The 144179-nt window shown below is 44.5% G+C and overlaps 1 protein-coding gene, 1 long non-coding RNA gene, 2 other non-coding genes and 1 pseudogene across 4 annotated transcripts; 1 reads left to right on the plus strand and 4 right to left on the minus strand.

Annotated features, from left to right (window-relative positions):
- Window positions 1-53357: 53357 nt before the first annotated feature.
- Window positions 53358-53464, minus strand: LOC115029678 (U6 spliceosomal RNA). Its single transcript, XR_003835227.2, has one exon. It is a non-coding gene; the product is annotated as a U6 spliceosomal RNA (small nuclear RNA).
- Window positions 53465-54312: 848 nt separating this feature from the next.
- Window positions 54313-84298, plus strand: Hapstr1 (HUWE1 associated protein modifying stress responses). Its single transcript, XM_021185495.3, has 4 exons — window positions 54313-54873; window positions 55503-55583; window positions 66609-66884; window positions 81190-84298. Exons 1-4 carry the CDS (start codon window positions 54648-54650, stop codon window positions 81432-81434), a joined length of 828 nt encoding a protein of 275 aa, XP_021041154.1. The 5' UTR covers window positions 54313-54647; the 3' UTR covers window positions 81435-84298.
- LOC110311911 (dynein light chain 2, cytoplasmic pseudogene) lies at window positions 69509-69842 on the minus strand (annotated as a pseudogene).
- Window positions 84299-86336: 2038 nt separating the features above from the next.
- On the minus strand, window positions 86337-89876 carry LOC147000574 (uncharacterized). Its single transcript, XR_015045689.1, has 3 exons — window positions 89805-89876; window positions 87840-87898; window positions 86337-86486 (listed from the first exon to the last, which is right to left on the minus strand). It is a non-coding gene; the product is annotated as an uncharacterized LOC147000574 (long non-coding RNA).
- Window positions 89877-117759: 27883 nt separating this feature from the next.
- LOC115029679 (U6 spliceosomal RNA) lies at window positions 117760-117866 on the minus strand. Its single transcript, XR_003835228.2, has one exon. It is a non-coding gene; the product is annotated as a U6 spliceosomal RNA (small nuclear RNA).
- Window positions 117867-144179: the final 26313 nt, after the last annotated feature.

Here is a 144179-nt window from a genome sequence, read left to right on the forward strand (position 1 = left end):
AGTCTAAAGGTGAAGCAGTAATTTGTTTGTTTTGGTTTTTTGAGACAGGGTTTCTCGAACTCAGAAATCCACCTGCCTCTGCCTCCTGAGTGCTGGGATTAAAGACGTGCACCACCACGCCCAGCTATGAAGCAGTTAACCGTTCTGTGTTCCTGATGGGTGGCCTATCTGGATTCCTGAATGGAACACGAACACACACACACACACACACACACACACACACACACACACACACACACACACGCGGGCACACTAGTTAATTTTAATATGCCTTGACTAGCTTAATGGTTGGGTGTTTCTAAATCCTTCCCGCTGCTTGCAAACACTCCCCTCCGGTACTCCTGAGTTACATCTTTTAAAATCTGTATTTCATCTCTGTTACCCCAAACACAGTTGGGGAAGTGGTCCAAGTGGCCACTTTCCCTGATTCTCACGTGTCCGCAGGCCTTTAGGTCTGGTCTTTCTTCCCCATCATGGCGATCTTTGCTGCCTTCCTCTCTCCCAGTCCCTAGCCCATGCAAATCCAAAGGTCCCGCCTCAGTCTACCTGCCCAGTCATTGGCGGTTGCCTTTTTATTGATCGACCAAAAGCCAATTGGGAACAAGGACCTTCAGCATTCGGACATGTAGATCCTGATTTTGTGGGCTGGATTAATTCAAAGCAATAGAACAAACCCGCAACATAAATGCTCAATTATTTCTTTTTAGGGAGAAAAAAATACACTGAATCATGTAGCTGCATTCTAAAGGATGCTGCTGGAAACCTTCTGCTCCTGCCTCAACCGGAAGTTGCTAGTTTAATCCACCTGCTACTTCCGGTTGCCCCACAGGACTTCCTTCCGTTTCAAGTGAATTCTGGAAGTTCTGGCTTTCTCCATCATCGTTCCCCAATTCAACCCTCACTTTCCTCATCATGGCAGTTTCTGACAGGTTTCTTTGTACATCTAGAGTTCACAAACTCAAGTTTAAGGAACTAAGTAGTGCCAGGGAGGCTTGAATAAGCATAGTTCAGCACATAAGATACTCCTGAAATACCAAAAGGTCTTTCTCTGTCTCTCTCTCTCTCGACATAGCACTTTGCTAAAAAGTTCAGGTCAGACTGATCTGATATGGGGCTTCAGAAATGCCTTTGCAGTTAAAAGTACTAGCTGCTCTTCCAGAGGACCGGAGTTCAAATCTCAGTACCCACATTGCAGCTCACAACTGCCTATAACTCTAGTTCCAGAGGTCTGACACCCTCACAGAAATATGTGCAGGCAAAACACCAATGACTATAACATAAAAATCAAATTAAAAAACAAAACTTAAGCCGGGCATGGTGGTCCACGCCTTTAATCCCAGCACTGGGGAGGCAGAGGCAGGTGGATGTCTGAGTTTGAGGCCAGCCTGGTCTACAAAGTGCGTTCCAGGACAGCTAGGGCTATACAGAGAAACCCTGTCTCGAAAAAACAAAAACAAAAAAACAAAACAAGAAAAACAAACAAAAACAAAAAACAAAACTTAAAAAAAAAAAGAGTGCTTTTTATTTTAGCCTCAATATTGCTAGTGGGTAATAAGGAGTGGTGGAAATTGTGGCAAACTATATACCCTAGGCTGGTCTCAAACTCTTGGGGGAGCTGAGGATGATCGTGAACTTTTGATCTTCCTGCTTCTGCTCAAAGGGGCTGGGATTCCAAGATCTACCACTGTGCCTGCTTAGTGCAGTCCTGGAGACTGAACATGTATCGTGATTACGAGGGGAGTGCTTTCTAAAGGATATTTCCCTCTCCCTCAATTTCTTTGGTTTTATTTTATTAATTTTGTGTGTGTGTGTGTGTGTGTGTGTGTGTTTAGACATGCACATGCCACAGCACAAATTCAAGAGGTCAGAGGACAACTCCCAGCAGTCACTTTTCTCCCTCCATGCTGGGTTTCAAAATCAAACATCAGGCTTGAATAACAACCACTTTTACCTCACAGACACATTTTGTTGGCCAACGTTAGATGTTACGGGAACAATTCAGGATGTGGCTCAATTTAAGGAAATACAGTTTACCTCACTGGGAAGGCCTGGCATAGAGCCCAGGGCGGTGTGTTGACATCTCAGACCAGGAAGCAAAGAGAAGGGAGCTAGAAGGAGGACCATGTTGGAACACTCAAGGCTTGACCCACTTCCTCCAGCCAGACCTCTGAAAGATTCCACTACCTCCCCAAAAGCACCGCGAGCCATGGACCAAGTGTTCATAAGGTATTTTATGGGAGATATTTTACATCCAGACCAAAGTACAAGATTTGTCTGTGTATACCAGACTAGCCTGGAACCTGCTATCCATGTCCTTCAAGCTCCTGAGTGCTGGGATGAACAGCCTGTGCCACCACAGCCTGCTGTCCTAGATTCTTACACACTCCCCATATATCCCCGGTATCTCAGTGAGAGGAGCAGAGTTGATAGTTTACAGCATCCCAGGGATGGTCCAAGAGCTCTAGGGAGGAGCCATAGGTGTCTGGGTTTGGGAGATGGGTTTCTCTGTGCAGCACCGGCTGTCCTAGAATTCATACAACTCTGGCTGAGTCTGTCTCTCTGGGTGCTGGGATTAAAGGTGTGTACCATCATACCTGGTTTATAAAATGATATTTAAAAAATATTTTAAGGGCTGGAGAGATGTCTCAGCGGTTAAGAGCATTGACGACTCTTCCAGAGGTCCTGAGTTCAATTCCCAGCAACCACATGGTGGCTCACTATCAGTTGTAATGGGATCTGATGCCTCCTCCTGGTGTATATGAAGACAGTAACAATGTACTCACATATAGAAAATAAATAAAATCTTTTTAAAAATTCGATTTATTTTGTTTTATTTATGCCTGCATATATGTATGTGCACCAAATTCCTGACTGGTGTTCAGGGAAATCAGAAGTTGTCTAGAACCTAAGTTACTGACAGCTGTGAGCCACCATGTGGGTGCTGGAAACCAAACTCAGATCCTCTGCAAGAGCAGCAGGTGCTTGTAACTGCTGGGCCATCTCTCCAGCTCCTTACAAAATAATCTTATGTGGGGAGCGAGAGCGAGAGAGCAAGCGCACTAGCCTGGTGCACGTGAGGATGTCAGAGGACAGCTTCCAGGAATAGGTTCTCTCCTCCACCACGAGGGTCTTGGGGTGATCAGTTTTGCAGCAAGGCCTTTACCTTCTGACCTCACCAGCCCATGTGATTAGTTTTAATCACTAACCTGACACAATTAAGAGTCGCTTGGGACAGGATCTCAGTAAGGGATTGTCTATATTAGGTTGGTCCTTGGGCATGTTTTGTTTTTTTCAGTTGAGGTGAAATGACCCATCCACTGTGGGTGGCACAATTCCCTGGCCTTGATATAAATGGGAGAAAGCTGGCAGAGCACTAAGCATGTCTACTTCTGTCTTTATCTGCTCCTTTATTTATTTATTTATTTATTTATTTATTTTATTTATTTTTGAAACACTGTCCTTCAACATAACCTTGGCTGTCCTAGAACTTGTATAGACCAGGATGGCCTCAAATGCACAGAAATCTTCCTGCTTCTAGCTTCCAAGTGCTGGAATTAAAAGCAACTGTCATCAGACACCATGCTTGGCTTCTTTTCTTTTTTCTTTCTTTTTTGGGGTATGGGGCTTTTAGAGACAGGATTTCTCTCTATAGCCCTGGCTGTCCTGGAACTTGCTCTGTTACCAGGCTGTCCTCAAACTCAGAACTTCCTGCCTCCACCTACCCAGTGCAGGGACTAAAGGTATGTGCCATCACTGGTCCCACTTTGTTTTTCTTTTTTGGCAGGATACTCTGTAGTTCAAGATAGCCCAAGCTCACTATGTAGAGGATGGAACTGAGCTTCTGGTCTTCCTTTCTCTGCTACCATGAAGTGCTGGGGATTGAACTCAAGAGTTTTGCCTGTGCTAGGCAAGTGCTGAACTATATCCCCAGCCCATTTTTCTTACTAAGATAGGGCTTCATATATTACAGGTTGGTCTCAGTCTGGGACTACGACTACAGATATGTGCCACTACATCCAGTTATGTGTGTGAGTGTGTATGAGTGTGAGTGAGTGTGTGAGCATGAATGTGTGTGAATATGTGAGTGTGAGTATGTGTGTAAGTGTGTGTTACTGGGGATTGAAACCAGTGCCTCACAAGGAGTTCTACCCACCAGAGAGCCACCTCCTCAATTCTTTTTTCATGAAAACAGCAAGAATTTTCCTTTGAGCCAGGATCTCACTAAGTTAACTGTCTGACCTTGAATTTACTCTCTAGTCTACGCAGTTCTTTTTCTCTGTGTAGCCCTGGCTGTCCTGGAACTCACTTTGTAGACCAAGCTGGTCTCAAACTCAAAAATCGAAAAATCGGACTGCCTCTGCCTCCCAAGTGCTGGGATTAAAGGTGTGCGCCACCATTGTCTGAATTTTCTATCTTCCCACCTCAGTTTACCTAGTAGCTGGAATTACAGGGCTCAGCACCATGCTGAGGCAGAAGCAGGAGGAACAGGAGTCCAGGGTCATCCTTAGTTACAGCACAAGTTTAAAGTCCACTTGGGGCGGGGCAGTGGTGATGCACACCCTCAACCTCAGGGCCTGGGAGGCAGCTCTCTGAGTCTGACGCTGGCCTGGACCACACAACAAGTTCCAGGACAACGAGGGTACATGGAGAAACCCTGTCTTCATTTAAAAAGAAAAGACAAGGGGCTGGAGGAATGGCTCAGTGGTTAAGAGCACTGACTGCTTGTCCAGAGGTCCTGAGTTCAATTCCCAGCAACCACATGGTGGCTCACAACCTGCTGTAATGGAATCTGATGCTCTCTTCTGTTGTGTCTGAAGATGGCTATACTGTGTTCATAATAAATAAATAGCTAAATAAATAAATAATTTTTTTAAAAGGAAAAGAAAAGAAAAAGCTAGCATGGGCTACTCTACATAGGACCCTATATCAAAAAATAATGACCTAGGCTATACATGTCAGGCTTAATTAATAGCTTCCTGCCTAGGGGAAAGTCTGTGTCAATGAGCAGAGACTGCCCTGTGCATACTGGGGTAGATGTTAAGCATGAGCTGCTCACAGCCAGCACTAGGGAAACCAGGAATGTTAAACAAGCAGGCTCGCCTCTGGAACAGAAAGGACTTATACCTATTCCCACCTGCAGAGCTGAGAATGGACGTAGTTAATAACCCAGTGATCTTTGCTGTCTGGTAGGGCCAGGGCCTCACCGGAATCCTCAGACAATCATGTTTATTCCAGATGCTTCCGCTTCGACCTCTATCCAGAGTGCCCTATCTCAGTCAATAGGACATCCCTACCCCCTTCTGAGGTAGGGTTTGTTGTCTGTAACATCCCCCGCCGCCCCCCCCCCCAGTTGTTCTGGAACTCATTCAGTAGACCAAGCTAGCTTCAAACTAACTCTCTCTCTCTCTCTCTCTCTCTCTCTCTCTCTCTCTCTCTCTCACACACACACACACACACACACACACACACACACACAAATGTTATTTATAGCAACTATGGTGGTACATGCCTACAATCCCAGCTTTTGGGAGTCCCAGGCAGGAGGATCATTTTAAATCCAAACCAAGCCTGGGCTTCTTAGTGAAACTCTGTCTCAGAAAGGAGGGGGAAAAAATAGGTCAGGGGGTGGTGGCGGCTGGGGCTGGTGGTGAAGGCGGTTCTACCTGTCTCTGCCTCTGTACTTGCAAAAAGAATTGTGATTTAGCCACACCCTAAGGATTATTGTGATAATTGCCACCAGGAAGCCTTTTTCCAAAGTTGTACAGTGTTTAAATCAACTGCCCAGGGTCAGACTCTAGAAGTTTAAACCAACACAGGCTGCTGAGTCTTGCTGAACCTAACTGCCTTGCCTTGTGGGGATCCTTACTCAGCTCTCTGCGGCCTTTGCAGAGACACCCCACAGGCAGACTTTCCAGGACAGTCACTGTTTGCTAAAAAGCATCCCTGTGGGCTCAGGCTGGACCTTTCCCATCATAGACAGGGCAACTTTGAGAGGACCAATTAACTACATAGGGCTCATTCCGCTGCTTTACTTCTGAAAGGAGAGAAAGGACACCAATGTGGGTGGGGAGGGAGGGAAGAACCCAGGAGGAGTCGGGGAGGGGAAACATACAATCAAAATATATTGTCTGAAAGTAAAAACAAAACAAGCCACCCACCCTGTACAAACTCTGTGTGTGTGTGTGTGTGTGTGTGTGTGTGTGTGTGTGTGTAGGTGGCAGAAGGTAAAGAGATGGCTCAGCAGTTAAGAACACAAGATGTTCTTCCAAAGGACCCAGGTTTGATTGTCAGCACCCATATAATGGCTCACAACTATCAGTAACTCCAGTTTCAGGGGATCTAGCTCTGTCTTCTGACCTCCAAAAGCACTACACATATGTCAAACACCATACATGCTGGCAAAACACCCATAAAAATGAAATTAAAATAACAAAGGACACATAAAAGTAAACAAAATTTTAAAAAAATCTGTGACTCCACGCCAAAGATAAGCCTGGTATATTTATACTTATTCTAGTCTTCTTTTCTCTCTTTACAATGTAACATTAGATAGGCTGAATACTTTCTTCCTGAAGTGGTAGTATATCGTATACAGATGTCAGTGATGGGACTGAGGAGACAGCTCAGTGGGTAAAGTGTTTGATGTGCAAACATGAACACCTGAGTTCCAATATCCAGAGCCCAAGCAAAAGCAGGTTGCTGCCATGGCTCTGACCAAGGTAGGTCCATCCCCAGACTGTTTAAGGGCAGAGACGCCGGGCAGTGGTGGCGCATGCCTGCCTCTGCCTCCCCAGTCCCAGCACTCAGGATGCCGAGGCAGGCAGATTTCTGAGTTCAAGGCCAGCCTGACACTGAGAAACCGTGTCTCAAAAAAAAAAACCAAAAAACAAAATAAATAAATAAATAAGTCAGAGTCAGGTGTGTAGCTGGTAAGATACTCATTTATCACACACACAAAGAGAGAGAGAGACAGAGACAGAGAGAGATTATTTATGGCAGCTATGATGGCACATGCCTACAATCCCAGATCTTGGGAGTCCCTGGCAGGAGGATCATTTTAAGTCCAAAGCAAGCCTGGGTAAAGTAAAACTGCCTCAAAAAATAAAATTAAATTAAATTTTTAAAAAAGGCTGGGTGATGGTGGCTTTTTTTTTTTTTTTGGTTTTTCGAGACAGGGTTTCTCTGTATAGCCCTGGCTGTCCTGGAACTCACTTTGTAGACCAGGCTGGCCTCGAACTCAGAAATCCGCCTGCCTCTGCCTCCCGAGTGCTGGGATTAAAGGCGTGCGCCACCACGCCCGGCGGCACACACTTTTGATTCCAGCACTCGGGAGGCAGTTGAAGGCAAATCTCTGTGAGTTCGAAGCCAGCCTGATCTACAGGACAGTCAGGGCTGTTACACAGAGAAATCCTATCTCCAGGAAAAAAATGCTCTTCTGTTCTCTCTTTTGTTTTTTGTTTGTCTGTTTTCTGTTTTTGTTTCTGTGTAGTCCTGGCTGTCTTAGAACTGGGGCTGGCCTTGAACTCAAGAGAGCCACCTGCCTCTGCCTCCCAAGTGCTGGGATTAAAGGCGAGCACCAGCCCATCAGGTATCTATGACAGGCCCAAAAGCTTTCTCAGGAACGGGCTAGCTAGGAGTAGCTTCTCAGTCCATCTGGCATCTACAGTGTGAAGCAGTCACACATTAGACACCCATGAGTAAGCATGGCTATATTCCAATATAAATTTAAATTGGAATTTCAGATCATTCCATACATGTTTCGATTGTCAAACCATTTCAAAAATGTCAAATCATTCTTGGCTCTCAGGCTAGAGAGGCAGCAGGCCATATTTTGTCTGTAGGCTGCAGTTTCTCAACCTGGCCCCCGTGGGACATTTTTCCTGGCTGACGCTGACTTGAGTGGCATAGATGTGTCATTGCTGAGTCAAATGGTATTCCTTTTGTAAGATAATTGGAGTGGATCCAATATTCTGGATTTCTGGAAAGCTGGGACAAGCACCTTTGTAGTCTCAGAAATGGATCTTTGAGGATTTCCCTAGGAAGAAATTCCTGCATGGGGATTTGCTAGTTCAAAGAGTAAACACAATTTAGCATTTCGTGTCTGAGTGTGTGTGCTTGCACACACATTTCTGTACTCACATGTACAGGCTTGCTCTCATGTGCATCTGTGCCACATGCTACAACACAGGGATAGAGGTCAAAGGACAACTTTCTGTATCCTGGGGATCAAACTCAGTTTGTCAGGCTTGTCAGCAAACAGCTTTAACTGCTGAGCACAACTGCTCAGCAATTTATAGTATTATGATACCACTGTACAATCTCATGTCTGCGAGAGATGGCATGAGTGTGATCTGAATGAATCTGGTCTGGCCATGCAGACTTGTATTCTAACTACTCGAGAAGCTGAGGCAGGATTAAAAATTCAAAGCATGCATGTACAATTTAATGAGACCTTCTTTCAATATAAAAAAAATAAAGGTAACGACAACGACGATGACGACTAGGCCCGGTGTTTGCTTAGCACCCCTAAAGCCTTGGATCCATCCCATCTTGGCCGTACCCAAATAGTCCCAGCACTCAGGAGGTAGAGGCAGGAGGATCAGAAATTCAAGGCCTTTGTTAGCTACATATCAAGTTTGAGGTTAGGAATGGAGACACTAGACCCTGTACCAAAAACAAAACAAAACAAAACAAAAACAAAAGGGCAAAAACAAAATGAGATTTTTTTTCCTTTTTTGCTTGTTTTTTGATTTTCGAGACAGAGTTTCTCTGTGTTCCCCTGGTTGTCCTGGAACTCACACTGTAGACCAAGCTGGCCTCGAACTCAGAAATCTGCCTGCCTCTGCCTCTGCCTCCTGAGTGCTGGGATTAAAGGCGTGCGCCACCACGCCCGGTGAGACTTTTTTTCTTTTAAGGGGCTGGGATGTTACTCAGTGGTAGAGCACGGTCTTGGTTAAGGTTGCATTGCCGTGACGAGACGCCATGAACACGGCAACTCTTAAAAAGAACATTTAAATGGGGCTGACTTACAGTTTCAGAGGTCCACTATCGTCACGATGTGATGCATCACAGCGTCCAGGAAGACAGGGTGCTGGAAAAGTTCGAAATCTTGGTCTGAGGACAGCCAGGAATACCTTCTATTCCCTACTGGGCGGAGCCTCAAAGCCCGCCTACATAGTGACGCACTTCCTCCAACAAGGCCACACCTCCTCATAGTACCACTTCCTGAAGGCCAAGCATATTCAAACCTTTACAAGCACTTACTTAGCATGAACGGGATCCTAGGTTCATTTCTCAGCACCTTCAAGAAAAAAAAAAAAAAAAAAAGAAAGAAAAAGAAATCTAGCCGGGCGTGGTGGCACACGCCTTTAATCCCAGCACTCAGGAGGCAGAGGCAGGAGGATTTCTGAGTTCGAGGCCAGCCTAGTCTACAAAGTGAGTGCCAGGACAGCCAGGGCTATACAGAGAAACCCTGTCTCGAAAAACATAAAAAAAAAAAAAAAAAAAAAAAAAAAAAGAAAAGAAAAAAGAAAAAGAAATCTAAAAATGAGTCTAAAGGCTAGACTCCCCAGAGCACGGGAAATGCAGAACAAAAGATGCTACTATTAAAAAAAAAAAAAAAACAACTTCCTGTGGGCCTGTGGCTCCCGCTTCCAGAAGTTCCTCCTCTCTAAGCGTCTACTAGGGCATCACAACTGTCCCTTTTTGGTTGCCAGTGAATTGTGCATCTATAGGTGGCACACACCTTTAATCCCAGGCAGAAGCAGGAAGATTTCTGAGTTCAAGGCCAACCTGGTCTACAAAGTGAGTTTCAGGACAGCCAGGGCTACACAGAGAAACCCTGTCTCGAAAAACAAAAACAACAACAACAACAACAAAAAACCCACCAAACCAAACCAAACAAACAAACAAAAAACACCAAACCAGAGTACAGTTTCATCTGCAGCTGCATTCTTGACTGAAAATCCTCTTGGAGGTGAGTTAGAATCCACAAACAACCAGCTGTAGGCACTTAGCTTCAAACTGGAAATTTGCCTTTAGTTTCTGATATATCCTAGAGATGGGTAGAGATGGGTATTGGGGGTGCAGCCCCTTTGGACTTTTTTTTTTTTTAAGATTTATTTATTTATTATATGTAAGTACACTGTAGCTGTCTTCAGACACTCCAGAAGAGGACATCAGATTTCATTACAGATGGTTGTGAGCCACCATGTGGTTGCTGGGATTTAAACTCAGGACCTTTGGAAGAGCAGTCGGCACTCTTAACCACTGGGCCATCTCACCAGCCCTCTTTTGGACTTTTTGTCCTTAGATCACAGAAGAGCCTGGGAGATGGGCCACAAGGATGTGGCCACTATTTTTATCCCACTCTTTTTTGTTTGTTTGTCTGTTTTGTTTGTTTTTCCAGACAGTGTTTCTCTGTGTAGCCCTGGCTGTCCTGGAACTTACTTTGTAGACCAGGCTGGCCTCGAACTTAGAAATCTGCCTGGGATTAAAGGCGTGAGCCACCACTGTACTCTGGAATGGAGCCTGCCATTGGCTGTTTTCAATCGCTAGGGGATGGGGAGGGAGGAAACTAATGCTTCAGAATATTTGGCTGAGGAAACATAGGCCCTCGAACAAGGGTTCTGACAAGTGTATCAGTCCCCACTTGGTGTTGCTCCTTTCTGCAACCCCCCTCATATCTACTGCACCCCAGGCACCCCTCAGAGGAGGAATGGTTCTGCTTGGGGAGGCACTGTGAAGCATACTGAGTAAGCAAGTGGTGGTGGTGAGCTAAGGAAAGACGGGGAAGGGTGCTGAGTGACCGAAGAACAGCATTTAAACACCCACCCTGTGCCGAGCACACCGTAATCAATCCTCGGAGTTGGCTGGGACATAGACATTGTCTAGAATGTATGAGGCCCTGGGTTTGATTCCCAGTATCATATAAAACTGGTTGTCACACCCCTGTCATCCCAGCAGGGTCTTCTATAGCCCAGGCTGTCCTGAAACTTACAGCAATCCCCTTAAGCGCTGGGATAGCAGGCATGCATCACCATGCCTAGCTGGGACTTTACTAATGTGCAAGAACATAACCCACCAGGAGAGGAGCAGGGCAGGGTAGGTACCACGGGTACGACTGTCTAGCCCTCTGCAGCTGCCGTCTGGACTCCTGAAAGCTCTCTAGGAAGTGAGCCGGAATCCTTCCTTGACCTCTGTCCCTCTGTCTGTCTCTCTCTCTCCTTCCCTCCCTCCACCCCCTACCTTTTTCTCCCTGTGTTTGTGTGCATGCAAATGCATGCATGCCATAGTGTGCCAATGGAAATCAGAGGACAATTTATAGGACTGGGTCTCTCCTTTCATTGTGTGGGTGCTAGGGATTGAAGTTGGGTCATTAGGCTTAGATGCTAGTACCTTTACCTGCTAAGCCATCTTACAGGCTAATCAAATGTCTGAGGCACTAGACTCAAAAAATGTCTGATACATGGCTAAATTGAAGTCACATGTGTGCCAGGAACTGGGGCTTAAGCTAACTCTTACAGCAGAGCCCCTCTGATATGTTTTCAGGGGAAGAATCTGTCCCAATATTACAATTACTTCTAGTCTTGCACTCTGATTATCCTAGTACTAGAGCAGATAGTCAGCCTTAGCTACATAAAAAGACTGTAGGAAGCTGGGCGTGGTGGCGCACGCCTTTAATCCCAGCACTTGGGAGGCAGAGGCAGAGGCATGCGAATTTCTGAGTTCAAGGCCAACCTGGTCTACAGAGTGAGTTCCAGGACAGCCAGGGCTACACAGAGAAACCCTGTCTCGAAAAAACAAACAAACAAACAAAAACCAATCAATAAATAAATAAAATAAAAAGACTGTAGGAATAAATAAAACAACAATAGAGTCATCTGGGCTTTCAAGCCTGTATTCTCAACATGTAAAAGACAGAGGAAGGAGGATCAAGAGCTCAAGGTTGTCTATGGCAATATATTCAGGCCAACCTGGGCTACAAAAGACTCCTAAGAGTCAATGGAAAAGGGTCTACAGATATCCTCCTTCTCCAAAATCCAAGACCTTCATCTTCTCCCTAGTGCCTTGTTTAGATAAAACTGTTATGTGTATAACTGTGAACATCCATTGACATTGTGTTTTCTACTCTCATACTCTCTACACTGTGAAATCCACTGACTCTCATCTGACCACCAAGATATGTGAGTTGAATGAAGCCAGAAGTAAGAGTACATGCACAGCATCTATACTGTGGGGTGTGGTGATGCATGCTTAAATCCCAGGACTCTGGGGATGGAGGCAGAAGGATCAAGAGTTCAAAGACAGCCTGAGCTATATAGTAAGTAGAAGCCAGTCTAGACTACATGAGATCCTGTGGTGTTTGAATGAAAACGGACCCCATAGACTCATAGATTTGAATACTTGATCCCCACTTGGTGGAACTATTTGGGAAGGAATTGTAGGTCTTGTAGATATATTGAAAGAGGATATGTGCTTTTTATGTGCTTTCTTGTCGTTGCTGTATTAAATCTTACTCTCTACATCTTAAGTTCGGTCTCAGTGTCTTCTTGGGTGCGCGGCTGTCCCGAGGCTTGAGTGAGTGTCTGCCCTCCGGGGGTCTTTCAATATCTCTGGGACAGGCTTTGAGGTTTCAAAAGTCCATGCTTTTTCCAGTTTGTTCTCTTTGCTTCGTGCTTGTGGATCAAACTGTAAGAGCTCAGCTACTGCTCCAGCACCAAGCCTGCCTGCCCGCTGCTATGCTCCCCATCATGATGGATGTGGACTCTGTCTGCAACTGTGAGACCCAAATAAATGCCTTTTTTTTTTTTTTTTGGTAAGTTGCCTTGGTAATGGTATTTTGTCACAGCTATTAAAAAAAACTAAAACAGACCCTGTCTCAGAAAACCTGAAAGATCAAAAGTGCTTTTAAGAGCTGATCCATTTCTCCAGACAGAAGAACCTGTCTTTAAACATGGGGATGTAGGTAGCTCACTGGTCCAATGTTAGTCCAATCTGTGGGAAGGCTTAGGGTATTTTTTAAAGTATCTATTTAGATTTACTTATTTTATCATATATGTATGAGTGTTTTGTCTGTGAACCATGAACATGCCCGGAGTCATTGGAGGCCTGAAAAGGGCACAGCATCCTCTGAGTTACAGATGACTGCAAGCCGCTGTCTTAGGGTTTCCACTGCTACGAAGAGACACCATAACAAAGGCAACGTTTTTTGCTTGTTTGTTTGTTTGTTTGTTTGTTTGTAAAAAGAGTGGGGCAGAAGCTGGGCAGTGGTGGGGCACCCCTTTAATCCAAGCACTTGGGAGGCAGAGGCAGGTGGATTTCTGAGTTCGAGGCCAGCCTGGTCTACAGAGTGAGTTCCAGGACAGCCAGGGCTACACAGAGAAACCCTGTCTCGAAAAATCCAAAAAACAACAACAACAAAAAAAAGAGTAGGACAGAATATGCTAGGCTGTTTTGAAATTTCTCTTATCAATGCAATTAATCTAAATCTCTTTATAGTCAGCTACAGTGTACTTATGTATGATAATAAATAAATCTTTGGGCCAGAGCAAGTAGGGACTGAGCAAGTGGAGTTTATCAGAGCGAGCAGAGGTCCTAAAAATTCAATCCCCAACAACCACATGAAGGCTCACAATCATCTGTACAGCTACAGTGTACTCATATACCTAAAAATAAAATAAATGAATCTAAAAAGATAATTTTTTAATTTATTTTAGGTATATGAGTACACTGTAGCTGTCTTCAGACTCACCAGAAGAGGGCAATGGATCACTTTACAGGTGGTTGTAAGCCAGCATGTGGTTGCTGGGAATTGAACTCGGGACCTTTGGAAATGCAGTCAGTGCTCTTAACCTCTGAGCCATCTTTTCAGCCCAACCAAGGCAACTCTGATAAAGGGAAATATTTTATTGGGACTGACTTACCGTTTCAGAAGTTAGTCCATTGTCATATGTTGGGAAGCACGGCAGCATGCAGACAGACATGGTGCTGGAGGAGATGGGAGTTCTACATCTGGATCTGAAGGCAGCCAAGAGTAAACTGTCTTCCACATTGGACAGAGCTTGAGCATAGGGCATCAAATCCCACCCTCAGAGTGACATACTTTTTCCAGCAAGGTCACATCTACTCCAGTAAGACCACAACTCTTAAGAGTGGCACTCCGGGGGGCTGGTGAGATGGCTCAGTGGGTAAGAGCACCGACTGCTCTTCCAAAGGTCCAGAGTTCAAATCCCAGCAACCACATGGTGGCTAACAACCATCCGTAACGAGATCTGGCGCCCTCTTCTGGAGTGTCTGAAGACAGCTACAGTGTACTTACATATAATAAATAAATAAATCTTAAAAAAAAAAAAAAAAAAGAGTGGCACTCCGTATGGGCCAAGCATTCAAACACATAAATCAATGGGGACCAAACCTAGTCAAACCACCACAGTCACCCAGGCTGGCTCTGAACTTGGGAGCTTCTCTTTCAGCCCCAGCAGTGGTTAACATTATAGGCCTGCACCATCATGTCTGGCTTCCATTCCTTTTTCATGGCTCAATGCTAATCTACCATATGGGTACATATTAACTATTCCTTCATCAGTTAAGGTCCCTCCTGAATTTGTATACCTTTTCTTGATCCTCTGTGTTTTGTTGTTATTAAAATACCCTATCTAAACAGGTATTGCTGATGGGAAAGTAGCTCACCTAAAATCTCTGATTTAGGGGCTCAGCAATCTGCCAGTTTAGGAGTGAAGAAACTGTCCAGGAAGCCACTGTTTGCTGGGTCTAAAAGAAATGGCCTTGGGATGCCTTTAATCCCAGTACTTGGGTGGCAGAGGCAGGCGGATTTCTGAGTTCGAGGCCAGCCTGGTCTACAGAGTGAGTTCCAGGACAGCCAGGGCTACTGAGAAACCCTGTCTTGAAAAAACAAAAACAAAAACATAAAAAAGAAATGACCTTGGGGGCTGGAGATATGGCTCAGTGATTAAGAGCACTGGGTTTGAGAGTGGTGCAGAGAACCTGGGTTTGGTTCCCAGCACACCTATGGTGGCTAATAACCATCTATAACTTCAGTTCCAGTAGATCTGATGCCCTTTTCTGACCTCAGAAGACATGTGTGTGGTACAATAGATGAAAAACTATTTTATGTAAACAATAAATAAATTAATTAATAAATATTTAAAGAGAGAAAAGTCCTTGCATTCCATTGTTTAGAACCTAGTTATGTGACCACTGATGATGCAGTCTAGTCATCTCACAAAGTAGCAGAAACATCCCTTTCCCAGAACTCACAATTCCTGTGAAAGAACTAAAATTCCATTGTGGTGCAAGCCTGTAATTCTAACATCCAGGAAGCAGAAGGAGGCTAAAAGACCACCTGTTGGAGTTAGAGGGAGTCTAAAGGACTGCTAACACTTGCAAGTTCTAGGCCAGCCTGAGCTACATAGGGTGACCTTGCCTCAAAAAAAAAAAAAAAAAAACCAAAAACAAAAAACCTAAGCCAAAGCAAACCACAACACTACCCACCCCCTCAAAAAACAACTTCCTGAGCAGTGAGATGGCTCAGCAAATAAAGGCCCTTGCCACCAAAGCCTGATGATTTGAGTTTGATCTGCAGATCCACATGGTAGGAGGAGAGAACGAACAGCTACAAATTGTCCTCTGTCTTCCACACACTCAGTAGCACACCTCTCCTTTCGCTAAAAAGTAAATGTGGCCGGGCGGTGGTGGCGCACGCCTTTAATCCCAGCACTTGGGAGGCAGAGGCAGGCGGATTTCTGAGTTCGAGGCCAGCCTGGTCTACAAAGTGAGTTCCAGGACAGCCAGGGCTATACAGAGAAACCCTGTCTCGAAAAACCAAAAAAAAAAAGTGCCATGGTGGTGCATGCATTTAATCCCACTACTTTGGATGCAGAGGCTCTCTGTTAATTTGAGACTAGTCTGATCTATAGACTACTACTACTAATACTACTACTAATAATAATAATAAATGTGGGCTGGAGAGATGGTTCAGCAGTTAAGAGCACTGACTGCTTTTCTGAAGGTCCTGAGTTCAAATCCCAGCAACCACATTGTGGCTCACAACCATCTGTAATGAGATCTGATGCTCTCTTCTGGGATGTCTGAAGACAGCTATAGTGTACTTACATATAATAATAAATAATCTTTTAAAAAATAATACATGTAAACAAACCCTTTGGTAAGTTTTGCACTACCTGCTCCTTTTTGGTGGTGCTGTTAGTGAGACAGAGTTTTTGGCCCAAGACTTAAACTCCCTATATGGCAAAAGGTGACCTTGAGTTTCTGATCCTCCCTTGTACTGGATTCATTAGGTGTACACCACCACACCACACCACACCACACCACATTACACCACACCACACCACCACACCACACCACCATACCACACCACCACACCACACCACCCCACACCACACCACACCACACCACACCACACCACACCACACACCACCACACCACACCACATTACACCATACCACACCACCACACCACACCACCACAGCACACTACTCCACACCTCGCCACTCCAAACCACACCACACCATACCACCCCACACCACCATACCACACCACCACACCACACCACCACACCACACCACCACACCACACCACACCACACCACCACACCACATTACACCACACCACACCACATTACACCATACCACACCACCACACCACACCACACCACACCACACCACACCACCACACCACACCACACCACACCACACCACCCCACACCACACCACACACCACACCACCACACCACACCACCACACCACACCACACCACACCACCACACCACACCACACCACACCACACCACACCACACCACACACCACCACACCACACCACATTACACCATACCACACCACCACACCACACCACACCACCATACCACACCACCATACCATACTACACCACACCACACCACACCACCACAGCACACTACTCCACACCACACCACCACACCACACCACACCACACTACTCCACACCACACTACTCCACACCACACCACCACACCACACCACACCACACCACACCTCTGCCTCCCGAGTGCTGGGATTAAAGGCGTGTGCCACCACTCCGGGTGAATCCAGAGTTTTAAGCATGTATATTATTAGTTCCCTTTTTGTTGCTGTGATAGATACCAAGACCAAAAGCAACTTACAAAACAGGTAGTTTTGGCTTAAGGTTCCCGAGGACTAGATGCCCAAAATGGGAGGGCAGGGGTGGCAACAGGTGGTCAGACCAGGCATCTGAGAGGTCACATCTCAGCTACAGAAAGAAAGCAGAGAGAAAGAGCCTTGGAAACGTGCCAAGGCTATCAACACTCAAGAGCCCACCCCTAGTGACCCCTAGCCTTTCCTCCAGGGAGATTCCACCTCCCCACAGTTATGTGCACTTCCCAACAGCGCCCCCCACTGGGAACAAGTGTTCAGCCAGGAGAGCTTATGGGGCAAGGCTCTCATTCAAAGCACCACAGCCTGCTAGGCAAGCTCTCTCTCTCTCTCTGTGAGAGACGTCCTCAGACAAGGGTTTACATTTCAACAGAAGCCTTTTGTGACTATTCCTTCAAAAGCAGAAGCCTGCAGTTACTAATCACGGACGTCTTGTTTTCCTTATAGCACACAACAGTTTTGGGAAGCTGTTTATTGAATTTAGTTCTTTTTTTTTTTTTTTTTTTTTTTTTTTTTTTTTTTTTTTTATTTTCCCAGGACAGGGTTTCTCTGTGTAGCCCTGGCTGTCCTGGAACTCACTCTGTAGACCAGGCTGGCCTCTGCCTCCCAAGTGCTGGGATTAAAGGCGTGAGCCACCACGCCCGGCTAAGTTTAGTTTTTAGTCATTCATCTCCTCTCTAAGCATACTGCATTGATGTGGAGCCCTCTGAGCTGCTCTGGTGCACTCTCCAGCTCCTGCCTCAGATCACAGCTCACAGTGAGAGGTTAATAAATATTAAGTATGCCCAGAGATGTAGTTGAATAATTTAACTAATGAACCCTGCATTCAAACTTACTGATGTCATGTTTCTAAAGGCCAGATGTACACAAATTAGACTGTTTCCCTTTAATTAATGGAGCGTCTGTAATTTCCCTGAAAGGCATTCACACTTAGGTTGCAAGTCTCAAATAGAGCAAAGTAATTTATGCTGGGTCACTGGTGACTCAGAGTCTGGGAATAGGAGCACTATATAACCTTTGCTCTGATTAGTCCAGACACAACAACAAGGTGGCCATGACCTCAGCTATTTGGGAACTCTGGAACTGAACACCTGGACTAATTTTGCTTTAATGACAGTATTTGCTATAGGTTGGCTCAACCCACACAAGGCTTTTTACTTTTTCCCTGTGTGTATGTGTGTGTGTGTGGGGGGGGGCACACACTTGTGAGTGTGAGTGCAAATGTGTGGAGGTGCAAGTAGAGATGTATGCACCTGTGGATAGAGGCCAGACGTCAACCTCAGACACTGGTCCTCAGGTGCTGTGCTGTCCACCTTGTTTGAGACAGGGTGTCTCATTGACATAAAACTTGCTGATTTGGCTAGGCTGATTGTCCCACAAGCCCCAGGGATTCACCTGTCCCACAAGCCCCAGGGAGTCACCTGTCTCTTCTCCTTCAGCACTGGGATTACAGATGTGCCCCCACACCTATAGGCACTGGACGTCTACCTTGGCTTCTCTTGATTGCCTAGCAAGCACTTTACCAACTAAGCCCTCTCCCAGGTCAAATTTAGCAAGTAGTCAGGCATGATCTTGAACTCCTGATCCTGTTATGTCTGCCTCCCTGCTGCTGGAATTACAGGAGTGCACACCACACTGCCTCAGATGTTGTGATCAGCCACTGGTCCCCAGACACAATCTTTACCGATATGGATGTTGTGGTTTCCTCAGCACATTCTGGAGCTGTCCCTCTAATAGCTTTCTCTAATGTAGGTTTTGAGGATAGATGGGTTTGAGGCAGGGTCTCTTAAAACTTAGGCTGGCTTCCAACTGGCTGTGTAGCCAATAGTGACTTTGAACTCCTGGTCTTGCTGCCTCCGCATCTGGCCCTCTGTAATATAATTCTTTCCTTTTCTAGGTTATTTTTATAGGCCTATAAAATAGGCCTTCACCAGCGGCTCCTCCCCGGCTAACTGGCTTGTTTGCTTATGTGGTGTGTGTTTATTTACCTTTAGTTACTTTTAGAACCCAGTCTTTTCTGCCTGGCAGGCACTCACCCTATTATTAAGCTCAGCCCCAGAAGGCTTTTTAAAGTACTTGTTTATGTACTTCATGTGTATGAATGCTCTATTTGCATGTACACCTGCATGACAGAAGGGGCATCAGGTCCATTACAGTTGGTTGTGAGCCACCATGTGGTTGCTGGGAATTGAACTCAGGCCCTCCAGAAGAGCAGCCAGTGCTCTTAAACCCTGAGCCATCTCATCTCTCCAGCCCCTCAGACAGCCTTTTTATTTATTTATTTTTATTTATTTATTTATTTTTTATTTTTTTTATTTTTTTGGTTTTTTTTTTCGAGACAGGGTTTCTCTGTATAGCCCTGGCTGTCCTGGAACTCACTTTGTAGACCAGGCTGGCCTCGAACTCAGAAATCCGCCTGCCTCTGCCTCCCGAGTGCTGGGATTAAAGGCATGCGCCACCACGCCCGGCCAGACAGCCTTTTTAAAAACTGATTGATTGGGTTGGAGAGATGGCTCAGTAGAGATGACTGCTCTACCAAAGGTCCTGAGTTCAATTCCCACCAACCACATGGTGGTTAACAACCATCTGTAATGAGATCTGATGCCCTCTTCTGGTATGTCAGAAGACAGCTACAGTGTGCTCATATAATTAAAATAAACAAGTCTTTAAAAAAAAAAAAGATTGCGGGCTGGAGAGATGGCTCAGCAGTTAAGAGCATTGACTGCTCTTCCAGAGGTCCTGAGTTCAATTCCCAGCAACCACATGGTGGCTCACAACCATCTGTAATGGAATTTGATGTCCTCTTCTGGTGCGTCTGAAGTCAGCGACAGTGTACTCACATACATAAAATAAAAAATAAATTTCAAAAAAAAAAAAAAAAAAGATTGTGGGTGGTGGTGGTGCACTCGGGAGGCAGAGGCAGGCAGATTTCTGAGTTCAAGGCCAGCCTGCTCTACAAAGTGAGTTCCAGGACAGCCAGGGCTATACAGAGAAACCCTGTTTCGAAATAAATAAATAAATAAAATAAAAATTTAAAATTGGTTAATTTACATTTAGCAAGATGGCTCTGTGGGTGAAGGTAGTTGCCAAGCATGCAAGCCTGGTGATGCGTATTTGATCCCCAAGATCCATGGTGGAAGGAAAGAGCCAAATCCTGAAAGTTGTCTTCTGTGCCCCACACTGGTGGTGTGGTACACACACACACACACACACACACACACACGGACACGGACACACAGAGCACTGGCTGCTTTTCCAGGGGACCCGGGTTCAATTCCAACACTTATAAGGTGGCTCTCAATCATGCCCTTTTTTGACCTCTGAAGGTACCAGGCACACAAGTTATATATAGACATCCATGCACACAAAACACCTGTACAGGGCTGGTGAGATGGCTCAGTGGGTAAGAGCACCCGACTGCTCTTCCGAAGGTCCAGAGTTCAAATCCCACCATATGGTGGCTCACAACCATCCATAATGAGATCTGATGCCCTCTTCTGGTGTGTCTGAAGACAGCTACAGTGTACTTACATATAATAAATAAATAAATCTAAAAAAAAAAAAAAAAAACACCTGTACACAGAAAAAATAAAGTAAAAATACTAACTAAATTAGGTAAAATTAGGTAATTAATTTTAGTTCAGGCTGTCCTTGAACTCACCTCATTGCTGAGGATTACCTTGAATTTCTAATTCTTCTGATCTTCATCCCAAGTGCTATGGTTACAGGGATGCACACCACACATGTTTTAAGTGGTCGTTAATTAAGATTGGGCCCAAGGTACAGAGACAAGTGTGATCAAAGATGGAGAGGATGTTTGCCACTGTACCTCTTTTAAACAAGGGTTTTTTTTTTTAAGATTTATTTATTTATTATATGTAAGTACACTGTAGCTGTCTTCAGACACTCCAGAAGAGAGAGTCAGATGGTTGTGAGCCACCATGTGGTTGCTGGGATTTGAACTCCGGACCCTTCGGAAGAACAGTCAGGTGTTCTTACCCGCTGAGCCATCTCACCAGCCTGCCACTGTACCTCTTAAGCTGCGTGATCTCTCGCTCTTTCTTCTCTTTTGTTTTATGTAGGTTTTTAATTTCTTTAACTTTTATCATGTGTACTGAATATTATATACGTTTTATTCTAATTGTTTGCTCTAGTTTATTACCAATAAAAGTCCTGGTAATCACACACACACACACACAGATTGAGCCCAAGGCTTGTGCATGCTCCGTGAGCATTCCACCTGCTGAGCACCACCCCCAAGGGCTTTTTTTGAAGTTCTCATTGTTTTGAGACTAAAGTTTAGGGGCTTGCTCTACAGTTAAAAAAAAAAAAAATCTAAGAAGAAGGCTGGGAGTGGTGTGGGCAGGCTGTGGAGATAGCTTGTTTTATTCAGAAAAACTCCAGTTTCAGGGACAGACAAATTCAAGTTTTTACTTATTCCAATGCAATGGGATTCTGCTTTTGTTTTTGAGACAAGGTCTAACTGTGTAGCTCTGGCTGTCCTGACGCTCGCTATATAGACGAGGATGGCTCTGAATCCAGAGATCCACCGGCCTCTGCCTCTCCTGTGCTGGGACTAAAGGTGTGCACCTCATGTGGCCGTAGGTTCTTTTTTCTTTTTTGAGACAGGGTTTCTCTGTGTAGCCCTGGCTGTCCTGGTCACTTTGTAGACCAGGCTGGCCTCAAACTCAGAAATCTGCCTGCCTCTGCGTCCCAAGTGCTGGGATTAAAAATTTGAGCCACTACCACCCAGCTGGCAGTGGATTCTATAAAAAAAAATTTTTTTTATGGTGTTAGAGCTTAATTGTTATGCAGGGAGAAAGAGAGAAGGTAGACAGAGGAGAAAGAGAGAAGGTAGGCAGACAGAGGGAGAGAGGCTGGCCATGGCCATGTGGAGAGAGGGGGAAGGGAAAGAAAGAAGGAGGGCTAGAGATGAGAGTAAGAAAGGCAAAAAATGTTTTTTATAATATTCTTATTTATTTACATGTACATCTCTGTGTGTCTGTGTATGTGCATGTGCCCAAAGTTAGGGGCATCATTTGGATGCTGGAGTCACAAGCTATTTTTATTTATGTGCATTTGTGTGTCTGTGTAAGCAGGTAGTCACAAAGGTCAAAGGGCACGAATCCCCTAGAAGTGGGGTCAGAGCTGATGTCAGACACTTGATGTGAGTGCTGGAGCTGGACCCAGATCTCTGAGAGCAGTTAGGTAGGTGCTCTTACCCACTGAGACCCCCTCCAGTACCCTTGGCAGATTTGTTCATTGTGGCTGTAAACTTTATTCTAAAGATTCCTGCAGGGTTGTGTTCTGAACCCAGCGCTTTGGTGCCCAGAAAAATGTTTGAAGGAGGAAGGAGGGTGGGAGGGAAGACCAGTATATAAAGGCACTTGCTATCAAGTCTACCGACCTGAGTTGGATTCCTGTAACTGACATGATGGGAGGAGAGAACTGAGTTACACACACACACACACACACACACACACACACACACACACACAGAATTAAGAAAAAAGAGAAATAGTTCACACCCCAACTTTTGTTTGTTTTGGTTTTTCCAGACAGGGTTTCTCTGTGTAGCCCTGGCTGTCCTGGAACTCACTCTGTAGACCAGGCTGGCCTTGAACTCAGAAATCCGCCTGCCTCTGCCTCCCAAGTGCTGGGACTAAAGATGTGCGCCACCACTGCCCGGCTCCAACTTCTTTTTAGCAAGTTTTCCCAATCAAAAGCCTTGGCCTTCAAAATTAAGATCCCTGCCATGAATTTCAAAAGCCTGCTCAGGAGCTGTAAAAGCAAAAGCCAGGAATGTGACTCTTTCCTTTCTTCCTTTTTAGAACTGGGTTGAGCTAAGCTTCTGAAGGGGGTTTTATCCAGAACTATTCCACCTCTATGCTCTGTTTTGTGGGAGAGGTCACAGGGGTTTCTGCTATTAGAAATTAGAGCATTCCTATACATAAAAAGTGGTATTCATTGCTTTTATTCTTAAAAAAACTAGAGAGAGTCAGGCGTGGTGGCTCATGCCTTTAATCCCAGCACTTGGGAGGCAGAGGCAGGTGAATTTCTGAGTTCAAGGCCAGCCTGATCTACAGAGTGAGTTCCAGGACAGCCAGGGCTACACAGAAAAACCCTGTCTCAAAAAAAAAAAAAAAGAAAAAAAAAAACACCAAAACAAAACAAAAAAAGGGCTGGTGAGATGGCTCAGTGGTTAAGAGCACCAACTGCTCTTCCAAAGGTCCTGAGTTCAAATCCCAGCAACCACATGGTAGCTCACAACCATCTATAACAAGATCTGACTCCTTCTTCTGGAGTGTCTGAAGACAGCTACAGTGTACTTACATATAATAAATAAATAAATCTTTCTTAAAAATTAAAATGTTACTTTATTAATAATAAAAAAAAATCACTGGGGTTGGAGAGATGGCTCAGCGGGTAATAGCACTGACTGTTCTTCCCAAGTTCCTGAGTTCAAATCCCAGCAACCACATGGTGGCTCACAACCATCCATAATGAGATCTGATGCCCTCTTCTGGTTTGTTTGAAGTCAGCTACAGTGTACCTATGTATGTATAATAATAAATAAGTCTTTGGGCCAGAGCGAGCAGAGATCCTAAAAATTCAATCCCCAACAACCACATGAAGGCTCACAACCATCTGTACAGCTACAGTGTACTCACATACATAAAAATAAATAAATAAATCTTAAAAAAATAAAATAAGGGCTGGTGAGATGGCTCAGTGGGTAAGAGCACCCGACTGCTCTTCCGAAGGTCCGGAGTTCAAATCCCAGAAACCACAGGGTGGCTCACAACCATCCTTAATGAGGTCTGACTCCCTCTTCTGGAGTGTCTGAAGACAGCTACAGTGTATTTACATATAATCAATAAATAAATCTTTAAAATAAAATAAAATAAAATAAAAAATTAAAAAAATCACTGAGTCCTTTCGGTTTGGCCACCTACTGCTGGGTATGGGGCCTACCCTTGAGTGTGGTTTGTATACCGAGTAAGACTCCATCAGGAGAAAATTAAGTTTTCCTTTGCAAGTGGTTGTCAACTAGAGATTGCTTCTGGATTAGGAATGGGAGCCTCTGTCCACTGTCCTCTCTCAGTGCTGGGACCCTGTCTGGCTTGTACCTGTGTAGGTCAGGATAACTGCCACAGTCATTCTGTACTTACATGCACCAGCCCTGATATCTCTGGAAGATATTGCTTCCTTGGTGTTTTCCACTTGCGCAGGCTCTTACGACGTTTTGTCTTCTCTTCCACATAGCTCCATAAGCTGTGGGGGAAAGAAATCGAAGAATATGCCACTAAGAACTGAGTGTCCAAGATCTCTCATTCTCTGTACATTGTCCAGATGTGGATGTCTGTGTTTGTTCCCATTTTCCTGAAGGAGGAAGCTTCTCTGATGCTGACTGAGATGCTGATCTTTGGGTACAGGAGAATGTCATTATGAATAACTTTACTGCTGTGGTTTTTTTAGAAAAACAGTAGTATTTGTTTTCTCTCCAAGGTCATGGCCTACTTACTTTCATGTTCCTGGCTTCCAAGCAGTGTCAAGCATGGACTCCATCTCATGCAGTGCCTTAAATCTATCAGAGAGTGGTTGGTTACTCCCACAATGTTTGTGCCATTATTGCACCAGAGTATCATGAGGCATGTTAACATCGTTAGACTGAAGGATTTGCAGCTGGGCTGGTGTTAGCCTCTCTCCTCTGGTAGCATGCAGAGTACCTTCCAGTATCATAACCTAGTCAGTAGGGGTGAAGGCTCTAGGTAGGCACCAGCATGACTTTTCCATATGTAGGTTTTATCTTCAGCAATAAGGCCTTCCCATCAGTTTGTGGAGAGCATCTAATAGCCTTAGCAATATGCTGGATTATTTGGAGGTTTCCGTGGGGCCACTCTGGCCAACAACTCAATGAGGTATAATCCATTTCTGGTACTGGGGGTTTCATATGGTGGTGAGAGGTATCTTTTTTGTTTGTTTGTTTGTTTGTTTTTGTTTTTCGAGTCAGGGTTTCTCTGTATAGCCCTGGCTATCCTGGAACTCACTTTGTAGACCAGGCTGGCCTCAGAAATCTGCCTGCCTCTGAGTCCCGAGTGATGGGATTAGAGGTGTGTGCCTCCACGCCCAGCCATGAGAGGTATCTTGCTTGGGTTTTGACTCCACTGTTATTTGGTGATTCTACGTAGATTTCCTTCATATACGTATATATTTTAGGAGGCTTCTTGCTGTAGGGTAGTGGTGGTGAAGGACTTTAAGCCCAGCACTTTGGAGACAGAGGCAGGAGGATCTCTGTGGGTTCAAGGTCTGCAGAGTGAGCTCCAGGGCAGCCAGAGCTGTTACACAAAGAAATCCTGTCTTGAAAAACAAACACACACACACACACACACACACACACACCAGAAGCTTCTTCCTAGTAGGGGGTCTTCACCTGACCCCCACTGTATACCTGTGCCTGCCTCTGTTTCACCTGACCCCTCACCGTATACCCGTGCCTCTGTATACCTGTGCCTCTGTATACCCACTCCCTCCCCAGCCTCTTCTCTCTCCATCTGCATTTAATACTCCCACTGCACTCACCCTGCCCCAATCCTTCATAACTATACAATCTATTTCAATGTTGTCTTTTTTTTTTTTTTTTTTTTTCGAGACAGGGTTTCTCTGTATAGCCCTGGCTGTCCTGGAACTCACTTTGTAGACCAGGCTGGCCTCGAACTCAGAAATCCGCCTGCCTCTGCCTCCCGAGTGCTGGGATTAAAGGCGTGCGCCACCACGCCCGGCCAATGTTGTCTTACTTAGGGTTTCCATTGCTTTGAAGAGACACCATGACCAAGACAATTCTTATAAAGGCAAACATTGAGCTGGGCTGCTTCCAGTCTTTGGTTATTATAATCAGAGCTGCAATTGACCATGGATGAGCAAGTGTCTCTTGTAGTAGATACACAGTCATTTGGGTAGATGCCCAAGAGTGGCCAAGCTGGATCTTGAGGTTAGATGTATTGCCAGCTTCCTGAGGAACTACCACACTGATTTCCGTAATGGCTGCTCAGATTTGCTCCCCCACTAGCAACGGATGAATGCTCCCATTTGCCACATCCTAACCAGCAGGAGATGTTATTTTATTGATGTTTACCTTTCTGACTGCTATAAAGGTGAAACCTCAAACTAGTTGTGATTTGCATTTCCCTGATGGCTAAGGATGTTGAACATTTCTTTTTTTTTTTAAGATTTATTATTATTATATGTAAGTACACTGTAGCTGTCTTCAGACACTCCAGAAGAGGGAGTCAGATCTCATTACAGATGATTGTGAGTCACCCTGTGGTTTCTGGGACTTGAACTCAGGACCTTCAGAAGAGCAGTCAGTGCTCTTAACCGCTGAGCCATCTCTCCAGCCCTGAAACATTTCAACATTTCTTTCTTTCTTTCTTTCTTTCTTTCTTTCTTTCTTTCTTTCTTTCTTTCCTTCCTTCCTTCCTTCCTTCCTTCCTTCCTTCCTTCCTTCCTTCCTTCTTTCTTTCTTTCTTTCTTTCTTTCTTTCTTTCTTTCTTTTTTGGGTTGTTTGTTTGTTTGTTTGTTTTTTGGTTTTTCGAGACAGGGTTTCTCTGTATAGCCCTGGCTGTCCTAGAACTCACTTTGTAGACCAGGCTGGCCTCGAACTCAGAAATCCGCCTGCCTCTGCCTCCCAAGTGCTAGGATTAAAGGCGTGCGCCACCAAGCCCAGCTATGTTTGTTTGTTTTTTGTTTTTGTTTTTCGAGACAGGGTTTCTCTGTATAGCCCTGGCTGTCTTGGAACTCACTTTTGTAGACTAGGCTGGCCTCGAACTCAGAAATCCACCTGCCTCTGTCTCCTGAGTGCTGGGATTAAAGGCATGTGCCACCACACCTGGCAAAAGCACCCTGTCTTAGTTAGGGTTTTACTGCTGTGAACCGAGACCATGACCAAGGCAAGTCTTATAAATGACAACATTTAATTGGGGCTGCCTTACATGTTCAGAGGTTCAGCCCAGTATCATCAAGGTGGGAACACGCAGCATCCAGGCAGGCATGGTGCAGGCAGAGCTGAGTTCTACATCTTCATCTAAAGGCTGCTAGCAGAATACTGACTTCCAGGCAGCTAAGATGAGGGTATCAAAGCCCACACCCACAGTGAAACACCTACTCCAACAAGGACACACCTTCTAATAGTGCTACTCCCTGGGCTAAGAATATTCAAACAATCACTTTATACTCCTTGTCCCCATAGTCTTGTTCAAATACATGAGTCATTGGGGGCCATACCTAGCCATATAATGCTAAAACCAAAATTCCCATACTCTTAACAGTCTCAATAATGTTAAAAGTCCAAAGTTCAAAGTCTCTTCTGATGTTCTATTGGGTGTGACTTTTTCTTTTTGTGCTGGAGCTTTCTCGTGTGCTATTAAGTTTCTAATATGAGCTGGCGTGGTGGTGCACGTCTTTAATCCCAGCACTGGGGAGGCAGAGGCAGGCGGATTTCTGAGTTCAAGGCCAGCCTGGTCTGCAGAGTGAGTTCCAGGACAGCAGGGCTTTACAGAGAAACCCTGTCTCGAAAAACAAACAAACAAACAAAAAAACAAACAAAAAGTTTCTAATATGAGCTCTCTCTACATTTTTTAGATGCAGACATTATATGTAATTGCCTAACAGAATCCTTCATTTTGTCCTTGTAAGACCCCCAAAGCTGGGCCTCTGCTCAAGTCCCGGGATGAGCTGGCCAACACCCCAACATTCAGAGAGAAAACCACACCTGATGCAAACTGCAAGAGGTTTTATTATCAGCTAGCTGAGGACTAAGTCCCTCTACTGTGCTGGGCAAGGGAGTTCCACCCCTAGCGGTGAGAGTTGGGAAGAGTCCTTCTCTTCCGGGTGTCCTTGGTGAAATTTACAAGGCAGGAGTGGGGAGTGAGTTCTTTCTGAATTTTTATCTCTGTGTCCTCGGCACAGGAAGGCAGGCATCTCTGGTTGTAAAGTACAGAAACAAAAAGGCTTTTTGCTGCCTATAGAGAACAAAGAGCTTCTTTCTGGCTGTATTTTTAGAGATCAGAGAAAACAAGCTTGGGGAACATCCAGGGGCTTTACCTTCCTGGGAGAAGCACTTTAAGTTGGGGTCTCACATCCTGTAGGTTTAGTAGGTTGTGTTCTCATTTTCATTCAGTTCTGTGATGTTTTTAGTTTCCTTTTTAATTCCTGACCTACTTCCCATTCAGTAGTGAATTGTTCAGTTTCCATGAGTTTGTATAGTTCCTGTGAGTTCAAGGCCAGCCAGAGCTACAAGGTTAGATTTTGTCTGGTGGGGGTGGGGGATGGCAGGGGTGGGGAGAGCACTGGGGAGGCAGAGGCAGGCAGATCTATGAATTCAAGGACAGGCTGGTCTACAGAGAGAGAGCCAGGACAGACAGCGATACACAGGGAAACCCTGTCTCAAAAAAAAAAAAAAGAATAAAAGAAAGGGAGGAACAGAGAGAGAGAGAGAGAGAGGGAGAGAGGGAGGAGAGAGAGAGAGGGAGAGAGAGAGGGAGAGAGAGAGAGGGAGAGAGGGAGGAGAGAGAGAGAGTCCTTGCAAAGGGTGTGGCCTATGAATCACCTAAATTCTAAGAATGCAACAGGGCCTTAGTGTAAACAAACATGTTACAGAGTATGTGGGGCTGGGGGTGGGGGTTGGGGTTGGGGAGTTGTTAAAACACTTTTATAGAAGTTTTACAAGGTGGGAGAGATAAAAAAAGATTCCAGGTCTGTTAGAAACTCGTAACCAAGAGTATGTCCGTGCTTGAGAGAAAAGACTAATGTTACTGTTTCCTACTTAACTGATTTCATCTTGTGTAGCTCTTGTCAGGCAGCCACAGCTGCTCTCTCTCTCTCTCTCTCTCTCTCTCTCTCTCTCTCTCTCTCTCTCTCTCTCAGCCACAGCTGCTCTCTCTCTCTCTCTCTCTCTCACTCTGTGTGTGTGTGTGTGTGTGTGTGTGCATGTGTGAGAGAGAGTTGTGTGTGCATGTGTATGAAGCTTATAAATTGTTGGTTTCCATGTTTTCTTCAAGCATCCACAGTGTGATTTAGCCCTCCCTCCCCACCTCCTCCTTTGCTGTACCCTCCCATTGGTCTCCCTACTTAAACCTTCCTTGGTCCTGGAGCTACAATCTAGGACCTCGCTCCATGGCTCGCTCAAACATGCTAGGGAAGCCTGGTATCACAGAGGAAGGTGCCCAGCCCTTTACTGTTGTGAAAATGCTGATTTGAAGGGCTGGGGCTACAGCTCCATGGGGAACAATTTTCTAGCATGATGCAGGTCCTGAGGACTAATCACCAGTATTAATTATATTGAAAGAAGAAAATTACTGGACACCTGAACTCTTCAACTCAGAGTCCTCCTACCCCTCCCATCTAGAGATTGTTCCCGGAACACACCTGAACTCTTCACCCCAGAGTACATTCCTGAACTCTTCACCCCAGAGTCCGACCCCCTCCCAATTAAAAACTGTTCCAGGAACATTTTTTAGATAAGGGTCTCCTGGAACAAACCTAGTCCTACCCCTCCTAACTGAAGACTGTTCCAAGAACATTTTTGAGATAAGGGCCTCCTGGTACTACCCCAGAATGTTCCAATAGATCGGGTACATTGCCAAAATATAGGACACGACCCCTTGGTGACGTAAAACTTATACTTTTCCCCTGGCTTTTTCCTATAAAAGCCTGTAAAAAATTTGGGCCGGGCGTCGATTCTCCTCTACACCATGCTGGGTGTATGAGTTTCGACCCCAGAGCTCTGGTTTATGTGCTTTTTATGTGCTTTCTTGTTGTTGCTTTATTAAATCTTACTCTCTACATCTTAAGTTCGGTCTCAGTGTCTTCTTGGGTGCGCAGCTGTCCCGAGGCTTGAGTGAGTGTCTGCCCTCCGGGGGTCTTTCAATATCTGTAATTAATAATAATAATAATAACTTGTGGCTAGCATTATGAGGACCTGGGTTTATTTCCTAGCACTAAATAAATAGAAATAAGAATAATTAATTTTTGGAATTCATATTGGACCTAGCTTCCAAGTTCTCCCAGTATCCCTCAGTCCTTGGGAGGATGGCTCAACAGAAAAAAGTCATGTATTGCTTTGCATAGGTCCTGAGCTCCAGGGGATCCAATGCCTCTGTGGGCACCTGCACACACATGAACACACACACAGATGCATACATACACATGTTAAATACAGCAAATCTTAAAAGCTCTTCTTTCTTTTTTACGTTTTGTGTTAGGTCATAGCACAGCTGGTAGAAATCTTGTCTAGTATGAACAGAGTGGTAGATTCAACCCTCAGATTTACATGCTGCTGTGTGTCTGTGTTAGTTAGTGAGGTTCACTGCTGCCCCTGCTGTCCCCCCACCCCCCACGGGAGCTGGAGGAATGCTTTTTCAGTGGTTCAAGTAAAGCTGACCCCTGACTTGGCTGCAGAAAGGAGTTTCAGGAGTAGCCAATGCGGAGGAGGGCAGGGGTTATTAATTAAGACACCGCAACAGACTTAACCATGGTCAGCACTAGAAAGAGATGTGCTAGGGAGGCAGCAAGGCGCACCTGAGGGTGGGGGTGGGTGGCTTCTCAAAGGGGTGTGAGGTGGCTTTGTTCTGCTTTGGAGGCTTCTTGGGGGAGTTGCTGAAAGATCATTTTGGGGGACAGAGAATGAAATCCCAGGGCAGTTCCTGATAATGCAAGGGAACTCTCCTTTTGATGTTCTTAGACCCATTACTAAAGGACAGACACACGGCGGGGAGGAGAGACAGGCTTAGGCCTCAGGCATGGCTTATTGCTTTTGAAATATCTCTGTGTGAAAGAATAGTGTTTCTATGTGGGCAACTTTACAGCAAATTTTTTTTTTTTTTTTTTTTTTTTTGGTTTTTCGAGACAGGGTTTTTCTGTGTAGCCCTGGCTGTCCTGGCACTCACTTTGTAGACCAGGCTGGCCTCGAACTCAGAAATCCGCCTGCCTCTGCCTCCCGAGTGCTGGGATTAAAGGCGTGCGCCACCACGCCCGGCCTACAGCAAATTTTTAAAAAAGATTTATTATTTTTAAAAAAGATTTATTTACTTATTTTATGTATTATGACTACACTGTAGCTGCCTTCAGAGACACCAGAAAAGGGTACTGGATTCCATTACAGATGGTTGGGAGCCACTGTGTGGTGGCTGGGAATTGAACTCAGGACCTCTGGAAGAGCAGTCAGCGCTCTTAACCACTGAGCTATCTTTCCATCTCCAGCCCCCCAGAAAGTGTTAATTATGCTGGAATTTTTTTTTTTTTTCTGAGACAGGTTTTTCTCTGTGTAGCCCTGGTTGTCCTGGAACTTGCTCTGTAGACCAGGCTTGTCTTTAACTAAAAGATTCACTTGCTTGCTGGGATTAAAGATGCACACCACCATTTATTTTTATTTAATGTGTATGAGTGTTTTGCCTGCATTCTATGCTTTGCACTGCATGACTGCAATACTCTCAGAGGCCAGAAGAGGGCAGTGGATCTCCCAGAACCGTAGTTAAATGGTTAGCTACCCTGTGGGTTCTGTGAATTGAATCCAGGTTCTTTGAAGGAGCAGCAAGTGCTCTTACTTTTGGAACCATTTCTCAGTGGCCAGGGGTGATTACTCTTCCAGGTTCACCCTCCTGAGTAGTTGACATTATAAACCTCAGCCCAAGGGCCTGACTTGATATTACTTGATGGAAAGGCGCCTAAGGTCTGTTTCTATCCACAGAACTTTTCTGACATCAAACGTGTACTGGTTTTGCTACACTAACACATAATTCTCCAGGAAACCAGCATATATACACTATATATAATGTATATAATAAATAAACCAGTAAATATAAGTTAAATATGTTTCTTAGTTGTGTAGATCTGTTCTAGAAAATCTGTTTTTAACTCTGAGGAGAGGACTGTGGGAACCTCTAATTTACTTGTGGTCAGTCTGAAGTGCAGGTGGCTTGGCTTTACAAGTAGAGGTGTGGGATGGAGCCTTCCGTGTAGGAGTTCTGACACTATATTTTGACCTTTTCTTTTCTTTTCTTTCTTTCTTTCTTTCTTTCTTTCTTTCTTTCTTTCTTTCTTTCTTTCTTTCTTTCTTTCTTTTTTTTTCCAAGACAGGGTTTCTCTGTGTAGCCCTGGCTGTCCTGGAACTCACTTTGTAGACCAGGCTGGGCTCAAACTCAGAAATACGCCTGCCTCTGCCTCCCAACTGCTGGGATTAAAGGCCTGGCTTATTTTGGTTTTTCTTATGGGAAATAAGCAGTGGATAATTGTTGGGTAAAGTGCTGGAAATGTTGAGAAGTTGTGATTTGGGAACAAAGTTTAGGGGAAGAAATAAAGATATGTTATTTAATTGTATGGCAATAGAAAACCCTAGAACAATAGTTATAAGAGGGTAAGTTTAGGAGTCAAGTATAGTCATTGGTAGAACATTGATTGGTGGGATAATGTTAGAAATAATAAACACCCGCACAAATGTTATCAATACCTACTCATTTAATAGGTTTAATTAATTGGGGGCTATTTTCCTCTTTGACTATAGGTAGATGGTGTCAGAACTGATTGTCCCACCCGCCTTGGTGTCCTGAGACATGGAGAATTCTGTGTTAGTGTAACAAAGCCTGTACACGTTTGGTGTCAGAAGAAATTCTGTGGCTAGAAACAGACCTTAGACACCTTCGTGTCACATGGGGGATCAGGTGTGAAATGGTAACAAATAAATTAACCTGAAAACATTAGTCCAGTAGGTCTTGGTGGCACATGCTTATAATCCCAGCCCAGGGAGACCTGGGCAGGAAGATCGTGCAGACTGATGCCTGCTTGGATACACAGCAAGACCTTGTTTCAGAGAATGAAACACAGGCTGGAGAGAGGACTCAGTGGGTATGGTTCCCAAGCTCAGTTCCCAGCATCGACATCGGGGAGCTCACACCAGCTCCAGCTGGGGTCGGGGATCCCTCTCCTTGTTTTATTCTCCGCCCATACACACAGCATATACATTATTAATAAAATAAAAATAAGTACCAAGAAGTAAAGAATGAAGTTGAACACACTCAGAGTAAAATAGAGCATCAGTCTCGGGAGATGGCTCCTGAGTAAAGCAGTTGTTAAAATGTAAGGATTTGAGTTGATCTGGAGAACCCACATGCTGTGCAAGAGATGGTTCCGCCTTTAAGAGTAATGCTCTTTCAGCCGGGCGTGGTGGCGCACGCCTTTAATCCCAGTACTCGGGAGGCAGAGGCAGGCGGATTTCTGAGTTCGAGGCCAGCCTGGTCTACATATAGAGTGAGTTCCAGGACAGCCAGGACTACACAGAGAAACCCTGTCTCAAAAAACCAAAAAAAAAAAAAAAAAAAAAAGAAAGAAGAAAAAAAAAGATGAATGGTACCTGAGGAATGACATCCAGGCAGTCCTAGGGCCCACACACCTGCACATCTACATATCTACAATACCTGCACACACATGAATATGCACACATACACACATATTCAAGAAATCAACACAATATACCATAACAAAAAATTGAGCTTACTATAAAGATTAAGAATCAAGTGGGACTCATTGTAAATAAAAATATATGGAAACAAAAACGTGTATCTGTGGCAGGCAGTGTGGGGACATTTGCCGGGATGCCATTGCTCAGGCTGTGTTTCTATCCTGCAAATGCCTGTAACTCCAGCTCCAGGGAGCCAAGGCACTCCCATCTTGGCATGTGGACAGGTAAGTCCTCCCAAAACAAATCAAATAGATCTTTAAAAATGTTATTGTTGCTGGGCGTGGTGGCGCACGCCTTTAATTCCAGCACTCAGGAGGCAGAGGCAGGCGGATTTCTGAGTTTGAGACCAGCCTGGTCTACAAAGTGAGTTCCAGGACAGCCAGGGCTATACAGAGAAACCCTGTCTAGAAAAACCAAAAAAAAAAAAAAAAAAAAAGAAAAAAAAAGAAAAACCAAACAAACAAACAAACAAAAAACCAAAAAATAAAAAATAAAGAAGAAGAAGGAGGAGGAGAAGAAGAAGAAGAACGAGAAGGAGGAGGAGGAGGAGAAGCAGAAGAAAAATGTTATTGTTTGAGAGAAAAAGAGAGGAAGCGGTGGGGGGGGGGAGGAGAGAGAGAGAGAGAGAGAGAGAGAGAGAGAGAGAGAGAGAGATCCAGCAGCCTAAAACAGTTCATTTTGAGCAGTCTTCTCCCAACGTTAGCACACTGGCCACATTGGCTAGGATGGTAGTCACCTAGTATGCAACCTGGATTAACCCCCCACCCCCAAGTCATAGTTTTCCTGCTGACGAAATGTCGGCCATCTAAGAATAGATAAAAGCAGGTTTCTTAGATTCTGCTCCAGGGCAGGTTCATAGGTCCCAACGTAAGGAGTCAAGGAAACCGTGCATCTGGGCTGAGGTAAGGGGGGCTTATAGGTCTGAGGATGTGTTAGCGAAAAGCTGCAATTGTGCCCATATATGGTAAAGTGCCCCTGTGTTTGGCACTCTTGGGTGTGTTACCAGAAACAAGGCAGTTCCATGATGACCTGTTGCGGGAGGGGTTGAGGGCAGGAGAACAGCCGGGGTTTCCTAGTGTGTGTCAGGCAGACAGGGGTTCCAACCAAATAATAAGACTTTTGTCACCTGGCAGTGGTGCGCATGCCTTTAATCCCAGCACTGGGGAGGCAGAGGCAGGTGGATTTCTGAGTTCGAGGCCAGCCTGCTCTACAGAATGAGTTACAGGACAGCCACGGGCTACACAGAGAAACCCTGTCTCAACCCCCACACACAAAAAAAATTACTTTTGTCAAAAAATGTAGATGTGGGGCTGGTGAGATGGCTCAGTGGGTAAGAGCACCCGACTGCTCTTCCGAAGGTCCAGGTTCAAATCCCAGCAACCACATGGTGGCTCACAACCATCCGTAACGAGATCCGGTGCCCTCTTCTGGAGTGTCTGAAGACAGCTACAGTGTACTTACATATAATAAAAAAAAAAAATTGTTTAAAAAATGTAGATGTATTTATTTTACGTGTATAACTGTTTTACCTACATGTTCATCTGTGCACCAGATTTGTACCTGTGCCTTCAGGGGATAGAAGAGGGCGGGGATCCTGGAGCTGGAGTTAAGCGTGGTTGTGAGCAGGCTTAGGTGCAGGGAACTGAACTTGTATCTTAATTAAGAGCAGTGCACACTCGTACTACTGAGTCATTTCTCCAGCTCCTAAAGTTTCTTTTATTGAATACAACTGTCACCAGCTCTCCAATGTCCAGTTTTCCTTGCCTTTCAGGTCCTAAAATTAGAGGACATGGAAACTCTGGTGCCTGACTCATCCTGTAGGCCCATGTGACTCATCCTGTCCAATGGAACCTTGCCTCTTCCTTCCTCAGCTCCTGAAAGGCTCGGGCAGGACTCTTCTGGGAGGCCTTGTGTGACCAGAACACAGACACAAGAGGGGAGCACCAGGGTAGTCACACTGGAATGGTCCCGTGGTTGCTGAGTCACGCTGAGTCACGCTGCATCTTCACATGGCAGAAAAGCCCAGAGAGTTGCCTGGGCCCAGGAGAAGCTTTGCTTGAGCCTGAAAGAAAGTTTTGTGAACCTGGCAATGCGGGTCTGCTCTAGGTTGTGAGGAGGCTGAGGCAGGTGATTCCAAGGTCACGGGTTGCCTGATCTGGAGAGTGAGGTGAAGGTCGGCCTGGACAACTTACAGAGATTGCATTTCAAAACCTTTTCTCTTATGATTGATTGATATTATTGTTGCTGTTATTTTTTGAGACAGTTTGTGTGTGTGTGTGTGTGTGTGTGTGTGACCCTGGCTGTCCTGGAACTCTGTAAACCAGGCTGGCCTATTGGTGTCCATTCCTGTATGTGATACTCATGAGGTCTGGACTTAGTGAATTGGGGGAACAAATTCATAGAACACAGCAGAGAGGTAGATGTTACTTCTCAGAGTAGTTTTTGAAACCTGTAGCTTCTGCAGTGGAGAGATGGCTCAGTGGTTAGGAGCACCCGCTGCTCTTCTAGAGGGTCTGTGTTAGATTTCCAGAACCCATGTGGTGGCTCATAGTTTCTTTAACTCCAATGCCAAGGGACCCAACACTGTCTTGGCTTCTGAGGGCCTCTGGCATGCCCTTAACACACACACACACACACACACACACACACACACACACACACACACACAGGCAACACATCCATCAGGCCCCATGTGGTAAGAGTCAGCTCCTGCGTGTTGTCCCAGTTACCACACGTGTGTGCACCAGGACACGTGTAGACCAAACCCTCACACGCCTCTTCCTGCTGAGTGCTGAAATTCAAGGCATATGTAAAGGAAAGCACAAAAGGGGGTGGGTTACTTCAGCTAACAGTTAAGGGGTACAGTCCATCATGGGGGTGGGGGCAGGTGGAAGCAATAGCAGCTTGAAGCAGTTGGTCACAGGAGGCACAGTGGGTGAAGGTGGGTAATTAGCTTGCCTTCCACTGGACCGTCCAGGATCCCAGCACAAGGAATGACACCACTCTCCCCTGCAATGGGCTAGCCTTTCTACCTTAATAAACCTAATCAAGATAACTTCTCAGGGGCATGGCCAAGGTCCATCTCTCCTAGAAGCCTAGATCCTGTCAAGTGGACAGTTAACACTAACAATTATAGACACAAAAGGAAAGCGAAAAGGAAACTGCTTCGGAGTTGGTTATGGGGACACATGTGTTGTCCTATGAATCATGAAGCTAAGCCCAGAGGAAGCCACACATTCAAATCCAGCCAGGGCTACATCTTGACTACCGACTTCCAGACTAGTCTGTCCTACAGTGTAAAACCCTCTCTTATTACAGAGGAATCCAAGCCAGGCACGGGGCACACGCCTGTACTCTCAGCACTGGGGATGTAGAGGCAAGGAGATCACAGGGACAACTGCATTTCTTGTGGGGTGGGAGGGAGGCTCCATGAGACTCCATCTGAGCAATGATGAGGAGCAGTGTTTGGGAGGTAAAGGTAGGTGGGGCTTCGTGAGTTCCAGGCTAAGACTGGAATACAATATTGAGTTTCAGGCCATCCATGGCTACATTTATTTATTTATTTATTTATTTTTGGTTTTTCGAGACAGAGTTTCTCTGTGTATTCGTGGCTGTCCTGGAACTCACTCTGTAGCCCAGGCTGGCCTCGAACTCAGAAATCCACCTGCCTCTGCCTCCCGAGTGCTGGGATTAAAGGCGTGCGCCACCACGCCCGGCGCGGCTACATTTATTTTTTAAAAAAAGAAAAGAAAAGGAAAGAAAAAGAAAAAGCCCAACAAAAACAACAAAGAAAAATAATAAATAATAAAAAATAAATTTAGTGAGATGCTGTGGGTGTTCTTGTAATCTCAGTACCTGGAAGCTGGAGCAGACAGCTTGAAGTTCAAGGTCATCCTTACTACAAAGTGGGGTGGAGCCAGCCTTAGTGACTTAATACCTTGACTCAAAAGGAGATGGCTAGTGGCTTAGAACACTTGTTGCTCTCATGGAGATCTGGGTTCTGGGAACAGAACCCAAATGGTGGCTTCCAACTTCCTATAACGCCAGTCCCAGACAATCTGCCACCCTATTCTGACCTACTCAGATGCATGTAGTGCACATACAATAAAACAAATAAACCTAAATTAAAAATCAAATAAAGGGGGCTATCCATAGAATAATTATATCTCATTTATTGTTGCTTATTATTATATGCCTGTGATGTGTGCATGCATGTGTGTGTGTATATGTATGTATGTGTGTGTGCACACGCGTGTGTGCCTGTGTGTGTCATGGAGCACAGATGGGGGTCAGGGAACAATTTTATAGAGTTGTTTTTCTTTCTACCTTTCTGTGGGTGCTGGGGACTGAACTCAGGACACCAGGCTTGTGTTGTAATCCCTTCACCTACTGCACCATCTTGCTGGCCCTTGTAGTCTAAGGTTTGTGATATAGGAATCTTTGGAAATGAGGAGCCAAAGAAATAGAAAGCTGTGTGTTGTATGCATTGGATAAGTGAAGAACGGATGCTCCTGTGGAAGGAAGTGTGGTTGCTACAGAGATGTGGCCGATGACAGTGAGCTTGGGCAGCTAGGACAGGCCTGTGTGTACACAGGTAAGGATGCTCTTCTGAGCATAGTTGGTCACCGCTCTGTAAACTTTGCTCATTCTATGCCTATGAGCTGTGGGTCGCAACCTCAGACCATGATGGTTTATAACAGTAGCAAAATGACGTGACAACGAAAATAATCTAAGTTGGAGGTCACTACAATGTGAGGAACACATTAAGGGGTCACAGCATTAGGAGGGCAGAGAACCATGGATCTAGAGGAGAGGGCAAGGGGAAGCTGTAGTAGTCTGTTAGTCAGCTTTTCACTACATGACAGAATATTGACCAGAGAACATTGAAAAGGGAGGTCTGTTCTGTCTTAGTTTCGGGGGGTTCAGGCTGTGATTGGTAAAGCAAGGCTGAACCATCATGGTGAGGTTTACATGGTAGAGAAAAAGGAAGGATCTCTGTGTAGCCCTGGCTGTCCTGGAACTCACTCTATAGACCAGGCTGACCTCGAACTCAGAAATCTGCCTGCCTCTGCCTCCCGAGTACTGGGATTAAAGGTGTGTACCACCACCACTACTACTTCTTCTACTTCTTCCTCCTCTTCCTCCTCCTCCTCCTCCTCCTCGCTGTCCTGGTCAGAATCTCTATCCTGCCCAGAGAGCTAGAAGAGACTGTGATTTCAACACGCCCAGTCACTCGCTACCCACTGGAGTCTTTCTGTTCTTCAGAGACTGCAAACAGGCCGAGCAATTATCTCCTCCAAATCATTTCTCACTAAACTGGAAACTGGAACTCAGTGGCTTTTTTTTATGTTGTTGTTGTTCTTACTTTTGACTTCTGGACAAACTCTTAGTATTTAGCCTAGCCTGGCTTCACACTTAACATCTCCCACCTTAGCATCCTAATGCTGAGATGATAGGCTTGCACCCTACACCCATGTGAGTGGTTCCACGACACCCCACCCACTTGAATGTTTCCCCAGCTGACAAATGTACCACCCCTGTTCCAGTGTTAGCCTTTCAGAACTTCTCCTTCCAATCAGAGATCTGCCTGCCTCTGGCTCCCGAGTGCTGGGAGTAAAGGTTGCACCACCACTGCCTGACAAAAGGAAAGATATTTAAAGGCCTGTCCCAGTAACCCTTTTCCTCTCACAGGAAATCCACCAATAAGCTTGTGCCCTTCTGCTCAGTCAACACTTAAAAATACCACTGGAGGCGGGGGGGGGGGGGGGCGCGACCACACCTTTGGAGGCGTATTTCCTATGCAAACCATTATAGAGAGATTGACCTCTGCTCCTACTGTCATCTCAGATGACAAGAAGACATATTTCGGGCAGTAAAGATGTAAATACACACACACACATTAATATATATATACATATATGTCACTATGTAGCCCTGGCCAACCCTGGAATTCCACAGATTGACTGAAAGTGCACAGAAATCCATCTTCCTCTGCCATCCAAGTGCTTGGATTAAAGGTGTGTGCCACTACCACACATGGCATGAATCTATATTCTGAACTCGTCAGTGACAGCTCTTGCCTTGGTCGAGCATCTTGTGACTCACCAGTTTCTGAAAGGACCAACTTTTTTTTTGTTTTGTTTTGTTTTTGGTTTTTTATTTAAGGAAGCAGGGTTTCCACGCAGCAGCAAACCACAAGGTGGTGGTTACCCTGAAGTCAGATGACCTGTTGGCTTTCTATTCTTAACTTTCTGTCTGGCCCAGAGCCTCTCTCTGGGGTAAAAATAAGTGGTGTTTGGTAATCCGGGGCAGATGGATGATACTTAAGAAGAAAGAGCACCTGAACCCAGCTAATTTGCTCTAATCACCTGCACCCACAAATTAGCTAGTGGGGAAAGCCTCACTTTGAAGCAGCCACAGCCCCACGCCACAGGATATTGCTTGTCCCATGCAGGAGTGATTGCTAGAGTCTGCCTTTCAAGCCTCTGGTGCTATGGGTGCAACCTGGAAGTCTGTATCACGGTCCCTGGGGTTTGCTAAAAGGCAGGTATCCTGTGTCATCCTTAGAGTCTAGCCCATTACTTCCACAGGTACTTGGGAGTTTTCATTTTTTTCTTTTTTAAATTTATTTATTTATTTTACTTTATTTTGGTTTTTCAAGACAGGGTTTCTCTGTATAGCCCTGGCTGTCCTGGAACTCACTTTGTAGACCAGGCTGGCCTCGAACTCAGAAATCTGCCTGCCTCTGCCTCCCAAGTGCTGGGATTAAAGGTGTGCGCCACCACTGCCCAGCTTCTTTCTCTTTTTTTATAATTACTTATTTATTATATGTAAGTACACTGTAGCTGTTTTCAGACACACCAGAAGAGGGGATCTGATCTCATTACAGATGGTTGTTAGCCACGGTGTGGTTGCTGGGATTTGAACTCAGGACCTTCAGAAGAGTAGTCGGTGCTCTTAACCGCTGAGCCATCTCTCCAGCCCAGAGTTTTCATCCCTTTCTTTCCTGAATTCTCCAGCTTCCTCCGTGGTGGGCGAGCACTGTCACTGAGCTCTGGCCTTCTTGTTGTCCTGCATTTGGAGGTAGGCACGCTAAGTTGTCCAGGCTGGCTGCAAACTGTGTGGCTGAGGATGACTTTGAACTTCTGATCCTGCTGGCTCCATCTCCCAAGTGCTGGGATTATAAGTGAGTGTCACCATATGACGCTTTTCAAGTATTCAATCAATTAAGGTGAATTATTTGTCATATATTATTATTGTTGATGTTGCTATTTTTCTCTGTGTAGTCCTGTCTGTTCAGGAATTTACTCTGGGGGCTGGTGAGATGGCTCAGTGGGTAAGAGCACCCGACTGTTCTTCCAAAGGTCCGGAGTTCAAATCCCAGCAACCACATGGTGGCTCACAACCATCCGTAATGAGATCTGACGCCCTCTTCTGGTGTGTCTTAAGACAGCTACAGTGAGCTGGGCGTGGTGGCGCACGCCTTTAATCCCAGCACTCGGGAGGCAGAGGCAGGCGGATTTCTGAGTTCGAGGCCAGCCTGGTCTACAAAGTGAGTTCCAGGACAGCCAGGGCTATACAGAGAAACCCTGTCTCGAAAAACCAAAAAAAAAAAAAAAAAAAAAAAGACAGCTACAGTGTACTCACATATAATAAATAAATAAATCTTAAAAAAAAAATCTTAAAAAAAAAAAGGAATTTACTCTGTAGACCAGGCTGGACTCAATTTTAGAATCTGCCTCTGTCTACTGAAGTCTGGGATTAAAAGCACACACCACCACCACTCATTTTCTTTTTATTTACTTATCTAATAATGGTTCTTTTGTTTTGGTATGGTTTTTAAGACAGGGTTTCTCTGTGTAGCCTTGACTGTCCTGGTACTAGGTTTGTAGACCAGACTGGGCTTGAACTCAGAGATCCACCTGCCTCTGCCTCCAGAGTGCTGAGATTAAAGGTGTGTGCCACCACCACCTTGGTTTATTTGTCAGTTTAAGGACTTTTCAGGGCCAGGCATGGTGGCTTATGCTTACAATCCCAGTGTAGGATTGTAATGCAGCATGACTGGTGACCAGCCTACCTAGCAGGCATGACTGGTGACCAGCCTACCTAGCAGGCATGACTGGTGACCAGCCTACCTAGCACACTGCAGTGCGAAGAAAGAAGCTCCTGGGTGCTCCCAGCAATCAGAGCACTGCACACTGAAGTTGAGGAGTGCTTGTAGCTGGCCCATTGACAAGTCTGCACACCCACATCTGCTTTTATGTGCTTCTTCCATATAAGACCCCGGTGGTGTAGTGCCCACTGTCCACGCTGAGGTATTGTTCTAACAAATCACAGTCTATAGACTTCCACTATAGAAGTTGTTCTCACCTGCAATAAAGCAGACATTGTTTTCTGAAACTATTTCTGGAGTGGGCCTTCTCTGCACCCTTTCTGACCTAGGGAAATTGTAGTCTTACTGGGTGATGCCCCAGTCATTACTATAACTCAAACATCCCAGCAACTGGGAGGCAGGGAAAAGAGAATGGCCACAAGTTTAAGCCAAGTCTGATTTACAAATAACAAAAACATGTGCAACAGGGCCAGAGAGAGAGCTCAGGGTTTAAGAGAGCCGACTGCAGAGGACTTGAGTTTGATGCTCAAATCACAGCCACCTGGAACTAACTCCAGATCCTTTTGGACTCCACGGGTACCTGGAGAGATGTGTACACAGAGCCATGTGCATGCAGAACCCAGGTCATCTGGAGGAGCAACAGGGCCTCTTAACTGGTGAGTCATCTCCTCAGTAAATAAAATGTGAAAAAGAAAAGTTCTTTTCTTTTCTTTCTTTTTTTTTTAAGGATACAGTATTTTTTTAAAAGGCATGAAAGTAGAGAAAGCATAGCTCATTGGTTCTCAACCTTCCTAATGCTGTGACCCCTCCCCAACAGTCATAAAATTATTTCACTGCTATTCCATAACTATAATTTTGCTACCATTATTGAATCATAGTGTAAATTGTGGACTGTAAATGATAAAACCTGTGTTTTCCAATGGGCTTGGGTGAGCCTTGAGAAAGGCTCATTCATCATTCCCCAGTGGGGTTGTGACTATAGGCTGAGAACCACTGCACTAGTTCAAAAGCAGGGATCAGAGCAAGTGGGAGGGGACAAAAGAAAGTGAGGGGTTAGCTGGTGTGCCTGTCGTGATGGCACATGTCTTGAGGTGGAAGCAGGTGGATCTCTGTGAGTTCAAGGCTAGTCTGGTCTGAGTTCCTGAGTGTCCTGGAATGAGGGTTAAGACAACTGGCTATGTGGAGAGACCATGTCTCAAAAAAAACAAAACAAAAGTGAGGGGTAGGCAAAATGGTTGAAATACATCCTGTATACGTATAAGAATGTCGTAATGAATGAATATCATGGTGCAAGTGTTACTCAGTAGTAGAGAAGTTCCCTAGCATATGCAAGACCCTGGGCCGGGCGTGGTGGCGCACGCCTTTAATCCCAGCACTCGGGAGGCAGAGGCAGGTGGATTTCTGAGTTCGAGGCCAGCCTGGTCTACAGAGTGAGTTCCAGGATCAGCCAGGGCTATACAGAGAAACCCTGTCTCGAAAAACCAAAAAAAAAAAAAAAGACCCTGGGTCCTATCCCAGTATTATTGAAATGTTTAATTAATATATTCTAATGTTTAAAAAAGACCAAAAGTGAAGAATATATGTTTTGATGGAGTTTAACCTAATTCATTATTTTGCTGAGTTGTTTCTAAGCCTACATATCACAGATTTTTGTTTATTCTTCTCTTTATAATAGAAATCATTTATTTTGTAAAAATAAAGAAAATGGACAAAGGACCCCTCCCAATTAAATAAATAAATAGATAAATAAATAAAATGAAATCAAGATTAAAAAGAAAAAACAAAGCAAAAGAAAAAAAAAGAGCCGGGCGGTGGTGGCGCACACTTTTAATCCCAACACTCGGGAGGCAGAGGCAGGTGAATTTCTGATTTCGAGGCCAGCCTGGTCTACAAAGTGAATTCCAGGACAGCCAGGGCTATACAGAGAAACCCTGTCTCAAAAAAAAAAAAAAAAAAAAAAAAAAAAAAAGAAAACAAAAAGCCCTGGGGAAGCTGGGCACGGGGTGGATACCTACAGTCCTGGTATTTGGAAGGCTGAGATAGGAGGATGTCCAGCAAGAACCTGTGCCAAAACAACAGAATGGTCAGATGGAGTGGCACAGGCCTGTCTTCCCAGGCCTTAGAATTGGAGGAAGAGGGTGAGAAATTCGAGGCAATCTCTGCTAGCCAGTGAACTCAAGGCCAACTGGACTACAGGAGACTTTGTCTTAAAACACCAAAGCCAACCAAGCAACCAATACACAAAACAACTAGCACCACTAAACGTTAAAAAACAAAACAAAACAAACAAACAAAAAAAACACCCTTGGGAAATGTTTATGATATGACGTGGCAAGAAAGCCCATTCAGGGGCTGGAGAGATGGTGCAGTAGCCAGGAAGGAACACTTGCTGCTTTCTCAGCAAGTTCAGTTCCCAGGACATGGTCAGGAGACTCGAAGCTGCCTGAATTCCAGCTCTAGAACTCTAACATCCTCTTTTGGTCTATGAGGGCACTGACATACAGATGTGCAGGGGTTTGCACACACACACACACACAAATAAATCATAACTCTTTTAAACTGCATCCCAGAAAACATCAGTTTCATAGAATTTCCTTCATATTTTATCACTTGTAATCATTGTGTTTATACATTTACTTATATCATGTGTCTGCATTTCCAAGGGAGATGTTCAAAATATGCTAGAGGGAAGTATTAAGTTGCTGGCAGGGAAGTGGACCTGGGCTTTGATATCTCCTCGTGCAACCTCTCCCAAGTGCTGGTGTTTTGTTTTGGATAATCTTGCTTCTCCTGTTTGCCTGGTGCTTGCTATGTGGCCCAGGTTGATCTTGAACACCCGGATCTATTCTTCCTCTGCTGAGTACTAGGATTGGCAATATATGTTTATGTCCATGCTGTAAAGATTTGCTCAGCGGCTGAGGTTGCTCAGGGTATCACTGGAGGGGTTGGCTAGGTAGATATGTGCAGGTGGCTATGGAAGACTTAAATCCTCAATGGCTATGTAGGTCTCAAATACTGGGGCACACCAGTGTTTACATAAAAGATTGGAAGGAGAAGTGCTGAAAGGCTAACATTGGAACAGGGGTGGTACATTTGTCAGCTGGGGAAACATTCAAGTGGGTGGGGTGTCGTGGAACCACTCACATGGGTGTAGGGTGCAAGCCTATCATCTCAGCATTAGGATGCTAAGGTGGGAGATGTTAAGTGTGAAGCCAGGCTAAATACTAAGAGTTTGTCCAGAAGTCAAAGTAAGAACAACAACAACAACATAAAAAGAAGCCACTGAGTTCCAGTTTCCAGTTTAGTGAGAAATGATTTGGAGGAGATAATTGCTTGGCCTGTTTGCAGTCTCTGAAGAACAGAAAGACTCCAGTGGGTAGTAAGTGACTGGGCGTGTTGAAATCACAGTCTCTTCTAGCTCTCTGGGCAGGATAAAGATTCTGACCAGGAGGAGGAAGAAGAAGAAGGAGAAGGAGAAGGAGAAGGAGAAGGAGAAGGAGAAGGAGAAGAAGACAGAGAAGAAGAAGAAGAAGAAGAAGAAGAAGAAGAAGAAGAAGAAGAAGAAGAAGAAGAAGAAGAAGAAGAAGAAGAAGAAGAAGAGGAAGAAGAAGAGGAAGAAGAAGAAGAAGAAGAAGAAGAAGAAGAAGAAGAAGAAGAAGAAGAAGAAGAAGAAGAAGTGGTGGTGGTGCACGCCTTTAATCCCAGTACTGGGGAGGCAGAGGCAGGCGGATTTCTGAGTTCGAGGTCAGCCTGGTCTACAGAGTGAGTTCCAGGACAGCCAGGGCTACACAGAGAAACCCTGTCTTGAAAAACCAAGAAGAAGGAGGAGGAGGGAGGAGGGAGGAGAAGAAGAAATGTTAAAAGAGCAAAAGGCAAGTTACCAGGGCAAGTTACCAGTTAAGAAACAAGAGGCAGCCGGGCGTGGTGGCGCTCGCCTTTAATCCCAGCACTCCGGAGGTAGAGGCAGACGGATTTCTGAGTTCGAGGCCAGCCTGGTCTACAAAGTGAGTTCCAGGACAGCCAGGGCTATACAGAGAAACCCTGTCTCAAAAAACCAAAACAAACAAAACAAAACAAGAGGCTAAACCAGTAGAGTGCCCCGCTGAGCATACGCAGCACCAAGGGATCAATCCCTAGCACTGCATAAATCAGGTGTGGTGGTGCTTGTCTGTGATACCAGCACTCCTGAGGCGGAGGCAGGAGGATCAGAAACTTGAGGCTATCTTTGGGAAACATGAAACTGTCTTAATTTTTTAAATAATTAGGGGATGGGGTAGGGGAAAGGGTGGAGACAGGACTCGGTAGCCAGTGGTTAAGAGTGCCTATTTCACAAGCGTGGAGACCAGAGTTCGGATCACCTCACCCATCCAACAAGTTGCATAGAGCCCTAGTTTAAAACAAGGAAGCAGATGTGTTTCTTTGTATCCTAAGCAGTAGAGCCTGCTGAAGGAACAGGTTTCTGACACTGAGGACTGGATTTAGAATCCCATGGCGACATACCACTCTGTGTGTGTGTGAGAGAGAGAGACAGACAGACAGACACAGAGAGAATATGTGTGAGTGTGTGTGTAGATTGGTTTAATTGAGATGAAAAAATTCATCATAATATGTGTGGTGCCATTCCTGTGGACTAGAGGCACTGGACTGTAAAAAGGAGAAAGTTGCTGGTCAGAATCTATTCTCTGTCCTGACTGTGGGCACAATGTGACCAGCTGCCTCACCTTCTGTGCCTGTGACTTTCCTGCTTGGCTGATTGTAACCTCAAACTGTGAGCTAGAGTAACCCTACCTTATTAAATTGCTTTTGTTAGTTATTTCACAATTCCAAAAGTAACTACAATGTAACCATGTTACTAAAACTAAGACAAACGTTAAACCCGAGTGTGGGGAAGCATAGGTAGTGTTCTTACTTTAATTAATTAATTAGGTTTTGGAGACAGTGTTTCTCTGTGTAACAGCGCTAGCTTTCCAGAAACTCTGTAGACCAAGCTCACAGATCCACCTGCCTCTGCCATCCCAAGTGCTGGGATTAAAAGCCTGTGCCACCACCCATTAAATTTTATCTTTTTTTCTAAACTGCTTTTATTTTCTAAATGTTGTTTTCCAAACTGTTGTATATTTAGATTGCAGAACGATTTGTAAAATAAATACTTAAAATGATTGTGTGTGTGTGTGATGTGTGTGTGTGTATGAGTTCAAGACTACAAATGCTACTACTGGGTGTGTGTGGTTCTTTTTCTTTTTGGGCTCCAAGATCTGTCTCAGGTTCATAGTCTTTCACTGTAAGATCTTTTACCTGCTAAGTGATCTTGCCAACCCAAGATGAATGCTTTTTAAAATGTACCATAGAAGGGCATGGTGGTGCTATTGGCATTCGGGCAGTAGAGATAGGTAGATCTCTGACTTTGAAGTCAGCCTTGTCTACTTAGTAAGTTGCAAGATAGCCAGGCCTACATGGTGAGATTGTGGCAGTTTAAATATGCTTAGCCCATGGCAAGTAACACTATTAGTAGGTGTGGCTCTGTTGAAATAAGTGTGTCACTGAGTAGGCAGGCTTTGAGGTCTCCTTATGCTCAAACTCTGGCTAATGTGGAACACAGCCTCCTCCTGGCTGCCTGCCTTCAGATCAGGATGTAAAACTCTTGGCTCCTCCAGCACCATGTCTGCCTGCACATGACCATGACCGTGCTTCCTGCCATGTCAATAATGGACTGGATCTCTGAATCTGTGAGCCAGCCCCAATAAATGTTTTCATTTATAAGAGTTGCCTTGGTCATGGTCTCTTCACAGCAATGGAAACCCTAATTAATACAGAGACCCTGACTCAAAAAAACAAGGGAGTGGGTGGGTAGGGGAGTAGGGGGGAGGGTATGGGGGACTTTTGGGATAGCATTGGAAATGTAAATGAGGAAAATACCTAATAAAAAATATAAAAAAAAACCAACAAAAAAAACCCCAAAAAACAAATAACCAAAAAAATGTACTGTTCAGAAGGGAAAAATAAAAGGAATAAACTGGCCACTAGCTTAATGACACTCCCCGTTCCGATGTCCATCCATTTGTCCAATTCCTAATGGGGAGGATCACATGCCATCACAACAGGAATAAGAGAAATGACAAGCATAAACCTTGTATGGACACCTGGGTGAGAGTTCTTCAGGCGACGCACTGTGGAAAGATGGAGCCATCCACATCTGAGACTCAGTGAACAGATTGCAGCAGGCCATGGAGGTTATAGGCATGTGTACCCCAAAGTTCTGAGCAAATGGGGAAATTTTTCCCTTTATACACTCCATAGCCAGCATACACATTGTGCATGGACACACGTGTTGGATATCTACTGGTCTCCTGGTTTCTCTGAACATGAATTCTGACCCCAACTCTGAAGTCAGCAGGTTTTTTCTCCAGGAAGGGCATCCTTACTAAGAGACTCTGCAAAGCCAGGTACAGCTGTAGGTGGAGAATAGTCCCTACTTTAGAGCCCTTGCTAGGGCTGCTGCTCTCTGGCCATAAGACCTTACAAATTTCAGAGATTTAAGAAGTCATTTGGGCCGGGCGTGGTGGCGCACGCCTTTAATCCCAGCACTCGGGAGGCAGAGGCAGGCGGATTTCTGAGTTCGAGGCCAGCCTGGTCTACAAAGTGAGTTCCAGGACAGCCAGGGCTATACAGAAAAACCCTGTCTCGAAAAACCAAAAAAAAAAAAAAAAAAAAAAAAAAAAAAAAAAGAAGTCATTTGGGAGCAGGGCACTTGGGTTAGCTACCCTAGCATTTGGACGGCAGATGCAGAATGACCACAAGTTTGTGCTTACTTGTAAGTTCTGGGCTAGTCAGGGCTAGAGTGAGCTCTTGCTTGAACCAGTCAGTCAGTCATCAATCATTTGGAATAGCAGAAAGTGGTCATCATATGTCATAATCCCAGCACTGGGAAGGTAGAAGCAGGATGAACAAGAATTCCAAACAATCCTAGGCAACAAGAAACACAGCTTCAAAAAACAAAGCAAAACATAGAAATACCATTTTTTTCCTTTTAAGTTAATATTTGAGCTGGAAAGATGACTCAGCATTTAAGAGCACTGACTGCTCTTCGGGAGGTCCTGAGTTCAAATTCCAGCAACCACGTGGTGGCTCACAGCTATCTGTAATGAGATTGGATGCCCTCTTCTGGTGTCTGAAGACAGCTACAGTGTACTTACATATAATTAAATCAGCCGGGCAGTGGTGGCGCACACCTTTTATCCCAGCACATGGGAGACAGAGGCAGGCAGATTTCTGAGTTCAAGGCTAGCCTGGTCTACAGATTGAATTCCAGGACAGCCAGGGCTACACAGAGAAACCCTGTCTCAAAACAAACAAACCCAAACAATTCCCCAACATTAGGTATTCAGTTTAGGCTGGTGATCTCTGTACTTAGGAGGCATGTTTTCAATCATTGATAACAGACTAGTAAAATCCAGAGCCTCAAGCATGCTAATAATGTCTCTACCACTGGGTAGCAACCCCCTGACCCAGAATTTTCAAGGAACCTCAGATCTTATATGGAAATGAAGAGAGGGCTCAGTGGTTAAAGAGTTCCGATTGCTCTGGAGTTTGGATCCCATTGTGTGCAGCTCACAGCTGACTCAGAACTCCAGCTCCAGGGGTTCCAGTTCCCTCTTCAGACACTGCACTCGCATGCCTACTGCCTCCCTCACAGATACTTTTTTAAAAAACATGTCTAGGTGAGGCTGGCAGATCTCTGAGTTCAAGGCCAGCCTGTCTTACATAGCAAGTCCCAGTTCAGCCCAGGGCTAACCACACAGTGAAACTTTGTCCCAGACAAAAAGAAGAGAGGAGAGTAATGATTGTGTTTAGTTATACAAAACCCTGACCATAATTACGTGTATCTCTGTATTACATAGAGGTTCATTTCCCTCCGTTTAAAGTCTCGGGGTAGGTTCTCTATGATGCCCATAGATTCTCTCTCAGAGACTTCCTACTCCATCAGTTTTATAGACATCTCAGTCCTAAGGGTTACCTCATGGTCCAAGATGGCTGTTACAGCCTAGCATATCTTGTTTGTGTTCTGGGAAGTAGTAAGGAGGAAGCAGGAGGGCAGGCTAAGTTCCTTTTAAATAGTTTTCCTGGAAGCTCCACCTAAGGACTTCCTCTTACTATTTCATCATCCTGCATTAAGCTGCAAGGGAGGCTGGGAAATGTAGTCTTTTAAGAATGTGATTTTATTTCCTGTTTTTCTTGCATGCATATGTGTATACCACCTGTGGGCTAGGTGCTCATGGTGCTAGAAGAGGACGTTGAATCCACTGGAACTGGAGCTAAGGGTAGTTGCAAGCTGTGGCATGGGTGATAGGAACGAAACTCAGATCCTTTGTAAAGCTCTTATCTGATCCACCTAGAAAATATAGTCTTTTTTTTTTTTTAAAGAATTATTTATTTATTTATGACTGGTCTCTGGGGGAAGGGATGTCTCAGCATGGGCCCGCCTGAGGCACCCCCTTCCCCATACCTCACCACACCTCCATAGAACATAACTGCCCCTCTTTCTTTATCTTTTTTTTTTTTTTTTTTTCTGGAGACAGTGTTTCTCTGTGTAGCCCTGGCTATCCTGGAACTCACTCTGTAGACCAGGCTGGCCTTGAACTCAGAAATCCACCTGCCTCTGCCTCCCAAATGCTGGAATTAAAGACGAGCACCACCACTGCCCGGCTCCCTTTATCTTTTTATAAACACATCACCTGGTATCCGCTTGAGTCTGAGGCTGGAGAGAAGGCACAGTAGTCAAGAGGCCGAGCTGCTCACCCAGGTCTACTTTCCACTCTCAGGGCTCACAGAGCAACTCACAGCAGTCTGCAGCTCTGATTCTTGGGACTCTGACTCCCTCACGCAGACCTGCACACTGGCAAAAACACCAACACACATAAAATTAAAAAAAAAAAATTGGCTGGGCAGTGGTGGCACAGGCCTTTAATCCCAGCACTCAATTGCAAAGGCAAGCAGATCTCCTGAGTTCAAGGCCAGCCTGGTATACAGAGCAAGTTCTGGGACAGCCAGGGCTGCACAGAGAAACCTATCTCAAGATAAACAAAACTACAAAGAATATTATTTTGACTCTATGACAGTTAATATCACGGTTCAGAGACTCTAGTCTGATGCTTCAGAGGGTAAAGGTGCTTGTTGACAGTCCAAGTTTGATGCCAGAGGCACATTTGTGGCCATGTATCCCAACACAAATGCAAATTTAAAAAAGAAAGAGCCAGGCATGCTGGTGCAAGTTTAGGAGACAAGAGGCAGGCAGATCCCTAAATTCTATGCTAGTCTGGCCTAGAGTTCCAGAACAGCCGGGGCTACATAGAGAAACCTTTTTTGGTTGGGGGACTGGGGCTGGTTTGGAGCTGGGGAAGAAGAAACTAATCCAAAATCGGGTGTTAGGGTGCATTTCTGATGGGGACAACCCCCGGGGCAGCTTTGAGAGATGAAAATAAAAGGCCTGCTCCTGCTGGTCGCAAGTCCTGGTAATAAAACAGAATGCATGTGAAGTTGACATGAGAAAATGCCTCTGATTTCTACATGTGTGATCTGGCATGTGTGCCTGCACATACATCTTGCCCACAGGTACATACTAATAAACTCAACATGGGGAGGGCTGGGGATGCATCTCAGTTGGTAGAATGCTTGCCTGGCAGGCACAAGGCGCTGGGTTCTATTCTATGCACCATATAAACTGGCCTTGGGGAGGTATGCTTTCAATTCAAGTACTCTGGAGCTAGGCCTGGAGCTCTGTGATACACTGTAAGAGTCCTGCTGCTTTAAGAGTCCTTTGTGGGGCTGGGGAGATTGAGAGCACTGGCTGCTCTTCCAGAGGTCCTGAGTTCAATTCCCAGCAACCGTGTGGTGGCTCACAACCCTCTGTAATGGGATCTGATGCCCTCTTCTGGTGTGTATCTGAAGACAGCTACAGTGTATTCGTATAAACAAAAATAAATAATATATAGAAAAGAGTCCTTTGTGTCCCAATATGATTGATGTCCAAATTATATAAAGAGCAAAAGTTTTGAAGAATATTAGCACATAAAATAATTACCTCACCGAGTATGGTAGCACCTGCATGTCATCTCAGCACTTGAGACAAAAGGTGTATGGAGTGAGATTCTGTTTCAAAGCCTAAGTCAAACCAGAAGAAAACACCCACCCCTTTCTCTTTTCAGTATATTTCATTTTATTATTATTGTGCCCACGTGTGTGTGACATATGCATGCCATAGTGTGCATGGAGGGTAACTTTGTGGAGTTAGTCTCTCCTTCAACTCCTATATATGGGCTCAGGGGATTGAACTGAGCAGGCTCTCATGAAGACACTTTTACCCTAGGTTCAGCTGAATCGGGGACCCAGTCCCTAGGCTAGGCTTGCCTGGGCTCCAGTAGCATAGGGCTGGCCTGAAGTCATAGTTATCCCCAAGGCCAAGCCCCTGAGTGTTCTGAGTGTCGGAGCTCCAAAGGCATTCTACTGTGGGCCAGCCCCACCCACCCCTCCTCTCCTGGATGGAGGACATCTACCTCTAGGACACGGGGATACACACACACGCAGAGGACACACTCATATGACTCACTCCTCAAAGATTACATGTTATTTCTTGGGAGCGAATCAGGAGGACGTAGCCAAGATAGGCAGAAAGAATGGCTTACATTTTTATTCTATCTTGCCCTATCCAGTAGAAACTTATCTATGTGTCACCCCCAAGGCAGAGAAACTCCTTCCTTTTGAGTGCACTCTAATCCCAGGCTGGGACTTTTTGTCTTCTTCCTATGTTTGATTTTATGCCCTGCAACTTTTATACAGAGTTTTTGTTGTGGTTATTGTTGTTTATTTGTTTTTGAGGTTAGATCTGCCTATGAAGTGCTGGTTTACACAGAACTTAATCTGTGATATTTCTCCTGAGTGCTGGGATTGACTACAGCTGTGTTCCACTGTGCTTGCTTCCCCCCCCACCCCCCAAATATCATGTTCCCTACAAGGCTTTTTTTTTTTTTTTAAGATTTATTTATTTTAGATATATGAATACTCTGTAGCTGTCTTCAGACACTAAACATAAAACAAAATAAAAAACAAAAACGCATCACAAGGTGTGGTGGCAAAGGCTTTTAATCCCAGCGCCCAGGAGGTAGAGGCAGGAGGATCTCTATGATTTCAAGGCAATCCCAAAACTACCAAAAAAAAAAAAAAAAAAAAAAAGGTTGTTTCAAGAAACAAAACAAAGAGCACCAGCACACCTGGCTTTGAGCCTAGTCCTAAGGAAAATGGAATTTGAACTTTCAGAGATTAGGCTCTGGGAACCAGACAGATCAGGGAGAAGTCCGGAGAAGCCAGAACAGGCAGGATCAGATCCTGCAGGACTTCCATCCAGTACAGATGGCATACATAAGCTGTCAGCTCAGAGGCTGAGAGGTCCCGTCTTTGTGCTGCCCCCTTGTTCCCAGGCTCCCAGACGTCTTTCCTGGCACTGATCACTCTGTTTTTTTTTTTTTTTTTTTTTTTTTTTTTTTTTTTTTTTTAATATGGAACGCTTCACGAATTTGCGTGTCATCCTTGCGCAGGGGCCATGCTAATCTTCTCTGTATCGTTCCAATTTTAGTATATGTGCTGCCGAAGCGAGCACCACTGATCACTCTGAGTGAGCAGTGCAGGGGCCCGGGTGCCAGCAATTGCACATGGGGGGGCGGGGGCGGGACGCGGCGGTCGCACGTGTCCCGGGAGCGTGCATGGGACAGGTGCCAGACCGCTACTAGCGCTGGGCGCACTGTCCGCCAGGCGGCCCTGGTGTCCAGCTCCCTCCGGTCCCCTTCTCCGGGAAATCTCGGTGAGCGTCCCCGGGTCGCTCACACCTCCGGAGAATTTTCCTTTGGATTCACACGCTTTACTTGCCCCACTAAGGTTGGGAATTCTGGCATAAAAAAACATAGAAAGCGCGTTGCAAACAGAGGTAGACTGCACATCTCAGGAACTCGAGGAGTCAGCACATATAAACACTGCGCGACCATGCACTTGCAAACCCGGGAAAGGCCCCCGCGGGGTGCGGTCACCCGGCGGAGTCACGTGACTCTCAGACGGGGTGCGGGAGTGAAGCGAGCACCGCGCAAGCGCAATCCCTTGGCTCCAGTGTACAGATATTTCTTCTTCTGCTTTGGTTGGTCGCACGCAAACACTGTCAACTCCTCCCTGCTCTACAGTCTTCATGTTCCCTGACATTTACTCCTTCCCCCAGCCCCCCGCCCATTGATGACATCAGTTCGACAGGCGGCTAAGCCAATCACAGCGCTGCGTTCAGGGGCCAGCACGCGGAACCCGTTGCGGCGGGCCAATGGGGAAGGTCGACGGTGGGCGCGCCCCAACCGCCTCCTCCCGGGGAAGCGCCGCTGGCCAAGTGGGCGGCGCTTTCCAGTCAGCATGTGGGCGGGGGAGGGCGGGGCCCGGTCGCCGCAGAGGCGTCGACGCCGCCGCCGTAGACGACGTTCCTCAGTCTTCGAGGTGGGCTCGGCGGCGCAGGCCGGACAGGGAACGCCGGTTGGAGAGCGGCGGCGGTCGGACCGAGGCCGCGGGGCTGTGGGTGGGCGGTAAAGGGGTACGGGCGAGGCTAGGGCAGGGTGCGGCACCTCGGAGCGGGGTCGGTGGGCAGAGGTCTCGGGCTGTGCGGGGTGGGTGCCGGCTCCGCGGGCTTGCACAGAGGCCTGGGCCGGCCGCCGGGCCCCTCGTTCCCGGGCCTGTCGACGACGACGTTCCCGCGGGGACCGCGCTTAAGGAGGACGCGGCGGCGGCGGCCAGGCCGCGGGAGGCCGCGGAGGATGGAGGAGCGGAAGGAGGAGGGCGAGGCGGAGATCCAGGAGCACGGGCCCGAGCACTGGTTCTCCAAGTGGGAGCGGCAGTGCCTGGCCGAGGCCGAGCAGGACGAGCAGTTGTCTCCGGAGCTGCAGGAGGAGGCGGCGGCCGCCGCGCAGCCCGAGCACAAGCAGCAGAAGCTGTGGCATCTCTTCCAGAACTCGGCCACGGCCGTGGCTCAGCTCTACAAAGGTGAGGCCGCGCCGCCATCTTGGCGCCGCCCCGGCCTGCGGAGCTGCTCTTCCCCCCGGTTCCCGGCTCGGTCCCCGGGACCTGGCGGCTCCTCGTACCCTGCGCGGATAGCCGGACGACTGGGAGGGGAGGGCCGTGCCGCGGACCCCTGGCCATCTGACCCGCAGGACGCCGACGGAGGAGCTGCCCTGGGAGGGGGGAAACTACGATAAAGGATGGGGAGACCCCCGATTTAGAGTACCTCCCGAGGGTCCCCACGTACCGGTCCGGGTGTCCCCGGCCGGATCGTGGGGGTAGGGGAGGAGTCCCTGTCACAAAATGGCGAAGGAGGCGGTGGGGCGGCCCTATTGTGCCCGGAGCCGGCCTCGGGGCGGAGACTGCTAGGGGCGCTTCCCTGAGCCTGCCGGGCGGCGTTCGCCGCTCGGGTTGCGCTGTTGTCAGGTTCCCCTTCCTCGACCCAGTAACTCCGGTCTCACGCTCCCTTTGGGATCCCCAAATCCTGAACAAAATGGCGAAACCTAATATGGCCGTTCCGGAGTGAGTGACGCCCAAAATAACATTCTCTTCTTTCTCTATTTCCTTGTGTGTGTCTTTTTTTCCCCCTATTTTTCCCCCCTTTTTGTTTCCAGACCGAGTGTGTCAGCAGCCAGGACTTTCTCTCTGGGTCCCCTTCCAAAACGCAGCCACCGCCGTCACCAACCTCTATAAAGGTAAAGATAACCTTGCTGTCTTGCCAGGGTAGGCGGGGAGGGAGGAAGGGCAGGCCACGCCACGTTCCGGTTGACAGCCGATGTTCTGAGTGTGTTTTCTCCTCTCAAGTTCAGCTTCTGCTAACCTTGAATGCCTTGCAACTTGAGAATATCTGTGGTGTTCTAGCTAGATATCCAGAGGCAATTTTTGACACGCCTCCTATTCCTCCCTCGGGGACTTATGACAGTGCCTAGGGGACACTTGGTTGTCAATCTTGAGAGGGGGCTGCTGGTTACTCTACAGTGCCTGAGACATCAATCCCCTAGCTCCTACCCTTTAGCAAGGATTTAACTCAGTCTGCAAAGGGCTGAGATTAAGCAGCTCTGCAGTGGAAGACAAGACAGGTGAGCCTTGTTTGGAAAATGATTGAATAGAAGAGCTTACCACAGAGGTGGGATTACCCACCCTCTGCAGATTCTTGACTCTGGCCACTGGGAGCATGGTAGTGTGAAAACATTGGAGTTCTTTGAACTCTTGATGATTGGATTGGAATTATGAATGTTGGCCTGCATCTAGTAAGTTCATCAGATCTTTCCTTTCAAAACTATTTTGTAATTTGTAATTGACTGTAAGTTGGTGGTATCTGTTAGAAGAGTTTTGAATGGATGGCTTTGTTTTTAGTGTCCTTTTTTTGAGTTCATTTCAGATCTGATGACTGGAGGTGTGTAGGTATAAGGTCTTGCTTGCCATTGTACTGTTGGTAACAATAGGTTTGTGCATTAATATAGCTTTAGGATTTTTCTTCTGATAAAACAATTTGGGGTTTGATTGTTAGTATACATGCTGCTATGTGAAAGGCTTTCAAACATTAAAAACAAACAACCCAGTAATATTGTTATTCCCTGAACTGCACGAAATTCCATTACTGGAATTTTGTTCAGGGAATAACAATTTAGGTTGAAAGGTTATGGGATATCTTCTTGAGTGTCAGATTTTTTTTTTTTTTTTCTTGAGACAGGGTTTTTCTGTGTAGCCCTGGCTGTCCTGGAACTTACTTTGTAGACCAGGCTGGCCTCGAACTCAGAAATCCGCCTGCCTCTGCCTCCCAAGATTGCTAAATTCTTATGAAATGACTCCATTGAGTTCATGTTTGTAGGTATTAATAGGTCAGTGCTTTGGTTTATTTTATTGAGACAGAGTCTCTCTATATAGATCAGGCTGGCCTGGAACTCGAGATCTGCCTGTCTCTTTCTCTGTCTCCTGAGTACATTAAAAGCATGTTCTTTTTACATTGTAGAGTAATCTGTTATTTTGATAACCATGGCTTATCTTTTTGCTTCTGTAGTCTTTGTTTGAGAGGGAAGAAAACACATTTTGAACATTTTTCTGGATGCTGGATCCCTAACCTAATCCATATACTTACTGATATGAATGTCCTGTGGTTTTGGTGTTGGTGCATGCTGATAGAATAGATCCCTCTAAGATTAAAGCTAGCAGTTTTCTTTTAGTGCTAATTCCTTAAAGAAATGGGTTGAGGTTGGGTGGCCTTTTGTCCTAGCTAGCACCCAGGAGGCAAAGGCCTCTGTGTTCAAGGCTTGGTCTACAGAGTGATTTCCAGGACAGCTGGGCCTACACAGAGAAACCCTTGTCTTGAAAAAAACCAAACAGAGAGCAGAAAAAGGATGGTTGGATTCCAAAATAATTCTTAGTTTGATTACTTTATTTGAAAATGCTACCTAATGCTAGATGTGGTGGCAAAGGTCCGTAATCCCAGTATTTGGGCGATTGAGGGAGGAAGAGCACTGATTTCCAGGCCAGCCGAGGGTATGTATGTAGTGAGATCCTGTGTGGTGAGATCCTGTTTCAAAACAATAAAATAACAAATGGGTTTCTAAGTTCTTTGTTTAGAAAACTTAGGACCATTGCTTTTGTTTGAATAGGACATGCCTGTTCCTGGGCTGTCAGTGTGTGTTGATTCTGCTAAGAGTCCTGTTAAATAAAACACAGGAGTGGATACAGTTTGTCTGGAACTGGGTGGTTTAGCAGCACCTTATTTTTGTTGTAAGGAGGATGGATATGATATTTCACTTTCACATCCTCCCACCTTTTCAGACTGGCCATTATAGAACAGATGTACAGCTTTAAGAATATTTGGCTAACTTAAATAGAACCAGTAAAGTATCACGAGTTAATTCACCATTAAAGGGAATTTAGGTCAGATTGTTCAGTTCTGTTGAAATACTTAAACATTTAAAATTTAAATACTTGTTTATAACTGACAGAGAAAAACTTTGGAGGGATCCTCAAGTGGCCAGTGCTCTCATGTATTTTGTGTAATCAAGCACCTGATAAACTAAAAATGACTCATTCGCAACCTGTGAAGAATGGTGCTCCAAGGTAACTTTTTACTTGAGCACAGGAAGGTCAGGATTGAGGTGGAACTCTTAACACAGGGGTCCTTAGGGACATGCTTATTTGCTTACTTACTTGCTTGCTTTTTAAAAGAGTGTCTCCTTATAGCCCACGATGGCCTTGAGTTAAGAGTTTCTGTTTCCCTGGGTGCTGGATCACTACTATAACTGTCCTGGATCCACTTTTTAAAAAAAATTATATATATTTTTCAGAGGTTCTCTTTTCTTACTAGACAAACTATACCTCCAAGTTAAACATGACCATGTCTTCCAGGTTAAAAATGTTGAACTCCCAACAAGTCGGATTGATCAATGACCATGACTCAGAGAAACCCTGGGTCTTGCCATTGTGTGGATCTTTACAGACCCAGCATTGCTCTCCTCTAGCGTTTTCTCTTGGAGTTGTACCTGATTTTTGTGACCAGTTTTTGTTTTTATTTATTTTTTTTTTTGTTTTGTTTTTTTGAGACAGGGTATAGCTCTGTGTAGCTCTGGCTGTCCTGGAACTCACTCTGTAGACCAGGCTGGCCTTGGAACTCGTTTTTGTTTTTGTTTTTTTCTTTTGGTTTTTTTGTGACTGTTTTCATCAGACTCCATTGAGGAATAGGATGCTTTTGCTTTTCTGGCCAGGAACCACTTCATTCTGAAAGTCTTGTGAGAAGATAAGGCTAAGTCAGGGCGATGGTGAAGGAAGGAGAAGGAAAAACAGTTACTTTCTTAGTATGCATTACATTTGTATGCAGAATCAAAGGACACAGCTGTTGGGAATTAGTTCTCTTAAACATTCATTAAACTTGGGTCATCAGGCTCGGCGGCAAGGACATTTATCCACTGAACTCATTCACTGACTCTTAGGGAACTTTTTGGGTATGGGTGTGGGTGTGTGGGGGGGGATCTTTTAATTTCCAGCGTAAGCTTTTGAAAAATTGGTCATGCATTTGTGGTTTAGTCTCAGAAGGATTTGGAAGAGAAGTTGCTTTTGGCTTCTGGAAGGACAAAATTCAGTAAAGTGGAGTGCTTGGGTGTGCCCTGGTGATACATAAGGCTTGTAAATCTTAGTTACTTGGGATTCTGAAGAAGGAAGGAAGGTGGCAAGTTCCGCTCAGCCTGGGTTACACAGTGAGACATTGTCTCAAAAAGAGGGCTGGGAATTTGGCCTGATGACTATAGAACCTAGACCTTCTATGCCAGATCTGTCAAACTAGCTGCTGCTTTGTTTTTGTTTGTTTGTTTTTGGTTTGGGTTTTTTTTTTTTTTTTGAGCCAGGGTGACTGGCCAGAAAATTGTAGAGGCTGGTTTTTGATTTATTTGCTCATTCCAAAGAGAACACATCCCTTAAACATTGTTGGTTCCTTGGCATAATATAAATTTTATATCTTGAACTAAAAGGAATGTGAAGGTTTGCTTGACTCTAGGTAGGTTTGGTGGGTATTTGGGAAATAACATTGCTAAACCAACTGGCTTTTCTTTTGAGACAATGTTCTTGCTGGTCTTTAATTTTAATGTCCAGTGATCCTACCCTCAGCCTCTTTAAGTATTAGGATTATAGGCATGCTGCCATTTCTGTCTCTGAATACCTTTTTTTTTTTTTTTTTTTTTTTAAAGATTTATTTATTTTGTGTGTGAGTATATTGGTGCTGTCTTCTGACATACCATAAGAGGGCATTGGATTCTATTACAGATGGTTTCAAGCAACCATATGGTTGCTGGAAATTGAACTCAGGTCCTCTGGAAGAGCAGTCAGTGCTCTTAACCACTGAGCCATCTCTCCAACCCCTGGGATGCTTATCTTTTAAGATTGGACTGGTAATTGTCGTTCAGGACAAGGTTAGCCTGGGTAGCCCTTATTAAGACACAAGGTTAGGCTGGGGTGGAGGCTGATGATCTGGGCTGTTTTGTACCTGGCCTTCAGGAACCTCATAGAGCTACTTCTCAAGCTCCTCTCCCCCACTTCCCAAACATACACACGTTTCAAGCCTAGTTTGCTCTCTTTACTAATTAGGTGTAGATGACCTTGAATTTCTGATTATCTACTTCTATCTGGGACTAGAGATTTGTGTTATCAAACCCAGTTTACTCTATGCTGAGCATGATGGTTTCTGTATGCTTGGCCAAGGGAGTGGCTCTATTAGGATGTGTAGTCTTGTTGGAGTAGGTGTGTCACTGTGAGTATGGGCTTTAATATCCTGTCCTCACTGCCTGGAAGTCAGTATTTCCTATCAGCCTCCACTTGAATATGTAGAACTCTCAGCTCCTCCTGCACCATGCCTGCTTGGACACTGCCATGCTCCCACCTTGATGATAATGGGCTCTGAACCCGTAAGTCAGCCCCAGTTAAATGTTGTCCTTATAAGTAGCCTTGGTCATGGTGTCTGTTCATATCAGTAAAACCCTAAGTCAGAGGTTGGTACCAGGAGTGGAGTTTTGCTGTGAGAGGCCTGACCATGTTTTTGTTTGGTGTTGATTTGGAAAGCCATGGAATGGGGCTTAATATGAGCCATCCTAATAGGAATATGGAAGACTTTGTGGCTGTGAGTGATTTGACCTGTGCAGACCTGGCCCTAACTAAGTTACTGAGAATCAAATTTAGGCATTGTGCATGCATGCATGCAAGCATTCAGCCTTGTCTACCAGCTTAGTTGCATCTCTCTCTTTTTTTTTTTTTTTTTTTTTGGTTTTTTGAGACAAGGCTTCTCTGTATAGCCCTGGCTGTCCTGGAATTCACTCTGTAGACCAGGCTGGCCTCGAACTCAGAAATCTGCCTGCCACTGCCTCCCAAGTGCTGGGATTAAAGGCGTGTGCCACCACTGCCCAGTTTACCTGCATCTCTTAGTTGTGGTTTTTTTTTGAGACGTGACTCAGCATGTAATTCTCCTTGACTTGGGATTCCCTGTGTAGATAAAAGGCTAGCCTTAAGTTCACAGAGATCATCTTCCCTCTACCTATACATAGTGCTGATGTTAAAGGTGTGAGCCACGACAGCTGGCTTTTTTTTTTTTTATTCTAGAATTCTGTTTTCCTTTTCTGTTACACTGGCTATGTGTTGTCTGGCTTTACGTTGTTTTCAAAATTATGGCAATCATCCTGCCTCTCAACTTTCCAAGTGCTGTGTGCCAACAGTCCTATTCAGTTGTTTTACCTCTACTTTATAGTTAAAAAGATTTAAAGTTGGGCAGTGGTGGCACATGCCTTTAATCCCAGCATTTGGGAGACAGGCAGGTGGATCTTTGAGTTTCCAGGCCATCCTGATCTACAGAGTTTTAGAACTGTCACACAGAGAAGCCCATTCTCAGCCCCACCCTCCTTCACCAAAAAAGATGAGTGCTTTGCCTGCCTGTATGTGCACCATTGTGTGTGCCTGGTGCCCTTGGAGGTCAGAAGAGGGCATCAAGAACTTTGGAAACTGGATGATTTTGCGTTAACCGTGTGGGTGCTGGAAATCAGCTGTACGTCCTTTGTAAGAGTAACAAGTGCTTTAAAACACTGAGACACCATTTTAGCCCCCTACCTCTACTTTTAAAAAATGTCTTTGAAGCATGGGTTAGCTAGAAGTCTGTAAGACATTGAGAATTTTCTCTTGATATTGCATACATTGAGTTGTTTATCCTTGAACATTACCTTTGGTAAGCCATCTACTATTGTAGTAATACTGAAGACCGAGAGGTAATATCCCCCCCCCCCCCCCCCAGGGTTTCCTTCTGTAGCCCTGGCTGTCCTGGAACTCACTTTGTAGACCAGGCTGGCCTTGAACTCAGAAATCTGCCTGCTTCTGCCTCCCCAGTGCTGGGATTAAAGGCGTGCACCACCACTGCCTGGCTCAGATCTATTTTTTGTTTGGTGTGTGGTTCTAGAGATGATTGGAGCCATGGATTTCACAGGTGATCTCTTCATTGGCTTTAATAAAAACAAAGTTATAGTGTACAAGCTTTTAGGTGTTTTTTTTGTCAGCATTCAGGGACTTTTCAAATGTTGGTAGTGCTGATGATCAGTTTCTAACAGCTTCAGTTATTTTGCACAGTGGGGCGTGCTTACTGTGAAAGGAAATAATCGTATTTCTTGTCTTTTAAAATTATGTATGCATTACAATAACCTTTGCGCAATGCACATTCCTTTTTAAACTAGTAAATGAAGTAGAATGGTCAGGCATACAGTGTCATCACATTCTGTTTCTTTCTTTGCCTTTGTGTGCCCCCCCAGTGTTTCTCTGTATAGCCCTGGCTGTCTTGGAACTCACTCTGTAGACCAGGCTTGCCTGCCTCTGCCTCCCGAGTGCTGGGATCACTTGACCTGTTAAGGTGAACAAAATGAGAAATCTGGTACAAACTGGCAGTGCCTAGAACAATAGTTGAAGAAAGTGGTCTACGTTGAAGTAGATGGTAAAGATCTGTGATTCCTTACTGAAACAGTACCAAATTTTGAAGCTTTTTTTTTTTTTTGTGATCGTTGTTTTTGAGACAGGATTGTGCTATATAATAAATAACTGGCTTTCTTGGAACTCCTGCAGCCCAGGCTGACCTTGAACTTCCTGCAGGTGTGCCTCAGCTTCCCAAGTGCTAGGATTGCATTTGCTACCATGCCTATTTTTTTGTGTTGGCAAATTTTATAGGATACAAGCCTTTTCCAGGCCAGTGAGATGACCCAGTTGGTAAAGGTCCTTGTTCCCGAGTCTGAGGATCTTAGTTTGATCCTTAGGATTCATAAGAAGGAAGAAATGGCTCCTGCAGGTTGTTTTGATCTTGCAGCATGTGCTCACATATGCCTGAGTGAAACACACACACACACACACACACACACACACACACACATTAAGTCAGCTTTACTAGTGGGAACCCATTGGTCCCCAATGCATTTTATACATAGGATTAACTTGACTTGGTGGCATGCTTTGCATTGCTCTCCTTGTTGTATGTGTGTGTGGCTTATGTTATATCTACAATTTGTGTTCAGTTTAGTTTCATGTTAGTGCTGCTCTAAAACTTAGAAGAGAAGAGCCCAGCACTAGCTTTCAACAGATTTCTTGTATAGAATTGAATGGCTTTATTACTGAGAATTAGTACCGTTGCTAGTTATGTAGGACTAAGTTACATGTTCTGTTCCTACATCTAATGTGGGAACTTCGCTTAACATATGGCTAGTTATCCAAACAAAAACTTGTAGTACTTTTTTTTTTTTTTAAAGATTTATTTATTTATTATATGTAAGTACACTGTAGCTGTCTTCAGACACTCCAGAAGAGGGCGCCAAATCTCGTTACGGATGGTTGTGAGCCACCATGTGGTTGCTGGGATTTGAACTCTGGACCTTCGGAAGAGCAGTCGGGTGCTCTTACCCACTGAGCCATCTCACCAGCCCCAACTTGTAGTACTTTTAAGAAGGAAGGACAAGAGGCCAGGGAGGCTATTCTCTTCTGGTTCCCATCCTTGGTTCTGAGTGAAGATTAGGAGAATACATAGGAGATGATGTAGTACTTAGTTTCAGGTACTACAGTAGTACTTAGGGATGGACTACAGGGGAGTTGTGTCCTAAAATAATTGGGAAAAAGGTTTCATTTTGGCTTTAACTCAGAACTTTATGTTCCTAATAAAAACATTACTTTTGGTCTTGTGGTATATGTAGCACAGTTGGTTGAATGCCTGCCTACCATGTCCTGAATTAAATATAGCACTGTATATACTAAGTGTGGTGGACCTAGCTCTCAGGAAGAAGTGGATTTTGGTGAGGGAATTCTGCCTCTTAACCTAGTTTTGGACAAGGTCCTTTGAGTCTGTTGGGATACCTTCTTTGCTGACTCACAGTTTTATATTCAAAACCATTAAAGGACTGAGGATGTACTCAGTGGCAGAATAGGAATATAGTATGTGCAAGTGTGCAAGCTTTGAACTCTGGCACCAAAACCAAAATGAAACCAAAAACCTGATGAATTTTGGCTCTGAATTATGTATGAAGATACTGCACAGAATGTTTCCAATGCATGCCGCTGCTATGCTGGGAAATCCAGACTTTAAAATCATTTTCATTTTATATTTTTGAAAACATTTACCAGATGAAACATGGACTATTCACTGTGGCTGTTGTAAATAAGGAAATGAATGTGTTGTGGTTAAAGGGTGGTTTGGCAGTTTGCTAGTTTTAAAGCTTCACTCACCTTGAGGTTTATGGTCCTTTTCTTTTTCTTTCTTTTTTTTAAGATTTATTTATTATACATAAATACGCCAGAAGAAGGTATCATCTCATTATGGGTGGTTGTTAGCCACCATGTGGTTGCTGGGATTTGAACTCCGGACTTTCAGAAGAGCAGTCAGTGCTCTTACCTGCTGCGCCATCTTGCCAGCCCTTACGATTCTTTTCTATAATGACTTTGGTTTTGGTAAAAGAGTTTAGGATAGAAAACTTTCCTACAGATTTTGTGCCCCCTCCCCCTTTTTTTTTTTTTTTCTTCTGTTTTTTTTTTTTTTTAAATCTGAACTGGATACCTATACTTCAGAGTTTTGAGTTTTCAGGTGTAGATGTGGTTCATCAAAAAATGTGTTTTATGTTTTGTTAACAAATTTAACATTCTTAAAAGATAAATTTTCCCCATTCTATTTAGCACAAACCTCTCCATTTAGGAGCTTGGAAGAAAAGCATTTCTTTAGGTAGGGTGGGTTTTTAAAAACGTGATTGCTTTGACTTTACACTTTCCTTTCTTCCCAAGCGGTAGTGTTACCTATTGATAGATTTCCTTTATAGACTGCTCAGCTTTTTGAGAATCACTGAAACTCTCTGTAGGGCTTCTCATCGTCACCTGAGCTTATCTACTTTCTAGGATGGCTGGTCCTGTCTTTCCTGTAAGAGTTGGAACGTGCTTCATGAATAGCTTTCTTTGAAGATGGAGTTCATGTATTTTAGGAAATAAGAAAACAGATACTGATTCACGTGGTGACTTAGGTTCTATAAGGGACACTGGAGAAATGATCTTACTCTTGGCTTTTTATAACTGTGAAGTTAGATTTTCAAAGTTATAATGGTTTGAATTTTGGGGTTTTAAAAACAGGGTCTTTCTGTGTAGTCCTGACTGTCCTGGAGATTGCTCTGTAAGATTGACTGTCCTTGAACTCTTGCTTCTGCCTTTGCTGGGTTGAGGGTTGTGGGTGCTGGGAACTGAGAAGAAATTCTCTACAATTCTGAGGTGAGGCATCTGTGTTTTTTGACTCTTGAATAAATACCAACTACTAAGCCTTGTTGCAGAGTCCTGCTTGTATCATATAGCTATACTACGGTCATCTTGCCTTTGGGAATGAGCATTGGGGATTGAGTCTATAACTTTCTTCACGTTAAACTAGTTGGTGCTGTATTTAACTATTATTCCTATTTTTTTTTTTTTTTTGTAAAGTTAGATTTACTCACTGGGGATCTCTGTCTGGATGATTTATCTTAGTGAGGTACACCTCTTCATTTATTGTATGTCTTGTTTTTATAACTGTGAAGTTAGACTTTCAAAGTTATAAATTCTAGAAGTGACACTGGAGAAACGATCTTACTTTTGGCTTTTTATAATCCCCTTTACAATTTACTCTGAATTGGGGTCCAGCATAGCTGCATAGTGAGACCTTGTCTCCTAAAAGAAAATAAAAGATACTTCATAAATCTTCTGCTAGCACAGTAGCTAACTTGAAAAACAATTGGAGTGTCTTTTAAGCTTTGAGATACTGCTCCCAATAACTAAGTAGAATCACTGAAGGGTAGTGGACATTTTGCTGAACTGAGTTTCCGTATGCACTAAGGGCTGGTCTGGAGAGGAAATGATTACAACTTTTCAGAAAGCTGCTGGATGCAAGCAGACTGCACATACATTGAGGGCAGTGAGTGGTGTGGGGACAGTAGTTCCTATTCAAGGGTAGATGTGATTTTGTTTCTCAAGTGACAGCTAATACTATAAAATTGGCTAAAGTTTGTCAGTTTGCTTTTGTTAAAGAAAAGTAGGTTCTCTATTTGTGTGTACAGTTTTTATCTAGTGCCAGGTGTTCAAAAATCAGTTTTAGAATTAGGGCTTGAACTCTGAATTTAGACTTTGATGATGAAATGTTTTACATTTTATTTTCTAGACAGGGCTTCTCTATATAGCCCTGTATGTCCTGGAACTCAATTTATAGACCAGGCTGGCCTCGAACTCAGAAATCCGCCTTCCTCTGCCTCCCAAGTGCTGGGATTAAAGGTGTGCGCCACCACCACCTGGCTCAAGTTTTACATTTTAATTGTCAGACTTTTTTTTTTTTTTTTTTTTTTTTTATTAAGAGAAACAACTGCTCTTATTTGATTTTATTTATGAGCACACTGTAGTTGTCTTCAGATACTCCAGAAGAGGGCATCAGATCCCATTACAGATGGTTGTGAGCCATCATGTGGTTGCTAGGAATTGAATTCAGGACCTCTGAAAGAGCAGTCAATGCTCTTAACTGCTGAGCCATCTCTCCAGTCCTCTGTTTTACATTTTAAACGTGACTAAGATAAATTTTAGATTATTAGAGTATTTGTGGGTTTAGAATGCTCATAATAGTTCATTTTGGTTAACACATAAAATGGTTTTCTTTAGGAGCAAATATAGCATAACTGTAATGATCACCTTATTGTTTTCCTTTTCTTTTTTTCTAATAGAAAGTGTGGATACCCATCAGCGAAGTTTTGATATTGGAATTCAGATTGGCTATCAGCGACGCAATAAGGATGTGCTGGCCTGGGTAAAAAAGCGCAGAAGAACTATTCGTAGAGAAGATTTGATCAGCTTCCTGTGTGGAAAGGTTCCACCACCACGAAACTCTAGAGCTCCCCCAAGACTGACTGTAGTGTCCCCTAACCGAGCTACTTCAACGGAAACTAGCTCATCTGTAGAGACTGATTTGCAACCCTTCCGGGAAGCCATAGCTCTGCATGGTAAAGCCGTTTAACATACTTCTTTGGAAAATGATTAAGAGTGTGCCTGTGGACCCATTTTCATGGTTAGGGTTAGGTGCAGATAATGTAGTCAGTTTTTGTTTGTACATTAATTCTTGTTCTAGAAGTGTTGAAATAGAATGCAAGCTAAGAGCATACATTGGCAGCCCATTTGAAAGGTTACTTTGAGCTTATTAGTATTACAGTAATTATTTCTATATCACTGATTGAATTCATTTTTTTCACTCACATGTTGTACATGTTTTCTTAGTCTTTCTTGAGTCAAAGGGCAAGTCCTTGCATCTTACTTTTATTTACAGTTGCTTGGAGTGTTTCATATATGATAGTTAAGTAAGGCAGGTAATTGTTGAGTTGGTTCTCATGGGAGCTGCCTTTAACACTTTTTATCTAGTATAGATACTGAGAGTTGATAACCCAGGGCAGGGCAGGAAGTTGGAGAAGTCACACTCCCTCAGACCCATATTGTTTAGGTAGACAGGATGTGAGAGGTGTAGTCCGTGGCCAAGTCATCACTATTCCCCTGGCCAGATCTATTGTGCAAATGTGTAGTTGGCTCAGAGGACCTAGTATTCTTGAACAGACCAGTGTCCTCAGTGATAAGTCTGCTGTTGCTATCTACTACAGACTTTGCTATGAGAGGAGGTTCCTTACTGTATGACATGGTAGGCTGCTATGAGCGAACCACAACCAGGTAAGACCTGCTTGAAACCAAGATGGACACATGATCAAGCAGGTGACTAACCAGGGAGGAGTGATCGAGTTAGGTCATGCATCCTATTAATAGCTAACATTTTTTGGCAGAGAAGTGGTCATAGGTCATTTAAAATAAGGCTAATCTGCTAATAAACAATGGGTTATGTAAAAATGGCTTCCATGTCATAGAAATGTTAATGTCTCCAGAGACCATTCTCCCTTGGCATCCAATCTTAATTTATTTTCTCGTGTCCCTAATGAAAAGATGGGAGCTAGAAGAGTGTGACCTCCCTCCACCCCACTTCAGATTTACTTGTAAATTAAAACACTTACTTCAAGAAGAAGTTTGTAGGAATGCAATTCTTAGGACTACATACTTTTTCTAATATTCACATTATCAGAACTTTTGAAACTCAGGAAAAAATGAGGTGGATTAGTGTGTCTAATTTCCCCTTAAATTTGGAAAAACTATTACAAGAGATGTGTATATAATGTGGCAGATTAATTTAGTGAGTGGCAACAGGTGATATAGTTTCTTTTCTTAAATATTGTCATTTTCTTAAAGTGTGGTTTATGATTGAATTTATACTTAATATTTTTCCTGGATAGTAATATCCTCCAGTGACAGTTTAACAAAACAAAAGCTATGCTTGCTAGATAACCATGCCAGGTAGAGAGAGGGCAGCCCAGATCCCAGGAGGAAGCAAACTCTTATGCTTTCACTGGCAGCAGCTTTGCAGGTCAAATTTGTTCAACCTGTGACTTTTACTATGCTTTGAACTTTGAGAGTTTGTAAGATATCATTATAGAAAGCACTTACTTATGTTTAAATTAGGATGGCATTAATAAGCACAAATCCAGTAAAAATAAGTTTTGCCTATGGTGAACTTAGAGTAAAACACTAATTCAATACAGTTTTGAGTCCTGTACTTGTATTTGACAGGTTCATACCTCTAAAGTCATGTAACTAAATAGTGTTAGACTAAAGATTTAGGGCCTCTTCATAATTATTTATAGATGCAATTATATTTGAATATTGTGTTCTACTGTATACTGTGGAGAATCTGGTTTTGATGATTTAAATGAGGATAATTGGATTAGATTAGTAACAGGGCATTGTTAATTAAGTGGTAAGGTGAGGAGTGACTACATGGTATCCTTAACTGTAATGAAAGTGATTGAAATATATATTTGGAAAGAGCTTAATTAGGGTAGAGATACTATACCAGAGTTGTGTGTGTGTGTGTATTATTTGCATAGTCATTTTTGAAATACAAAGTCAAATTACAGTTTTCAGAGAACTGCATTGATGAGTGAGTTTAAATACATGAAATTTTAGAGCAAGGAGGCCAGGAGAAAGAATGTGTTTAGGCAGATTTGCATTTGCACTTTCAGTGGAGGCAAACATGTTCCTCACCTTTGTATGAACGGGACTACTTCCCTCTTAAGTGTGTTCCTTAGTTCCTGGAACCCCTCTACCAAAAAGATCTATTGACATATAAAGCCTATCTTTATTGGGAGAAAAATAGTAGGGACTTTTGAGTTGATTGCAGACATGTAGACAGGAATGCCAAGAGACCCCCCCTGAGAGGTAACTCATCAGCTGGGAACTGTGAGATTTAGGAAAAGTTTTGATTTAGAGTTAGAGTTAGAGTAAAGTTTAGATTTAGAGTTAGAGTAGACTGACTCTATTTCAACATTTCCAACATTTGTTTTTTTTTTTTTTTGTTTTGTTTTTTTTAAGGAATGGACTAAGAAAAAGACTTTGCACAGAAGTATGTAATAGAAAGTAAATATACATTTTAAAGCTATTTTACAAATTGCTTTATAAACCCTAACTAGTATAGAGGATGATGTCTTACATGAAACAAAATGCTGAAGATTTGAGGCTCTACTATTGGGAACTTAAGGATACATCCTTACTAATGAATGGATGGATCACTGGGTATTTGGCAGAGTCCTTTTCCCCCCTTTAAAAACAAAAACAAAAACAGATTTGAGCAATAAAATGCCCACTTGACCCAGATAGAAGTAGGTGAAGTGTTTGGTTTCATTTGTCACAACTACTGAAGGAATCAAGGAGCATGTTGCAGAACCACGCAGAGCGGTACTTTTTGTCAAATTCCTTTTTGATAAAGTCTGTATATTAGACTTCTCCAGTGCCTGAGTAGTAGCACATTCCAAGTCCTGTTGCTTCTCTTCTGACATGCCTGCGGTTTTCATTACTGCCTTCCCAGTGTACATTCTAGACCGTGGTCACCACGAGCCAGGGCTGGGGAGGGATTGGTGCTACTCAGGCTGAAAAGGAAAGTAGGTAGAGTTCCTCTAGGACAGAGATTTTCAGGATGTCGGTTTTGACCAACACTTTGGGGGCCAAATGACCCTTTCACAGGGGTCACCTAAGACCATTGGAAAACAGTCATATTTATATTATAGTTTATAACAGTAGCAAAATTACAGTTATGAGGTAATGAAAAGAATTTGATGTTGGGGTGGGGTCACAAAAGCTAATAAAGGGTTAGAGCGTTAGGAAGGTTGAGAACCACAGCTCTATAGGATTATTTTGTTGTTGTGCTCTGGCTGGCTGGGACTCACTGTGTAGAACAGACTGGCTTCAAATTCATAGAAATTCACTTGCCTCTACCTCCAGAGTGCTGGGATTAAAGAGATACACCATCACTTACAATTTTTTTTTTAAACAAGATCTCATTCCATGACCCAGAAAAATATTCCAGTTCATGCTCATGAGTTTCAGTAAAAACTAAAGTAATGGTGGTTAACAACCTGTAAGACTTGTGTTTTATTTTTTATTTATTTATTATTTTTTTGATACAGGGTTTCTCTGTGTAGCCCTGGTTGTCCTGGAACTCACTCAACCTGTAAGACTTATAAGACTAACCTGTGCTTTTTTTTTCCCATTGGTCACTTTCCTGTAGCATATTGCTTATTTCCTATGTTCTGTAAGACTTAGTTATTAGACATTACATTCACAGAAAATGAAATATATAGGCTAATGCCAAACTGATAGTTTTTTTGTTTTTGTTTTTGTTTAATTCTCCTGTTAAAATAACATTGAAAATGTACCATATTTTCCTTTTTATATAAACAATTCACATAGACCAAAAATACTCAGAGTACTTTTATTTTTTTTTTCTTCCTACCTTTCTGACATCATCCTTTTCTAGGGTTTGTCATCTTTTACTAGGTAGGCCTCTGAAAACAATTTTATTTTGGGGGAGGGGCTCCTTGACTGATCTGAATTAGATTTTACAAGATTTCTTTCTACAGGCTTTTTAGGGGCGCTCTTACTCTTAGCTTCCTGATCTCTGCTCTCATTTAGAATTCCCTAGGTACACACCCTGTTTTGTTTGGGCGTTTGTTTTGTTTTCTGCACATTCAGGGTGTCCTGGGAACATTTGCCACAGATGACATTTCCTCTTTTTTTTCCCCCTTCCTCAGTACCAGGGCTTGAACCTAGGGCCTTGTGCATACTAGGCTAATGCTATAACCACTGAGCTGTACATAGGTACATCAGGTGACGTTCCACACCAAACTCAGCAAATGCATGCCATCTCCTTGTGGCTGTTCAGCAGTCTTCGTAGTCTCTAGAAGTCAATCAGTGAGAAGAGTGCTGCCACTTTCTGTTGAGACAAACAACTGGATGATTTATTTTAATGTCTTGGATTTAGTGGTTTTCTGGGGAACAGAAATGGCTATCTCCATTTAGTGTGGCTATGGGTTTGGGGAATGGTCTCTGGAGGAGGCGTGTTTGGTCTTAGAGTAATCTGCCCTTGCTGTTGTTTATGGGGTGATTTAGGTACCAGAGACTGCTTTTATAAAACCATTGGAATGATCTTTTCTCTTTCCCTCCCTACTTCCTAAGGTTTTCTTGTGGTCCTGCAGGGGCAAGTAGAAATCCATTGTAGATGCTGGAGAGAAGGCTCAGGCAGTAAGAGCACTGACTGCTCTTCCAGAGGTCCTGAGTTTAATTCCCAGCAACCACATGGTGGCTCATAACCATCTGTAATAGGATCTGATGCCCTCTTCTGGTGTGTCTAAAGACAGTGATGTACTCACATAAAATAAATACATCTTAAAAAAGGAAAAAAATTTTTGAAAGAAGAAACAAAAAGAGGGGCTGGTGAGATGGCTCAGTGGGTAAGAGCACCCGACTGCTCTTCCGAAGGTCCAGAGTTCAAATCCCAGCAACCACATGGTGGCTCACAACCATCCGTAATGAGATCTGACTCCCTCTTCTGGAGTGTCTGAAGACAGCTACAGTGTACTTACATATAATAAAAATAAATCTTTAAAAAAAAAAAAAGAAACAAAAAGAAATCTATTGTAGTCTGGTGTTGAGCTGGGATCAATATTCCAGCCCTGCTGGTAATATCTTGAATCTCGAGTTCTTTTCACAAATCTCCTCATTGACTTGTTTATATTGTAAAGCTAATCATGTGACTTACGACACAGCTTCTCTCCTTTTTTTTTTCTCCTCATCATCATTTTTAACCCAGGCGCCATCTGAATTTACGACCTCCTGACTCATACTCTTGAGTGTGGGATTACAGATACACACCACCACATCTGGCCTGTTGTCCCCCTTTCTTCCCTTTTTCTTTTTTAATTATAAGACAGTGTGTATCTTAACGTCTAGACTCACCAAGAACTCTGATAACTTTGAACTCCTGACCTTTATGCCTTCACTTCTCAAACTCTAGGATTATAGGCGAGGATCTTTTTGTTTTGTTTCTGTTTTTGAATGTAGTTATTGTAGTAATATTGTCTTGGTTGGCCTATAGCTCAGTATGTAGTTATGTGGAAAGGTTGCCCGCAGCTCTTGGGCGAGTTTCCTTCCTCTCCAGTACTGGGATTAAAAGTATGTGCCATTACACCTGGCTTCCTACTCTTAAAGCTTTTCTTGAACTGGGTCTCATTGTGTTTGCATATTGTACTGATGATTGCGGTTGTATTGTACCATTCCTTTTGGCTTTCATAGAACCTAGCAAAAAATATGGTGTAACTGTGTTTCTGAATTACCATATGGGTAAATAGGTCTGAGAGGTGTGGGTATAAACAGCCCTGTGGGGGCTGAGAACCTTTGGAAAGTGGGAGAGAGTAATTTGTGGGAAGGAATCTCACATTAGAATCTCACATTAGGTATTTTGCAGGGCCTGAGAATAAAACCACAAGAGCTAGTCTTTTTTAAAAATGTCATTAAACAATCTACCCTAGAATGTCAACTGGTTGTGTTACTGTGCAGGTCTTGTAGAGAGAGCTAGTCTTTGGTGTATACTTTAAAAAAAAAGATTTTTTTATCTTGTGTATACTAAAAAGATGTTTTTTGAAGTTTGGTCTTCTTACTGTGGAGCCTGGGTTGGTCTGGAGCTTGCTGTGAAGACTAGGCTAGCTTTGAATTTTTAGCTAGTCATCCTTTTTGCTCTGCCTCTTAATTGCTAGGATTGCACACCAGGGCCTTTTTAGTATGCTGTATGTCAGTAGAAAGCCCAAAGGTTCCTCATTTAATTAATGCTCACCTACTCTGTGTTATTGGTTCATTGATGGAGAAAGGCTAATTTTGTTAAGGCAGAACAGGTTAGTAAGTGATAAAGTAGATTATTTGGGATCTTTCTGGCTCTAAAAATTGTTCTCCTGCCCACTGTTCCTCTATTTATGGTTTTAGGGAGTCTATTTCTATTGACTGTATTTTTTTCCCCCTCCTGGGCTTGGGTGGGTGGGAAATTGCTAAAGCAATTTCAGAAAATTTTCAGAAAATATTTAAATTTTATGTGTCTGGGTTTCTTTTATCAGTGAATCTGGGTTAAGTGTATTGGAAGGTATATGCTTTGTGGCCAGTTTTATGTACCTTTAGCTTACTGTGGTAGGAAGAGCATAGCAACGTGTAGGCCACAATATCCTATGTAACCTTGGGCAATCTGCTTAAGATCTCTAATACCATCTTTGTAAAAGTGATCTCCTTTATATGAGAACCAACTAGATTGCTTACCTATCCCTCCAGTGATCCCATGTAAATCTTCTTGCTTCTGACAGTCACAGCTTTTTTTTCCTTGACTGTAGTAAATTATAGCTATCACTCCGTTGGGTTAATCTTGCCTACATGTATGGTTATATATCATTTGTGTGCATTGCCTGTGGAGGCTAGAAGGCGGCTTTGGATTTCATGGAACTTGAGTAACAGATGGTTGTTAGCTACTGTGTGGGTGCTGGAAATCAATAGAAGCTAGTGGTCTTAACCTTTGAGCTATCTTTCTAGCCTCTGCTGTGTGTGTCTCCCCAGTTTATTACTAAATCTTGAGCTTAGTTCCTGTGAACAAGCTGGAGAAGTTGGTTCTGAGTTGCCCTGTTGAAACTAGTGCTATTTGGAGAGCTTTAGTCTGAAGCCTTCAGGGTTGTCATCATGGAGATAGGTGCAAGGGTGCATAGTAGGAAGGCAGGCACATTCCAGAGATAGGAAGGTTTGTTAACTAAAACTTTACTCATTTGAAAACTATTTAAACTTCATTCTCCTAAAACAGTTGGTTGCTAACTCTGGTCCACACTGACTCTTAAAACTTAAAGATGCTTTTATTCCAAAAATTATTTTGATGACATTCTTGACTTTTATGCTAGACTTAAATCCATTTGGCTTAAATTAAAGTATTGCTATTTTCGTTAGATTTATGGTGGAACATTGTCACTGATGAAAATTATTGCTCTTGGCATTTCAATTTAAGATACCGTGTTCTCAATCTTAGGTTTTGTGTGTGTTGAAAAGTCAGTGAAAAAAAAAAAAAAAAAAGGGCTGGTGAGATGGCTCAGTGGGTAAGAGCACCCGACTGCTCTTCCGAAGGTCCAGAGTTCAAATCCCAGCAACCACATGGTGGCTCACAACCATCTGTAATGAGATCTGACTCCTTCTTCTGGAGTGTCTGAAGACAGCTACAGTGTACTTACATATAATAAAAATAAATCTTTAAAAAAAAAAAAAAAAGAAAAGTCATTGAACTTTGGGAGAAGGATTTGGGCAAAGTCAAGATAGTGGAGGCTTTTTGTTACACTTGAAAATTAAAAAGGGACAAACAAAAAAGATAGCGTTTGTAATTATTATTGTCATCTTTCTTTCTTTTCTGGAGACAGAGTCTCATTGTACACACTTGCCTGGTCTGGAATTAGTTGTGTAGAGCAAGAAAGTCTTTAATTTCTGAACTTCAAAGAAGCTCCTGCCTCAACCATCCCAGTTGCTGGCACTGTAGGTGTGAGCGTGTGTCTGTCTGTCCTTCCGTCTGTGTGTTTGCTTGCCTGCTGAGGATCAAACCTGGGAGCTTTGAGCTCTACCCTTGAGTGATACCCCAGTCTTTGGAAGGTACCTTCAAAAGAGATTCCTTGGTAAGTCAGGACAAGGTTCCTTAGTGCTGAAGGTTGAAGCCCCCCCCCTTTTTTTTTTTTTGGAAAACCCTTTGTTTTCTTTGTGGATTTGTTAACGGGTTGTGATTTCATCATTTTAAAACATATGTATAAAGACATACACAAATGTGCATTTTGCCTTTCTGTAGTTTAGTACTTTAGTCTATAGATAGTATTTACTCAGTAAATACCAGGTGCTATTTGCCAACACAGGGACATGTGACTAAAGATGACTCATCTCAAAGAATGTCTGGCCTGTAAAATTAACACCATCTTGAAGCACGTAAGCATAAGGAATCAGTCTGAGACACAGTTGTGTGTGTGTGTGTGTGTGTGTATGTTTTTGGTAGAGAGTAAGTTTGAGTGTTGTGATATTCATTTCCTTGCCGTTGAACTCTGGGCCTTGTTTATGCTAGGCAAGCACTTTAGCACTGAGCTCCAATTCTCTAGCCACATCCTTAGCAATGTTCCTTGTCAGCTTCTTGGGTCTAGAGAATCTGGGTGTGGAGCCTGTAGAAATAAATAAATAAATAAATAAAATGGAATCATTGGGAGCCAGGCGTGGTGGCGCTCGCCTTTAATCTCAGTACTCGGGAGGCAGAGGCAGGAGGATTTCTGAGTTCGAGGCCAGCCTGGTCTACAAAGTGAGTTCCAGGACAGCCAGGGCTATATAGAGAAACCCTGTCTCGAAAAACCAAAAAAAAAAAAAAAAAAAAAAAAAAGGATCATTGGAATTTGGGTTTAGTGGTATAAAGTTTCACAAGAATTCTCACCAGAATTCCTAATTCATCACATACAAAGCATTATTAAGCAGCTATCTTCTTTACCCCAGAAGGAAAGGTGTGACTTTAGGCATCATAAACCAGATTTTCTTCTGTACAGGTTTCACAGTGATTCTATTGAAACATTCTTTGGCTTACATGTGGCAAAATGATTTTTAAAGAGATAACTACATCCAGGGGAACTATGATAAATTACACACTTATTAGTGCCTTGGTTCTCTTCCTTTCTTGGTCTCATTCTGCCTTCCTTCCCTTCTGATGATTTAGCAAAAGCATGAGAACCGTAGCTTGAGAGTTTACAAGTTCATGAAATGATGAGATAGTATACAAAAAACTGTTTGCATTTTTTTTTTTAATGGCAGAGGACTAGCTAGAACCAACTTTTGAGGGTTTGTTGATGTCTGTTCATCTTTCACAGATAACCCCCCCCTTTGTTTTTTCTCCTGGTATGTGGAATATTGTAATGCTTGCTGAATATTGCAGCCAGGTACATCTTCTTAAAGTACTGGAACTGTTACTAGCTATTCAACAATCAGTCTAAAAACATACTTGGAACTTGATGTAACAGATTTCACCACCAAAGTAATCTCTCAATCACTTTACATTCTCTCTGAAGGAACTTTTACATCATTAGCTGTCCTTCAGACCTGTCCCAGAGACCTACAAAATTACAGCAGGGCACTTAAAATAGTATTGATTTTGAATGAAAAGTTGGTATTTTCTGTACATTAAGGATAGATGTTAGATTAAATAGCCAAAGATACTGGAGATAGATTAATCTTCAGTATTAGTAACACAGGATTTCCTTGAACTTGTAATAAGGTTTTGGTGGCTATTGTACTGGAAAAATGAAAAGGCGATGTAAGTCTCAAAGCTAGGCAGCTTGCCCTAGTACTTATTGGGTAATCTGTTGGTAGCTATTAAACAGTTGAATTATCCCAGTTTAATTCTGGAGAGTTTTCTAAAAGCAAAAAGGTTCAGTGTCTTGTGATTTCATTCTATAGAAACAAATGCAGCCAAATGATGCATTTTCTTCTAGTCTTTTTTTTCCCATGTATAAATATTTCACAGTTGAGCTCATACTGCATATATGGTACTGTATCTTGCTTTTCTCACTTAACATCATGGACCTTTCTTTCCTGTGGCATTAAAAACTGTCTTTGAAAAATGACTGTCTTTGATAAATGGAAAGCATTTGGGGCTGTTAGTATAACTGAAATGTTTTCTTGGTGTGACACATGTACCTTTGTAATTGGCTTGATTTAGTGTGCTTTACTTCAATAAAAATCCAGCATTACAATTTACAGATTGGGGTGGGGAGTGGTATCTACTTTAAATGACCAGAACCTTTCTGCTGGGATTTTTTTTTGTTTGTTTGTTTTAAATGATAAAACTATAAAACACCACAGGACATGGACACTGCAAGTGCTTTTAGGTCACTAAGTACACTGCACAGGGAGCACTCACACTTCATTTTCAGGACAATGCCAACCTCTTAGTGCTCCCAGGCAGGGTGATGCCAATTTTTTTTCCCCCAAGTCTGAGGAATTTAAGACACCACCATCCTCCTCTCCAAGATAGCACTGGATGAACCTTAGGGCTGGCTTTCTTCAGAGGGACCTGAAGTGCTGAAATCCAGGAGAGCATAAATGGGAGCCTCAGGTCTCTCTGGCTGTAAGGTTTCCTGGGTGGGGATTTGCTCGCTCTCTGTGTGTGACTTAATGATGGATGGGCAACTGGAATTTTATGTAATTGATTATGCAAACAGCATTTTCATACTACACTAAGCATGAAATGATGAGCATAGTTTTGACAATAGTGATGTGCTATTCTTAATGATTTCTATGTAACTTGGATTCCTATAACCTGGACTGGAAACTTGTTTTTACTCTTCGGAGTTTCAATGAGTGATTAAATCATCCTGAGCTTAAAAACAAATAACAAACACTATTTCAAATGGATGCAGACACATTAAAATGTGAGTTTATCTTATGTTTCCAATTGAGATTTTTTTTCTGTCTAATGCTACCTATTCTGTTTTTGTCTAATATTTCCACCACTCCTTTTGAAAACATGTTTTTGGTTAAGGATATACAACTTAGTTTTTTAGTTGTGACGCATGTTTAGATTTTCTGTACTTGTTTTAGGTTGATTGTGTTCATGTGGCTTAGCAAGGTTTTCTAAAGCAGCTTCAGTAGCTGTTACTGATTTTTCAAAATAAAATTTGGGCTGTTCAAAGTGGCTTTTTTTTTGTTGTTAATTTTTTGTGGTTATCTTAATTTTTGGTTTTTGAAACTTGTGAAAATTCTTCTGGGAAGATTAGTGAATCCAACTTTAGAAAGATTCTCATAGCTGAGACTAGGTGACCTGTACCATAGTTAAAACCCAGTTCTCGGGTGTTGTGGGGATTTCCAATTGGCCAAGTTGCTGCATAATGAATTTTGTTTTTTATAAAGAATTTAGTTGACTTAATGAACATTTGATGGAAGTGACTAGTCCACTGTCTCATGGAGCCCTTGGAGTCTTTTATTCTCGTCATTACCACCATGAACATTCATGAAGGACATGGGTAGGATTCAGTGAAATCTTGTAGTTTTATTTGCAAATGGAATCCTGAATTATAAAAGCAGCCCAGCTTATTGCCCAGCGCTTAGATTTTACAGTATAACTCCTGTATAACCTCTGCATCCTAGAGCAAATACAAAAACTGGTCAGTGTGTCTCTTGAGTGTAATTTGGGAGGCTCGGGCAGTAGGATTGCTTTGAGTTTGAGCCCACTCTGAGCTACAGAGTAGGACCCTGTTTAAACACAAATACACATACACTGGAGAAAAGATTGGACACAGTGGCCCTTGGATGCTTTCAATTTTCAGGAGGAAGATGGACACCTTACAAATAGGCTGTAGAGCAGGATGTTGTGGGCTGCAGGGTTAAATGCACTGCTTTAACAGCAAGTTTCTCATGGTGTATCTATACGGGGAAAACAACTTGGGGATAGTTGAGTTTAAAGTGATGGCATTGATGAGATAAGTGACTAGGCAGTGGCAATTTGGATTTATTTCCTGAAATGAAGCTCTGGATTTCAGTGAGCTTTGAAATGTGGGGCAGAATTCTGAAGCAGTATTCATTATTAGAATTCTGTATGTATTATGTACCAGGCAGTGTATTAATAAATTAGTCCTTCAGGTAGATATGGAAGTCTGCCCACAGGAAGAGATGGTTGATTGTGCTATATAATCCTGGAATTTGATTTCCTTGCATTGCTTGTTTAAACCTATATGTTAAGAACAAAGAAGTGTTGTTTCTCTTTGGAGCTATGAAGTCTGAGCTGTTGAGGAAGCAGTTAGAATTAGGAGTGAATCTTTGAGTGCAAGATAGGCACTCAAAGATAAGCTAAGGGGTGACATACCTGTCTGTCAAAGGCTGCACAGGCTGCTGAGAAAGCAGCTGGCAAGCTGGGGAACAGAAAGGACTAGTAAGTTTTAAGTGGAAGGGAAACACCATCACGAGGCCAAAACCTCAGGAGAGTTGTGACTCCTGTGGCTGAGAAAAGTTTGAAAAAAAGAACAGTTCTGACTTTGTACCACTAACCATTGATATTGGTAATAAAACAGTTAAAGTGCTAGGATAGGATACAGAGGGCAGGGTGAGTAAGCTGGCCCTGAATCTTTACTTTAAAAAAAAGTTAGGCGTGCGTGTGCGTGTGTCTAACAGAGTTTTCCTGTTTCAGCCTCCTAAGAGAAGGCAGTGTAACAACTTACTGTGTAGACTCTCTTGCCCTTGTGCTTGAGACTCAGCTGCTGCTTACAACCTGAGCCCTTGGGCAGGGCGCTTAACTCTTGTAGTCCGAGCTATAGGTGACTTTGAGGACTAACAATGCTTGATCCTGGAAGCAAACCAGCATTGGTGCGCACCCTGCGCCCAACCAAGAACAAACAGGTGCTGGCCTTTGAAAGGTGGAGAGGTAAAGAGGGACACTTATTTTCCCCAGATCACCATTGTAAAAAAGGGTGCGAGCCTTGGTTGCATGACTGCGGAAAAGAGTGGGAAGTGGCTGTGGATGGAGATTGTTCCCAAGAAGTGTTTGTACAGTAAGAACAGCTTTGGGATTTAGTAGATTTGATTTGGCAGGTGCAGAGTATGTATGTCCCTTTGTGCTTAATATTCAAAGCATTATTTTTGAGTTGAAAATGTTTTCCTTTTGGCACTACCAGGTCAAACGGAACTTTGCTTTAAAGGATCAGGGGAGGTTCTTACTCTTGGAAGTATCACTCATAGCAAATCATTCTCCTGAGTCAGGCAGTGGCAGAATCTAAGTGAGGTAGACATTCATGAGGTGGGAGATGGCACTGACCATGCTAGGATTTAACTGTAATGTTACAGTTTCTGTGCCCTGGCTTGGCACATGCCTTTCATAGGCTTGTCTTGAACAATTGGGGTGGACTGTATGTGTCCTTCCTTAACTGCTACTATTCTAAGCAATGAGGGCTCAGCAGTCAGTGCTGGGACATGAAGCAGGATTCTTTATCCACCCCTTTCTTATTCTTTCTTTGAAGGATTGGAAATGGTATTGACTTAGGCTCTGGTGCTAGCTATCTTTAGGGTGTCTGCCAGATACAGTCCAGACCTCATTTGGTGATAGAGCCCTTATTTGTCCAGGGCACACCCACCAGTGGTCCAGTATAATTTATAACAGTGATTTTTCAGGCTTAATAATGGAGTGCTTGGGATGATACATTATGCAGTCACCTTATCTAAAGGGACAAAGCCTACTTAGACCTAGAAATGCCTTTTTTGCTTTCCTTACATCATCACACACACAGACACGCATCAGAGATTGTAAGAATGGTGACAGTGGATCAAACAAAACGCCCTGCTTCAAGCAAGCACTTCCTCCTGTCCTGGTCTGTAAAGTGTGTGTAGCACTTGCCTAGTGAAAGGCAGGAGGATCTGAGTGTTCCCAGGACAGTGCTTGGTGCATTTGGCTTCCATAAGCACTAGTTGCCATCTTTATGAGTAATAACCATTATGAGTCATACAGTTTATTGGTTATGTTGCCGACAAACTGTAGGTCAAAACCATATGGTTGGTCCTTAAAGAATAGCTGGGCAGTGGTGGCACACGCCTTTAATCCCAGCACTTGGGAGGCAGAGGCAGGTGGATTTCTTAGTTCGAGGCCAGCCTGGTCTACAGAGTGAATTCCAGGACAGCCAGGGCTATACAGAGAAACCCTGTCTCAAAAAACAAAACAAAACCCAACAACAAAAATGTTAACTCCCTGCCGAGCCCTTAGAAAGAAACCCGGCAGGCACTCTTGGACACTGTGGCACCATGGAAAGTAGAGTGGGTTGCTTTCAAAAGGGTCAAATAATGGAGCAACTCTAAAACCTCTTTTCTTCTTCCTAGGTCTTAGTGGTGCAATGGCTAGTATAAGCGTGCGCTCGAGTACCCCAGGCTCTCCTACACATGTAAGCAGTGGACCGAATGCTAGTCGAAGGAGAAATGGACTCCATGATGTCGATTTGAACACTTTCATAACAGAAGAAATGGCACTCCACTTGGACAATGGTGGAACTAGAAAGCGTACCTCAGCCCAGTGTGGCGATGTCATTACAGACTCACCAACCCATAAACGCAACAGAATGCTCTAAACTGCAGACATTTTCATACCCACCATGCTGCTTGAAAGCCACTCGATCCTCAACATATACTATTATTGCAAAGGAAACATGAGGCCATCTTCCCTTGTTCACTGTTTAAGAAAAGTGAATTCTCTAGTGGTTGCCATAAAAGGAAGTTCTAGGTATTTACAGTAGATGCCTCCTGTAACTATGGCTTTCTCAAACTATAATCCTAGCAGAGGACTTGAACTATTGTAGTCATTAGCAAGATCATCATAGGCAAACATATATCCGTTTCAAGGCGAAAAGTGACCTTAACTGTATTTATTCTCAAAGGGAAAGGAAATAACAGATGTTTATTTGGTTATAGAATGCTTTCTTATTTTTATTTTTTGGTCCATTTCCTGCTGTATTGAGTATTTTTACTTAAAACAGTATTGCCAGGTTCCTACAATTGTCTAAAACCTTGATCTGGCTTGCAAGCCAGATCTTCAGGCTTCCATTTTTGCAGCCACACTGAACCACATATCTGGTTTCCATAGTGATAGTGTGTAATTTCTGATTATCAGATTATGCCCAGTTTTCAGTTTTCAAAACAGTTTTCAAAACTCTGGTGATTGTGAGACGTAAAGAGGTGCTATGGTGGTCATGCAAGTAATACGTAATATGAATCAATACACAGAACTCTATCGGATTCACTTTGTGTGTGTTAGTGCTCTGAAAATAGCAATATTAAACTGTCCCCAGAATAACCCTGTAGGCTTCAACTCAGTTTTAAGACAAGTACTACTTCCTATGCCGGGTACTTAACTTATGGTTAAACACAGACTGCATTCAAAGTGACCTGAAAAACAGGTCATGATCTTTGAGAGTGGGCTTCCCTTTTGGTTTGGTGGTAGTGAGAAGAAATGGACGGTGGGAGTAGATATTTATTGTTTAGGTTTTTGTTGTTGTTGTTTTTTGTTTTGTTTTGTTTTGTTTTTTTGCATTTTTATGGATGCCCTACTGTGTGTAGTTGTCATAGTAGGTGGAAGATGATAAATATGTTTTATCTGCTACTAATGTGAAAGTAACTTAAATAGCAAAACCCAGCTTTTCCTGTCCCTCCATTTCTCTCAGAAATGCAGTTTGGACTTTCCTTCTGGAAATGATGAGATCGAATGGAGGTTTTCTAGATGTTAGGTAGACCCAAATAAAAGCTCCCAGAGTCCTCTTTGGGTAAATATAAGACCTCTTGTAGCTACAACCTTTTAGAGCATGTTTCATCTGCATTTTTACTACTTTGAACTGAATGGTAGTCTTTTTTAGAAGACTGATGTCAGCCTGCCAGGTACTGTAATTCATTCTATCCTATTATATTATATATCAAGTAGCACAGTGAAAAAGGTTTCCTTGCAGACTTGTAGTCCAGTTTCAGTTTCTTCTATTTTTATCCTTAATAACCACTGCAAATCAGTGTAAGGGTTTTTCTGGTAATTACAGCACTTTGTTAAAAGTTTGCAATTTTGTCAGCCATTAATAATACCTCTCTGTGAAGAAACCTTACTAAGTTAACCATTACTGGCTGAGTGGGATGTGAATGGAATGTTAGAAATGTCCTGTGAATTGAAGTTCTGTATTCATTATAGATCTAGCCCTTATTTAAAACAGTGAAGTCCATATTCAGACTAGGAATGAAAGTAAGGTATTTCTCAGTTTGTGCAAAAGTGGAGCTTTACTTTGTTTATTTGAAAAGCAGGAAAAATTATAGCAATCTGTCATTTTACCTTAAATGGACAAGCCTGGGCATCACAAGTACTTCCAGGCTTCCCTGGGATATACTAAGACATGGAGTTCAAATTTGCTTTTCTGTGGTTGTGAGTATAGATGCTGGAATTGGGGTTTGACGGTGTGATGGCTGCTGACAAGAAGCCTGAACTCCCATTCCTGAGGGACTTGAGACTGAGGACCACGTGTCATCTCCCTCCATGCGTGTTGTGTCTCCTCTGTCCAGGCTGACTAAGGATGGTCTTGGTTGTTTGGTTTCAGTTGGTGCTCTGAAGCTGAATCTCAGTGCCCTTTACTCACAGTTGTCAAATTTTGATAAAACGTGCCATTTTCTTTGGTAAGAGAAAGCAGGTCTAATGTCTGCCAGAACACAATTTATATGCCGGATTATTGGCTCCATTAAACTTTTTAAAACCTTTAGCACTGGTTACTTTTTTCCATTGCCTTCCATATGCAGTACCTCCTCAACTCATTAGTAGCACTTCCCCACTACCTCTCCTGTCCCTTTCCTTCCTGGTTCTGCCAGACTAGAATGACTGAGACGCATCAGTACAAAGTGAGGTGTTTTTTAATCTTAGCATGAGTTAGTCTGATGAAGTTCAGTATCTTTTGGAAGTTTTTATTAGTTAAGATGCAGAACATCAAAGTGTAGTATTAGGCACTGACTTTGACTTTTTTTTTCTTTTCTTTTTTTTTTGGACAGGTCTTTTTGTGTAGTTCATGCTGACTTCTAGCATTCGATCCTCCTGTTTCAGTTGCCTAAGTGCTATGGCTTACTGGCACGGTGCTTGCTTGGCCTTTTCAGCCAATCAAGAACAGAATGGGCTGCTCTTGAAGCTAAGCACTTGAGTATGGGAGAACAGAGTCAGATTTGTCATGAGCCAGGGTCTGATTCTTAACACAGTGCATCTCCTTAGCTCTGTCGTTAACCTGACAGGGGTAGGCCAGGCTCAGTTCTCCACTACAGTGTCCTCAACATAGCTGACAGGCTCACGAACTTTTATTATAATTTTTAATATCTTTTACAGCAAAATTCGAGTATCATCAATGTAGTTTACCTCATTGAAGTAATGACATACACCTTAAACCATAATACAAATAAATCATTGAAAATGCCAAAAAGACAACAGGGGCTTGTCTGTAATTTTTTGTTCTGGTCATCATGTCCCAGTAATTTTGATGTAGTCACATAAAGTTCAGAGAGAAGGGATGGGCTAAACATGTGACCAAAGGTGCAAGATATCAAGGTTTTGAAATATCCTCTAGTTGGAGATGTGGGCAGCCTGGTTAGTGTTAGTAAAGTGCTGTAGTTCTGAATATGAATACTATCCACATAGAGGTATGTATTAGTGATATATCTGTATTAGATTATTTGTGGATTTTTAAATTTTTATTTATTTTATTGGTTTGAGACAGGGTTTCATGTAGCCAGGCTGACCTTGTCAAACTTGTCTTGTAGCTGGGGATGAACTTGAAGTCCTGGTCTTCCTGACTACACCTCCTGAGTTCTGGGGTGACAGGCCTGTGCCACTGTAATGGACATTTTGTATTTTATTTTAGAGAGCATGGGAATCTTGAGAATTGATGCTGCTTGGAATCAAGTCATAGGAATCCTGTTTAAAATTCAATGTTCACCTGCTTAGTTAAAGGGGGTTCTTGAAACAAAGGAGAGCCTTCTCATACATATATAGTACTCGTGACTTCTCTTACGGTTCTGAAAGCTATTAAAACTTTTGGTTTAGGTTACTTTTCCTGGAAAGGGAGCTTCTGCCTAGAATAGTTGAGGCGTATGGCAGGCATGGCGTGCTTGCTATAACAAGGTCAGGGCTTTACTTTATGATGGGATCTGCTTGCTATAACTTTGTGAAATTAGTAGGCAGCAGCTTGTGCTAAGTGGTCCTTGAGGTTCCAGCACAGGTGTTATAGTTTGATGGATGCTCTTCCAAGTGTCTGGTAGCTTTGCTTCTGTTGTTTGAGTGTTTCAGTAAAGATGAGAAGCTACAGAAATGTACTATATAGCTTGTTTTGTGTTTTACTGATTGTTTTCCATAAGAATAGGGTGACAATCTTTCCAGTATCTTTTATGCAGGTCTCAACTTTTCAGTATTAGTCATAGTGCAGTAGCAACTATTCTGGCTTAACCTTTATAAGAATCTTCTACAGGCTGGGTGTGGTGGGCACACCTTCAATCCCAGCACTCGGGAGGTAGAGGCAGACGGATTTCTGAGTTCGAGGCCAGCCTGGTCTACAGAGTGAGTTCAGGACAGCCAGGGCTACACAGAGAAACCCTGTCTCAAAAAAAAAAAACAAAAACAAAAACCAAATCTTCTACAGGTGAAATTAACCATTCAGGCAAGGAACAGGCTTACATCTGTAATCCCAGCATTGGAGAGACTAAGTCAGGAGGAGGAACGATAACCACGAATTTGGAGCCAGCCTAGTCTATGATGGTGAGTTTTAGTCTGGCCTCAGTGACAAAGTGAGACCATGGCTCAATTAAAATAAAAACAACCACAAAAAGAAACTACCACACTGTCAAACCACCAATGCAGGCAGACCCTCGCATTGAGGTCATTTGTCTGTTGTCCTGTATCTCAGCCAACATTATGGGTCTAGGCTTCTTTGCAGCAGACCTTGGAGTTTTATTTTGACCTCTCCTATGAAGGAAGCTGATTTACTGGATGATTTGTGTGTTTCAGTGCCTGGCTGGCTTCTAGTTTTTTACCTTTCCTGGCCCAGTTTCATCATTTCTGAATGGTTTTATACAGAGAAACCCTGTCTCGAAAAACCAAAAAAAAAAAAAAAAAAAAAAGCCTCTGACTGTGGGGCATGTGGGCAGATTTAGCTGTTGGTGTTGTAGAATTCCTGTGCTCCAGGTCTGGTGGCCAGAGGAAGTCCTGGACTCAACATCGTCTGCTGCTGCTTTGGAGAGTTCCGGCATAGGTATCAACCAGACGAGACACTCTGGACTGGGCAAGCCCAGAGTGGTGGTTTGTAGCCCGCCACAGGAAGGTCTTCAAGGTAGGAGCTGTCTCAGCTCCTGGGGACCCAGTAGCCTCAGTATTTACTTGTGTACTTAGAATGCACACATCCCTAAGTCCACCCAGGAATGGGCCATTGTGGAGATTTGAGGAAATTCTTAGACCACTGCTCTCTGTTCTTGGGGTGCAGTAATATTGTGTAGCTGCAAGTGTTTTAAGGTTACATAGAACTGTGTGGGTTACAGAATACACTGAGTAAGTGCAGGAAGGCTTGCCTCTTGCTCATCTTGGTTTTTCACATTGTGGACCAATGATCTCCAGTGAAAAATAACTCCTTCAAGAAAGTCAAGAATACATACACATGTTCACAGTTTCTACTGATAAACCTCAGATTCCGCATTCACCTTTTGGAGGATGGATTCTTTTTTTGTTTGTTTGTTTTTTCGAGACAGGGTTTCTCTGTATAGCCCTGGCTGTCCTGGAACTCACTTTGTAGAACCAGGCTGGCCTCGAACTCAGAAATCTGCCTGCCTCTGCCTTCTGAGTGCTGGGATTAAAGATGTGCGCCACGGCCTGACTGTAGGATGGTTTCTATAGTCCTGGGTACTTATTGAACATGCTGTATGATGCCATAGCAACATCACCCTCATCGTGAGAACCTGGGTCTGGACTAGTAACACCCAGCAATAACTAGGGTGGGCATGGATAGTTCCTGGATGAGGAAATAGATTGAAATGTGGTTTTAAAAAGCCAGATGATGGTGAAGCATGCCTTAGTCCCACTCACTTAGTCCCAGAGGTAGAGCCAGGTGATCTCTGAGTTTGAGACCAGCCTAGTCTAGTTCAGGACAGCCAGGGCTACACAGAAAAACCCTGTCTCAAAACAAAACAAAACTCAAAAGTTTTCATAAAATCTGTTTTTCTTTTTCTTGGGCCTTTAGATTGCTAAGAACTACAGAACATGTGTGATTAGAAGCATGGATTTGGGTTGGTGAGGTGTGGATGAAAATCCAGTTTTGCCCCTAGCTACTTACCCTTCAGCCCTTCCTGGATCCTGTTACATGGTGAAGATGTCAATAGATACTTGGATACCCTCTGATGTGGGCATCTCAAATTTTCCTTGGTCTCTTGGATTCTGTTCCATTTTCCAGCCTCCAATTCTAAAACACTCTTCTCTCCAATTTCATAGTTTCAACTTTGTGTATTAGAAGCAGCCTTTCTCAAGCTGTACCCCAGAAAAACTAGGTATTGTTTTTTTTGTTTTGTTTTGTTTTTGTTTTTTTTTTTTGATTTTTCGAGACAGGGTTTCACTGTGTAGCCCTGGCCATCCTGGAACTCACTTTGTAGACCAGGCTGGCCTCAAACTCAGAAATCCACCTGCCTCTGCCTCCTGAGTGCTGGGATTAAGGGCGTGCCCACCACGCCTGGCGTATTGTTTTTTCTTAAAGATACTTAAAGCTCTGTAAGTAAAGAACCACCACTCAAGAGCTGCTGATAGTTCTGCGGAAGGAATGTTGGGTTGGCCTCTTGCTAGGTTCTTTGTAGGTGACCATTGGCACTAGGCTCATCAGGCCCTAGGCTTGGAGGAAGCTACTGTGATCATTGCATTTCTCAGGGGCAGGCTTAATCACTGGGCTGGTCAGGAGGAAGTTGGCATTGCCACTGTCAGAGGCTGTGGTATGACTCACCTGATATGACCTGGCAGTGCTGTGTCTCCTGTGGTTTAAAACATTCCTGGATTCACTTCCTGTGATTGAGTACAAGCATATAGAGACCAAAGGTTTGGGGCAGAACAGCATCTACTTCCCTGATCCCTTCACTGAAGTCTTTGGCTTAAAGTCCTGGACTCTTAACTAAACCTGAGAATTGGCTGCCCTTGGGCCTACGTCTCTGCTGACCATCCTGCCCCTGGAGTCCTTCCTTCAGGCGCTCTGCCCTAACCACAGGCAAGCTGTAGGTTACCCCCAACGTGTTACAGTGGAATTTTTCTGGAAGATGGAGACATGGGAAGGAGAGTTAAATCCAGAGAACCTGGAGCTAAGGCTTCAGGTCTGTGCATGCTCAGCCTGGCGCTCTTGTGCGTGTGCTCTGTCTACTGAGCATTGCTCCCTTGCTTATCTCGGCCTAAAGGTGAATTAAATAAAAGGAAGTTCTGAGTCCTGCCATTTGTTTTAATGTTTTTTAAATGACACTATACTTAGGGGTGTGTATGTACAGGTACAGGTGAGTTTCGGCTCTGCAGTTAGTTCATCTAGTGCGGGTCTTCTGGAGCCACACCTGCTATGAGGGAAACGGAATTAAGGTCAAGTCTGATGGATCCAGCAGAGAAGACTTGGTTCTAAACTGCACCAGCCATTGCAGTAAACTCACCAGGTATCCTGATACAGAAGCACAGTTGCAGCTCATTACTTTTTTGTTTGTTTGTTTTTTGGTTTTTTGACACAGGGTTTCTCTGTGTAGCCCTGGCTGTCCTGGAACTCACTCTGTAGACCAGGCTGGCCTCGAACTCAGAAAACTGCCTGCCTCTGCCTCCCAAGTGCTGGGAGTCCAGGCGTGCGCCACCACTGCCCGGCCAACCAGCTCATCACTTTTGAAATCCTGTTATAGGCTGGATGCCCTACCCTTAAAAATCATTCACAAACATCTGTTCTTGCAAGCCAGTAACCAAAAGTACCATTTCAGGTGTGAAAGACGATGTAGAAAGTGCTCCTACCTGATAGCATATCAGAGGTTCCTAGTGGATCCTTTGAGATGACCGTGGCACATTTCTCCAAGAGAGTTGAGGTGGACCATGTCCCCAGATGAGAAGACTGGCTTGTTTATAGGTGTGTGGGAAGCATGATGAAACTATCACCATGAACAGGTTGCCTGTGTTCCTAGCACTCCCTCCACCTTCAGTACAGTGCTAGCTAGTGCCTGCTGCAGCTAAAACCCTTTTTAAACCTATTCCTGAAGCTTCTACCTTGATTTGGGTTTCTAGAACCTTTGGAATGCCAGGGAAACCCACATTTCTGGGTATTAATAACATGCTTGCACGGGGTACTGAGGGGACCAGTATCTGGAAGGAAAGGCTCCTTAAAGAGGAAGATGTAGATTATTTCTACCACCCCCACCCCCTCAGCTGGCCCTTCTGAGGCATGGAAGAAACAGGCCTGGAGTTACTTGAGGCTTTCTGAGCCACTTGAGCCTTCCTTCTCTTACCCCAGTTGCATGTTGTAGTGCAAAATTCTAATTCCTGACTTTTGCATTTTGTTTTGTGACTTCCTTACTGGTTTACTGTTTTAATGTGTCTGCATAAACCTGGGTGGCTTTGTCTCTTGTAGTAAATACCTTCTTATCTTATTGATGAGAACAGTGAGGCACTGAAGGGTTAAGGGAATGGCTGAATCACTAGAACCAGGATCTATCCAATTTCTTGTCTGTCGAGAAAGCACTTGTAGATGCTTCCCGCTTAGCTTATGTTTGGGTTCAAATCGAGGAAACACAGGGATGTGTGGGGTGCATCAGTGCCTCACCTCTAAGTGCCTAGGGCCAGACCGCAAACATTTACATGACCCTGGAAAGCTTGGGTGTGGCACCCCTGAATGATACCAAGATCTTCTGGAAGCTACATGTCACCCAGGAAGGTAAACAGATTCTGCACTGTTTCTTACCTTGGAGCCAGGCCTCCACAAAAGCTCCATTTTCAACAAGGTCGGCCTGAATCCCTCTACAGCCAGGAATCCTACATTCTTCTGTGACTCACTTCCTATTTGGGTGGAGGCTTGTGGAGACAAAAATATCTCTAAGCTGCTTCCAGGGAAACAGGGCTCCGCCCCCCAGGGCCTTAAAGCAATAGGCCCTCCAGACATGCTGTCTCGGAGCTAATGAATTGTGGAGCAAGGCATGGTTTGAATCCAGTGGACCTGCTGCTATAACCCAGGGTCCAGGTGCTTCCTACCCCCTTACTAAGGCTTGGTTCTCTGAAACTATACCTCCAGCACCCAAGGAACTCCCCAGAACCATTCATAGAAGGATCAGCACCGGTCTCACCTTGGCCTTCTTTGCATTTTGTCTCAAACTGGGTCACAGTACTCTTACCCGAAGCCCATGTCATCTTAAGGTTTATCAAGTGCTAAGCCAAGGCAGTGGATATATGAAATGGTCCATGTAGGTGACTCCTTAAGGGTATGGTTTCAAAGTGGTCACCTCTTTAAGGACAGTTACGTGATTTGCCCTGTACCTGCCTCTGCGATTTGACCAGACTGAAGCACACTTGCACACTCAGCATTTTGATACTCCTAGACTGGTCAGGTTGGCCTAAGACTACAGGGATGTGCCTCCATTCTGTGCTCGTGTGTTCAGAGCACCTTGACTCAACGAAACCCACTGGGAGGTTCTGTTTTGGAAACCTGAAGAGTGGATTGGTGCTGTACCCTCCCTATTCTGGATTTGAACTGGTGGTTCACCCAGGACCAGTGTGTGATGGTCACCCAGTGACCATCTTAGGGTCAGGTCCTGCTTCAGCCCTCTAACTTCTCATTCATTCCTAGATGAGGGATACAGCCATTCACCAGGGCTCTATCCAAAGTCCTTCCAAAGGTTCCAACTGTGGTTACAAACCTGTTAACCACTGGCCAGAGGCAACAAACTCATGGCCAGTCCTGCAGGAACAGAGGTCAGCAGCCTTGAGGTACAGTGAGTTCCAGTTGTCACACCATTCTGATAAACGTTCCCGAACCCTCCTGGGTGCTTTGAACACATGTACCATCTGGTAACCCTGGCAACCCTGGAAGCAGGAATGTACACTTTCTCACAAAGGTAAGTGGCTTACTTCTCAAACTGGGACCCTTTCTGTGCTTCTTCGGAGCTTGAGATTCAATGGGAAAGTAACATTTGGGGTTATCTGATAGCCTTGATATTGTGTGTCATGTTTTTAAGAATTATTTATTTCATGTATACGAGTACACTATCACTATCTTTAGACACACCAGAAGAGGGCATCAGATCCTGATTATAGATGTTTGTGAGCCACCATGTGTGTGCTGGGAATTGAACTCAGAACCTCTGGAAGAGCAGTCATTGCTTTTAACCACTGTGCCATCTCTCCAGCTACTCCTCCCCTTTAAATTTTTATTTACTTTATGTACATGATCACACTGTAGTTTTCTTCAGACACACCAGAAGAGGGCGTCAGATCACATTGTGGTTGTGAGCCATCGTGTGGTTGGTGGGACTTGAACTCAGGACCTTTGGAAGAACAGTCAGTGCTCTTAACCACTGAGCCATCTCTCCAGCCCTTCCATTAAGTTCTTAATCAGCATCCTCCCACCAGACTTGATTCCTTCACATCTCATGTTGATCTTCAGGCAGACTGCTGGTACACAAAGAACAGAAATAAATATCCAGTCATACTGCTTGCATGCACTCTTAAGTGAATGCTCAAAGCAGATGGTAGGAATTCATTTTCTGAATTAAGCTTAGTGTCTGTGTGTGTATATGTATGTGTGTGTATGTAGGCATCCCCTACATCAGCTATGATCTAGAGTTAGGGACATGGCTTAGTGGATAAATATTGCTAGCCAGATGTGAGAACTTGAGTTCAAATCCCCAGACTCCAGGGATATTACAGGGATGTGCTTCTGTAATCCTTGTGTTCGTACAGGGTAAAAAGGAGATGTCTTAGTTACCGTTTTTTTTTTTTTTGCTGTGAGGAAACACTATGACCAAGGAGACATAAAACATTTAATTGGGGGACATTGCTTACACTGTCAGAGGGTTAGTCTATGATCATCATGTCAGAAAGTATGGTGGTAGGCAGGCTTGGGGATGAGAGCTAACATCCTGATCTGCTGGCAGACAGGTAAAAGGAGAGGGAGAGGAAGGGATGGATGGATGGAGGTATGGTGGGGGTGGGGTGGGGAGAGAGACATAGGCACTCTCTGGGCCTGTATGTGCTTTGTATGGGCTTTTGAAACCTCAAAGCCACACCTCAGTGACACACTTCCTCCAGTAAGGCCGTACTTTCTAAACCTTCCAAAACAGTTCCACTAACTGGAAACCAAACATTCAAAGGTATGAAATCACGTATGGGGGCTATTATTGTAGTTTGAGTGTGATTGGGCTCCATAGACCCATTGGGAGCAGTACTGTTAGGTATGGCCTTGTTGGGGTGGGTGTGGCTTTGTTGGAGGAAGTGTGTCACTGTGGGAGTAGGTCTTTAGGTCTCATGCTCAATCTATGCTCAGTGTAGCAGTTCCCTCTGCTGCTTGGGGATCAAAATGTAGAACTTTAGGTTCCTCCAGCACCACATCATCTGTTTGTATGCTGCCATGCTTCCCATCATGATGAAAATGGACTAAACCTCTGAACTAAGACATTTTATGTATATGAGTACACTGTAGCTGAACAGATGGTTGTGACCCTTCATGTGGTTATTGGGAATTGAATTTAGGACCTTTGCTGGATCTGGTAAACCATGTTCGCTCCAGTCGGCCCTGGTCGCTCAGTCTCTGCTTTCTCTGGCCTAAAGATTTATTTATTATTATAAATAAGTACACTATTGCTGTCTTCAGACACACCAGAAGAGGGCATCAGATCTCATTACGGATGGTTGTGAGCCACCGTGTGGTTTCTTGGATTTGAACTCAGGACCTTCAGAAGAGCAGTCAGTGCTCTTACCTGCTGAGCCATCTTGCCAGCTCAAGACAGACAGTCTCATTCAAACCACTATAGGAGGAATACTGTGTAGGCATAATTTTTTGCAACCTACTTTTAGGTTCAACCTCTCTTCCAGATCGCCACCCAGCAGAGGCAGTGGAAGAGAAAAGTTATTAGGATGTGGGGGAAGTGGACCTGTTCAGCAAGAGTTCTTTGGGGCGAGCTCAGTCTGCTTTGGCAGCAGTTCAGTCCCATAGCAAACACCAAATATGACTCAGCAGCTGCAGACCAGTCCTCTAGGCAGGATGACACCAGGCATGAACCAGCAGCTACAGTCCAGTCCCTTCAGCAAGCAGACACCAGGCACGAACCCACAGCTGTAGTTTAATGCTGAAGAATCCACCATGCTCGCCAGCCGGCTTAAAGTCAGGTCACATAAGCAGCAAGCCACCACAGGAACCTTATGAGCAGTTTTTGGACCAGTTTCTCTCAATGGCTGCACACCATGTAAGGCGTAAGGCAGGCCAATACATGTGAATCTTTAACAAAGAGTAGCGAGGCAGAGCAAACCAAACAAAAGCCCAGTGTTCATCTCCCACTGTGGTGTCATGTTTATACTCCCTCATTACAGGTCCTTTCATGTGTTGCTATATCCAAACATCCTTTTACCTGTGGCTGCTTCAGGAAAACAGTCTTTCACGTGTTTGCTTTAGCAGGATGGCCCAGCAAAACATTTGACATAACTCTCCAAAGAACTAGAAGTTTCCATGTCAATACTGAGAGGACCTGGAAGCTTGAGGCAGTCTGGATGTATGCAAGAGGGGGAAAAAAAAGTCCCTATTTCAAACAAGTTAGAAGGTGAGGGCTGACATCAGAGCTGCTCTCTGATCCCCCACCCTCCACTCATGAATGGGCACACTCGTACACATAAAGATAAAAGCCTCATGTGGAATGTTAAACAACATTATGCAGATCAGAAGTATGAAACATGCATGACTCAATGCTCAGATTCAGTCTCTGGAGATAAACTGCAGGATTTGAATCCTGACTCCAGCATTTAATGAGTTGTGTGACCTTGAACCAACCTAGTTAACTTCCTGCCTCAGCTTCCTTGACTGTAAGATGTAATTATGGTTTCTATTTTAAGTTATATTTAGGCTTACATAAATTTAACAGCCTCAGGACTCAGAATAGCACTCACAGGGCTGGAATGTTGCTCATTTGGTAGCAGTATGGAACATTGCATAGAACCTGCCACAGTGTCAAATACATGTGATCCCTACCTAGGAAGTAGGTTCAAAGTTGGTGTGTTGCTTTCTGTGTGTAAGTGTGCTTGTCTGTGTATTGTGTGTGCCTGATGCTTGGCAAGGAGAGGAAAGAGGATCAGATCCCTGGAACTGGAGCTACAGATGGTTGTGAGCTGCCACATGGGTGCTGGGAATTGAACTTGGGTCCTCTGAAAGAGCATCCGGTACTCTTAACTGCTGAGCCACCTCTCCAGCCCCAGTATGTACATATTTATAAACACAGAGGAGATAGACAATATTTTTCTAAAACATGGCATGAATGTAAAGTTCCATTCATAATATGAGCTCAGGGAAATGGAGTTATGACAAGGACCAGTTTGGGGCTACAGAAATGGTCTAGTGAGCAAACCATGGGCCTCAGAACCCATGTGAAAGCCCAATGGGTACGGCAGCACCACCCTCCCCACAACTCCTGTGCACACATGCGCACAAATGCACATACAACGAAAGAATGAGAAATCTACTTTTCCTGGTCCACAGACACTGATTCTTGTCCATCAGTGAAAAAGTGGTGCTGCACAGTGAAGCCAGGGTGTGAATGGGGTTTAGCACTAGAAATATGAGCAGACAACTTCTGTTTCTGCTCTATCTTGTTGAGAACTAGAAATGTAAAAGCAGAGCCCCTGGAAATGGGAGGTGGGACAGGTTGCTGTGAATTCGAGGCCAGAGAAGCTCCCTGCATGGTGAGACTGTTTTCAATTGAGCAGCCAACAAATATGCCTGGTGGTGTGGTTCATGTCAGCGTAGGGGTGGCTCTTGCTTCCCTAGTGGTACCCTGTCTCAACAAACCCAAACGAAAACAAGTGGACCTTAGCCTTTGATCCTGTCATCTAATTTCTGCCCTGACATTCCAAAGAAATAATGATGGAAGCTGGTTCTTATGCAGTGGTATCAGGTGTGTATCACCTGATGTAGAAGTGGAAAGAAAGAGTCCAAAATACGTTCAACAAAGGTCTAATTAAACACATCAGTTCATTTATGCTATGGAAGAACATCCCATGAGGCGTGGAAGTGTTCCAAGTAGTGACAGTGAGCAGGGTTTCAATAAATGCTCCATAGTCTCTTACTGATGATTCAAGCCCTCTTCCTCTCTTCATGGGGCTCATTAGTAGGTGCTGACTGGTTCCCTGATAGTGCCTTTGGGTCTCTGAACAGCCCCAGGTGCTGGCAGCCCCAGGTTCTTTTGCATCTGGCCACCCCCCTTTTCTGGGTTCCCTGTTTATCAGATTGTTCCTGTTTCTGGCTGGACACTGCCATCTAGAGGCCACTGGGCCTCAAAGCATCTGATCCTTGTACTTCACCAGATCACTGGTCTCCAGCCTCAGGGGATCCCTGTTGTTATAGGCATGACCTCTTGGAGGGTCACCTGTTTTCTAGAAGCCTCTGAGTAGGTCAGCACTAGAAAGACCCTTTGTGGTACAATGTCTGAAGATTTTAGGGGACCAAGGAAGCCTTTGAGAACAGTGTTTCAAAACAAAAACAAAAACACGAGAGAGAGAGAGAGAGAGAGAGAGAGAGAGAGAGAGAGAGAGAGAGAGAGAGAGAGAGAGAGAGAGAGAGAGAACGGTTTCACAACCCATGGTTCTTTGAAGCAACTGGGGCTATCTTCAGCCCTCTAATCAGATTTTGCTGGTGGCAGTATGCTTCCTGAGTGAGTTCTGAGGCACCCAAATTTTGTTAATCACAAATCTCGGCCAGTCAGACAACACTATCTGGTGGTGGTGGTGGTGGGGGGGGGGGGGGCGCAGCAGCGGGCCCCTGGGAATCTAATAAACCACGTGACACGAGTTTTCCTGGAAACATACAGACACCTTTGGAGCTAACGAGTCTTTCTGGCTCACTGTATCTACTGAGGCAGGTCTGCGCTTTGAAAGAATTGCAGTCTCAGAGAATGGGTGTCAAGCGGTAATTGACCTCCTATTATGGTCTAAACACAGTGCCCTGGGACACAATGAATACAGGGTGGAAGGGGCAGGGTGTTGCTTCGACCTCTGTAGAGTTTATGGGTTAGTGAAGGCAGACAGTTGGTGGAACAAAGTCTTGTAGGGGGCTTGGATCTGGAGGGGGGTACAGCCGACATAGGACTGAATTGAAGTTTGGAGCCTTTTATAGCTGCCCTTGAGAAGTGGAGGCAGGAAGATCAGGAAATCCAGGCAATCCTTGGATATGTATAGAATTTGAGGCTAGCCTGGGCTCCTTGAGACTGCCTAAAAAAATTAGTGAGCGAAGTTACTTAAATCAAATCTAGGGTTAACTTAGAGTATCCTAAGCTAACTCACCTTGATGGTTTATCTTGTGTATTAGTCAGGGTTCTCTAGAGTCACAGAACTTATAGATAGTCTCTATATAGTAAAGGAATTTATTGATGACTTACAACCTGCAGTCCAATTCCCAACAATGGTTCAGCAGCAGCTGTGAATGGAAGGATCTAGCAGTTGCTCGGTGCCACACGGCAAGCAGTCGAAAGAGCAAGAGCAAGACTCCCTTCTTCCAATGTCTTTATATGGTCTCCAGTAGAAGGTGTAGGCCAGATTAAAGGTGTGTGCCACCACACCTTTAATCCCAGATGACCTTGAACTCGGAGATCTCCCTGTCTTAATCTTCTGGAATCCATAGCTACTATGCCTCAAGATCTCCATACCAAGATCCAGATCATAAACTTCTATCTCCCAGCCTCCAGATTAGGTTCACTGGTGAGCCTTCCAATTCTGTATTGTAGTTTACTCCAAATATAGTCAAGTTGACAACCAGGAATAGCCACTACACCTTGACTGTCAACTTGATGGATCTCAGAATCACCATATAAGCAGATTTCTGGGTAAGCATGTGAGGGGTTACCTAGATTAGGTAAATTGAGGTGGGAAGAATCACCCTAAATATGAGTGGTGCCATTCCATCAGTTCTAGTCCCAGATCAACTAAAAAGGAGAATGTGAGCTGAGCACCCTCATCATCTCTCTGCGTCCTGACTGTGGACATGATGTGACCAGACGCACCACCTCCTGCTGACATGACTTCCTCTTGATGACAAAACTGTAAACCAAAATAAGCCCTCTCTCCCCTTCCTTCTTTGTGTTATCTTGTCAGGTGTTTTATCACAATAAAGTGTAACAAATAGGAGCGGACTCTGAGTGTGACACTCCCTATAGATGCTTTTTACGCCCACAGTGCATTAGTACGGCAGCCACCATAAGGTACAGCCGTTCCTCTTTTTTTTTGGGGGGGGGCGATCCCTCTCCTTTTCTTATTCCATCCTCCACACCCCACACAGCACTCTGCATGAGAGGAACTGGCTGGTACTGATGAATACAGGGAATGCTGGGGTCTGCCTGGGCAGGGTACTGTGGGAGACAGTACTTAAGAGCATCCAGAGCAGGTAGCCTTCCATCCCAATTTCCATCCCAAATGCTTCTCTCATCTCCAGGATCAGGCCTGATCACCACTTGTGTCTCCTCCTCTATCCACCTGGTGCACTCTTGTCCTTGTTATACTGGGCAGAGTGTAGAAGAGAGACTTATCCCCATGGCCTGGTGCAGATGTGGCTGTGGTTGTGATAGGGGCACTTTCACAGTCTCTATTATAGAGACACTCTTGTATTCTATATTACGAAAAGGGATCTGCATCTGCGCACACAAGTTATCAACAGCTTAGTGACCTTCCTCTGTCCATAGCTGGGTTGTTCTGAGTTAACCATTCCCAGCCCAGATACCCCTGGGGGAGTACAAAGCTGGTACCAGCCAGAAGCAACTAGACTCAGTGTTTCCAGAAATGCCTGAGCCCAAACACCCACAGAAAGAGGGAAGACTCTAGGGGCAACAATGGAAGCAACACAGAGGTCATGAGGATAGGCTCAGCAATGTGTCTGACCCCTAATCACAGAGGTAGGACAGAGCTCTGCAGTGATTGCCTTTGTCTCTCCCTGTCACTTGCCAGCTGGAGATCAGATGAAAGACTGATCTTTTAGGATGTCACCCTACTGTCTTCTCAGATTGCTGGCTCTTTGGATGACCGTTAAAGATCACTCTCGCTCACTGGCTTCTGTAATGGTAGGCTGAACTACTCCAATTACCTCTGGGCTCCTGTGTCTGGGTGTCTGCCGAGGGCAGCAGTGCTACAGCTATGGCCATGGTGAGCCACCGAGGGAGGGAGACTCACATGCTCTGAGCTGGCCCCACCTCACCCCCCAAGAGATACACAGGGCGGGGCGTGGTGGTGGTGTGGAGTGGGGAGGCACCCGTCCTTTACTCTGCAGACTTTCTTGTCACAAGGATGGGAAGAATTTAACTATTTCTACTTGAGAAAAGTAGCAGACTCTCGAGTCTAAGAGTAAAATTCTAAATGTGATGTTTCCCCATGCTTTGTCTTTGAGCAATGCCGAGGCTTATAGCACAACCCACAGCTGCACAGGATGTAAAGCAAGTGTCACAATGTTTCTTTTCCGGCTGGATTTTTGGGCTCCTTTTGTAGCGATTTGTGTATGCCTTTGTGGGGGGAGGCAGATACTTGTGTGTGCCTGTGGAGAGAGAGGCCTGGGGTTGACCTTAGTCTTCTTCCTCAGTTCTTCATATTACTTGTTGAGATAGGCTTTGCTTGCCAATAGGGCTGCTCTGGCTAGTCAGTTGGCCCTGGAGACTCCAGTGCTGGACTTGCAGGTGGGCCGTCATGTCTGTCCTGTTTCCTTGAGTTCAGGGATCCAGATTCTGACCCTGATACTTACCTGGCATGGCTCTGTCCCCAGAGCCATGGCCCCACTGCTCCTGAGCTCTCTCTGTCTCTCTTGCTCCAGGGACAGAGCTCTTGCAGCCCAGGCATAGAGCTGAGGGTGACTGAGCTTCTAACCCTCCAGCTTCCATATCCAGAGTGCTGGCTTTCTAAGCATGCACCACCACTACCACCATCACACCTGATTCACACAGTCCAACTTAACCTAAGAGATACACCTTCTCCTGCAACGATGGCCTGTGTTATTTTTAATTACCCCGAGTCTGCCATCCAAACCCTAAACCATCCTGACGTTGCTTATCTCCTGAGATCAGATGAGGCCAGCCACCTTCGCTGACTAACTCTGGTATTTCTCCACATAGGGAGCTGTATGATACATTGTAGTCCTTCATGAACATTCAGAATCCAAAGATTTGTCCCAGGGCGGGGTGACCCATCCCAGAGAGGGGTGACCCATCCCAGAGTGAGGTGACCCATTCCGGAATGAGGAGACCCAAATGACAAGCACCATTTCCTTCACTCAGGAAAACTTGAAAAGAACTAAACCGAGGGCAACTAACTCGGCAGTTGTTTTGTTTTGGGTTTTTCTTTTTTTTTTTTTTTTTTTTTTTGGTTTTTCGAGACAGGGTTTTTCTGTGTAGCCCTGGCTGTCCTGGAACTCACTGTGTAGACCAGGCTGGCCTAGAACTCAGAAATCTGCCTGCCTCTGCCTCCCAAGTGCTGGGATTAAAGGCATGCACCACCACCGCCCGGCTTTTTGTTTTTGTTTTTGTTTTGTTTTTGGTTTTTTCGAGACAGGGTTTCTCTGTATAGCCCTGGCAGCATATGTTTAACTTTACAGTTGAAGACAATGTCAGAGGGCAGCAGGGAAGCTCAGCTGGTAGAAGTATTTGTCATGCAAGCCTGATAGCTTGAGATCTATATCTGAAAACTGCTGTGGAAGGAGAGAACCAACTCCTATAGATTGACCTCTGATCTCACATGTGGCATGCATGTGCCTGTACTCATAAAATAATATATTTTTACATAATATTTTATGTGTCACTTATATAATAAATGTGTGTTTATACATTATATAAAATAACATATATAATTGATAATAAATAAATAAAATAAATGATATTGGACACTAGGCATCTAACCCCAGAGGGAGAAGGGTCAGAAGTTCAAGGCCATCCTCGGCTACACAGCAAATGTGAGACCAGTCTGGACTGCATGAGACACAATCTGAAAAACAAAAATTAAGACGGGGGCTGAGGAGAGAGGTCACTGGACAGAGTGTTTCCTTTGCAAGCATGAAGACCTGACCTTGAACCGCAGAACACACATAAAAGCTGGGTGTGGTGACACATGCTTATAAGCCAGCACTGCAGAGCTGGATCTTTGCCAACCTAACCTACTCAGGGAGCTGCAGGTCAGTGAGGGACTGTCAGGGCCAGTCGAGTGGCTCCACGGGGAAAGGTGCTTGCCTCCAAGCCAGTCAGCCTGAGTTAGATTCGAGCCCCACGGGGGAGAAAGAGAAAACCAACCCCCACATGGTTCCTGATTTCCACACTCATGACCTACCGGCATGAGTGTATCTACAGGTACACTCACAAGCACTGTATGCATGCAAGAAATGTAATTAAAAATTGGGATGGAAGGCTGGAGATATGGCTCAGTGGTTAAGAGCACTCACTGCTCTTCTAGTTCAATTCCCAGCAACCACATGGTGGCTCACAACTATCTGTAATGAAAAAATTAGGATGAGGACTGGAGAGATGGCTCAGCAATTGAGAGCATATGTGTTCTTGAAGAGGACCTAGATTCAGTTCCCAGCAACCACATGTTGACTCACAACAATCTGTAATTCTAATTTTAGGGGCCCTCTTCTGACTGCTGCAGACACCAGGTACACAGTGGTGCCTGTATAGGCATGTATGTGCATGTGCATATGCATATGCATAAAATAAAAATAACTTTAAAAAATGTTAAGGCCCAAGCTTCTTGTGTGTACATCACCCCACCTTCTAGGATGGTCACGTGTTCTGGATAGAAGAAAAACCCCAGGAGCTCCTAAGTCACCAGAAGAGAAGGGGCCATCCTGTGTCCAGCTGAGAAATGTTCATTTCTACAATGTTTCCAAGGGACAGTTTGTGCAGGCAGTGGTGGCACACACAGGAGGCAGCAGCAGAGGCAGGGGGATCTCTGTGAGTTTTGGGGCCAGCCTGGTCTTCAGAATGTGTTCCAGGACAGCCAAGGCTGTTCCACAGAGAAACCCTGTCTAGACAAAAATACACAAAAAAGCAAGAGGAGAGGGGAGGGGGAGAGAAGGGGAGGGGAGGGGAGAGAGGTCAGCTCAGAGCCTTTGGGAAATTCCACCAGGACCCAGAACATGAAGGCCCCTCCCCTCCTGGAAGAGCAAAGACATGGGGTACACAGGCACCCCACCCCTCCAGCAGGGAGAGGCTGATTACATTCCTCAGGAAGACCACGGTGGAGGGGGGGGGGAGGGACACCGGCTGCTGGCCAAGAGCAGATAAGGGAAGCCCTTGCTACATCATTACTTAAGGACCAATCAGTGCTCAGGGGTTAAGAGCACTGGCTGCTCTTCCAGGGGTCCCGGAGTTCAACTGCCAGCAACCACGTGGTGGCTCACAACCATCTGTAATGGGGTCTGATGTCCTTGTACTCTTTTGGCATGCATGTGTACACACAGCTAGAGCACTCATACATTAAATAAATACATCTTAAAGAAAAAAAACATACCCACTTCCCCATGGGCATCTTGGGAGGGTGAAAAGAGATCCGGAGTATAACTTGCTTTGTGTAGTAACAGCACATTGGAAACACTCTGTTAATGGCTTTTGCTTAGTATCTCCTCTAACATCTAATTATATTAGCTGTCCCTCCTCCCTAATGAAAACTCTAGAGATGAATCCTTAGGGAGAGGAAAAATGATCAGGATGAGGTTGCTAGTGTCTTCTTCTTTTTTTTTTCCTGTCTGAAAGAATTATAAAAACAAAACTGTCTGATGGTAAAGAGCTAATTCCACTAAAAATGGAGTCATCTGCGGTGCTCTCCCGATCCGAGCTTTAGCTGACAAAACACAGCCTTCCAAGTATGTGTGCCATTTTAATTGGAATTCTTTTAAATAACCGTGTTTACAAACACACATAATTCAATTGTTCCACATTCTCAGCCCAGCCTTTCAAAACAGTTCAGCCGCATTCTTGTCCGACTCTGCCTTCAGAAACATGGCTGAACATTATCTTTCTGTTTCTGTGTTGAGGCCTCACTGTTTGCCTGGGTTCTGTAACTTATGGGTGGTCCCTTTATCAATACTTACTGATACTATAGTGTTTAATTAATGGCTGATTGATTGTTTGTATTCAAGTGTGATTGCATGAATGTGGCAACCAGAGAACAACTCCAGGAGTCAGTTCCCTCCTACCATGTGGAGCCTGGGTTTGAACTCTGGTTGTCAAGCTGGGCAGCAGCTTGCCCTGCTGATCCATCTTGTCCACTCCAGCATGATGCTTTCTAAGATTCTGTGGTGATCTTGAGTTCCCAGTTTCTGTCAGATTTCATCACACTTTAGAACTAAGGAATCCCAAGGGGAAGAGAACAAAGGCCGAGAGTGTAAGAAGGGAAGCAGTTCATGATTGGCAGATGAACGGATAGAGAAGGCAGAAGATGACTTCTCACGTAGCTTGAGCTGGATTCAGACTCACTATGCAGTTGATGATGACCTTAAGGTCCTGACCCTTCTGCATCCAGCTCCCCATTGCTGGGGTTACCGATTGCCTACAATTGTTTCTCTTTAATGTTTTGAAAACAACCGCAATGTTTTAATAATATAGAATATAACTTGGAAGAAGGCAATTTTTGTAATTAGTTTGCATTGATAGAATAGTTCTGGTCTATAGGGTCTTGTCCTAGCCCAGGCTGGCCTCAGATTTGGGCAGTCCTCCTGCTTTTGCCCCCACGTGTTAGAATTACAGGTGGGAGACACCAATCTGACTTTACAGCCACAGAATTTCTAAGAAGGGGCTGGCAAGATGGCTCAGGGGGTAAGAGCACTGACTGCTCTCCCGAAAGTCCTGAGTTCAAATCCCAGTAACCACATGGAGGCTCACAACCACCTGTAATGAGATCTGACTCCCTCTTCTGGTGCTTCTGAAGTCAGCTACAGTATACTTAGGTGTAATAAATAAATCTTTGGGCTGGAGAGACCAGGGACTGAGCGAGCGGGGCCGATGGGAGCGAGCAGGGTTGACCCAAGAGTGAGCAGGGTTGACCCAAGCAAGCAGAGGTCCTATAATTCAATTCCCAACAACTATTTGAAGGCTTACAACTGTCTGTACAGCTACAGTGTACTCACATAAATAAATAAATAAATAAATAAATAAACCTTAAAAAAAGAATTTCTAAAAGGTGGTAAGTAGGTTTTTTGTTGTTATAAAATAAAGCAGGATTTTACATGTTAATTTGTAGAGTAAAGGGAAAATATATTCTGTACACCTGTTGTACAGGTAACTCCAGATATAAAATCAGATGCAGTTTATTAGCTTAAATTCATGTATCTATTGTGGTGCTGAGCACAGAACCCAAGGCCTAACATGTGCGAAGCACTTGCTCTGCCACTGAGCCATGCCATACCCTGGGCTGCATGTTACAGGGCCATTGAGCCAGCGGTGATGGCAAGTGCCTGTTATCTCAGCGTGTGCGTGTGCGAGGTAGAGGCTGGAAGATCAGGAGTTCAGGGTCACCCCTGGCTATACAGGAAATTCAAGGTCAGCCTGAGCTTCAAAAATAGAGTAAAATAAAACAAAAGGAATGTTATGATTTGAAAAGTCCACTGAGTTGTGTAATACTAAATTGGGAGAGTCCTGAGCCTCAGATACCTCAGTTCCTCTCCTTGAGATGGGGTGAACGACACCATTAACCACATGTTCATGGCATGTTCATTCGCCCTCCCCACCTCTTCTCCTTCCTCCCTCAGTTCATTTTTGTCTGGCTTGTCTCAGTCTCACTTAACACAATGACTCCAGTCCCATCCATTTCCTGCAGATGCCATGATTTTATTCTTCTAAAAATATTATTTATTTTTATATTTATGGGTGTTTTGCCTGCGTGTATGTCTGTGTATCATGCGTGTGACTGGTGCCCACGAGGCCAGAAGAGGGCATTGGATCTCCTGAACTGGAATTACAGGTAGTGGTTACCTTATGGGTGCAGGGAATGGACCTCAGGTCCTCTGGTAGGGCAGCCACTGCTCTTAGCCCATCTCTTTGACCCTGATTTACTTCTTTACAGATGTGTGTGTGCACTTCTGTTGTGTCTATTGTTACCAGGGCCACACCATTGTAACAGACTCCTCATTCCCTCATTTATCTAGAGTCTTGCCCTCCCTACTCTCAGCTGATTCTGTTTTCAGGACTCAAGCTAACAGAGCCCCCCGCCTACCCACCCACCCACTCCCAGCTGGGAATCAGAGCACAGAGCACAGGCTGATTGCAAGCACTGACTGTGGACTTCCCACCATCCATCACACGGTATAGAGTGTCCTTCTGTGTCTAAGATGTGTAAGAAGGGATCCTTACTCTGCCACAGGGGCCTGGTCTTCTCACCATGCTGCTGTCTTCCTGCCTATGGCATTAATTTCTCATACTAAATCTTGTAAAAAGGGCGGTCTGCCTCAGTGTCTCCCTTGAACCTCAAACCTGAAACTTGTATGTTTGTACCATGTTTTCCTAATCTGTGTCATGGCTGTAAACATGGATGTGTGGGTCTTTCTGGTATGCTGACTTAGACTCCTTTTGGACATTCTCAGAAGCTGTATGGATGGATGATATTTATTTCTGTTCTTTGTGTACCAGCAGTTTGCCTGAAGATCAACATGAGATGTGAAGGAATCAAGTCTGGTGGAAGGATGCTGACTAAGAACTTTATGGAAGGGCTGGAGAGATGGCTCAGTGGTTAAGAGCACTGACTGCTCTTCCAAAGGTCCTGAGTTCAATTCCCAGCAACCACACGGTGGCTCACAACCACCTGCAATGTGATCTGACACCCTCTTCTGGTGTGTCTGAAGACAACTACAGTGTAATCATGTACATAGAGTAAATAAATAAATAAATAAATAAATAAATCTTAAAAACAAACAACTTTATGTGAGGAAGGGAAGGGAACTGAGGTGTCCAGGCTAAGGCATCAACAATTCATTATCTTTTCCTGCTTGTGAGGGGTTGGAGGTCTGGGATCAGGGTTTGGTTCTAGTGAGAGCTGCTGTCTTCTCGGTTCTTTCTGCTTTCTCTGCAACTTGACTGAGAGCAAAAGAGCGAGCTCTCTGGTGCTCTCTTTATCAGGGCAGCAAGATCAACCATTTCCTCTGTTAGACTTTATCTATCTATCTATCTATCTATCTATCTATCTATCTATCTATCTATCTCCCTCTTTCCCTCCCTCCCTCCCTCCCTCCCTCCCTCCCTCCCTCCCTCCCTCCCTCCCTCCCTCCCTCCCTCCCTCCCTCCCTCCCTCCCTCCCTCCCTCCCTCCCTCCCTTCCTTCCTTCCTTCCTTCCTTCCTTCCTTCCTTCCTTCCTTCCTTCCTTCCTTCTTTCGTCCCTCCCTCCTCCACCTCTCTCTCTCTCTCTCTTTCTTTCTTTCTTTCTTTCTTTCTTTCTTTCTTTCTTTCTTTCTTTCTTTCTTTCTTTCTTTCTTTCTTTCTTCTTTCTCCCTGCCTTTCTGTCTACCTTTTTCTCTTTTTCTTTCTCTTTCTTCCTTTCTTTCTCTCTCCCTTCCTCCTCCTCTCTCTCTCTCTCTCTCTCCCTCTCTCTCTCTCTCTCTCCTTTGACTTGGTTTTATATAGTCTAGGCTGGCCTTGAACCTAATCCTGCCTCTCCGCTGTGGTCATAAGCATACAACAGCACCCCTGACTTAAAGGAAGCCAAGACTTGTACACACAGCCCTGCCTGCACTGGAATCAGTTGCTTGCCCATGCTCGGGCACCCTGGAGAGTACTCAGGGCTGTACCTGAGGCTAGTTTGTGATGAGAACCAAATGTTCTGCCAGCCTCGGGGAACAACATCACACCTACAGGACTGCTGACTTTTTAGAAAGGATTGTGAACTTGGCTCCCCTCTAGGGGTGGCTGCAGCCCACTGTGCTTGCATCTCTTTCTCTCCTGTCCCCGTTGGTGACTGAATTTGGTTCATTTGCTTTTTTCCTGCAGGAATGTGGGCAGAACTCTTTGGGATGGCTGTGGATAATATATTCTTTTCAAGTACAGACATTTTTATTATTATTCAAATCTTTAAAATGTCAGTCTATTGAATTTGGAGGTTGGTATCATGGCTATGGGGTCAGGTTTTTTTCTCTTTTCCTCCTTGTTCTCCTCTCCCCCACAGTTTTGTGGGCAGACGAGGCTGCTGTGTGTGGTTTTGATCCTCTCAGTCTAACCTCAGTAGTATTGACACTCATGGCTGGCTCCTTCCTGTGGGTCTGTGCACGATTTTGGGCACCTGTCTTTTTTTTTTTGTTTTTAAAGATTTATTTTTATTGTATGCATGTGAGTACACTGTAGCTGTCTTCAGACACACCAGAAGAGGGCATCGGATCCCATTACAGATGGTTGTGTGCAATCATGTGGTTGCTGGGAATTGAACTCAGGACCTCTGGAAGAGCAGTCAGTGCTCTTAACCTCTGAGACATCTCTCTAGCATCTAGCACCTGTCTTAAGCTTCATTTTTTTCCCCCCAGACTCTCACGGAGCCCAGATTGACTTTGAATTTGTTATGCAGTTGAGGATGGTCTTGAACTCCTGATCTTCCTGTCTTCACCACCCTAATGCCTCAGTGCTGGTATTATGGTGTGTACCACCACCTCTGGGTTGTACCAGTATTAGGCAAGTACTCTGTGGTCCTTTCCCACAATGCTGAGATTGTCGGTGTTGGTGTAATGCCACTCCTGGTTTGTGTGGTGCTGGGGATCAAATGCAGGGTAGCCTCCTATGCTAGGGATATAGGATTTTTGTTGTTTTCAGACAGGGTCTCCATATATATCCTAGGCTGGCCTTGACTTGTGACACTCCTGTTTCAGCCTTCTGGCTCCTGAGCTCATATGAGAGTCACCACACAGAGCAAGTAAGATGTTAACAGTCCCCTTGAGCTTTGCAGTAAGGAGGCTCCCTCTCTTCAAGCTGTTCCCACACAATGACTCCAGGCATTGTCTAGTGTCCCCGGCAGGCACGCCTGTTCCTCTTTGAAACTCCGCTCTGTTCCTTTCTGTATGCTTCATTAACCCAGTCTTTTTTAGTAATCAGTGGCTGAACTCCCATCTAAGGCATGGGCATCTGGCTCCATTACCCTTTACTTTCTTCCGATCTGTGCTGCGCCCTCACCCCACCTAAGCTTCAGTTAATCCCAAAGGTGGGAGGAGAAAGACCACTGACCCAAACCATCATGACCAAATTAATTAAACCAAGCTTTTGTATGCATGTACACAGCCGCCTCCCCCTAAGGTGGGGTTTGAGAAGTCAGCATTGGATATGAGGAAGACAAGGCTTTTATAGCTCAGGGGTATCGGGTTTCCAAATGGAGGTTTTGGTGGGCAAAATAGGTGGGGTTACAGGAGCTGACCATAAGCATAGCAAGCTAGTCCCTCCTGAAACAAAGACCTCTTTGCAGAGGGCAGAACAGGGTTGTCGTTGGTGGTCAGATAAACTTTTGAAACAAAGGTAGGGTTGCGAAATGGTTATAACCAACTTTTTGGAAGGAAGACATGATTGCCATTCCTGGAACAGGCTGTCCAGGACCATTTGCAGTTAAGATTATAGGTGGTGCATAGCCCAGTGCTTGAGAAACAGGGGTTTATCATAACCAGGAGTGAGACCAGTTTGTCTTTGTTGGAAGACAGCTTTTAAGCCTAAGATGCAGGTAGGCTGGTTCTTCACTTCCAAGGAACAAAGGGGAAGTGCAGGGGAACAAGGACAACAGCCTTGAGGGCTCCCCTTGTGAAGGTCTCAGAGTGCATGGACAGCCACTGGGGCTTTGCGAGCTGGGGAGTAGCGAGGCACCCTCCTCCTTCTAATGAAAGTCCAAGTGACAGTGGCCCGTGGCCCATGTCCAGGACTCAGAAGGTGCCTCGGCAATTGGGTGACACCTGTCCACCCCTGCATACTCCAGTCCCACTCACCACCTCTTTCAAACCTTGTGAACCCCAATTCTAGAAGTTCCAGGAGCTGCCTGGGGTCTATTCTGTATTTATTTACTTAGGCTGAATCTTGCTATGTAGCCCTGCTCTGGCACACCTTTATCTAGCCTCTAATTTGAGGCAATCCTCCTGCCTCAGGCTTTCCAGCGCTGGGATTACAGGTTTCCAGCACCACCGCTGACTTAACCGCGTTCCTTCTTCTTTTTGCTTTTCAGTGCTGAGACTTGAACTCAGGATCTCGTGCATGGTAGACAAGTGTCCTGTGGCTGAGCTACATCCCCAGCCATTCCTGATTTATCCACGGCCTGCATCCTTCACCTCATCTCTACCCAAGGGTCTGATGTAGCTGAGACCAGTCACATTTAAATTCAAAGCTGTTAGCATATAAAAGAAGATTAATGTCTTATCTATCTTGGGTTCTCTGGTGGCCCCTTGTCAGTTAGAGTAAACAAAAGCTGGGAGAGCAGGAGAAAACAGGGCAGATTTGTAACTTGTGTGTGTGTGTGTGTGTGTGTATATGAGAGAGAGAGAGAGAGAGAGAGAGAAAGAGAGTGAGTGTGTATGAGAGTGTGAGTGTGTGAGTGTGTGTGACAGGAAGAGAAGTTCAAGGACATTTGCAATAACAAAATAAGGTGTGAGGCTAGCCTGGGTTACATGAGACCCAGTCAGAAAACCAGCCAGCCAGCTGGGTGACGCTGGTGCACACCTTTACTCCCAGGACGTGGGAGCGAGGCAGAGGCAGTTAGAGGGCAGCCTGGTTTACAGAGACAGTTCCAGGACAGTCAGGGCTAAAGAGAAAGCCTGTCTTAAAAAAAAAAAAAACAAAATAAAACACACAACAGCAAAATAAGCAATCTATGCTCTCTAAGGGCTGCTGTTTTAACCCTTGTCTTCTTCTGTGCCCACTTTGAGCCATCAGGGTGTCCTGGAAGTGCACAGTGCCCCCTTGGGTTCACTGTGCTGCCCTTTGAAGGTCTACAGTGTCAAGCCTCTCACTTTGGAGGGGGCCACAGTTGGTGTGGAAGGAGACAGAAGGCAGGACAGAACAGGGCCTCACCTGAGTGTCTGCACTGTGAATCCAGAACAGGCCACTGTGTGGCCTTCATCAAGTGCTTTACCTGAGTCTGAGCCTGTTCTATAAAACAGGATGCCCCTCCCCAAGATGCCTTTTATTAAAAAAAAAATCCCTCTTAAAAAAAAAGTTGCACATATCATAGAATCCACTCAAATTATACAATTCAACTTAGAGTATTTAGATGTGTTATACTTTTTACTTAAAATCTTGCCGTGACCAACCCTGGTCTAGAAAGTGCCCTGTTGCTCAGGCTGGCCTTGAACTTGGGGTGAGTCCCCTGATTTAGCCTACTGAGTGCTGGGGTTATAGTACAGCCACACCACTCACAATCCTCACTATGTGCTTGCCAGCAGCATGTGTTGAAGCCCAAGGTCGAGTCAGTTTTGTCCTCTCCTCCCCACCAGGTGGTGGAGGTCTAACTCAGGTTGTCAGGCTAGGGGCAAGGGCCTTTGCTCCATGAGCCATCTTGCTGGCCCAGCATCTGCACTGTGGCCAGTACTGGTCAATGAGGCTCTTCCCATAGAGACAGGGTCTCTTCTCCCTATTCAGGAGTCCAGGGCCTCAGGGTTGACTGTGATGTCACTAGCCCCTCTGAAATGCTCTTTAATGTCCAGGAGGCATTTTCAACCTCATGCTGATTTCTGTGTTGAAGAAATGCTCCGAGCCTTCCGCTTTGGGGATATTGGTAGGAACTCATGTCAGATACCCCTTTTATTAAAATCCTTAAAGTAAATGCCACTGGCAAAATGTCTGTTTAACATAGACGGAGCCTGAAGAGCCAGGCAGCTTCAACAGTTGCTCTGGAGACACTGGGCTCCTGAAAGTTGTCTCTGACCTCACAGACTCGCTGTGCCATGTGTGCCAATAAAGAAACAAAGGCACTTCTGGCTGTTTGTTTACTTTTTCAAGACAGGGTTTCTCTGTGTAGTCCTAGGGCTGGCCTGGAACTCAGAGACATGCCTGCCTCTGTCTCCCTGTCTCTCAAGTGCTGGGATTGAAGGCATGTGCCACCACCACCTCCTGGCTTTTTTTTTTTTTAAGAGTAGTGAGTGACTGAGATACTAAATAGCAGCTGTTAGTGAGGCTTTTGTTATTTTTATTTGAAACTGGGTCTTACTCTGCAGCCAGGGCCAGCCTCGAGCTTGAATGTGCAAACCTGTTCCTTTAGAGGAATGTCCCACCTTTGCTGGCCTTGAATTCACAGAGATTGCTTGCTTATGCTGGGCTTAAAGGTGTACCTGGTTACACCCAGGTCCTTGTGCATGTTAGACTACCCAATTGTATCGTGAAGCCACTTCCTGGGATGGTTTTGGAGAAGCTAAGTGCCTTCCTGGGAATTTGATTCTTAGAATAGGATGCAAGCAGAGCCAGGAGTCAGGCACCAAGACCTTGAGACTCTCACATTCCTGCCACAACAGTTTCTCAGTCATTCTGAACTCAACCAGCAGGGGGCGCCAGCGCACCATGTTCCTCTGAGTGTCGGGTACCTAAGAAGCTGCCCGTGCTGCTTTCTGCCAGGAGATGACCTCTATGTGTCTTTTCTGCCTGTTCCTTTCTGCAGAGGAAAGTAAGGGGATGCTCTGCTTGGAGCTACCTGGCAACCAGCAACTGAGTAGTGTGATCCTGCCTCCGCAGATGGAAGAAAATGAAAGTGCAGATCGTGTTGTGGAAAGCTGTTACCCTTGGCCTCAGCGTGTTCTATGCAATACCCTGTTTGCACTGCATGTGTGTGTCCACAGAAGGATTAGCTAGAGGGAAAAAAGACCAGTGTTTTTTTCCTATAGAAAGGCAAGAGAGAAGACGACAGGACTCACTGGGTAAATGAAGCTGCCACTAAACCCAGTCCCTGGGATTTACAGGGTAGCGGGGAGAACTGGCTCCCAGGGCTGTACTCTGCAGTCATGCACCTGCTACCCCCAAACAAACAAACAAGTGTTAAAAAAACAAAGAAGAACTAGGCTAGGAACTGTGGGGGTTTGAACCAGGATGGTCCCCGTAAGCTCATAAATTTGAATGCTTGGCTTCCGGTTAGTGGAATTGTTTGAGAAGGACTAGGAGGTATGGCCTTGTTGGGGAAGCATGTCACTGGGGTGGGTTGTGAGGTTTCAAAAGGCCAGGCCAGGCCCAGTGTCTGTCTCTGCTTGCAGCTGTGGATCAGATGTAAACGCTCTGCTCTGTCCAGTGCCAGGTCTGCCTGCCTGCCTGCCTGCTGCCTGCCTGCCTGCCTGCCTGCCTGCCTGCCTGCCTGCCTGCCTGCCTGCCTGCCTGCTGTCATGCTCCTCTGCATGATGATCATGGACTTTCTGAAACTGTAGACAAGCTTCCCAATTAAATGCTTTTATTTTTATTAGTTTTTAAAAACTTTTTATTGACTCTTTGTGAGTTTCACATCATGCATCCCAGTTTCACTCATCTCCCTGTCCCCTCGTGTCTGCCCTCTGCCCTTTCAACTCCCCCAGAATAACACAAACACACACACACACTCACATCCCAAAGCATAGAAAACATCTCATGGTGGAAGCTGCAGTGTGTCCCAGTGTGTCCCACAGGATATCCCTCTGTCCACATGCCTTTACCTGCAAATGCTCATTGCAATGAGTCATTGGTCTGGTAAGAAGTCTCTGGCTTCTGTGACACCAACATTGAATTCTCCTTTCTTTTCTTTTCTTTTCTTTTTTTCCTTACCTACATTGTTCCAACATGCCAGAGGCTGTTCACCTTGGAGACCTGCTGCGGATATGGGTACAGCCCGGCTCGAGATTTACACCCTCTCCCCCGGATTTTCAAGGGCCAGCGAGAGCTCACCGGACGCCGCCGGAACCGCGATGCTTTCCAAGGCATGGGCCCCTCTCTCGGGGCGAACCCATTCCAGGGCGCCCTGCCCTTCACAAAGAAAAGAGAACTCTCCCCGGGGCTCCTGCCGGCTTCTCCAGGATCGGTCGCGTTACCGCACTCCAACATTGAATTCTCACTGGGACTTCTCCTGGTTATCCTATGTGTTACCCTGTGTCATGAGATCTTGGAATTTTGGATCAGCCGGAGTGGCCCTTTCACACACCCCCCACCCCCAAATTCACAGGTGAGGTAGATGTTGGGATAGGCCAACTCAAAAGCCTTGGATCTGGGCATGGGTGGCAGTTGAGCAGGTCAGCCCTCCAGTCCTTACCACACCACCAGGGCCAGCTCTCCAGCACTGCCCTGGCTAGGCCACCCAATGCTGCTACTGGCAGGAAGGAGGCAGCTCTTCTGCTCTCATGCCCTCTGGGTGGCTCACCAGCCAGCTCTCCAGCCAGCTCCACTGTGCTGCTCAGTCAAAATTCGAGGCCCACTCAGTGCTGTAGCTGGCAAGAGTCTGGGCCAGCGTTCCTGCTCTCAGGACCCAGGACCAGCTTTCCCAACTGCTGGGCGTGGTGAGGGGTGAGTCTGACCAAGCCCGCTCAGTCAGTCAACAGGTTCTCCAGCGAGTTAGTGAGGATTAAAAAGAAAAAAAGATAGTTAGATAACATAGTAGCATGACCCAAGTCAATTCTCAGACTGAAGGCAAATTTAATTTTCCAATCTACTTTTTATACATTTTAATTACATGCAAGTATTTTGGGCGAGCAGTACAATAAGGAACTAACAAGGCAGTAATCGAAGTCCTGTGATTACTCCCATGACACTTGTTGAAAAGGGTTTGTCATAATGTCCAAAATGCTTGAGTCCACTTCCTTGTCCAAACCCAAAATCTTGCCTGAAGCCTAGTTCTTCTGTTCCATCCTGAGACTAAAATTCCTGCCTTACCTGACTTCCCTATTACAGCCTAAAGCTAGATTCTTACTGAAACTGACTTCCTTATTATGCCCTAATGTCAGAGTCCTGCCTGAGCTTACTTCCAATGTCAGAGTCCTGCCTGAAGCCCATTTCCTTGTCCTTGGCCAATGTCAGACTCCTGCCCAGAAGGCTTTCCAGCGATGAGGTGTGGGAAGGCATCACCTCCACTCCAGCACAACCCCGTGGTGGAGGAGTGGCAAGGCCAGCATTCCCATGCTGGCTTTACCTTAGGGCTGGATCACCTGTGGCCCTGCTACTAAGGCCAGGTCTACTGTGCTGCACAGACCAGGCTCAGGACCCACTCTCCCGAGTACACAGCTATTGAGGGGCAAGGCCCGCTCTCCCACTCTCATGACTCCCCGGCCAGCTCCCAATTGCCAGTTATGTGTGTTGGGGGTGGGGGAGGTTTATCACCTCTACACCTGTGCCACAAACATGCTGGGGAGGATGTATTTCAGGGGCAGGACACTTAGGTGGCATGAACGTGCTTGACCAGTACGTCAGAGGTCCTAGGTTCACTCCTCCTGGCTGCAAAAAACATCAAAAACAAAGCAAAACAAAAAAGTATAGCAAACCTCTAAAATCAGCCTACCACCACCATCACCACCACCACCAGCAGCAGCAATAAAACAACCCCCAAACCCACAACAAAACACAACAACAAAACAAGCCCCAAACAAACAGCAGAATACCATGGAAAGAGACAGAATGTGAGCTGATTACCTCGTGGGACTGGAGGGAAAAGCTCCGTCATCGACTTAGACATGTTTTCTTTCAAATAACAAAAAATATTACATTTATTGTAAAGACAGGATCTCACTGTGTTGCAAAGATTGGCCTTGAACTCACAGGAATCCTCCAGTCTCAGTCGCAGGAGATTACAAGCATGAGGCACCACACCCAGCCTGTACTGTAATTTTTAGTAGACATGGTCTTTTTCTGTTGCTCAGGCTAACCCCAAACTTCTGGACTTGAGCAAGCCTCCCCAGTCAGCCTCGGGCATGCCCAGCTCCAGGCACACACTGCCCTGCCTGGCTCCATTCCAGCAATGCTGTTCAAGGCCTGCCGTGTTTGAGGGACTGTTTCAGTGGTGAAATAAAACAGATCACCAAGCCCAGCCCCCACTCTCATGGAGGTCGGGGTACCCACTGTGCTGCTTAGACTGAGACCGTTCTGATTTGGGCGATGGAGACCCTGCATCCTGGGAGACCAGGAACAGTCTGTCTCTACGTTGGAGCATACTCCTTTTTTTTTTTTTTTTTCTTCTTCTTCGAGATAGGGGAGCATACTCCTTTGTACTCCCGCTCATTTCAGGTAAGAATCGCTGACCTGTCCAGGGCTGGGGTGCTGATGGTGCTGAGAGATGGAAGGATGCCCTGAGCGCCTGCCCCTGCCCCCATCACTGCCATGACTGGCTATCTCTGCTTTGCAAAGTCAGCAGTGCGACCCACTTTGGTTAATGGAGAGTAGATTTCGAGCTGTCTTCCCAGCATGCCGTGAGGCAGCTGCAGCTATCACTGAAGCTCTTAATGAAATACCTTGAATGGCTGTTACGATGAACATCTTGTTATCTTAGGGTAGCTCATCCTCACCCACAACTGCCTGGGAGCCAAGGGCCGGAAAAAGTATTTGTGGTTTTTTTTTAATATATATTTTTTATTAAGATATGACACTTAATCGTTTCTGTTTGGGCTCGGGAGTGCGGATGACCTTTCTGGCTTTAACTGAGTCTGTTATGTATTGTAAGAGTAGCAGAGAGACTCTGCCTCACATTTTTAGAAGCCCTAGCAAGTGCCATCCACAGCCTGCCTGTTGTCTCCCTGGGCCCAGATCTGGGCTGGACTTTCCCTGCTGACCTATGTGGGGAGGAGACACTCATTTCTTTAGTGACGCCAAAACCTTAGCCCCTGTATCTGTCCATATGACCTTAGGAAATAGGATTCTGGCAGATGGCCAGCTTGAGATGAGGTCATGGTTTTTGTAGGGGCAGTTTGGACACAGAAATGAATACTTCCTCCATCAGGAATAATGCTATCTGAAGATGAAGGCAGAGGTGGGGGTGATGTCTCAATAAGCCCAGGAATAGCCTTGACTGCTGTGCTGGCTAGACTTATGCCGACTTGACGAAGAATGTAGTCATTTAAGAGGACAGAACCTCAGTTAAGAAAATGCATTCATAAGATCTGGCTGTGAGCCGGGCACGGTGGCGCACGTCTTTAATCCCAGCACTTGGGAGGCAGAGGCAGGCGGATTTCTGAGTTTGAGGTCAGCCTGGTCTACAAAGTGAGTTCCAGGACAGCCAGGGCTATACAGAGAAACCCTGTCTCGAAAAAACCAAACCAAACCAAACCAAACCAAACCAAACCAAACCAAACCAAACCAAACCAAACCAAACCAAACTAAACCAAACCAAACAAAAAAAGATCTGGCTGTGGGCCAGCCTGTAAAGCATTTCTTAGTGATTGATGGGAGAGGGCCATCCCTGTGGGTGGGGCCATCCCTGGGCTCTTTTTCTAAGAAAACAGGCGGAGTAAGCCATGTGGAGCAGGACCAATAACCATCACCCCTCCTTGGCCTCTGCATCAGCTCCTGCCTCCCGGTTTCTGCCATGGCTTACTTCAGTGATGCACTATAATGTGCAAGTTTAATCCTGATAAACCTTTTCTTCCCCAACTTGATTTTTGGTCATTGTGTTTCATTGTAGCAATAGAGACCCTAACTAAGATACCTGCCAAGTCGTTAGAAGCCAGAAGAGAGGCACAGGAAGGATTTCCAGCCTTAGTCTTGGAGACCCAGCTTCTAGAGTTTCAAGCCATCATAGTACTATGTATGTTAGCTCTGGAAAGTCACTGTGGTGTGGGCTGGCTAGTTTTATGTCAACTTAACAAACTAGAGTCATGTTAGAAGGGGGAACCTCACATGAGAAAATGCCCCCACTTAGCCTGGAGACAAGGCTGTGGTACATTCTTGATTAATGATTGATGTGGGAGGCCACTCACTGTAAGCACCCTGGGCTGGTATCGGATTCTATAAGGAAGCAGGCTGAGTTAGGCACCATGGGCAAGCCAGTGAGCAGCACCCTCCATGGCCTCTGCATCAGCTCCTGCCTCCATGGCCTCTGCATCAGCTCCTGCCTCCAGGCTCCTCCATCAGCTCCTGCCTCGAGGCTCCTGCCTCGAACTCCCGTCCTGACTCCCCTGGATGATGAAATAAGCCTTTCCCCCACTGAGTTGACTTGACCATGGTGTTTTATCACAGCAACAGAATCCTTAACTAAGACAAAGGTAATGCCTTCCATCTACTCCTGGGTCATCCTCCTCCAGCAGCTAAGCGTGGTTCCTGGGTCATTCCCAGGATTCCTAGTCTTTCAAGGAGGGTCTATGCTATTTGGTCTTCCTCATACAATCTCTCTTTAAAAAAATACTTATGTATCTTTATTTATGATTATAGGTGTTTTGCATGCACGTATGCCTGTGCACCACATGAGAATCTGTCTGCAAAACAACTACAGGGTTGACAACCTACATAAAGATGAGAAGTGTGACTGCCTCCTCTGAGTGGTCCTCTGATTGCAACATATGTACCATTGTCTTAAGGGTCACTGTTCTATTGCGGTGAGGATGTGTCGAGACCAAGGAAGCTTTTAAAAGGAAGCATGTAATTGGGAGCTTGCTTACAGTTTCAGAAGGTTTGTCCATGACCATGATCATCACGGCAGGAAGTGGGGGCAGGCAGGCTGAGAATCATGGTGCAGGAGCAGCAGGGAGACAGAGAGAGAGAGAGAGAGAGAGAGAGAGAGAGAGAGAGAGAGAGAGAGAGAGAGAGAGAAAGAAGAAGAAGAAGAAGAAGAAGGAGGAGGAGGGGGAGGAGGAGGAGGAGGAGGAGGAGGGAGGGAGGAGAGGAAGAAGTGGGAAGGAAGAGAGGAGAGAGAGACTGGGCCTGGTGTGGGCTTTTGAAACTTCAGAGCCCACCCACAGTGACACATTTCCTCCAACAAAGCCACACCTCCTAATCCTTTCCAAACAGTTCCACCAAATGGGACAAAGAATTCAAAACCAGGGGCTGGAGAGATGGCTCAATGGTTAAGAGCACTGACTGCCCTTCCAGAGGTCCTGAGTTCAATTCCCAGCAACCATCTGTAATGGGATCCGATACCCTCTTCTGGTGTTTCTGAACACAGTGACAGTGTACTCATATACATAAAATAAATAATTCTAAAAGAAAAAAAAGTCTGGAAATAAAAAGAATTAAAAAACATATGAAGTCTATGGGGGAACCATTCTCATTTGAACCACTTCAGTCATATACACAATACTGAATGAAATAGAATCTTAACGAGTAATACCTAACAACATCAACGTTTCCCTCTCTCTTTTTCTCTCAATGGCATTTTCCTTTGTTTACTGTCACATTGTTGACTGTGTGTATGGGTAGATCACAAGTAGCAATTTAGGTGGGTATTGTCATGGATAGTTATAGCTGTAGGCATACATTTATGCAGATATATACCTAAAAACACATTCCTAGATAGATGGAGTTGTGAAAGATGTATTTTTGGCTACAGACTGAGATATAGCCACATAGCTATATGTATGGGCTATGGATAGTGTATGTATGGTTTTCTTTTGGGGTAAGTTTATATCCAGGCTGGTCTTGAACTCATTACACAGCCAAGATTGGCCTTGGAGATTTTTTTTTTTTTGGTTATAACCTCTTTTTTTTTTATTACGTATTTTCCTCAATTACATTTCCAATGCTATCCCAAAAGTCCCCTATACCCTCCCCCCTACTTCCCTACCCACCCATTCCGATTTTTTGGCCCTGGCGTTCCCCTGTACTGGGGCATATAAAGTTTGCATGTCCAAAAATATGGAATGCTTCACAAATTTGCGTGTCATCCTTGTGTAGGGCCCATGCTAATCTTCTCTGTATCGTTCCAATTTTAGTATATGTGCTGCCAAAGCGAGCACGGCCTTGGACATTTTAATTCTCCTGTCTCAGCCTACAGAGTGCTGGGATTTCTGGTGTGTGTACCCTGACAGGTTAAGTTGTTTTTGTTTACTTATTTGTTTTAAATTATTGAACGTTTTAAATATTTAGTTATTTCATGTATGGGAAAATGTTTTTGATGTTGTTGTTGCTGGTTTTTATTTTTATTTTTTTGAGTTGGGGTCTCAATATGTAGTTCTAGCTATGAGAACTGGCTATGTACCCCTGCTTGCCTTTGTTTCCTGAGTGCTGGGATTAAAGGCACACCCACCATGCCAGGCAATGTACATGTATGAATGTCAAGGAACAACTTTCTGTCGTCTGTTCTCTCCACCATGGGTTCTGGGGACTGAACTCAGGCTGTCAGGCTTGGCAGCAAGCTCCTTTATCCCCTGAGCCACCTTGTCCCCACTTTTTAGTATTTTTTAAAATGTAAGTTTTTAAAACATATCTCAGTGCAGTGACATTAGTAAGGAACAGATAAAGCAAAAGATGAGCTGAAGGAAGAACATAGGGAAGACTTTTTAACATTTATTTGCTGTGTATGTATGTATGTATGTATGTATGTATGTATGCATGCATGTAACACACACCACGGCACTTGTGTGGTACTCAGAGAACAGCTTGCAGGAGTTGGTCCTCTCTTTCCACTGTGTGGGGTTGGGGAATTGAACTCAGGTTGTGGTGTTCGACAGCAAGCACACTTCCCTCCTGCTGACCCTATTTGTTTGTTTGAGGCTGTCTCATGCAGCCAAGGCTGGCCTTGAACTATGTAGCTGTGGATAGTTTTGAACACCTGATCTTCTGCCTCCACCTCCCAACTGTTGGACTCACAAGCATTCCCCACTGAGTATTTTTAAACACAGATATCACTTTGAGGTTGAACATGCTGGTGCTTAGCGGTAATCCTAGCACTTGGGAGGTGGAGACAGATGTGTATGGAGGTCAGAGGTCACTGTCTGTCTCTTTCTCTGCCCCTCGCTGTTTGCAGGCTTGCAAGGAGGCTAAAGATCAGCATTCTGGTGTCTTCCGCAATCACTCTCCACACTGATTTTGACTCAGAGTCTCTCAGAAAACCTGGAGCTCACTGCTTGCCCAGACTGTTTGGTCAGTGAGCTCAAGGTTCTACCTGTTTCTTGCCACACCCCAGGGCTGGGCTTACTGGTGCACCTGGCTTTTGTGGGCCCTGGGGATTTGAACTCAAGTCCACACGCTTATGTGGCAAGCACTTCGATCCACTGAACCACTGGCCCAGCTCCTACACTTAACGCTTTATGTATCTGTGGGTGCATTTCTGCAGCTCTGACTTCTGGAAGCAGAATCTCTGAGTTAAATGGGAAGCAGGCTTCACACTTAGAGTGGGGGTCTGCCATGCCCTCCACAGAGGCTGAACCAGTTTATATACTCCCAGAGCCCTTTCATTTGAATATTAAGGAGGCCTGCGCCCTGATTTTTGTCCTCTAAGCTGGCAGAAGTGGGACAGATCTGTTACATGTAAATAGGTTACAAGGCAGCAAGCAGGTCTGAACTGGCTCCCACCGGGCAGCATGTTGCTGCTTGTTTTCCAGCCTAGGTACTTGGAAGGGAAAACAAACTGTTTCTTCTCTTCTCTTCTCTTCTCTTCTCTTCTCTTCTCTTCTCTTCTCTTCTCTTCTCTTCTCTTCTCTTCTCTTCTCTTCTCTTCTCTTCTCTTCTTTTTTTCTTTTCTCTTTTCTCTTCTCTTCTTGTTAATTAATACTCTGATGAGCCTTAGCTACTGGGGACCCCCTGAGTGGACCCCGTGGAGCCAGCACACTGGGCTCTTCCTGCACACAAAGGAGAGGCAATGACCCCGGGTAGTCCAACTGGTCAGTTTTTATACAGTTTTCAGGGGTAGAATAGAGCAGCAACCACAATGTGATTGGCAGAACAGTGTGACTTTTTTTTTTTTTTTTTTTTTTAGCTGTCTTCAGATCTCATTATGGATGGTTGTGTAGCTGGGATTTGAACTTAGGACCTTCGGAAAAGCAGTCAGTGCTCTTAGTAGCTGAGCCATCTCTCCTGTCCCCAGTGTGACGTTTAAACGGATTGGTCCTGGGGTAAAGAGGTAGCAAGGGCTTCCCTTATCTGCTGTTGGCCAGCAGCGGGTCTGCCCCCTGTGGTCTTTCTGAGGAATGTAATCAGCCTCTCCCTGCTGGAGGGGAGGGGTGCCTGTGTGCCCTGTGACTTCGCTCTTCCAGGAGGGGAGGGGCCTTCATGTTCTGGGGCCTGGTGGAATTTTCCAAAGGCTCTGAGCTGACCTCTCTCCCTCCCCTCCCCTCCCTCTCCTCCACCCTCGCTTCCCCCTCCCCTCTCCTCTTGCTTTTTTGTGCATTTTTGTCTAGACAGGGTTTCTCTGTGGAACAGCCTTGGCTGTCCTGGAACTAATTCTGAAGACCAGGCTGGCCCCAAAACTCACAGAGATCCCCCTGCCTCTGCCTCCTGTGTGTGCCACCACTGCCTGCACAAACTGTCCCTTGGAAACATTGTAGAAATGAACATTTCTCAGCTGGACACAGGATGGCCCCTTCTCTTCTGGTGACTTAGGAGCTCCTGGGGTTTTTCTTCTATCCAGAACACGTGACCATCCTAGAAGGTGGGGTGATGTACACACAAGAAGCTTGGGCCTTAACGTTTTTTAAAGTTATTTTTATTTTATGCATATGCATATGCACATGCACATACATGCCTATACAGGCACCACTGTGTACCTGGTGTCTGCAGCAGTCAGAAGAGGGCCCCTAAAATTAGAATTACAGATTGTTGTGAGTCAACATGTGGGTGCTGGGAACTGAATCTAGGTCCTCTTCAAGAACACATATGCTCTCAATTGCTGAGCCATCTCTCCAGTCCTCATCCTAATTTTTTCATTACAGATAGTTGTGAGCCACCATGTGGTTGCTGGGAATTGAACTAGAAGAGCAGTGAGTGCTCTTAACCACTGAGCCATATCTCCAGCCTTCCATCCCAATTTTTAATTACATTTCTTGCATGCATACAGTGCCTGTGAGTGTACCTGTAGATACACTCATGCCGGTAGGTCATGAGTGTGGAAATCAGGAACCATGTGGGGGTTGGTTTTCTCTTTCTCCCCCGTGGGGCTCGAATCTAACTCAGGCTGACTGGCTTGGAGGCAAGCACCTTTCCCCATGGAGCCACTCGACTGGCCCTGACAGTCCCTCACTGACCTGCAGCTCCCTGAGTAGGTTAGGTTGGCAAAGATCCAGCTTTGCAGTGCTGGCTTATAAGCATGTGTCACCACACCCAGCTTTTATGTGTGTTCTGCGGTTCAAGGTCAGGTCTTCATGCTTGCAAAGGAAACACTCTGTCCAGTGACCTCTCTCCTCAGCCCCCGTCTTAATTTTTGTTTTTCAGATTGTGTCTCATGCAGTCCAGACTGGTCTCACATTTGCTGTGTAGCCAAGGATGGCCTTGAACTTCTGACCCTTCTCCCTCTGGGGTTAGATGCCTAGTGTCCAATATCATTTATTTTATTTATTTATTATCAATTATATATATGTTATTTTATATAATGTATAAACACACATTTATTATATAAGTGACACATAAAATATTATGTAAAAATATATTATTTTATGAGTACAGGCACATGCATGCCACATGTGAGATCAGAGGTCAACCTATAGGAGTTGGTTTTCTCCTTCCACAGCCTGAAGCTGCCTCAGTGGGTGTGATAACTCCATGCCCTTTACCTCCAAGTGTGAGGGTGTTTTGTTACTGACTGATACACTGATTTTTTTTCCTCCTGGGTTTTCATTAATCATCTGCATGTGTCTGTTATCACTCATATGAGGAAAGATTAAATGGTCTGTTTACTTCTCTAACAGTTTTACTAGGTTTTATGTTCAAACTGGGCAAAAACCACAGGCATTTGTCACATGGCAACAAGGAGGCTTTCTGAGAAGTGTACTTCAGGGTGATTTGTCATTGTGCAAGCATCATGGTGCTCACACAGATGTAGATGGGTCTAAGCCAACCATTGGGTGTGGCTTCATCTCTTTATTTATTTTTGATTTTTGGAACAGTGGTCCTCTGTGTAGCGTTGCTGTCCTCGAACTCACTCTGTAGACTAGGTTGGCCTCAAACTCCCAGAGCTCTGCCTGCCTCTGCCTCCTGAGTGCTGCGATCAAAGGCGTGTGCCACCACTGCCTGGCACTCACTTACTCATTTTTGACACGTGACTTTGAGTTCACTATGCAGCAGAAGACCACCTTGAACTTCTGACCATCCTGCCTCCAGCTCCTGAGTGTTGGCATTTGGTTTATGTGCGGCTGGGATGGGATCCATAGCCTCTGGCATGCTAGAGAAACATTTAACCAACTGAGCCACAAGACCAGCCTCTTGCTGTAGCCTCTTGTCATTAGGAGACATGGTAAGCATGAGACATGAGAGCCTGTGGTCAGCAGGGCACAGTTTTAGAGCAAACTATTTTTATGACAAAAAATTAAAATTGTAGCATGGTGAATATATAAATAAAACCATGACCAGTCTTTATCACTACCATTATAAACTATTATGGACTGTGCATAATTGTATTCTATCTATCTATCTATCTATCTATCTATCTATCTATCTATCTATCCATCTACCCACCCATCCACCCACCCATCCATCCATCTATCTATCTTCTATCTTGTGTGGTGTATGTCTATGTGTATGGAAGCCAGAGGTTAACGTTTGGTGTCTTCCACTATCATTCTCTGCCTTATTACTAATTAATTTTTCTGGGGCGACTGGCTTTCTCGCTGAACTGTAACTCACCACTTTAGTGAGCCTGCCTGTCTCACAGGCCCCATACACACACACACACACACACACACACACACACACACACACAAAGAGGGTCTCAAACTCAGGAAGCTACTGAGTACTGGAATTGTAAGCTGTGTCCTGTCACCAAGCTTTTGTGTCTCAGATATTTTTAAACAATTTCAGCAGGTTGGCTTGTATCAGTGTCACTACAGACATAGTATGTGGTGCTATGACGGTGAGATAGCTCCCATGTCACTGGGTGATAAGAATTTTTCAGCTTCATTTTAATTTTTTTTTGAGACAGGGTCTCATGTAGCCCGTGAGAGCCTCTAGGTCGCTGAGAATGTTGATGAACTTCTGACCCCCCCTTTTATCTCCTCAGTGCTGATGGTGCTTGTGTGAGCCATCATGTCTGGTTTTGTCAGGCTGCTGAACGAACCCAGTGCTATGTATGTACCAGGAAGGCAGGCTCTCCATTCACCAGGCTATTGATGTACCTCCAGCCCCCATTTTAACCTTTAAGGGCAAAGATTATGTGTGTGCAGCTGTCTGCCATGTATGCTCAGCATCTTCATTTCTCCCGATGTAGTACTGGAATAAATAAGGTACTTGTTGAGGATGGAAGAAAGCAAGAATTAGGGGCTGCAAAGAAATAGAAGCAGTCATTAATAGTCTCCCAACCAAAAAAAGCCCAGGACCAGATGGGTTTAGTGCAGAGTTTTTTTTTTTTTTTTTTTAATATTTTTATTACATATTTTCCTCAATTACATTTCCAATACTATCCCAAAAGTCCCCCATAGCGCCCCCCACTTCCCTACCCACCCATTCCCATTCTTTTGGCCCTGGCATTCCCCTATATTGGGGCATATAAAGTTTGCAAGTCCAATGGGCCTCTCTTTCCATTGATGGCCGACTAGGCCATCTTTCGATACATATGCAGCTAGAGACAAGAGCTCCAGGGTTCTGGTTAGTACATCATGTTGTTCCAACAATAGGGTTGCAGATCCCTTTAGCTCCTTGGGTACTTTCTCTAGCTTCTCCATTGGGAGCCCTGTGATACATCCAATAGCTGACTGTGAACATCCACTCCTGTGTTTGCTAGGCCCCGGCTAGTGCAGAGTTCTATCAGACCTTCAAAGAAGATCTAATCCCAGTTCTTCACAAACTATTCCACAAAATAGAAACAGAAGGTACTCTACCCAACTCATTCTATGAAGCCACAATTACTCTGATACCTAAACCACAAAAAGACCCCACAAAGATAGAGAACTTCAGACCAATATCCCTTATGAATATTGATGTAAAAATCCTCAATAAAGTTCTTGCTAACCGAATCCAAGAACACATCAAAACAATCATCCATCCTGACCAAGTAGGTTTCATCCCAGGAATGCAGGGATGGTTCAATATATGGAAATCCATCAACGTAATCCAGTATATAAACAAACTCAAAGACAAAAACCACATGATCATCTCGTTAGATGCTGAGAAAGCATTTGACAAAATCCAACACCCATTCATGATAAAAGTCTTGGAAAGATCAGGAATTCAAGGCCCATACCTAACCATGATAAAAGCAATCTACAGCAAACCAGTAGCCAGCATCAAAGTAAATGGTGAGAAGCTTGAAGCAATCCCACTAAAATCAGGGACTAGACAAGGCTGTCCACTCTCTCCCTACCTATTCAACATTGTATTTGAAGTCCTAGCCAGAGCAATTAGACAACAAAAGGAGATCAAGAGGATACAAATTGGAAAGGAAGAAGTCAAAATATCACTTTTTGCAGACGATATGATAGTATATATACGTGACCCTAAAAATTCCACCAGAGAACTCCTAAGCCTGATAAACAGCTTCAATGAAGTAGCTGGATATAAAATTAACTCAAACAAGTCAATGGCCTTTCTCTATACAAAGGATAAACAGGCTGAGAAAGAAATTAGGGAAACAACACCCTTCTCAATAGCCACAAATAATATAAAATACCTAGGTGTGAGTCTAACTAAGGAAGTGAAAGATCTGTATGACAAGAACTTCATGTCTCTGAAGAAAGAAATTATAGAAGATCTCAGAAGATGGAAAGATCTCCCATGCTCATGGATTGGCAGGATCAACATTGTAAAAATGGCTATCTTGCCAAAAGCAATCTACAGATTCAATGCAATCCCCATCAAAATTCCAACTCAATTCTTCAAGGAATTAGAAGGGGCAATTGGCAGATTCATCTGGAATAACAAAAAACCTAGGATAGCAAAAACTCTTCTCAAGGATAAAAGAACCTCTGGTGGAATCACCATGCCTGACATAAAGCTGTACTACAGAGCAATTGTGATAAAAACTGCATGGTACTGGTATAGTGACAGACAAGTAGACCAATGGAATAGAATTGAAGACCCAGAGATGAACCCACACACCTATGGTCACTTGATCTTTGACAAGGGAGCTAAAACCATCCAGTGGAAAAAAGACAGCATTTTCAACAAATGGTGCTGGCACAACTGGCTGTTATCATGTAGAAAATTGTGAATTGATCCATTACTATCTCCTTGTACTAAGGTCAAATCTAAGTGGATTAAGGAACTCCACATAAAACCAGAGACACTGAAACTTATAGAGGAGAAAGTAGGGAAATGCCTCGAAGATATGGGTACAGGGGAAAAATTCCTGAATAGAACAGCAATGGCTTGTGCTGTAAGATCGAGAATTGACAAATGGGACCTCATAAAATTGCAAAGCTTCTGCAAGGCAAAAGACACCATCAATAAGACAAAAAGACCACCAACAGATTGGGAAAGGATCTTTACCTATCCTAAATCGGATAGGGGACTAATATCCAATATATATAAAGAACTCAAGAAGGTGGACTCCATAAAATCAAATAACCTCGTTAAAAATGGGGCTCAGAACTGAACAAAGAATTCTCACCCGAGGAATACCGAATGGCAGAAAAGCACCTGAAAAAATGTTCAATCATCAGGGAAATGCAAATCAAAACAACCCTGAGATTCCACCTCACACCAGTCAGAATGGCTAAGATGAAAAATTCAGGTGATAGCAGATGCTGGCGAGGATGTGGAGAAAGAGGAACGCTCCTCCATTGTTGGTGGGATTGCAAGCTTGTACAACCACTCTGGAAATCAGTCTGGCGGTTCCTCAGAAAATTGGACATAGTACTACCGGAGGATCCAGCAATACCTCTCCTGGGCATATATCCAGAAGATGTCCCAACCGGTAAAAAGGACACATGCTCCACTATGTTCATAGCAGCCTTATTTATAATAGCCAGAAGCTGGAAAGAACCCAGATGCCCCTCAACAGAGGAATGGATACAGAAAATGTGGTACATTTACACAATGGAGTACTACTCAGCTATTAAAAAGAATGAATTTATGAAATTCCTAGGCAAATGGATGGATCTGGAGGGCATCATCCTGAGTGAGGTAACCCAATCACAAAGGAACTCCCACAATATGTACTCACTGATAAGTGGATATTAGCCCAGAAACTTAGGATACCCAAGATATAAGATACAATTTGCTAAACGCATTAAACTCAAGAGAACGAAGACCAAAGTGTGGACACTTTGCCCCTTCTTAGAATAGGGAACAAAACACCCATGGAAGGAGTTACAGAGACAAAATTTGGAAGTGTGACGAAAGGATGGACCATCTAGTGATTGCCATATCCAGAGATCCATCCCATGATCAGCTTCCAAACGCTGACACCATTGCATACACTAGCAAGATTTTGCTTAAAGGACCCAGATATAGCTGTCTCTTGTGAGACTATGACCGGGTCTAGCAAACACAGAAGTGGATGCTCACAGTCAGCTATTGGATGGATCACAGGGCCCCCAATGGAGGAGCTAGAGAAAGCACCCAAGGAACTAAAGGGAACTGCAACCCTATAGGTGGAACAACAATATGAACTAACCAGTACCCCGGAGCTCTTGTCTCTAGCTGCATATGTATCAAAAGATGGCCTATTAGGCCATCACTTGAAAGAGAGGCCCATTGGACTTGCAAACTTTATATGCCCCAGTACAGGGGAACGCCAGGGCCAAAAAGGGGGAGTGGTGGGTAGGGGAGTGGGGGTGGGTGGGTATGGGGGACTTTTGGTATAGCATTGGAAATGTAAATGAGCTAAATACCTAATAAAAAATGGAAAAAAAAAAAGAATTAGGGGCTGGAGATGGCTCAGCGGTTAAGAGCACTGGCTGTTCTTCCAGAGGTCCTGAGTTCAATTCCCAGCAACCACTTAGTGGCTTGCAACCATCTGTAATGGAATCTGATGTCTTCTTCTGGGGTGTCTGAATACAGCTACAGTGTACTCATATAAATAAAATAAATCTTAAAATAAAAACAAGAATGAATGAACAAATTAATTTAGGTTCTTTTAGTTCCTCTGCTGTCCTTGGGTCTGCTCCATGAAATCTTCTTTCTTTCTTCTTTTAGATTTATTTCTCTTTGTTTTAGGTGTCTGAATGTTTTGTCTACATGCATGTATGTGCTCCACGTGTGTGTATCAGTTCGATGCCCTGGATTGAGAGGCACCATGCAGATGCTGGGAATTAAGCCAAGGTCCTCTGCAAGAGCAACAAGTGTCCTTAACTATCTACTCATCTTTCCAGTCCTGTGGGGCCAGGAAGCCATGGGACTGGGAGGAGCAGGCCTGGAGCAAGTCTTGGCATGCTCAAACCCCAGAAATCTGGTCCTGAGATTGGCAGGAGTTGGATGGCTCCCTCTCCTGCCACAAGCCTGCATGTTCCAGTGCAAGAAGCCCTATGCCCCTGACCCTTGCCTTGCCAGAGGAGGTCATGTAGGCAGTTAAACTTCCTTTCTCCTTATGAGGTCCCGTCTAGCAGCACCTGGGATTCCTCCTCATGCAAATGAGACATCCCCAGCACCTGGCCCTGGCCAGTTATACACACTCACCCCAATAGTGATAGCCCCTATTCACTTCCCCAAAGTTTAAAAAGCCTTTGTTCTCCCCAATAAACTGAACTGGTTCCTGTGTGTGTGTGTGTGTGTGTGTGTGTTCACTCACAGCTGCACCCACCCGCCAAACTGGCTAAACTTTCCTTCCTCTAGTCCAGCCTGGTGCATGAAATGAACTGACACCACTGGGCGTGGTGGCGCACGCCTTTAATCCCAGCACTCGGGAGGCAGAGGCAGGCGGATTTCTGAGTTCAAGGCCAGCCTGGTCTACAAAGTGACTTCCAGGACAGCCAGAGCTACACAGAGAAACCCTGTCTCGAAAAAACAAAAAAAAAAAAAAAAAAAAGAAATGAACTGACACCACCCCCCGACTCTCCCTCCCCCTCTCACCCCTATCAAGAAGCAGACACAGGGCAGCACAGCCCTTAGTTTCTTTCTTTGTTTTTGAAAAAAAAAAATCATTAATTTTATTTACGTTTATTAACTCTCTCTTTCTCTCTCTCTGCATGTGTGAACACATGCACACATGGAGGTCAAGGACAACGTAAGAAATTAGCTCTCTTCTCCCACCATCCTAGGCATTGAGCTCAGTTGTCAGGCTAAGCCTGACCTGCTAAGTCGTCTTGCTGACCCACGTCTCTAATTTTTTTTTAAGATTTATTTATTTATTATATGTAAGTACATTGTAGCTGTCCTCAGACACCCTAGAAGAGGGCATCTGATCTCATTACAGATGGTTGTGAGCCACCATGTGGTTGTTGGGATTTGAACTCAGGATCTCTGGAAGAGCAGTCAGTGCTCTTAGCCGCTGAGCCATCTCTCCAGCTTTTTTTGTTTCCATTATCTCTAATTTTAACCAGATTTTTAAGTGATATGTATGCATTAAACATTAGTAATATTTTGCTGAGATGGTCTCTGGGAACATAGCCTGGCTTGGTACATAGCTGAGATGATTCTGAACTCTGCTTTTCTTGCTTTCATCTCCCAAGTGCTAGGATTACAGGTGTGGGCTGCTATGCTCAGTTTATGGGGTGCTGGAGGTCAAACCCAGGTTTCACGAATGCTAGACTAACAACGCTGTTAACTGTGCTACATCTCCAGTAGCACCCAGCACTTATACCTTACTACTCCCCCCACCCACACTCGTTGGTTAATACCACACTGACAGCAGTCCTGTGATACACCAGCTCTCAGTTCTTTACCTCCACAGGCACTCGCTGGACAGGCCATCGACTTGCCCTTGGCTGCCAGATCCAGGTTGATGGGGGCTTGCATTGATGTCTCAAGCTTTATAACCAGCTCTTTAAAAACCATTTTTAAAATTATTTATTTAAAGTATATGAGTTCACTGTAGCTGTCTTAAGACACACCAGAAAAAGCCGGGCGTGGTGGCGCACGCCTTTAATCCCAGCACTTGGGAGGCAGAGGCAGGCGGATTTCTGAGTTCGAGGCCAGCCTGGTCTACAAAGTGAGTGCCAGGACAGCCAGGGCTACACAGAGAAACCCTGTCTCGAAAAACAAACAAACAAACAAACAACAACAAAAAAAAGACACACCAGAAAAGGGACCTCATTACTGATGATTGGGAGCCACCATGTCATTTCTGTGACTTGAACTCAGGACGTCAGGAAGAGCAATCAGTGCTCTTAATGGCCGAGCCATGTTTCCAGCCCCTAAAAACCATTTTTATTACAACCATTTATTTCATGTGTGTGTGTTTGTGTGTGTGTGTGGTGTGTTTGGGTATGTTTGTGTGCTTGTGCCATGGCACACATGTGGAGGTGAGGAACAGCTTGCAGGACTGGTTCTCTTCTACCATGTGGGTTCTGGGGCTTGGGGAGGAGAATCCTTACTGCTGAGCCATCTCTCCTCCCCTGCAAGTCTTTGATCTTCAGCTGCCTGGTCTCAATAGTCTTCCCTTCCTTGGAATGCTCTTTGAGAATGCACTGATGCAGGGTGTGTGAGTCCAGTTGTCTCTATGAGAATGTGCCACTGTTCTGTCCCTGGGCTGCAGGGGAATGGAGTATGACATACTTTATGGCCAGGAAAACATTAATGAGAAATGAACCATCGGTGAAATTAATTCCAAAGATTTATGCATTCCTGGGTGACTAAGTAGCTCACAGCTGCTCATCTGAACCCTCCAGCAGCTTCCCTCACCTCCTGCTCTTAAAATCCCTCTTCCCCGAAGGCACCTGCTTAGGACATGGAGCAGTTAAACAAATGCATGTTGGGACAGACTTGAGACTTGTTAATTAAAATGCTGCGGTGTCACTTCCAAGTTAGGAAGGGTCTGCCAGGTATTGCAGAAAGTCACTGTTGGGGCAGTGCTGCCTGGGTTTTTATGTGCATATAAAAGTGTGCAGTATAATGGCACGGTATCCTAGGAGCTAGCTTCTGAGAGTGCTCCCTCACCTGAGAGAGTGCTCCCTCACCTGAGAGAGTGCTCCCTCACCTGAGAGAGTGCTCCCTCACCTGAGAGTGCTCCCTCACCTGAGAGAGTGCTCCCTCACCTGAGAGTGCTCCCTCACCTGAGAGAGTGCTCCCTCACCTGAGAGAGTGCTCCCTCACCTGAGAGAGTGCTCCCTCACCTGAGAGTGCTCCCTCACCTGAGAGTACTCCCTCACCTTCCTACTCTGGACAGGTCATCTTCCCTCTCCTCTTCCCCTTCTTTTGATTGAAGGCTGGAGAGATTTTGTTGGCAAAGTGAGAGGTCTATTACCCTTCTTCTTTGATCCTTCTGCACCCCAGCCACCTGCTATTACTGACTCCAGAACTTAGTTATTATTATTTTTTAAATCAGCCTGCTTTATGTGTATGAGTGTTTGCCTGCATGGGTGTCATTTGTGAGCCTGAGGCTAGAAGAGGGTGTCAGATCTCCCGGAATTGGAATCACAGACAGCTGGGCTGTGAGCCTCCACATGGGTGCTGGGAATTGACTTTGGGTCCTCTGGAAGAGCAGCCAGTGCTCTAACTGCTGAGCCATCTCGTCTCTCCAGCTCTCTCCAGTACTTTCACAGGATGTTAATTTAAATAAAAAAAATTTCCCTACTCTTTCTTTCATCTGCCCTTCCTTCCACCTCCCTTGTTCCTTCCTTCTCTCCCTCCCTCCTCCCTCCCCCCTCCTTCCTCCTTCCCTCCCTCCTCCCTTCCCTCCTCCCCCCACTCCCCTGTGAGACAGGGTCTCTTTCTGTAGCCCAGACTTGCCTTGAAATGTTGGCGGTTCTGCTTCAGCCTTCCCTTCTCACTTTTTATCTTAAATTCCATCTTTATTTTCTTGTGATAAAATCACCAAGACGATTGTCTGGACCAGCCCTTTCCCCTTGGCAATTCTCAGGGACTGGAAACTTGTCTTCAGAAAGTTCTTGGTAAGAAGTTACAGAAGGACATAGGGCCACAACCCTCTTCCGGTCAGAAAAGCACCGGGGCAGCTGGGGCGCAGGGTCCGCTGACACTCGCCAGCTACCCACAACACCCGCCACAGGATCTTAAGACTTCTGGTGAGTGGAGCACAGCTTCTGCTCCAATCCAATTGCGCGGGACCTGAGACTGCATTAGTTAGGGAAGCAGAAACCGGCCTGAGTAGGACCACAGGCCTCATCCGGCCGGATCAGCGCTGGGGTAGCGGGAGCGCAGGGTTGCCTGACACCCGCCAGCTACCCACGACCCCCACCGCAGGATTTTGGGACTGCTGGTGAGTGGAACACAGCTTCTGCTCCAGTCCAATCACGCGGGACCTGAGACTGCTCTGGTTGGGGAGAGAGAAATCCGGCCTACATAGGGCCACAACCCTCTTCCGGTCAGAAAAGCACCGGGGCAGCTGGGGCGCAGGGTCCGCTGACACTCGCCAGCTACCCACAACACCCGCCACAGGATCTTAAGACTTCTGGAGAGTGGAACACAGCTTCTGCTCCAATCCAATTGCGCGGGACCTGAGACTGCATTAGTTAGGGAAGCAGAAACCGGCCTGAGTAGGGCCACAGGCCTCATCCAGCCGGATCAGCGCCGGGGTAGCGGGAGAGCAGGGTTGCCTGACACCCGCCAGCTACCCACGACCCCCGCCGCAGGATTTTGGGACTGCTGGTGAGTGGAACACAGCTTCTGCTCCAATCTTTAAACAGTGACAACGATAACAACTAACCCCAGAGATTACCAGATGGCGAAAGGTAAACGTAATAATCTTACTAACAGAAACCAAGACCACTCACCATCATCAGAACCCAGCACCCCCACTTCGCCCAGTCCAGGGCACCCCAACACACCGGAAAAGCTAGACACGGATTTAAAAGCATATCTCCTGATGATGATAGAGGACTTCAAGAAGGACTTTAATAACACACTTAAAGAAATGCAGGAGAACACTGCTAAACAGGCAGAAGACAATAAAGAGGAAGCACAAAAATCCCTTAAAGAAATGCAGGAGAACACTGCTAAAGAGTTACAAATCCTTAAAGAAAAACAGGATAACATAATCAAACAGGTAGAAGTCCTTACAGAAAAACAGGAAAACACATCCAAACAGATGATGGAAATGAACAAAACCATACTAGACCTAAAAAGGGAAGTAGACACAATAAAGAAAACCCAAAATGAGGCAACACTGGAGATAGAAACCCTAGGAAAGAAATCTGGAACCATAGATACGAGCATCAGCAACAGAATACAAGAGATGGAAGAGAGAATCTCAGGTGCAGAAGATTCAATAGAGAACATCGGCACAACAATCAAGGAAAATGTAAAATGCAAAAAGATCCTAACTCAAAACATCCAAGAAATACAGGACGCAATGAGAAGACCAAACCTACGGATAATAGGAGTGGATGAGAATGAAGATTTTCAACTCAAAGGACCAGCAAACATCTTCAACAAAATTATAGAAGAAAACTTCCCAAATCTAAAGAAAGAGATGCCCATGAACATACAAGAAGCCTACAGAACTCCAAATAGACTGGACCAGAAAAGAAATACCTCCCGACACATTATAATCAGAACAACAAATGCTCTAAATAAAGATAGAATACTAAAAGCAGTAAGAGAAAAAGGCCAAGTAACATATAAAGGCAAGCCTATCAGAATTACACCAGATTTTTCACCAGAGACTATGAAGGCCAGAAGATCCTGGACGGATGTTATACAGACACTAAAAGAACACAAATTCCAGCCCAGGCTACTATACCCAGCCAAACTCTCAATTAACATAGATGGAGAAACCAAAGTATTCCACGACAAAACCAAATTCACACATTATCTCTCCACGAATCCAGCCCTTCAAAGGATAATAACAGAAAAAAACCAATACAAGGACAGGAACCACGCCCTAGAAACAACAAGAAGGTAATCCCTCAACAAACCTAAAAGAAGACAGCCACAAGAACAAAATGCCAACTTTAACAACAATAATAACAGGAAACAACAATTACTTTTCCTTAATATCTCTTAATATCAATGGACTCAACTCCCCGATAAAAAGACATAGACTAACAAACTGGCTACACAAACAAGACCCAACATTTTGCTGCTTACAGGAAACTCATCTCAGAGAAAAGGATAGACACTACCTCAGAATGAAAGGCTGGAAAACAATTTTCCAAGCAAATGGCACGAAGAAACAAGCTGGAGTAGCCATTCTAATATCTGATAAGATTGACTTCCAACCCAAAGTCATTAAAAAAGACAGGGAGGGACACTTCATACTCATCAAAGGTAAAATCCTCCAAGAGGAACTATCAATCCTGAATATCTATGCTCCAAATACAAAGGCAGCCACATTCATTAAAGAAACTTTAGTAAATCTCAAAGCACACATTGCACCTCATACAATAATAGTGGGAGACTTCAACACACCACTTTCACCAATGGACAGATCATGGAAACAGAAACTAAACAGGGACACAGTGAAACTAACAGAAATTATGAATCAAATGGATCTGGCAGATATCTACAGAACATTCTATCCTAAAACAAAAGGATATACCTTCTTCTCAGCACCTCATGGTACCTTCTCCAAAATTGATCACATAATTGGTCACAAAGCAGGCCTCAACAGAAACAAAAATATTGAAATTGTCCCATGCATCCTATCAGATCACCATGGACTAAGGCTGATCTTCAATAACAAAATAAATAATAGAAAGCCAACCTTCACGTGGAAACTGAACAACACTCTTCTCAATGATACCTTGGTCAAGGAAGGAATAAAGAAAGAAATTAAGGACTTTTTAGAGTTCAATGAAAATGAAGCCACAACATACCCAAACTTATGGGACGCAATGAAAGCATTTCTAAGAGGAAAACTCATAGCTCTGAGTGCCTCCAAAAGGAAACTAGAGAGAGCACACATTAGCAGCTTGACAACACACCTAAAAGCACTAGAACAAAAGGAAGCAAATTCACCCAAGAGGAGTAGATGGCAGGAAATAATCAAACTCAGGGGTGAAATCAACCAAGTGGAAACAAGAAAAACTATTCAAAGAATCAACCAATCAAGGAGCTGGTTCTTTGAGAAAATCAACAAGATAGATAAACCCTTAGCCAGACTCACTAGAGGGCACAGGGAAAGCATCCTAATTAACAAAATCAGAAATGAAAAAGGAGACATAACAACAGATCCTGAAGACATCCAAAACACCATCAGATCCTTCTACCAAAGGCTATACTCAACAAAACTGGAGAACCTGGATGAAATGGAGAAGTTCCTAGACAGATACCAGGTACCAAAGTTGAATCAAGATCAGGTTAATGATCTAAACAGCCCTATATCCCCCAAAGAAATAGAAGTAGTCATTAATAGTCTCCCAACTAAAAAAAGCCCAGGACCAGATGGGTTTAGTGCAGAGTTCTATCAGACCTTCAAAGAAGATCTAATCCCAGTTCTTCACAAACTATTCCACAAAATAGAAACAGAAGGTACTCTACCCAACTCATTCTATGAAGCCACAATTACTCTGATACCTAAACCACAAAAAGACCCAACAAAGATAGAAAACTTCAGACCAATATCCCTTATGAATATTGATGCAAAAATCCTCAATAAAGTTCTTGCTAACCGAATCCAAGAACACATCAAAACAATCATCCATCCTGACCAAGTAGGTTTCATCCCAGGGATGCAGGGATGGTTCAATATACGGAAATCCATCAACGTAATCCAGTATATAAACAAACTCAAAGACAAAAACCACATGGTCATCTCGTTAGATGCGGAAAAAGCATTTGACAAGATCCAACACCCATTCATGATAAAAGTCTTGGAAAGATCAGGAATTCAAGGCCCATACCTAAACATGATAAAAGCAATCTACAGCAAACCAGTAGCCAACATCAAAGTAAATGGTGAGAAGCTTGAAGCAATCCCTCTAAAATCAGGGACTAGACAAGGCTGTCCACTTTCTCCATACCTATTCAACATTGTACTTGAAGTCCTAGCCAGAGCAATTCGACAACAAAAGGAGATCAAAGGGATACAAATTGGAAAAGATGAAGTCAAAATATCACTCTTTGCAGATGATATGATAGTATATATAAGTGACCCTAAAAATTCCACCAGAGAACTCCTAAGCCTGATAAACAGCTTCGGTGAAGTAGCTGGATATAAAATTAACTCAAACAAATCAATGGCCTTTCTCTACACAAAAAATAAACAGGCTGAGAAAGAAATTAGGGAAACAACACCCTTCTCAATAGTCACAAATAATATAAAATATCTTGGCGTGACTCTAACTAAGGAAGTGAAAGATCTGTATAATAAAAACTTCAAGTCTCTGAAGAAAGAAATTCTAGAAGATCTCAGAAGATGGAAAGATCTCCCATGCTCATGGATTGGCAGGATCAACATTGTAAAAATGGCTATCTTGCCAAAAGCAATCTACAGATTCAATGCAATCCCCATCAAAATTCCAACTCAATTCTTCAACGAATTAGAAAGTGCAATCTGCAAATTCATCTGGAATAACAAAAACCTAGGATAGCAAAAACTCTTCTCAAGGATAAAAGAACCTCTGGTGGAATCACCATGCCGGACCTAAAGCTCTACTACAGAGCAATTGTGATAAAAACTGCATGGTACTGGTATAGTGACAGACAAATAGACCAATGGAATAGAATTGAAGACCCAGAAATGAACCCACACACCTACGGTCACTTGATCTTCGACAAGGGAGCTAAAAACATCCAGTGGAAGAAAGACAGCATTTTCAACAAATGGTGCTGGCACAACTGGTTGTTAACATGTAGAAGAATGCGAATCGATCCATTCCTATCTCCTTGTACTAAGGTCAAGTCTAAGTGGATCAAGGAACTTCACATAAAACCAGAGACACTGAAACTTATAGAGGAGAAAGTGGGGAAAAGCCTTGAAGATATGGGCACAGGGGAAAAATTCCTGAATAGAACAGTAATGGCTTGTGCTGTAAGATCGAGAATTGACAAGTGGGACCTCATGAAACTACAAAGCTTCTGCAAGGCTAAAGACACCATCAATAAGACAAAAAAACCACCAACAGATTGGGAAAGGATCTTCACCTATCCTAAATCAGATAAGGGACTAATATCCAATATATATAAAGAACTCAAGAAGGTGGACTCCAGAAAGTCAAATAACCCCATTAAAAAATGGGGCTCAGAACTGAACAAAGAATTCTCACCTGAGGAATACCGAATGGCAGAGAAACACCTGAAAAAATGTTCAACATCCTTAATCATCAGGGAAATGCAAATCAAAACAACCCTGAGATTCCACCTCACACCAGTCAGAATGGCTAAGATCAAAAATTCAGGTGACAGCAGATGCTGGCGAGGATGTGGAGAAAGAGGAACACTCCTCCATTGTTGGTGGGATTGCAAGCTTGTACAACCACTCTGGAAATCAGTCTGGCGGTTCCTCAGAAAATTGGACATAGTACTACCGGAGGATCCAGCAATACCTCTCCTGGGCATATATCCAGAAGATGTCCCAACCGGTAAAAAGGACACATGCTCCACTATGTTCATAGCAGCCCTATTTATAATAGCCAGAAGCTGGAAAGAACCCAGATGTCCCTCAACAGAGGAATGGATACAGAAATTATGGTACATTTACACAATGGAGTACTACTCAGCTATTAAAAAGAATGAATTTATGAAATTCCTAGCCAAATGGATGGACCTGGAGGGCATCATCTTGAGTGAAGTAACACAATCACAAAAGAACTCACACAATATGTATTCACTGATAAGTGGATATTAGCCCAAAACTTAGGATACCCAAGATATAAGATACAATTTGATAAACGCATGAAACTCAAGAAGAATGAAGACCAAAGTGTGGACACTGTGCCCCTTCTTAGAATTGGGAACAAAACACCCAGGGAAGGAGTTACAGAGACAAAGTTCGTAGCTGTGATGAAAGGATGGGCCATTTAGAGACTGCCGTATCCAGGGATCCATCCCATAATCAGCTTCTAAACGCTGACACCATTGCATACACTAGCAAGATTTTGCTGAAAGGACCCAAATATAGCTGTCTCTTGTGAGACGATGCCGGGGCCTAGCAAACACAGGAGTGGATGTTCACAGTCAGCTATTGGATGTATCACAGGGCTCCCAATGGAGAAGCTAGAGAAAGTACCCAAGGAGCTAAAGGGATCTGCAACCCTATTGTTGGAACAACATGATGTACTAACCAGAATCCCAGAGCTCTTGTCTCTAGCTGCATATGTATCGAAAGATGGCCTAGTCGGCCATCAATGGAAAGAGAGGCCCATTGGACTTGCAAACTTTATATGCCCCAATATAGGGGAATGCCAGGGCCAAAAGAATGGGAATGGGTGGGTAGGGAAGTGGGGGGCGCTATGGGGGACTTTTGGGATAGCATTGGAAATGTAATTGAGGAAAATATGTAATAAAAATATTAAAAATCAAAAAAAAAAAAAAAAGAAGTTACAGAAGGGGTCAGTGAGATGGTTCAGTGAGTCAAGGTGCTTGCTGCCAGACCTGATGACCTAAGTTCAAACCCAGGTCCCCTCTGAAGGAAGGAGAGAATTAACCCCTGCAAATTGTGTTCAGGCATGCACACGCACACATAATAAATAAATGAGTAAACAAATAAATAAATAAAATCGTTTTTTAAAAGCTACTGTGAGGGGCTGGGGCTATCTTAGCTGGTATAATGCTGACCTTGCAAGATAAGCTTGAGGCCCTGGACTTCATACCCAACACTGATAAATGAAGGCCAAAGCGATACAGGAAGCCTCCCAAGTTGGATCTGGGGCAGAAAGGCTTTCCTTGGATCTGCTCCCACTTGTTCCCAGCCTCTGCTTCATTGTCCTTCATTTTCTGGTGTAGAATAAGTATTTACAGAGATAGGAATACACAACACTCTCCTTCACTTTTCTACTGTTGGCCTCAGAAATCCATGCCCACCGTGGTATCCTCCATGTTGCACAAAGGACGTCCAGAGCTTTAATAAGGGATGGCCTTTTTGTTTAGAATCATGGTATCATGATGCTGCCCAGGCTGTTCTAGACAATACATTGGGAGTGTTAAAACACACACACACACACACACACACACACACACACACACACACAACTGAATAGTCAGGCATAATGGTTCTATAAACTTTTACTGGGGAGACCTGAACAGACATGTATTTACTAATGTGTTTATAAAAAAATAAAGAGAGAGGGGGTATGTTTTGGTGAATGTGTGGTGATGTGTGGGGGAAGAGGGTGCCTCCTCGGGCCCATGCCAAGGCATCCCTTCCCCCTGAGGGGCCAGCCATATGACAGTATAGTATAGAATAGAGTTTATGCAGGGAGGGGAGTGAAGAGGGTAGTAGGAGTGGAGAAAGGCAGAGAGAGAGAGAGAGGGAGAGGGAGAGGGAGAGGGAGAGGGAGAGGGAGAGGGAGAGGGAGAGGGAGAGGGAGAGGGAGAGGGAGAGGGAGAGGGAGAGGGAGAGGGAGAGGGAGAGGGAGAGGGAGAGGGAGAGGGAGAGGGAGAGGGAGGAGAGAAGTAGAGGCTGGCCATGAGATGAGCATGGGGAGAGAGGGGGTGGAGAGAGAGGGGGGAAGGGGCGAGAGGACAGAGCAGAAGCAGGAAGGCAAGAGCAAGAGAGAGCAGAGGGGGCAAGCAGCTCCTTTTATAGTGAGTCAGGTATACCTGGCTGTTGCCAAGTAACTGTGGGGTGGAGCTTAGACAGAATGCTAACTTTTACCCCAGATAAGACTACAACAACAGACCCAATAGATGATTTCCCTCGAGTCTGGCTTGATGAGCTGCTGAGTTTATGTGACTGACTTACAGAGCATGAGAAAGGTGCTACCAATGGGCGATTCTGTTACCAGTCTTTTCTCTGAATGTGTTAGTCACAGCCGTGTCCAGCATATGGTCTTGGGCCATTTGTAGCTCATGCTGCATTGCTGGGGCACTATTTACTGGATAGAGCGCAGGTAGCTTATCAGTGGCGGTGCTATGCAGGGTCCGTGCCGGTAACCACAGCTGCAGGATGCTCATGAGGACAAAGGCAATGCCGTGACTAGAGAACAGCGTTCCACAGTCTTCTCCCTAGCTTCTTGCTCTTTTTTTTTTTTTTGGTTTTTCGAGACAGGGTTTTTCTGTATAGCCCTGGCTGTCCTGGAACTCACTTTGTAGACCAGGCTGGCCTCGAACTCAGAAATCCGCCTGCCTCTGCCTCCCAAGTGCTGGGATTAAAGGCGTGCGCCACCACGCCCGGCTTAGCTTCTTGCTCTTATGTTCCTTCTGCATCCTCCCCATGATGTTCCCTGAGCATTGGTGTGTGTGTGTGTGTGTACACACACATGTGTTGTGTATGTCTTATGTAGGTCAGAGCACTCCAGAGTCACTATTCTCATACTTTGGTGAGTTTGGAGTCTCTACACTAATTGCTGTCTCCTGCACAAAAAGTCTCTGAAGGCTAAGAGCTGCTCTAACCTCTGGATGGGCATAAAGATACTATTTAGAAGTCAGCTTGCTACTGTAGCCACTTGGTAAAAGAGCAGCAGTGGGTTTTCCCCTAGCTTCTCAAACCTCCCCAGCCACAGGTTTGTGGGAAGGTTTACAGTATCATCAATGAGTTCCCACCTATAGAACAGGCCTTAAATCCAACCTGAAAGCAATGTTTTCCTAATGACATTCCTCTGGAAGAGCAGCAACCACTCTTAACCACTGAACCATCTCCCCAACCCCTGCTGAGCTGGTTTTTTTTTTTTTTTCTTTTAAAAGATTTATTTTATGAGTACACTGTAGCTGTCTTCAGACACACCAGAAGAGGGCATCCGACTCCATTACAGATGGTTGTGAGCCACCATGTGGTTGCTGGGAATTGAACTCAGGACCTCTGGAAGAGCAGTCAGTGCTCTTAACTGTTGAGCCATCTCTCCAGCCTCTGCCGAGCTGTTTAAATGTGGTTTCAAGGGGCCAAGCAAGCCACATGCTTGTAAGGCAAACACTTTATTGACTGAACTCTCTCTCTAGTCCTATTTATTTATTTGGTTAGGACAGAGTCTCATTTTGAAGCTCAAGGTGGTTCAAACTTATGGTTGTCTTAGCTCAGCCTCCCAAGTAATAGGCATGTGCCACCGTGACAAGCTCCTCTCTTCTTTTTTTTTTTCCTTTTTTTTTTTTTTTTTGGTTTTTTCGAGACAGGGTTTCTCTGTATGGCCCTGGCTGTCCTGGAACTCACTTTGTAGACCAGGCTGGCCTCGAACTCAGAAATCCGCCTGCCTCTGCCTCCCGAGTGCTGGGATTAAAGGCGTGCGCCACCACGCCCGGCTTCCTCTCTTCTTTTAAAAAAGATATTTATTAATTCTTTGAGAATTTTACACAATGTATTTAAATTATATATTCACCCTCACTCTTTCTCCTAAGTCTCCCCACATCTACCCTACTTTCCTGTTCCCCAATGTCATGCCACATTTTATTTTATTATTTTACTTTATTTTCATAGCTAATCCAGGGATTGGGGAGATGGCTTGGTTGGTGGTTAAGAGCACATGTTGCTTTTGTGGAGGACCTGGGTTCTTTTTTCCAGCACCCACACGGAGGCTTACAACTATCTGTAACTCTAGTTCCGGGCATTTGGTGATCTCTTCTCATTCCTCGGGCACCTGTTATGCATGTGGCATGCATACATATATGAAGGCAAAACCCCCAAATACATAAAATAAAATAAATAAATCCTCAACAAATAGAAAAAATTTAGTCCACTTTGTGTTATCTTCTGGGTGTAGGGCCATTTATTGTTGTGTGGTAGATCTACCAGTGGTGGTAGCTTTGAAGAAAACTGACTCTTCTGTCTACAGCACACATCAGCTTCCTGCTGCTTCTCAGTTAGGGGTTCCAGTCTTTCTTACAAGGCCACAGTCAGATTTAAGACCCCCCTTCTTCCGTATGACCTTACCTTAATTTATATCTGTAAACACCCTATGTTCTCAGAGACTGCTGATAGGATTTCAATGTTTTTTACACATTTATTTATTTTTATTTCATGTGTTTGAGTATTTCACCTGGATGTGTTTCACGTGTGTGCCTGATGCCTGCGGAGGCCAGCGAAAGGAACTGGATCACCTGGAACTGGAGTTACAGATGGTTGTAGCTGCCTGATGTGGGTCCTGGGAAGTTGTCAGGGTCCAGCCTCGACACAGGATTGGAGTTCTCAACTGGAAGCGGGGATATCTGGGAGGCACATAATAAATACACACAAATTATTTTTTTGGGTACAAACTGACAGGTAACTTGTTAAGCCTTAAAAAGTTTCTCTCTCTTTTCGCTTACTCTCTGTTCTCTTTTCCTCTCGCTTACTCACTTCACAGCTTGAGGCTGTACACATTCTGTATTTTCTTGCACACTGTTTTTCTCTTGTGTGCTTTTCTTTTTTTGAATTCTCACACTGATACACACTTCTGTGTGTTCCCCTTTCACTCTCACACACACTCTTCACACACATGTCACACACACCATATGCACTCTCCTTTACTCAAACACACTTTCCATGCACACCTCACATTCTCTCTTCACTCACTCTTCACATGTTCTTTTCATGTTCTCTACATGTTCCCTTCATGCTCTCTCACTCACATGTTCTCTTCATGCTCTCTTACTCAGATGTTCTCCACATGCTCTCTCACTTACATGCTCTCTCACATGATCTTCTCATGCTCTCTCACTCACATGTTCTCCACATGCTCTCTCACTCACATGCTCTCTCACATGCTCTTCTCATGCTCTCTCACTTACATGCTCTCTCACATGCTCTTCTCATGCTCTCTCACTCACATGTTCTCCACATGTTCTCTCACTCACATGCTCTCTCACTCACATATTCTCTTCATGCTCTCTTACTCACATGCTCATCTCATGCTCTCTCACTCACATACTCTCTACATGCTCTCTCACTCGCTCTCTTGCCTTTCTCTTGCCCAAATCTTTTATTGATGCCCCAAAAGTAGGTAGAAAAAGACATTATATAATCATTATCAAATCAAATTCAAAAGAATAACCACATCCCACAAAGAATCAGTAATTACAATTGTTCCCCAAAATTTCAAGCTTTCCTATTCTCAGGCTTGTAGCTAAAGTAATAATAAATGTAAATGTATCATTATTTAAACTTTAACTTTTAACTTTTTATACTTCAGAGCTCAGAGGTCAGCTACTTGTATTTTCTTGGGAAGCTCTAATGATAACTGGGCAGAACTGCCAAACAGTGGCCAGAAAGAGTCAGGCTAACCCTTAATTCAGTAGTTCTGCTTTTGCACATTGTACACAATGACTCTCTTTTTTTTTTAAAAAAAAAAAAACTTATTTATTATATGTAAGTACACTGTAGCTGTCTTCCAACACACCAGAAGAGGGCATCAGATCTTATTACGGATGGTTGTGAGCCACCATGTGCTTGCTGGAATTTGAACTCAGGCCCTTTGGAAGAGCAGTCAGTGCTCTTAATCTCTGAGCCATCTCTCCAGCCCCCACAATGACTCTCTTAAGAGACCTAGTGTTTTGACTTAGTTCTAATAGTATACGATTTTATATATTCTATACTTGCTTATCTAGGAACCACTTTCAAATGTTGTGCAAAACTTATTTCATAACTTCATTAGTTTTTCCTTCCTTGGGGTCCCAATGTTGGTTCTATTTCTTCTTTTTTTTTTTTTAATAATTTCTTTAAACTTTCGTTGCAAGTCAAGCATTAATCTGGAACTACCATTGTGCAGTTATTGCATTGTTCCCAAGATGAGAGCACACAGCATGCACCTGGGACATTAGGACTGTGCTGTTCTGCATCCCTATGCCTCAATTTTTAATTGTTTAGGAATCATTACATCAAGGAACATCTAGTTTCACAGAATTCACCAGAACAAAAGAGATAGAAGTTAGAAAGTCAGATATAATAGAATAATTATGCCCACCAAAGCCAACTGAAAAACAGTCACACACAAATGAAATCTATACAGCCATTGTCCAGGGCTAAGGTTAGGAGAAATGAGAACAACTGTTGGTTACAAAGAGCTGCTGCGGGCTACTGAGATGTCTCCATCCTGGCCTACTGCAGGCAGTCCCTTATTTCAGATGGCAGGTACCCTAGAGAGATGTCTCCTACTTCTCAGGGTCCCAGACTCTATCCTTTTTTTACAAGGAGCTGCCTCAGGCTTCTGAGATTTATTTCTCTATCCTGGCCTACTGTAGACAGTTCCTGTCATTGTATGCTGTCCTCAACAGGAAGTGAACTAGGGTCCTCTGGAGAAGCAGGACAGACTCTTAACTGCTGAGCCATCTCTCCAGTCCCCTCAATCTTTTGGGGGAGTATAATTTAACCTGTTACAGATAATTATGTTTTTTAGACAATTCTCTTGCTTTGCAGACTTCTTGAAGACCTGACTCTTCTTGACCCTGCCCCCTTTTGAAGAAAGTTCTAGATAAGAGTTGAGCTATGAAGAGTCTCTGTGGATTTTGTGGTTAGTCCTTGACCACACTTCTGGTGATCCCTGATACTGGGGCCATTGGTGTAGGATGAGAAATAGAGAAGTCAAGATGACAGAAGCTGTGGACAGAATTGTCAGGGAATGAAGATGACACAGGTCACCGCCTACATACCTGAGGGTAGAGCTCAATCTATGGTTCTCCTCACAGAGAATCTGTATAGCTGCTTCCTCCACATTTGTCATGACAATCACCCCCATGAAGCAGAGAGACTATGGTGGCCCACAGGAGACCTTGGTCTGTAGTCATGACAATGGAATAAAGAGAATTACCGTATAGACAGCCAGGCCTACAGTAATTGGGCTGTTAACATTCCCTCCTGGAGGGGGAGAGAGGGTCACAATACTCTAGCAAGACCTTACCCTGAAATTCTGACTGCCTCTCTTTCTTACCCCAGGCTTGCATAATCTTAGAAATGGGAAAGCATATAAGGGGTTAAAAATTTGTCCTAGGGATGGGACTTTTGGTGATACAGCGGCCCATGAGTAACCAAGTTCTTGTAAGTAGCCCCAACAAACTTGATTACTCTCCAGGGTGAACTTGATGGGATCTTCTGTCTGTTGGCTCCCCTCCCTATTTGGGGTGAGTAC

Source organism: Mus caroli, unplaced genomic scaffold (genome assembly GCF_978045245.1).
Source record: "Mus caroli unplaced genomic scaffold, Mus_caroli_1 scaffold_17, whole genome shotgun sequence".
In the NCBI taxonomy this organism is placed as follows: Eukaryota; Metazoa; Chordata; class Mammalia; order Rodentia; family Muridae; genus Mus; species Mus caroli.

What these genes read in the sequence shown, in the direction of transcription:
- Hapstr1 (XM_021185495.3), top strand. Translation starts at nt 54,648, where the DNA reads ATGGAGGAGCGGAAGGAGGAGGGCGAGGCGGAGATCCAGGAGCACGGG. An exon ending in CGTGGCTCAGCTCTACAAAG is followed by an intron (nt 54,874 to 55,502) that starts GTGAGGCCGCGC and finishes TTTTGTTTCCAG; the next exon opens with ACCGAGTGTGTCAGCAGCCA. An exon ending in CGTCACCAACCTCTATAAAG is followed by an intron (nt 55,584 to 66,608) that starts GTAAAGATAACC and finishes TTTTTCTAATAG; the next exon opens with AAAGTGTGGATACCCATCAG.